At 46.9% G+C, this 138,872-nt stretch overlaps 2 protein-coding genes across 48 annotated transcripts; one reads left to right on the plus strand and one right to left on the minus strand.

The window, feature by feature from the left end:
* Positions 1–41,037: 41,037 nt before the first annotated feature.
* Positions 41,038–43,022, plus strand: LG07H10orf120 (linkage group 07 C10orf120 homolog). Its single transcript, XM_074338908.1, has 3 exons — positions 41,038–41,237; positions 41,450–41,525; positions 42,348–43,022. Exons 1-3 carry the CDS (start codon positions 41,038–41,040, stop codon positions 43,020–43,022), a joined length of 951 nt encoding a protein of 316 aa, XP_074195009.1.
* Positions 43,023–48,396: 5,374 nt separating this feature from the next.
* On the minus strand, positions 48,397–113,540 carry DMBT1 (deleted in malignant brain tumors 1). Of its 47 annotated transcripts, XM_074338860.1 has the most exons (42): positions 113,405–113,540; positions 108,839–108,898; positions 106,978–107,007; positions 99,316–99,360; positions 98,338–98,667; positions 97,345–97,374; positions 96,530–96,580; positions 95,373–95,402; positions 94,557–94,607; positions 92,543–92,593; positions 91,396–91,416; positions 90,583–90,633; positions 88,602–88,652; positions 87,468–87,488; positions 86,659–86,703; positions 84,689–84,739; positions 83,543–83,563; positions 82,733–82,780; positions 81,755–82,084; positions 80,767–80,796; positions 79,955–80,005; positions 78,976–79,305; positions 77,984–78,013; positions 77,172–77,222; positions 76,195–76,524; positions 75,209–75,238; positions 74,396–74,446; positions 73,430–73,759; positions 72,436–72,465; positions 71,623–71,673; positions 70,645–70,974; positions 69,657–69,686; positions 68,844–68,894; positions 67,868–68,197; positions 67,030–67,059; positions 62,883–62,912; positions 62,472–62,622; positions 60,849–61,057; positions 57,057–57,241; positions 52,471–52,859; positions 50,428–50,699; positions 48,397–48,986 (listed from the first exon to the last, which is right to left on the minus strand). In XM_074338860.1, the coding sequence occupies exons 1-42, from the start codon at positions 113,463–113,465 to the stop codon at positions 48,979–48,981; spliced, it is 4,707 nt and encodes a 1,568-aa protein (XP_074194961.1). In that variant the 5' UTR covers positions 113,466–113,540; the 3' UTR covers positions 48,397–48,978. The 47 variants fall into 47 exon arrangements, with proteins under 47 accessions (XP_074194961.1, XP_074194967.1, XP_074194969.1 ...); XM_074338866.1 differs by lacking the exon at positions 94,557–94,607; XM_074338868.1 differs by lacking the exon at positions 92,543–92,593.
* Between the last annotated feature and the right edge of the window lie 25,332 nt (positions 113,541–138,872).

The raw sequence follows: 138,872 nt of genomic DNA on the forward strand, positions 1-138,872 counted from the left end.
TGCAGACAACACCAGCGTCTTCCAGGTGCCCGCAGTTCTGCCCGGCCTCGTCCTTGTGCAAGCACTGCCCCAGGTGGCTCTCACTCCCTGTGCACTGCACATCGTCCAGCAAGATCTTCCCCGAGCCTGCCCCGAAGTGGGCCCCCGTGGGGGCTGCCACAGCCTGACCACACTGCAGCTGCTGGCACACGACGTTGGCCCCCGCCAGGTCCCAGAGGTCGTCACACACGGTCCCCCATGAGCCCTGGATGAGAACCTCCACGCGGCCTGAGCACGCCCCTGTGCCATTCATCAGCCTCACAGCCATCTGGGCTCCTGGGGAGGCACAAGGAGGGGTACACAGTGCACTGGCCTTCCTGTCTCTGGGAGGTTCCTTCATCCTTTGAACCCCTAAGCGATCATATCCCCGCTTACAAACATGCAAGATCACATAGTGCTCACGCACCCACACTTTAGAAGGAGCCAAAATAATCTTCAATTTCAAGTCCCTTCCATGAGACTTTATCATAGCCCCCCTTCCAAAATATGGAACTTGCTTTAAGAAATTTCCAGAATTTCTAAGTATTCCTAACAAGACCATTTTATCCATATGTTATTCTGTTATTCCCCTACCATGGACAGGGATAGAAATAGGAGATGTCTAATGAAACAGGAAACTAGACTATCCACAGGCAGATCATAGCTTAAAAGACACCTTGTCACACCAAACTACATTAATCTTAGAGCAACTCGGTCCCTTTGGCCCCATAGATCTTTCTTCATGTCTTTACTATGTAAAAGAGACTGAGGGCAGGAACTAACACTCGTTGTTTGTGAGTTAAGTGCTAGAGCCTCAGAGAATCACTAACGTAAATGTTTCTCTCTTAATCTTTACAACAACCCCATGTGGTAGGGGATGGGTTCCCATTTTACAGATGAAGAAACTGAGACTCTGAAGGTGAAGAGACTTGCTCTAAATCCCTGAACTTGTAAGTGGGCTACGTCCCATTTTAACTGTGCCTGTGGTTCCCCTCCATCTTGGAGAAACGCCTGTCCCCATGCTATCTGTCCATCAGCCCTTCCTTTCTCGGGGACTGCTTCCCATACCTGCAGGTGGAGGTGTCCAGGCCTCAGGAGCCATGGTCAGTGAAGCCTCTGAGAAGCTGTCAGCTAGAAGGAACAACAAAGTGAGGTCACTGTCAGTAGGGTGGAAGGAATAAAGTAAACATCCTGCTGGAAGGACTCGTTTTAAGAGCCTCTGAAGCGTTTTGCTTTCTTTTGATTCATGTGAGTAAGTCACCATCATCACCATCAATCCTATTTGTTTAAACCATCAAGACTGTTTAACTTTTTATTCATCTATTATATGTTCATGGTAAACTTATCCTTGAATCCTTGGCTCAGTAAAAATAAATCTTTACAGAATAGAAGACAAATTTAAGAACATCATATGTAAGAAAACCTAAAGGAAATAAAAGCAGCCTCTATAAATTAATAATACTGTGTGCTATCATTCCTTAAAAATGTTTATTGAATGCAAAGAAAGTGAGGCAGGGTACGTGCATTTAAAAGGCTTCTATCTCAGTCAGAAGCTAGAATAACTGTAATATGAGGTGGACTGTGAGAGATGTCAACAAAAAAAGTACAAGGATAGAGGCTATGTCTCGCTGTGGAGACCAGGGGACGCTACCTGGAGAAATGAAGCTATGAAGCCATGTAGGACTTCAAAGGTGGAAGAGAAGGGAAGGGAACTCATTCAGGCAGCACAGGTATTGGGGGACAGCAACTTTGAATTTAAATGCTCAAGGGGATGTGACATGTATTTTAATTTGATTAGACTATTGTGGTAGCATTTGTATTAATCCCAAATACCTGGCTTTCAGCATTTTCCTTACTCACATTATACAGAAACTTCCTAAGAGTTGGGACATGAAGTAAAGGGGATTTGGGCCAAGTATGACATCCTGTAGCTTCTAGTGGGGCATTTGTAGGATGAATTATATGTTAAAGGCTCCTAGACACACTATAGTAAAGAAACCTGTTTAATTTGTTTAATGCAATGTTTCTAAATTCATAGGACCATAGAAACTCTGTGTGTGTGTGCACGCGCGTACACAATTCATCTTAACATCGCGAACTAGGGGTTCTGGGAACATGTTCTCAGAAACATCTTCATTTAACTATGTGAAAGATCCTGGTAGAGGCTGGAGACTCCTCGCAATGTTTGTTAATAAATTTCCATTTTTTTGTTCTTATTTCTAGAAATCTGAAGTAACTTGTAAACTTGAATAAATATATAGGATATAAAATTTCAATGTAAACTCAAAAAAGCTGCATTTTTATGGACCTATTGGTGTTTGCTTTTCTCCAGGGGTGACGGGTGCAATTGTTAGTTATTTCAACAGCTGCATTAAAAAGAAAACGTCAATTAGTAATAAATAGCACCCCAAAGAGACAAAACCAAAGCTGAGTAAAGGGAAAGCTATTTGGCACTCCAAACCAATTTCTAGTGTCCTTTTGTGAACTATAAGAAAGTTCTAAAGGGTTTGGTGAATTTCTAGACTAAAGACGCGATATTTCTAATCTAGGATCTAATTATTATTCTACCACATGCAAATGAACGTCAATTTCCTGATCTACAGGACTGGGAATCAGATCCAATAATGAATAGGAACGAGGTTTATAAACTAAGAAGTGCATAAGTTCAAAAAACTTATCATGATATGCCCAATTCAATAAATGCTTCATTATTTTGGAGGGGAAAATTAGCTCACTAGCTACAAAAATAAATATTGAAATAGAAAATTAAAAAAATACCTTTACAATCACATCAAAATCCATGGAATTCTTATGACTAAATCTAATAAGTACTTGCAAGATTTGTTTGCAGAAAAATGCAAAATATTGATGAGATAAGTTAAAGACCTAAATAAATGAAGACATATATTGTATTGATGGATCAGAAAAGTCAATATTGTTAAGATGTCAATTTTCCTTAAATTTATGTATAGACTCAATACAATCTAAATTAAAATTCCTAACAGACACTTTTTTATATAAATTGACAAGTTGATTCTAAAATTTTACATAAAAGGCAAAAATTCTAGCTTAGAACAATTTAAAAAAAATAATTTTAAAAGAACAAAGTTGGAGTGCTCACACTACCTGATTTCAAGACTTACTCTAAAGTTACAGTAATCAAGGCAACATCATATGGCCATGAAAATAATCATGTAAATCAGTGGAACAAAAGAGGGAATTTAGAAATAGACCCATGTATTATTTATGGTTATTTAATTTTTAATAAAGTGCCAAGGTATTTCAATGGAGATAGGAGAGTCTTTTAAACAAATGGTATTGGGATGATTAGACATATACAAAGGAAAAAAATATCTTTTAAACCACGTAAAAAATCAACTAAAATGTATAATAGAGATAAACGAAAAACCTAAAACTTCTAGGAGAAAATCTGAGAGACCTTTAGTTAAGTGAATATCGTTTAGATAGAACACAAAAGCACAATTCATTAAAGGAAAAAAACTTGGAAAATATAACTTCATTCAAATTTTAAAAATTTGTTCTTAATAAAACACTGCTTAGAAAATGAAAAGACATAGACTGAGAGAAAAAATTTGCATAACACATATCAAAGAAAATATTAGTACACAGATATATAAAAAACTGTTATAACAATAATAAAAAGACACCCCAGTTTTTAAAAAAGGATGAAAGGTTTGAATGCACACTTCACCTAAGAAGAGATGCTTACTTGCTAATTAAAGGCTAATTAAAAACACGAAGAGATGTCACTATCTCATTATAGCAGAGAAGCTATCATGGCTAAACAAAAAATAGAAAATCCAAAATGTGGAGTAGGATGTGGAGCAACTACAACTCTCATATGTTGCTGGTGAGAATGCAAAATGGTGCAGCCACTTTGGAAAATAGTTTAACCTGTGTGTGAATGTTTTTAGCAGCTTTATTCATAATAATCAAAATTGGAAATATACTCGATGTCCATCAAGTGGGGAACAGATAAACAAATTTTGGTACATCCATACAGTGGAATACCACTTGGCTGAAAAAAGAATGCTTGATACATGGAACTACATGGAAGAGTCTCAAAAGCATTATGCTAAGAAGCTCAAGACAAAATGCTACATAGTGTCTGATTATGTTACATAATGTTCTGGAAAACGCAAACCTATAGAGACAGAAATCATATTGATGGTTACCTGGTGGTCAGGAGAGGGGATTGACTATAAAGGGGCACAAAGAACTTTTAAGATAATGGAAATGTCCTATATTGTGATGATTACACAACTGTAACCATTTGTCAAAATTCCGTGAACTACACAGTGATTTTTACTGTAGGTAAACTATGTCAATAAGCCTGATTCTTTTTTTTTTTTTTAAAGGTAACTCTGACTGCATGTAAATTGGACTAGAATGTTGGGAGCTTGCAGGCAGGGAATCCAGTTAGGAGAAATTTGTGGTCATCCAGGCAGGAAGAGGTGATGAGTATTTGGGTCAAAACAATGGTTGTCAGGTGAAGAGGAGACTACGAATGCAACCCCAGGCATCTAGCTGTAAGTGGAAAATTAATTCATCCCCAAACTTACTTAAATATCCTTGATTGGGTGTTTAGCTCTATATATACAGAACCATAAAAACACATACACTAAAAATAACCAAGGAAATGATTCACAAATACAAAGTTCAACTTACTATTTGGACTAGTTTCTGCTGATAATGGTGCTGATGCTGTTGCTGGTAACAATGATGATGACAATACTGATGGCATTGATGATAATGGTGGTGATGATGATAATGGTGGTGATGATAATAGTGGATGATGACAATGGTGATGAGGATGATAATGATGATGATGATGGTGATGATGACAATGGTGATGATGATAATGGTGGTGATGATGATGACAATGGTGATGATGATGACAATGGTGGTGATAATGACAATGGTGGTGAGGATGATAATGGTGGTGATGATGACAATGGTGATGATGATGACAATGGTGGTGAGGATGATAATGGTGGTGATGATGATAATGGTGGTGATGATGATAATGGTAATGATGATAATGGTGGTGGTGATGATGATAATGGTGGTGATGATGATAATGGTGATGATGATGACAATGGTGGTGATGATGATAATGGTGGTGATGATGATAATGGTAATGATGATAATGGTGGTGGTGATGATGATAATGGTGGTGATGATGATAATGGTGATGATAATGACAATGGTGGTGATGATGACAATGGTGGTGATGATGATAATGGTGGTGATGATGATAATGGTAATGATGATAATGGTGGTGGTGATGATGATAATGATGGTGATGATGATAATGGTGATGATAATGACAATGGTGATGATGATGACAATGATGATGATGACGACAATGGTGGTGATGATGATAATGGTGGTGCTGATGATAATGGTGATGATGATGACAATGGTGATGACAATGGTGGTGATGATAATGGTGGTGATGATGATGATAATGGTGATGATGATGACAATGGTGATGATGATGATAATGGTGGTGATGATGGTGATGATAATTGTGGTGATGATGATAATGGTGATGGTGATGATGATGATAATGGTGATGATGATGACAATGGTGATGATGATGACAATGGTGGTGATGATGATAATGGTGGTGAGGATGATAATGGTGGTGATGATGACAATGGTGATGATGACAATGGTGATGATGATGATGATTGTGATGATGATGACAATGGTGATGATGATGACAATGGTGGTGATGATGATAATGGTGGTGATGATGACAATGGTGATGATGATGACAATGGTGGTGATGATGATAATGGTGGTGAGGATGATAATGGTGGTGATGATGACAATGGTGATGATGATGACAATGGTGGTGATGATGATAATGGTGGTGATGATGATAATGGTAATGATGATAATGGTGGTGGTGGTGATGATGATGACAATGATGATGATGACGACAATGGTGGTGATGATGATAATGGTGGTGATGATGATAATGGTGATGATGATGACAATGGTGATGACAATGGTGGTGATGATAATGGTGGTGATGATGATGATAATGGTGATGATGATGACAATGGTGATGATGATGATAATGGTGGTGATGATGGTGATGATAATTGTGGTGATGATGATAATGGTGATGGTGATGATGATGATAATGGTGATGATGATGACAATGGTGATGACAATGGTGGTGATGATAATGGTGGTGATGATGATGACAATGGTGATGATGATGACAATGGTGGTGATGATGATAATGGTGGTAGTGATAATGGTGGTGATGATGATGACAATGGTGATGATGATGATAATGGTGGTGATGATGGTGATGATAATTGTGGTGATGATGATAATGGTGATGGTGATGATGATGATAATGGTGATGATGATGACAATGGTGGTGATGATGATGACAATGGTGATGATGATAATGGTGGTGATGATGATAATGGTGGTAGTGATAATGACAATGGTGATGATGATGACAGTGGTGATGATGATGATAATGGTGATGATGATGATAATGGTGATGATGATGACAATGGTGGTGATGATGATAATGGTGGTGAGGATGATAATGGTGGTGATGATGACAATGGTGATGATGATGATAATGGTGATGGTGATGACAATGGTGGTGATGACAATAATGATGATGATGACAATGGTGATGATGACAATGGTGATGATGACAATAGTGATGATGATGACAATGGTGATGATGATGATAATGGTGATGATGATGACAATGGTGGTAGTGATAATGACAATGGTGATGATGATGACAGTGGTGATGATGATGATAATGGTGATGATGATGATAATGGTGATGATGATAATGGTGATGATGATGATAATGGTGATGGTGATGACAATGGTGGTGATGATAATGGTGGTGATGATGATGACAATGGTGATGATGATGACAAAGGTGATGATGATGATAATGGTGATGATGATGATAATGGTGGTGATGATGGTGATGACAATGGTGATGACGACAATGGTGATGATGATGACAATGACGATGATGGCAATGCTGACAATAGCAAAGATAGCGATGATGAAGACGATGATGAGGATGATGAAGGTGATGATAATTCTGCTTCTGTTTATTAGAATAAGAAATATTACTTCTTTGTTTTAAGACAGCAATTGTGAAAGTGTGATCATCAGATCACAGTAGAAGCATCCTGGACTTGCTGGAAATACAAATTCTCATACCCCACTCTAGGACTACTGAAACAGAAACTCTGGGTTGGGTCTAGCAGTATGTGTTTAAATAAGCCCTCAGGGTAATTCTGATGAACAGTTAACTTTAAGAAACACTTCTTTGGATAAAAAAAGAGAAAGGATTTACATGGCCCCATGGTTTTTCCTAGTGGCAGACTTACTCTAAAATCACATAACTACAATTTTTCAATTGATGTCATTTCTTCTAGGAAGAAGGATCAGGCCTCACAGACTGCAGAAGGATGCCTTTTTGATCTAATCACTCTGGAAAGTAATTTTTGTCTCAAAGAAGTGATACGTGATGATTGATAGGCATAGTCATAGAAAACTATATCCTAAAGTCAGTGACTACTAATTACAGTCCTACCATGGTCCCACAAGAATCCTGTCCTGCCTGCAGCTGCCTGGTTATTTAGTTCTGATTTGGGAAGTTTCCCACACCCAGGTGATTGTGTAGAACTAGCTAATTCCCAAACTCCCTTCTGCGGATGTTATTCCTCAGTGTTGAACCCTTGGCTAAGCCATACCCTGAATGATGCCTGGGATCTGCCCTCCATCAGTCTGCCCAGAAGAGGGGCCATTCAGGGCAGGATTAACAGGTTTCCTGGAGCAGGAAAGCATGAATGCAGGAGAGCAAGGTCAGCATCGGACATCTGTGTTCTCAGTTCCATCTGTTGTGGTGGGTTGACATACAGACTGAGAAAGCCTTTTAGGCTTTAAGTGATCTGGACCAATCAAATCAGCCTCTGCAAACTGCTTAAAGCTTGATTTAGCAGGGTTATTTTCATTCCATTTCTACCACACAGAATAAATATTAGAACTAGAAGCAAGTAGAATGGGACATAGAAATAGCCCAAATCAGTCTTACCTGGAGAGGAGGAGGCTGCCACTAGAGAACCTGTTAAGTGTAGAGAGAGGAAACCATTAACTCTCACAGGAGGAGGCTGCTGGATCATTTCTCCTGTTTTGTAATAACCCATTCTGTCCACAAGTCATTTAGAGTGAAAAAAGGCCCCTCACCTGAGCAGATGGCTCCGACGTCCTGCTGGTCACAGTTGTGAGTGAACCAGGTGTCGTGGGCACACAGGGCCAGGTAGCTCTCCTCCCCGCTGCAGTGCACATTGTCCAGGAGAATCTTCCCAGAGCCAGGGCCGAAGTGGGCGCCCAGTGGGGCAGACACTGCCTGGCCACACCCAAGCTGCCTGCACACGACGTGCGCCTCCTTCAGACCCCAGCCGTCACTACACACCGAGCCCCAGGTGCCGTGGTAGAAAACCTCCACCCATCCAGAGCAACTTCCGCTGCCATTTACGAGCCTCAGCCTGAGCCAGGATTCTGTAGAAATGAATATAATAGTACATTTTTGAGACTTACCTCTTGAACTTGTCTTATTTGCCTAGCTTACAAATTAGGGGGAATCTTTCAATTACTCCATGTGCGTATGAGTATTCTAGGAAAAATCTGCTTGATAATCATACCACTGTGATGTGCCTTTACTAGTCACTCAACAAGGCAGATTAGATTGTAGAATATGTATTTCTCATGAATTGGTGATTTAGGACTTGATATCAGCAGGGAAAATATGAAAAAATTAAGAAAATATATTTCTGTCAGTGGGGAAATGCATAAATTAAGTGGTTGATTCAAAAAAATATAACACTATAGCATTTAAAAGCAGTGAAATTATATGTATATAATCTATATCTATATCTACCTCAACATGGATGAATCTCAAAAATGTAACATTGAGTAAAGAACAAAAGGCATTGAATGATGTATAGGAGCCAATACCATTTGTGTGAAAGGAAAACACAAACTAACCTATCTATAGATAACATAATTCACATTTGTAAAAATATTGAAAGTGAACTATAAAGATATACACAAAATTCAAGAGAGTGTCTCTGAGGAAGGAGAGAATAGAGAATGGGATTGGGGGTACTTCAAATGTATTTGTAATATTTAGTTATTGATAAGACTGGAAAACCAATATAACAAACTGTGCACACCAGTCGTGTGTCGGTAACGGGGACATTGCTATTTGCTTTCTTATTCTCTGTATTGTCTGAACTTGAAAACATTTCTCTGGAACAGCAGGAAGATGGCACAACCAGGATGACCAGGTGTAAAGCCACGTGGGAGGCACAGCTCCTTAGCCCAGTCCTGGGGGCTGTGATCCTTCCCCCCTTACTATGGCCTTTCCCTGTGCACCTCCGAGGCCTCTGACTGGGCAGCTCCCCAGGCTCCCTCCCCCATTGTGATGGTCCCCCCTGGGGTTCACGAGCACAATGGCATGTCCTTGAGGACGGTGGCTGACCTGATGGGCTGGGCCAGGGAGCATCAGCTCTGTGACTCAGAGATGGCAAGCTGACCACAGGTAGCTCTAAAACAACATGGAAACTGGTTAGGACCAAGACATCTCTTCTTGAGACAGAGACAAGAACACATCAGAAAAGGACTCAACTAGTGAAGAGCCACCAGCTATGCCACACCTTACTACACTTTACCAAGGCCTCAACAACATCTGGCCACATGCTCGTAAAGAACGACCCACTCTCCAATCAGATTGGAGTCAAGTTCACGGAGCTGACAGAAAGCTCCTCAATGTCATCCTGTTGCCCCCAAATGCCTCGCTTCCTTTAAACCCTACATCAACTCCAGGTTCTACACCAGGGTACTGAGCAGTAGTACAATAAGTCATTGAAGAATTGGGCAAAAGTTTTAAAAATCATTGTATCATAAGGACGCTGATTAGCTTGGATGACCCCATGGAGGACAGTATCGAACCTAATGACAGGATCCATCTGCTTGTACCTCCCACCTGGATGGTAAGGCGTGAACCTACAGGGCTAGCGATGGGAGATTGCTCTACCTGGTAAGACAGTTGGTAAGTTTTCATTATCTGCTGAGGCTGAAAAATAAAAATATCATTGTTAGAAGGACTGGCTTCATTAGTTGTCTCTTACGTAAGATGCTAATACTTCTTTCTGAGGAGGGAGATAAGTACAAATAGGGACTACTGGCGTTTTCCAGAGTGCTGCCTATGTCTCTTAGAGCAGAGAGATTTTTCCTGCACTGTGCACTGTCTAGAGGGACTGTCCTTAGTCAAGACCAAAGTTGATGGTAGAGAGCGTCAAACAGCCTGTCCGCACACGCTCTGCCTGCACATTAATTCATTGATTCAATAACTTTTGTTAGGTGCCTATAATGTGCTAAGCACTGTGATAGGTGCTAGAGATGCAGCGATGAGCAAGGCAGATAAAACCCTTGTCCTCATGGAGCTTCAAATTGGTGCTAAAGGTGCCATTGGGCATCACCATTGTCCCGAGAGCCCTTGGTCATGAATATTCCATGGGTGTGAGCCTCCACTCACCCTTCCTATGGGCTTAGAATGTGGGGAGTGGCGTGTACGATGTATCACACCCAGTATTTTGTTGTTTTCACTCAGAGCTCATCGACTTACCTGATGATGTGGTTGGGTGGTTAACATCTTCTGGGATGGTGGAAGCTGAGGGTGCTGTTGGAAAAGCAACAATACCAGAAACATGACCCCTGATATTTAATATTGAATGGAAAGAGAAGGATTTTATTTTTCATCTGCTTCATATTTCTAGGTGAAAAATTCAATGAGCTTGATGCAAACTCCTTCAACATAGAGAATTTTAAGGGAACCAGCAGCCTTGAAAAACATTAGGCCACATAAAAGGCCGCATAGTATATGAAATATCCAGAACAAGTAAATACATAGAGACAGAAAGCAAGCTGGTGATTGCTAGGTGCTGGGGGCAGGAATGGTGACAAAATGGTCATGGCTATTGGCAAAGAGCAGAAATGCTGTACCCCCTTCACCCAGCCCAGCAGTCATGGAGCAGAATCCCCTCTTCCCTGAGCAGCACTGTTCCACAGAACACACCACAAGGCAGAGAAGAACCCCCCCACCCCCACTGCATAACCGTGCTCTTGGCTCTCCACTCAGCGCTTCACAATAACTCACTGACTCCTCACCACAGCTCCTTGAAGTGCGTAGTTATTATCCCCATTTTTCAGGTAAGAAAACAAGCCCAAAGAGGCAAAGAAACTTTGTGGTGAGGGCCACACAGCTGGACAGTAGGAGAGAGTGGCTCCCCATCCGGTGGCCCAGCAGCTGGCTCTGAGCACTGTGCTGGCAAGTAAATGGAATACGCCACCAGGGTTTCAAAAGAATCCTTAGTCACTTAGACATGTGATCTAAGAATTTAATGTGCTTCTCGCTCTTCTGTTAATATTTGGAAGCAGACTCAAGTACGCAAACTGGGATCCGCTTGAGTGCTATTCATTTATTCAAGCATTTACTTATTTATTCATTTAACAAGCATTGAATGCCTACCAGAGAGCAGACATTGTTCTTGAGACTCTGTGTGTGTGTGCGCGCGCGCGCGTGCGTGCACACGGATGCATGTGGTTGGGGACAATGCCAAAAAAGAGAAAGCTATGGATTCTGCTCCAAGAAGCTGACAATGTCAGTAAAGAAACAAGTGGCTACACGCATGCTGCACAGGAAAGGAATAAGCACTAAAAGTGAAGACAGATAAGAAGCTGCAGGATCTAGAAGAGGAAACCACTGCTGCCATCTTGGGATGGGAGGGTTGGATGGACATTCTGGGGGCTGAGGCTGCTGTGTTAGTGGGCTCCCTATAGGCAGTGGACATGTGGGTTTGGGAGAAGTAAGTGCAAGAGGAAGAACATAAATGCCGGCCTGACTCAGAGGTTAGCCCATCTTTTCATGCTTAGCTTCCCTCTTCTCAACTGCATCCTCATAGTTCTGAATAGGCAACATGCCGAGTCAGTCTTTTTAGTAGTTTTTAGGATTTTAATGTGGTTTAGAGAGTTAAAATAGTTTGCAGAGTAAGTTCTGGGGCCCTGAAGTCAGATTGTGTTATCATTCCATCAACCTTGGGGACAATCTTTAAGCTATTTGAGCATGAGTTTCCCCATGGAGAAAATGGGGACTATAGAAGCTCCCTCATCCATCTGCCAGGAAGATAAGAAAATCCACATAAGGCAGTCAACACAGAGATGGACATCACGTAAGGCAATTTTGCCCAATAGAAATAAAGCACAAGCCTCATATATAATTTTAGATTTTCCGGTACCACATTTTAAAAAATAAAAAGGGACATGTGAAATTAATTTGAAAAATGTACCTTATTTAAGCCAATATACCCAAAATATTACCGTTTTAATACATAATCAACATAATAAATGTGAATGAGAGAAATTTTACATTCTTTTCATCGTACTGAGTATTTGAAAGTGTGTATTTGACACACACAGCAAGTCTCAGTCCTGCCGAGCCACATTTCAAACACTCAGTAGCCACACCGACAGTGCAGAGATAAGGGATTATAGAAAAGTCATAAGTATTGTCAGAATATGAATTATGTAATGGTGTCATTGAAAGGTCAGCAGTTACAGATGATGGGAGGGTGGAGACGGCATCAACTAGCATGATGACAAAACGAAATGGCCCATAATGGTGACCACTGCTCACCACGACTAGGAAGAGGTGTCCCTTTTTTGTGTGACTCACTGATATAGGAAAACAATGAAGTCTTCCCAGGTTGGACACCTCCCAGATATTAGGCCAGATGCTTTAGTTTATTTCTTAAGTTCAGAAGATATGAGGTGACCCTTATCGTAATCTCTCACTGTAAAACACATACACACACACCTTCCTCTTTCTCTCACTCTTTGTATTTGGGAAAATGTGTGAAACAAGGAGTCTGTGTTATGATGTTCTTTGACAGTAAAATTCTAGATACTCAGACATAAAGGGAAGCCAGACAAGATGAAATCCAGATATCTCAGGGTCTCCTTTCAAATCATTCAACCTCAAATGGAACATTAGGGGTATCTAGTAGTGGTGGCAAAACCCCTGACTATCACGGACAGTGCAACTTTGGAGCTATAATAAATTTGGTAATGGTGGGAGGGTGGGAAGGGAGACAGTCCTACCTGCTGATGTTGAACGCACCACTGTTACAGGAGCGAGTTGGGTTGAGATGGCGGCTGGTAGAACTGTAGTAAAGAAACACTGGTTAACAGTAAGTCAGTGCTCTCCACGACTTGAGAAGGGTGTGACCAGCCAGGGCTCCCTGAGATGTCACAAGATGGGGTTTTGCTTCAACTCTGAAGTGACTACTGACTAAGGGATAGAAACACTAAATCACCTGTTAGCCACTGACCCTCAGTCCTGTTCAACTGAATCATCCACGTCCTCTCTTTTCCAGACTCGATGTTTAAGTGCAGGCATTTGGTGTTTTGTGATAAGAATGATGTGTTTTGGGTGTTAATATTCTCCCTAAGTGTTGTCTTGGTGGTCTGGACCATCAAGCCCCCGGTACTTTTATTCACTTGTTCTGCTTATTTCATTCCTCAGCCTGTTTTATTGCTCACATGTCTCTGTGTCGTAGGTATTACCCTGGCATGAAACCTCTCCATGGATCCATAGGGTCCCATGTTCTCTCTGTCTCCAGACCTGACTCTGTGCCATAGCTGACCATGGGAATTACTTACAATATCCACAAGGAACACTGACAAAAGAATTGACAGTGGGTGGACAACCATTGCTTCTGTCTCTGTATTGACTTGGACAGTTGCTACCCCTCTCCTATCAGGCCTTTCTTCTCTCTGCTTGCTGTTTCAGTCACCATATTTCAAGGTATGTCCTGAGCAATGTGTCTGTTTCTGTGCCCCTGAGCAGTAGCAATTACAGAATTATATTTGATAAATAGGTGTGGGAGGCAGAATACTGGCTTCCCAAAGATGCTCGCACCCTAATCCCTGGGACCTGTGAATGTGGTAGGTTACGAGGCAGAGGGGAATTAAACCTACAGAGGGAATTAAGATTGCTACTCAGCTGCCTTAAGATAGGGCGGTGGTCCTGGATTATTCACATGGGCCCAATGTAATCACAAGCATCCTTTTTTTTTAAACATGGTAATATAAAATTTTAAAATTAAAAACATATTTGTTAAAACAAAAAAAAGTTTGGTGAGAAGAATGACATTGTTTTACATTTTTAGAAAACCTCTTTAATGACTGGCATAGAAGAAAAACAGCTGGATTCTCATATCTGCTTCTGCATTCAATTTGTCATGTAGCCTCACGTAACTTTTTCACTTTCATTGTGAGCAAATGAAAGTGAAAAAGTTAAATATCTTCTTACTATTATTATAAAAATACAGAGGATGCCCCCAAAATGCGCACACACTTCAAAGAAGGAAAAAAACTGCATCAAAATTACAACAAACATTCTTAAAAGTAGAAATGGAAAATGGGAGAAAAAGTCTGAGAAAAATTTGAAGACACTACACTGTCGGCTTCGTAGATAGAGGAATAAGGCCATGAGCCAAGGAATGCAGGTGGCCTCAGAAACTGGAGAAGGCAAGGAAATGGATCCTGCTCTAGAGCCTCCAGACTGAACATAGCTGTGCTGGCACCTTGATTTTAGCTCAGTGAGACCCATTTTGGACTCCTGACGTCTAGAACTGCAAGATAATAAATTTGTGTTGTTTGAGCCACTAATTTTGTGGCAATTTGTTATAAATGCAATAGGAAATTCGTACAATAAGCAAATATTGCCTGCAATCAGAAGACATTTCTTCCAAAGAAAATCTGAAACATATCATTTATAAAAGTTGAAAGAGTTTGGATAATCTCAATGCAGGTGGTCAAAATGACACTTAAAGACAATTATAAAACCACTATGCTCAAAATGGTTTTCATTATTTATGAAAAACCATGACACATTGTTATCTAATGTTTCTTAGAAGTTAGTGAATCTGTTGGGGGCAACATCCTGAAAATTAGCTCCATACAAACTCAGCTGTGAGAGGCAGGTGATAATAAGTTAGGAAAATAACTCAACAGCAACTATTTTATTTCTTTCTTTTCTGTTTTTGGATGGGTAATCAGAAATGTCTCAGGGAAAACAGCACAAAAATGTTCTCTTACCTGATAATATGGTTGTTGCACTTCCATCACCTATTGGTACAAGAAAAATAGAAATGTTTTTTATTTCATTAAATCAAATAAACTTCACCTTCCCTATTTATTGATTTTCACCAAATCTTTAATGTGACAGACCGAAACTGAAATGTAAATGTAAAATGAAATGTAAACGATAATGAACTCCCAGTGATACATAGTCCCTTGGACATAAGAGACTCTCAGAATTATTTGCTGATTTGATTGTTTTGAAGAAACTATAAGAAATAGCTTTAATATGTGAGACTAGCTCTTCAGAATGCCCACACAATGAGAGCAAGCCAGTCACCGTTGGAACTCAGGGCCACCTGCCTGTCTAGGGCAGTGGTCCCCAACGGGGACCAAAGCAGGGTGACTATAGCAGGTCCACATCTGAGCTTTCTCAGCTTATGCCTCCCTTAGGACGCAGTGGCATCATACATAGCATACGTTTCTTCTGGACCCTTTGTGAACATTTCTATTAATCTGTATATACCCTGCTACAGGTTTCAAATGATGGACAGTAAAAGAATATATCATCATAGCAAGACCATAAATGTAGACATACAAGATTAATGACCATATAAGAGAAATAAGAAGAAAAACAACCAGCCAACCAACAAAACCCTTAATAATTATTAAAACTGATGGTTCAAGGAAGCTCTGAGTTTCCTGGAATTTGAAGAGAGATGGAAATCATGGTGCGTAATGGAATTCTCAGTGCCTGACAAATAGCATCTTCCTGAAGGAAATTATTGACTTGGTTTGAGAACCACTGAGCACACTGAGCATTTTGATGACTCTTAATGGCCCACGAATGTGGAAATAATGATTGTTGAAATGGGGCAGTCTGATCCCTCCCACTATTGATTCCATGTTTTCCTTCATGCACTACCTAATACCTGCCCAGGTAGCTCAGAGAATGAAAAATGTCAGGTCAATAAAACAAAAGCATGAACTTGCCCAACGCAGGTTTTAAATACTCAGTCTCTGTTAGTATGTAGGAAAAGAAAAGATCACTTCAGAAAAGGGCCTTCCCCCTCCCCAGAAATGCTTCAATTCAAAATCAATTTTAAAATGAAAGAATATGACTCCGAGAAATAAAAATGTCTCTCCTGCCTTAGTTCAGATGACATCAATTAACCATCAAACATAGAAATGTTTATTAGTACAGTGTGCCTAATAACGCGTGTTCTACCCAATTCTGGCTGTGCTGTGTCACCCTGCACACTCTGTGACACCTCCAGATAGAGCAAACACTCATCACACATGTCACATAGGTGGAACCCAGTGGCTTCACAGGTAGACTGCTTTGATGGAATTCTAAACCCCAAATACAACAAAACAAAACGAATCCAAATCAAAGGAAAAATAGTGAAACAAAAAATACATGTAAACAAACCCAGCTCTCCCCTTCCGGACCCTCCCCCCCATCCCCCCACCTCTTGTATTTGAACTGTTTGCATTGACTTTAAAAACGTATTAACTACATTGGTGTCATATGGATAGAATCTTTTCGGTTGGATGCAGTTGGAATTTTTAGCAAGTAACCAAGTTCACTGCTCTAGACCCACTGAATGATTTCCTTTATTTCCCATTGACACACACATTATGTCTTTAGCAGTGGTAGTATGCTGAATATTCGTCATGTTCTTGGTGGGAATTTATTTGTATATCTAGACCAGTGGTCCTCAATGGGGGCCATTTGTCCCACAAAGGACATTTGACAATGTCTGAAGATATTTTTGATTGCCACTCAGGGGACAGAGGTCAGTGACACTGCTAAGCAGCCTGCAGCGCACGCACAGGAGAGCCCACAACATGGAGGATTACGAGCCTCAGATGTCAATCGGGCTGAGGCTGAGAAACTCAGGTCTACAATGACCATGCTCATTACGAATTGGTCAGAGGTTTGTGATTAGCAATACAGGGCCAGAACTTACAATCAACAGGACAATCGTCAGTATTGTTTTAATTTATAAACCCCTCATTTCTTCACTGTTTATTAGTGAAGAAAGTCTTAGTCTAGAACTGCAGACTTTCAGTGGGAAAAATGTAGTTCTCCACAGTGCCCTGAGAAAAGATAGTGAGTCATTAACGTCACTATTGGCTTATGCTGTGTTTCCACATGTCATTTTGAAATCTAGTCCTCGTCATGGAACTACCAATATCTTCCACTATTTTTCTCTGTACAAAATCCATTTCAACACTCTGTGGCTAGGAAATTCCTGAGCTCAAGTTGAAGCTCTCAAATTCCCAGGGCCTCTTTCCTTTTGGCTCACAAAAGTGGTCCGAGGTGGCCTATGCTAACACAGGTGGAAGCATTGATGTGCGATTCGTGCTGACGCAGCGGGGTAAGGAGGTGTGCACCCAGGAGGGAGAGGTGACCATTACCTGAGCAGACGACGCTGGCATCTTCTCCAGGACCACAGTTATGGAGGGACCAGCCGGCGTGAGGACACTGTCCCAGAAAACTCTCTTTTCCTATACAGTCCACATCATCCAGCAGAAACTTGCCTTCACCTGCACCAAACTGGGCCTCGACAGGGGCTGCGAGGGCACGCCCGCAGTGCAGCTGCCGGCATACCACGTCAGCGTCATGCATATCCCAGTGGTCGTCACAAACCTTGCCCCACTGGCCATGGTGGAAAACTTCCACACGTCCAGAGCATCTGCCTGACCCATTCACTAGTTGTAGTTGTGGCCAGCCTTTTAAAGATACAAAAAATATTGCATATTAGAAGAAGTAACATATTCTGCTCAATCCACTTGTTGAATCACGCAGCAAGTATTGATTGAATGGCCGCTGGGTCACAGTAGATAGCACGGCAGATACTGTAGTTCACAGAACAGACCTGGGCTTTGCTGTCACTGAGTTTAGTGTCTAGTTTAAGGAGATTGTAGGAGGTAGGTACTCATATTAATCCAAAACTAAGTTCACAAATTAACAGTTACAAAATAGTTGCGGGGATGTACAGTTCAGCTTAGGGAATATAGTCAGTAATAATGTAATAACTATGTACAGTGCCAGGTGAATTCTAGACTTATCAGGGGGATCACTTTGTAAGTTATGTAAATGTCAAACAGCTATGCTGTACACTTGAAACTAATATAGTATTGAATGTCAACTGTAATTGAAAAATTGAAAACATTTTAAAAAAACCGAAACTGAGTTTAGATTTACAACTATGCGATATGCTAAGAAGCAAAGGGGGAAATATTCATAATGTTTTAAGAGTACAAAATGGGAGCGGGGGTTCCGGGATACCTTTTCTAAGAAGGGATGTGGGGCCTGAGGCTTGGAAGAAGAGTAGAAAAGGGTTCAGTAGACAAAAAGGAACAAGGTGAAGGGCAGAAACTTCCTCTATGTGTGGAAGAAAAGCAGACGTTTATTAGTGACGTGAAAAATATAGTGACCCTCAGATGAAATTTCTCTGTTTGGTAGTATCTGTAAGATTGGAGACCTACCCACCCACCATTTAGAAGCATATGACCCACCAAAGCAATCAAATGAGGAGTTAGACAACCTTGATTGCTCTGTGAGGCATGTAAATGTCTAACGACTATGCTGCTTTGTACACTTGAAACTAATATACTACTATATGTCAATGGTCATTGAAAAATAAATTTTTAAAAATTAAAAAGAAAAACACACAAAACCTTGACTCACCACCAGGAAATGGTGTTAGGATCTTAGCATCTAAGATCAGAGAGAAAAAAAAGAGGTGTCATTACCGTGAAAAATAGTCCACCCAAGTTAATGGGGTAGCGTTGCATGTATGTGACATTCTCGTGGAGTAGACACTGAGCATGCTTTGGGAAATATATTCAGTGGGTTGTTTCTGATTAGTGACAAGTGAGAAATCGATAGTGTTTGGGCAACTCAGCATCACTCAAGCATTGTTTTTTAAACTGGATTATTTGTGTAAAACACCTCCTTTCAGAAAGGCAAAAAAGTCAAGTGCTTGTAAAAATGCATTCCTCATAAAGGGACTTCTGAGGAAGAGGGGTGCTGAAGGGTTAACAGCAAAGGATGTGCTTTTCTCCCTTCACTGTGAATTTGCTAAACGGGGATGAAAGGTGCTCAGTGCCCTGAAGCTACACACAGTTCTGTTCAGGTTCACAGACGTTATTGGAGTGTCTGAAGTGAGGATTTTGATAGGTTTTGCACCTTGAGACTTTCTGCCCTTCAGCTCCCACCTGTTTCTTTCAAACTCTGAACATTTGCAAATTCCACCTAGATTCAGGGCAGTTTTTCCAGAATGTAGGCATATTTGGTGGAGCAGACAGAGCACCTGATGAGGAGTCCAGAGGCCTGAATAGTTGCCATCTGATGTTGGTGGAGGTACTTCAACTTGCCACGGAAACTCAATTTCCTTATTTGTAAAAAAGGGATCATAAAACAACCCTGCCTGGGTTGTGTAAGGATGGAATGGGATAATGGATGGACTGTGCTTTGAAAACTAGAAAGCTCTACGTGACCTGATGGGATTTTTGCTTTGAGGCAGTCTTTTAGGCAAAACCATTCAACAGATTCAGTATTCCTGGACTTGGCATACAGGACATGCTGGGGATACAATAAAGAGCAGATGACACCAACGTCTCCCTGTGCCCACAGTTGTGGGTGAACCAGCCGCTGTGGGAGCACTGCCACAGGTAGGCCACGGTCCCAAAGCACTGCCAAAGCCCTGCACATTGTCCAAAAGAGTGGGGTTGAGGCCTGGCCAAAGTGGGCCTCTCTGGGGGCAGAGACGGCCCACCACCTGTGCTTCACTCTCGTCCCACAGGTCGTTGCACACTGTGTACAACACACCTTCAGATATACCTGGACATGGCCAGAAAACCTTCCAGAACCTTCCATGAGCTGCACAGCAAGCCAGTTTTGGGGAGAAAGGCAGCCCATTCCCAACTACCACCAAAGTGTTGGTGAATGGAGTTATCGTTTTCCCCACCACCGTCACCATCCAGATAATCACTGTTTGTTGACCTCCATCTGTGTTCCAGACACAGTGCTAAACCCTTTACAGTGAACATCTTTTTACGGCTCACACTACCAGAGAGTGGTCACCACAGTGGACTCTGGGTTTGCATCTCAGCTCTGCCACTCACTCGCTAGGTGATTTGTGTGGACCCCTTCACCTCTCGGTTCCCTCGTCCAGAAAGTGGGGACAGTGATAACAGGGCCTGCCTCAAAGGAAATTAACGAGTCGAATACACATAAAGGGGCTGGCACAGAAGCAGCTTTTAGGAGCTCCCAATTTTTTTTATCTCCACTTTACCAATGAGTAATTAGAGAGATGAAGAGACTGATAGGAATTCCCATGGCTAGCTGCTGACAGGCGCCCTCAGCAGGTTGGTCCCCTGACATTTCTTCTCAGTGGCTACAGAACAGGGCTTCTCAAAGTGTGGCCCTCACACAACACGCATCATTCAAATCTTTGGGGAGGTGTGTTAAATATGCAGATTCCTGGAGTGCACACCATGTCTGGGAGTGGGGTCTGGGGTTTTACATGGTCAACAAGCTCTTGGGGGGATGACTATATACCCCAAGATTTAAGAGCACCTGGAATAGAGACCCTAAAGTCTATCTTTAATGTGTAAGAACCATGAAATCAGACAAAGATCTGAGGACATCCCTGTCTTGTTCAGCAGAAATAAACCCCTTTATTCTGGGGATGAGAGACTCGCCCTACTAGGTGGGGACCGTCCATCTCCAAAGGGCATTCACTGCTTCTCGGCATCTTCTGCCCCACAGGTGCCACTCTCGGGCCCTGGTTCCCTCAGGCCAAGGGGTTGTCTGGTTCTGACTCACTGTCTTGCTGCTCCACAGGTGTACCCGGCATGGTGCTTCTCTTAGGGAGTCCCTTCCATGGCCGTTCTCTGTTTCCTCTGACGTCCCTCCTGGAATAAACTGAGACACATCAGCCATGTTAGAACCCAGGTGCTCAGAACAGGGAGAACATGACCTAGCATCAGAAAGCAACTTCCGGTCTCTACTCTGAACCCATTGACTCACATGCTCAGTGGAGGGAGGCCTGGAAATTTGAATTTTTAATAATCCAAGTGATTGTTTTGTCATTCAGCTAAACTTGGGAACCCATTTCTGGAATCACCTCTCTTTCAGCTCTTGCTTTGGAGTATGCTGTGTCTTCTTTTTGATCAGACAAATGTTTGTACTGGTTACTCCAGCTTTTTGTCAGCCAGTCTATTTTATTACACTGTACCTATCCGCAGTTAATTTTGAAGCATTTTCTTTAATTAAGCTACAGTTGACAAACTGATAAATTTGAACCTGCTTTTTAGTTTTAATTTGATGTTTTCCAATATCTCCCGAGTTTGTCTCTTGACAAAAAAATGTCTTTTCTTTTTTTGCTTTAACTTTGTTTCTCTAGTTGACTTTTCCTTTGGAGGTTATTTAATTAACTTTAGTTAATTAATATTACATGTTTGGATTTGTCTTGTAAAGGTAGCTTTGGTGAGGAGTGAGATGTTTGTGTTACTCCTTATAAACACAGCAATCCTTTTTTCCTGGTTCCCAACTCTTTCTGGTTACAATCACTTTGATGTAACCATTGTCTTTGAGCAAACAAACAAGGAATATCCTGCAGAGCACCCCTTCTGATAGATTTTGCACCTTGAGACTCTCTACCTTTCCAGCTCCTCTCCTGTTTACGTATTGCTCTCCCGCCCTCAGAAGGAAGCCTCGTGCTGGCCACCTCTATGACTTTTCTAGGGTTATTGAAATTCCTTGGAATGTCATAATCCCTCATATCAACATGGTATCCTAGCCATCTGGCCAAGACCAACCCCAAATGGGAAAACTTGATAAAAAGGTGTTTCCTAATTCCCCCAACTGGAAGCCTGACCAACCAAATCCTCTTGTTCAGTTCATTCAAGTGTAGCAAGTATCACTGAGCATCTGGGGACCAAATGACAAAGGACAGTGTCTCAATAACTCACTGGACAGCTATTGACTTGGAGCTACCTGTGTTTATGTCTTGTCTTACCAATCAGATCGGAGGATCCTGGATGGAAGGAACCATCCTTCTTCCAGTGCCGGGAACCTACTAGGCATTCACTAAATGACCAGGAAATGAATTAATGGTGTAGGATGTCAGGCAGAACTTGAAGAATGGGTTGGCTAAATTTAGAGGAAGTAGATAAATAGGAATGAGCCCTTTTCTATAGGAATCAATAAGGTATCCATCTGAACTAGAGCAGTGGCCCTGTGATGGAAGAAGAGTGGACATCAGGATGGATAAATAGATAAGACTAAATTTTTTTTAGGGTTTTGAATGTTAGGAAGAGAAATATGGACATTTTAAGTGACAGTGGAGGCTCCATTTTGGGTTCTTGCTCAGAGAAGGGACATAACAGCACAGTGCAGAGGTAGCTAGAGGTGAGTGAGAGACAAAGGTAGGGAGAAAAGTGGGGTGCAGATGACTTTAGTCAATAAACCAGAAGGTGTTGTGGGCTTGACCTTTGATGGCAGCTCCAGGTATAAAAAAGAAGGGGAAGAATAAAATGTAAGACAATGTTGAGAGAGAGAGAGAGAGAGAGAGAGAGAGAGAGAGAGAGAGAGAATTTACGTGTGCGCATGTGTGTGTGTGGGAAGGGACAGTTGGCCCTTAGCCTTGCATGTTACATAAGGCGGTGTGATACCTGCTGAGTCTGACCAGACATGAATGAGACAGCAGACAGCTGTGGCAGCTGTGTGTGCTCAGCTGAGATCTGACACCTTGAACTTCCCTCCTGACCATGGTGCCAGGGATGGAAGCCCAGTGTCTGAGGTAGGGCTGAGTGAGCGGGCAGGGTCTGTGGCCGTGCAGGAAGGAGGGGATGTTGTGGTCAGGTGCAACACCACAGCTGAACGGATTGTAACTTGATCACAATGTGGTGTTTAGAGGCTATTTTAACTATTTAACTTGGATTGTGTTGATAAGATAAACTCTACACCAGGGAACAATCACATTTTCAGAAAGTTCTTCCTTCTCCGGTAGTCAACAAGTTGCCCTTTGTCCTCACATTTTCCATGTGAATTGCTCTATTAACTGAGCTTCAGTGGCCTGTGAGGCCCCAAATCCCTCTGATATAAGTGAGATCTGCTCTGAACTGCGGTTGCATTTCTGGGTGATTGTTCCCAGAAGGTCTCACTGGCCCCATTGTCTGTAAGACTCTTGTGCAATTGGCATGAGTTGCCTATAAACACCTACGAGTATGAGGGCATATCATATCACTAACCCATACATTCCTGGAAGCTCAAGAATGCTCTCCTACAAACTGTGGAGTCATGTACACGTCTTGGGGTGGAGGGGAGAGGTGAGAATACAAGTGTGAACAAAAGGATTGGAGAAGGGGCAAAGATAAAAGAAGAAACAGACAGTCCTTGTGAAAATGGCCCCAGAGATGGCTGATACTTGCAAATCGTGTCTATAAAATCTACTGCACCTCTCACATATCTTTATGTTTAAGGGACTCAGGAGGGAGCAATCCCATCATCTTGTCGTCTTTATTTTGAGAGGATCCAGTAAGCAGATATCAATGGTGCTCATTGTTTTTCATTCACTTGTTCAGACTATTATGGAGTGTCCTCTACTGTGCCAAGAAGTGTGCTAGGAAATGGGTCCAGAAGTGTAACAGTGTGTGCCCTCAGTGTGGCAAGTACTGGCTGTAAGTTGGCAAATGTCAAGAAACGCAGGATAAAGCAGAGGAGGAAGAGGGCTGAATATCAAAGTGCCTAATTCAGTGTAATAACTAGCCCTCATTTTGGCTGATTTAGCCATTGGGACTTGGTTTTTCAGTGTGATGGGAGGACGGGGTGGGACTAGAGGTGATGCTAATTTTTGTTCCAGGAACCCACTCGCTGCTGTTTCCAATACGTTATGAAGTAGTTATCAAGGTGTAGTCTTAACAGAGTCACTGAATTTTAAGGTAGCTTTTTTTCTCAGCACCCAGAAATTATTAAACTCACTTATACCAAATAGGGGGTTGTCTCTTAATTTCCCCCCTCACGCCCATCCTAAATCCTTTAGGCACCTGATTCCAAACAGTTTGAATCATAATGCTAATCCATTCTACTTCCCAAGAGTAATGATGTACTTCAAATAAGGCCCTGGGGGCAGAGCTCATTGAGATCCATTCCAGATTGTTCCAGGGGTCACATCAACCCTGCCTGTAGCTACATTCCAGAAGCCGGTGCTTTGTTCCTTTCAGCAACATCAAAGTCAGTGTGATCTTTGCCACATTGGAACAAATATGATGAATTTGAGTTTTGAATTCTCTCAGAAGTTTGAAAAATGCTATGCTTCAGAAAGCCCCATCCATTTCCCACATAACTTGGTATAGCTCATAATTCTTCAGAGAACCTGCTTGCACAGGATTGGGAAAAGAAACCTCCTTTCCTGCGATATATGCTAAAAGTATTGAATCTATTACTTGAAACCTACTACTGAAATATTGAAAGGGGAAAATATCTTGGCTTCTCGGGGGAATGGAAACATTAGGTAAAATGTTATCATCTAAATCTGATAATCTATATTTTCATCTCTTCTCAGTGTAAAATACATAGTTTAGAATTTACAGCATCTACAATAACAGTTAACATTGATTTAGCATTTTCTAAGCCTGAGGCATTCTTCCAAGTAATCTACAAACATTATTTCATTAAATCCCCCTGATAAGCCAATGAATTATCCTCTTTATAAGTGAGAGGAAACAACAGCATGGCGAGATTAAAAAACTCACCCAAATTCACAAAATTTTATATGTAGTTAGGCCTTGAATTGTGCAGACCTTTCTGGCTCTAAAGCCACGTTCCCAAACTCATACATGCAAATGAAAGACATAGCCATATAAATGAAAAACCAGGCACCGAATCTCAAAGGATTCAAGAAATCACTTAAATCCTCCTTAACTCCCTAGTATGTTTTAATAAATATGTTTGAGTAGCTTTACATAAGCACATCTGTTAAATTAGTTGCAGAATAGGAAATGAGCTTGAGTATAAACTTTACAATCAAACATTATTCTGTGGTTGATGAGTTAGATTTTCCTTTATAGTGATAAACATACTATTCAAGGTATTTGTTGATCAAGAGTATTTCCAAATTATCATTTGTTAGTATAAGTAGAAAAGCTAAGTAACAGAGGACTTTAAAGTTTCCCCCGAAAGCCACAAAATAGCAATACAAATAATTGAACCTATGTAGATAGTTTAAATTAATTCAGTTCCAAATTAGATGTAGAGTACAGATTAAGGTTAAGAATATGAAATTGATGATTTTTTAAAAATAGAAAGGTACAGATTTTCAGATTAGAAGACTTCGTGAATCAAGTCCAGATAATTTTATGTCCTGTCAAATATTTCAGACTAAGATATTCGTTTACGGTACATCTTTCAACTCCATTCAGCAACAGTGAAGAAGTCATGATAGTAATTCCATACCTCTAGTGCTAAAATATCAATATATAGGCCAAAGAACATTTTGAAGCCCTTATTTAATTATCCTACAGCTAAGTATTCCCTCTTTGTCCATCTCTCTCCAGAATCTAAAAATGGAGCCATATTGTTAAAGAGCAATACATTGGCTAGTGCCTTGTTCCCAGAAAATAAATCTGACAGAAGATATTTGACTCAACTTCCCTAAATGAATTCTGATTGTGCACTCGGCGATTACCCGCCACAGCGCTTCAGTGCTTGGATTGCGTGAAATACGGTAAAAGCTCTCTTGGTCTGGATTTCATTTTAAGCTCTCCAATAGTGTGCTACTAGACTATCTGCAAATATCCATACTTTCTCTTTCAAGCTTGGACTGAGGCATGAGCAAAATAGCCCTCAGGGCATCAGCCGCTTACCTGTTTCCTGTAGAATAACCACATGGAAGAGCAGCCGCCAGAGAAGGAAGGCTGGGCACCCCATGCTGGGAAGGCTTCCACCTACTGGAGAACATGGGGTTTCAGCTTTATATGCTCTGCAGGCTCCCCTGTTGGGGGTGGCATGCAACTTGATGCTCTTTTCAGGCGTGGATTGGCTGGCTTTCAGAGCAGGGGACAACTCATTTGGTTTGGCATGTTGTGTGTATTTGCTGGGGGAAAAGGTGATCCTACCTACTAGAGGCATTCCATGGACTAGTTGGAAGGTGTGATCAGAGAGAAGAAGAGAGAAATTGTGTGCTGGTACTTGGCTAGACAGGTGGGACCCTCTACCTCCTGAGAGGGGAGACAGGCCACCAGGGGCCCTGGATTTCATGGAAGGCACCATTTCCTTTAGCATGTGGCAGTTCCTAGAGGAAGAAGCTGCGGATATCTACTCATTTTTCAATGCCCATACCTGCCTTTCCTCCTTTCTTGAAGTTTTCCCTTTTTCCCCAACTACATTCTCTAATTTCCACAGCACCCACTTGGTACCTTTCTTCTAACACTCAGTACATTCTGCCTTAAGTGTAGTTTCTACTTATTTAGTCATTTCCCCCACTAGCTTGTAAACTCTTTAAAGGAAGGACTTCTCTTTCTATCATTCATAGTCCTACTTACAATATTGCTTACTTAGCACGATGCCTTGTTTTTAAATATTTGTTGAATGAAACTCTGAAGTATTCATTGATATCTGATGTTCTTCAAATTATTGCTTTCCTAACAGGTATTTTCCCCCTACTTAAGTCACTGGCTTAGAGTAACAAATTATCCCAAATTTCTCAAAGAATTCTCCTCTGCTCTGAGCCTTAGGATATAACAGTCTTCTGATAGAGAACACGCCAGAAGTGCCTAACTCTATATCTCTGTGAATGAAACAGTGGAAAGGACAGAAAGGTTTTACAGATGCATGGGGCCCTGGGCTGTGAGAAGGAGTTGGAAGGAAGTGTCTTTCCAACAGAATACTCACTCTAATCTTACTTATTAAGACCATTCTGCAAGTTGTGTAAATCCAATGTGTTGGTCTCCATGTCCTGTAGGAATGGCTCCCGGGCTCCTCATGTGCACAGGACACCTAAGATCAGGCAGGGCCACATCTGCTCATGATGGAAAAATAGGATCTTTCAATGCAGGTATGGGAATTGAAAGCTGGGTAGAAGAGGGGTGAGCTGTGACTTGGGTTCAAAGGGGCTGGGTCTTGTTTTCTCCACTGATTTTGGGTAATGCACTTACCTTCACTAAGTCTCAGTTCTCTCATCTAAAAAAGTGAAATAACACTATGCGCCCTGCTTACTTTAAAGGGTTATTGGGAGGATTCAATAACATTTGATATATATATGAGAGACCTGTAAATTTTACAAGCAAGATCACTCTTTCTCAACAGATGTCCTCATAACAGAGATTTTGAGTTTTTCTAACAGTCTCAATACTGTAGATCATAGAATAAATTCAATCAAATTTAGTTAAGGCAGGAAAAAAGTAGGTGTAAAGGGAGAGAGATTACTACATAGACAAAATAACTGAAGCTGGTATAACATTTCACAGGCCAAAAATGAATCTATTTGTTTTTCTATAACTCAGTCTTTCTTTGGAACTCCCATTCTGTCTAGGGAAGACTATAGAATTTAGTTAAAATAAGTCTACATAAGTGGAATAAAGTAAAATAATAGTCACGTAATTCCTTATTTTTGCCTAGTACTTAATTACCTCTCTGAGTGTTTCACATTCATTATTACATTTTAATTCTGAAGTTCAGTGAGTAAGCAGAACACTAAGTCTTATCTCCATTTTATGCATGGGGAAACTGAGACATGGAGAAATGGACTCTCACGCCCAAGGTTAGCTGGTGAGGGAATGAAGCTGTAAGAAAAGAACTCAAGCCATCTGGTTCTCATGTTCTCTGTCTCAATGTCCTTAAAAAACCACATGGGACAGGTGAGTACTCTCTTTTTCTATGGTGTATTAGACTTCTATTATAATTTCTGGGAATAGCTTTAACTTCAAGTTTGTAACTCTAGGTAGATATTACCGTTGTGTGTATGGTGGTCATTGTTACACGGCTGCACCAAGCCAGCCACCTACCACTCTCTTGCACAAAATGTAAAATAGATATTAACCTTGTTTCCCAGACCTGCTGTATAAAGGGGTTGCACTGAATCTTTTATTTTTTTAAGAAAATAAGATAAATATTTAATCCTCTAGTGATGAAAAGATGACTTTGATCTAAACAATATTTCCTTTGACTGACATATAAATCACCAAGCAGCTAATGTTAGAATGTGGTCCAACTAGATATTTTAAACTTTTATTACTTAAGAGTTCTTCAAAATCAAATAAGCATGTGTTCTACTTACAACAGAGATTGTGTTTCCATGAAAAACTGACAAGGCACAGCTAAGAGAAACTGACCTAAAAAACGTTTTCATTGGTTTTTCTGAAACACTTTTTAAAATAAATAGTGATCTCAGAAGACAATTCTGATAAATATCACAAAATATGTGATAAATATGACAAAAAAACTTACAGGATGATGTAATAATGACAATGAACACACATTACAGAATTGACAGCTTCCTAAATATTGAGTCCAAAGCACCGGATCCCAGTTCAGAGAGGGATAACCTGGCTTGCTCTTGGTTTTGTTTTCCTTTTTACTGCTTCTTTTTTTAAAAACAAAATTCTTTCTTTCGTAAAACAAAAGCAAAATTTAATGCGTAGGTTATAGGTCATGGAGAGTTATATTTCAGGCTCTTATATTCAAAGTTTCTCTCAAGGATAAACACACGCTCTGAACATACACATTCACTGTGATTTGTGCTCTGCTGGTTCTGGATACATTTCTTGTTTCTTTTCTGGTCCCTCATTTTTTCTGATCTCTTTCCACTTTGTCACCACCAGCATCTTGACTTCTGTATCACAGTTATCTCTGTAATCTTCTCCTGTGACGTAGCTATAGATTGTAGGATGATACTGTTGTGGAAAAAGCGGTGAGGACCGAGAGACACAAACAGCACCCAGAGGGCAAGGAGAACTCAGCTTTATTACACTAGTGGGCCCAGTGGGATATTTCCCAAAGAACTGATCACTGACTGGGGTCAGGCGTTTTATTTTATAGGGTCAGGCCTCCGGGTTGGGGGGGAATCTAGCTGGGGTGCCAGGGAGATCCGTGCCTAGAAGCTGTGATCCCTCAACTTTGTTTTGACAGGGAGGCCTCTAACTATGGTGCCTGCGGGAGTCATCTCTGATAAGGTCTGGGAGGAGGAGGGGGCAGAGCTCTTAGGGGGAGCTTGCCAGAGACAGCTCCAATAAGGGGGAGATTGAACTGTTAGGGGGGCCCTGCAGGAAAAACCGTCCCAACAATACAGTCATGGAGAAAGAGCCCTGATTTGTAATCTGCAGCAAAGACAGCTTTAATCCTCCACTCTCAAGAATAATTGAAGAACGAACAAAGGAAGCTGGTCTGTTCACTGTTCCTTGCACATCCCTTGCACTTCTCAGAGTGGCATTCTTCCCTTTTCTCCTGTGTACTCTCACACACCATGTGTGCCTGTCATATCTGCCCCATTGGAGAAGAGGGGACCCAGATTATCTGGGGTGGATTTCGTGTTCTGTCAACACCTCACTTGTGAAACACCATTAGGTTCAAGAAGAAATCCACTGTGAAGGTCATAGGTTCACCATCATCTGGAAACGTGAGTCTGGAATATTCAGCAGCTCTAGAATATTTTCAACATGTTTCAGAGAAAGTTAACATTTTTAAACAGATTCACCAAAACCGAGGAACTCTCAAGGCATTGGTTCTCATTGTTGGCTCACACTGGAATCTTTTGGAGAACTTTACAAAATACTCAAGTCTGGGTCCCCAACGTTCTCAAGTAATTGGTGTAGGATGTTACTTGGGCATCTTGATTTTAAGCCCAACCCATCACCGCACCTTCGCACATGAGTCTAATGTCCAACCAAGGCTGAGAACCGCTGCTCTGAGCTCATCTTCTCTTTCACACTTCGATCTGAAGCTTTGCCTTCCTGTTGGTTGCTTTTTATTCATCTTCTGCTGGGTTTTATGCGGCAATGAAGACTTCATACCTCGTATCTAACAGAGTTCGATAGACAGCACACTCTTCTTTCAAGATCAGTAATTTCCTTATAAAATGTGGGTTTTATTGGGGCACATTCTGTGTGAAGGAATTTGATGGTGTATTAGTTTGCTAGGGTTGCTCGAACAAAGTGCCACAAACTGGGTGGCTTAAGCCACAGAAATTTATTGCTTTAGAGTTCTGCAGGCTAGACATCTGAGATTGAGTTGTTGAGAGGTTTGTTTTCTTCTGAAGGTTGTGAGGAAGAATCTATTTCAGGTCTCTCTCCTAGCTGCGGGTGGCTTGCTGGCAATCTTTGTTGTTCCCTGGCTTGCAGAAGCACAACCCCAATCTCTGACTTCATCCTTACTTGGTATTTTCCCTGTGTTCCTACGTGTCTCCAAATTTCCCCTTTTTATAAGAACATCAGTTATATTGGATTAGCACCCACCTTAGTGGCCTTATTTTAATTGATTACGTCTATAAAGACCCTCTCTTCGAATAGGTCACATTCTGAGGTACTAGGGATTTAGAACTTCAACATATGGGTGGAATGTGATTTAGCCCATGACATGTGGTGTTAACTGGATGCTCAGTCACCATAGGTGAGGATGAAATCTTTATCTTCATCAACAAAGTCAACACCCCAAATCGCAAACACAAAATCCTGAGTTACAAAGTGAAAGCCATCCAAGGCCGAAAGGAGAGCTCCAAGCCAGCTCTGCTTCCTCACCACACTGTTCTGACTCTTCACCCCCATTTCTGCCACGTTGTCCCCTCGTTGCCTCATCCCTCCTTCTGAGGTGTGTTTGGCCTCCTTGGGCTAATCAGACATGTTCAGCTGCTTCAGCATCAATGAACATCTCTTGACATCACCATTCGCAACACTCCCCCTCCATCCTCCTCATCGTGATGCTTCACAACTAGCTGCCCTCCTTGGTTGAATGTGTCCATTCCGTGTCACCACATGTTGAAAGAGTGCCTGATACCGCAACTGCCCACCGACAGTGGCTGCAGTTGGGATGCAGGACAGCAAAGGTTGCAAACACAAGAGTGACTGCTGCTGAGGTGACCATGCTGATGGGAAGTGGCTGCAGCTGTTGCTGAGGGGACTACAACTGACTGAGGAGATGGAGCTGAGGCGATGGTGGTGGAAGTGATGGAAGCTGCCACGAGGGGACTGCAATGGGTGATAGTGGCAGAGGTGGCTCAGCTATAAAAACCACAAGCCTTGCCTGTGACTGAAAGGGGAGGAGGTAAAAGGAGAAGCAGACAATGAACCCAGCAGCCACTATGCAGGCTTCACAGACGGCCGCTCTTTTTGTTTTGAACACTACTATTAAAAATATTAACAACTGATTTTCCATTTATAGAATCAATGGACTCTTGAACAAAAAAGAGGCCAAGCATTGCACAACAACGCATGCTCCACCCGCCATTTTCAGAGTCTCAGGCCTGGCCACTCAAGTCTCTCCCTTGGACTCTGTTCCAAGGCACACAGTTGAAAGAACGTAAAAATGTACTCTCCTTGGGGTTGGATCCCAAATAAGACATACTGTAACTCCCTCCCTCTTACCCCGCAGGAGTTCTAGTATCTTCAGGCGATGCTTTGCCAGCTAGGGTTTTAAGATAAGATGGTTTTATATTTGTATACCATAACGCATGTAATCTTTTTATGCATGCCCAATTGGGTTCAGCCTTGTCAAAAGAATGAGACTCCTCCTCGGGTGAGTACCAAGTCGGACAAAGTGTCTATCGGGGAAATTCAGACAGAGACCAGCTCTCTACACCATCCTCTCATAAAATGGAGAGAAGCCCGAGACCTTCAGACGACCCTTAAGCTCCACCTCAATTTGTGAGAAAGACCAGAGTTTCACATAGACATTTGCAAACCCAGGTGAAGCAAGCAAGGGTGCTTCCAGATGAAAAACACATCGCATTTCCAGGCAGGAAGAGATAGTTGGGGGGGAGGGTACACCCTGCATTTTATTAAACATATGGAAGAATCTATCCCAAGATGATGGTGATACCTGGTTGAAGTTTCCTGAAAAACCGAAGGTGATTCAGGATTGAGACCTGCCATCAGGACTGGGTAGCCAACCAGTGCAGGTCTCGATAGGACCATTGTAAGAATTGTGGATGGCTCTTACTGGTGGGTAATGAGCCCTCTGAGTGGCCCTATAACAACTTGGGACCCCGACCCCTTTCCTGAGCCCAGATCTTCCCAACATAAAATATAAACACAGCAATAAGTCTGTTTAGCCCTTGATATTCCCTCTACCAGGGTGTCAATATTTTGAATATCATTCAGCCCTATCATAGCTGATTACTAAAACTGTTAATCTAGCTTGTTTTGGGAGCAGATGACTTCTAGAACTTTTATATCATTTAAAATATATATGCATATTTAAATGCGTTAAGGCACGCATAGCTCATAGACTGGTCCCTGCTCATAATAAATGTTCAATAAACATTAGTTACTATTATTATTAATCTTGGTGGCGTTCCTTATTTCAGGCCAAACCTGTCATTTGAGGGTAGTGATAGTGGACACTGTTGAACCCTTGCCTCTTTGTTTTCCTGTGCGAGTTTCCCCAGGTCATATTCAATTTCAATCTCCTTATCAGACCAATTTGCATCTTTCAGTCACCACACCGTATCCTGGGGTATCTAACCTCAGATTACATTGAGATTGGTGGTTTTTTGTTGTTTTCCTTCTTCTAATTTTAAATAGTGTGACCTTGGCAAATCATTGAAACTTTCCCTTAGTACACTGGTTCCTTTGTCTATAAAAGTCACGTAAAGGGTCCTCTTGAGGGAGAATAAGAAGGAGGGTAGAGGTGGAGGCAGCTTCTGTGGATCATCCCCTACAGTCTCCTTTTACAGATTCAGACATGCGACTTCCTGGAAGCAAAGACCCTGTAAATGCAAAATCACTGTTATTTGCACCTCCTCCCCGTGTGTGTGCTTGGCAGAGTGGTGCTAGGAGTTGTTTTCTCTTCTGAGCATCTCTTTCTCTCCTTGTACTTTAATTCCAATAGTTTTCCCCCATCGTCTCTTTCCTATTATATCTGAGTCACCTTCTCACTTTGACCTTGTCTGAGCTCCCGCACATCGGGAGTGGCAGAGCAGTGACTTGAACCCTGGACAAACCCCTTCGCTGACAGGTGATATATTTCTTCTCAAAATGAAGACACCTGGGCTCCTTCTCTTCCTTCTGTGTCTCATTTGTATGGATCACTGCTGGTGTGACCCTGACTCGTTACGGGTCTCAGTCATGTCGACAACATGGAGTTCCCACTGCTGGTGTGCACAGTCCCTGGTTAGAAGACTGAAATGGCTTGTTTTTGCTATTTGCATTTCAAGTTAATCACTCCCTTTTTTAAAGCTAGCTTTGTCTTTGGGTGTGGGCTGTAAAACAGATAATCTTTTATTCTCACGTCTTGGAATTCTCTGTCTTAATTAGACATTAGGGAGAAATATGCATACATCTTAAGAAGGAAGACAGTGATTTATGCTGAAGCATAATGTATCAAGTCTTGGGAGAATGGGACAAACATCTATACCCAAGTGTTTCTGTGGCCATTCACATTGGCTCGGACTGGCTTCTGTCCTCCTTGTCCGCATTTGATTTGGTAGACATGTTCCATATCATTTGAGAACATTAATGTTTTAAATTTTATTCAAAACTCAAGAATTTAAGACTACTTGGAGTTGTCGAAATTCTTTCTGAAGTACTTGCAGAATCAGATCAACTGAAATTGCAGAACAACAGTCTTCACCTTTGTCAATGGCCAAATGTCCCCTAGCAGCCATGGACGGGCAGTTACTAGACCTTTCTTCTCTGTACGTGAGGACCTGGACAAAAACCTGTATGCTAAATACTTCAAGTCTAGCTAAAAAGTGACGGTCAAAATCACTGTTTATTTTTCCCATGCACTTAAAAAAACTCATATTGCTTTAATTTGCCTAAAACAAATGTCCCTAGAACTATAATTGAACTTTGCAATATCTGGGAAGGAATTTACTAAACTTCACGAAACAAAACACATTTGTATAAATTGTGAAAGATTGGAGAACACCACCTATGTATATTTCTTGGCGTATGAAGAGCAAACATTCTTTTCTGTTTCCTCATCTTCTAGAATAGTTGAATATTTCCCCCCAATAATTGCTGCATAAGGTCCACACAAGTATATCATTCTTGGAGAAACTTGTAGAAAAATAAACCATAAATATAAACCCCGTTAAGGAGAGGAATGTCATGGTGATGTTTTGGCTTTTACATTTAACATGTTTATTTCATTTTATTTCTTTCCATGCTTAACCATCAGACCGATGCTTAGGATATCTTAAAGCCATGGTCTATAGTTACAGCTGTAGTTGTTTCTCAATGGGCCTTCTCTAAATTATATCCCGTCTTCTCCCAAGCAAACTTCGTTTGTACACAGTGAATTGCAGCAAGAGGCCACATGCTTAAATGATTATAGGGGAAAGGAAAAAAGACCTCACTGAAAGTTAGAGCTATGCTATGTTTAACAAAATATGTAGAGATGGTCACCCACAGGAAAATGCTTTATAGGAACTACCATCTTCAGCCTGAAAGGACTGTGATCCAGACTCAGCAAGACTTGGAATGTGAAAGTGGAAAGGAAGGAAAGACATACTATATGACCACAGAATAAGAAAGACTTCAACTTAAATTACAACCTAAATAATGTTTAACACGGACATACATTGATTTCTAATTCAATTCATAATTATTTAAAAAAAAAAGAAGAATGGTTTGCACTTTCGAGATATCAAATAACCCACCTGAAACTATGGTATTTAGTAGTTCACCAACACCAATTCACTGCCAGGTGCCATCACCATAACCAGGCACCCCTACACCTACCCAAATTCTGTCTCTTTGGGTTTCTGGCATAAAGTTATATTCTAGACATAAAGGAGTGGGACTTGCTCCCTCTCCAAGTCAGGCTGGGAACCAGGAAGTTCAACTGTGAGCTCTCCCAGCCTTGCACAAGAAAGAAAAGGCTCCTTCCTCCCTGGAACTTACCCTCTAACAGGTGGAGAGAGAATAAACACATTTTTAATAAAAAGACGAAAACAAAACAAAACCAAAAATATAGAGTAATAAGTACTATAAAGAAAATATATTGATTTCAATATATCCGCCTGTCTCACTCCACTTCATGAGATCTTCCACAAGGGAGGGACCTGTCTTGTTCATCTCTGTACCCTCGCCATCTAGCCAAGGGTCAAGCTGAGGGCACGCTCAAGCGAATGCATGCATGCACACGTGAATGTATGCGTGACTGTGTGAATACTGCAGGAAGCATATGCAGAGAAAAATCTTCTCCCTTGTAAAGTACTACATGTAAGTACACTTGGTGTGGCTCCAAGGAGAAAGGTCTTTTCTCCTATTTTATTTGTGTCCAGACTTCCGAAAGACTGAGAGGCAGGAAGCAACATTCTAAATACAAGAAGGCTGTCCATCCCCTTATCTCCTGCTTTGTCTGGTTGTAGTAGGACCAGCAGAATCGTGGTTGGGTTTGCCTGGCGCCATCTTCATGCCAGACTAAAACAGAAAGTTGTTATTTAAAGATAAGGGAAACCACAGTTAACACCCTCCCTCCATAATCTGATGGAGTCTAAGAACTGCTAAGTCATTTCTGTGTTAGCCTATGGACAGTTAAGCAGATCCGCAGCACGACTCCCCAGGGAAACCATTAAGCCAAGTGGACTCAGGCATTATCCCAGCTATAAGCTCAGGCACGTATTTCCGGCTTCAAGGGAATAGGACAGATTTCTTAGGCATGGACACAGTGGTGCCTTCAGCAGTGACAGAGGGACAACAAAAAACTCAACTTACTCCACAGCAGAAAGCCAAAGAAGAGAGGGTAATTTACAGTTGGAAAGGAAGGGATCGTTTTAAAATGAAAATATTTGAAGGCAAATCTGTAGAGACAGAAAGTAGACTAGTATACTGGTAGTTGTCAGGGAATTAATTGTAAACAGGCATGAGGGATCTTTTTGGGGTGATAGATATGTTCCAAAACTGAATTATGGAGACAGTTGCACAGCTTGGTGAATTTACTAAAAATCATTGAATTACATGTCTCAAACAGGTGTATATTATGGTATGAAAAGTATACCTCACTAAAGTCTTTTAAAATTAAACTGCTGAGTATGCCACCTCCTTCAAAGGAAGCTGTTATGTATGCCTTGTGCTCCCGTGGAAAGAGAGCCAGCTCTTCAATGTGGCCTAACGGGCTCTTGCGATCTTTGCCTGCCTTTTCTTCTGGCCCTTTCCCCTATTACATCCCCACACTCCCTCTCCTCCTGCAAAGCCAAAGTGTTTTCAGTTCTCTGAACATACCAGGCCCTTGCAGATCTCTCCGCCTTTGCTGTTTTCCTGTGGGTGGAATGCCCACCCCTTCTTCCCACCTGATTTGTTCTTAGGAGTTGGCGCAGATGTTTCTTCCTCTGTAGAGTGACCAACTCAAGCCTAGATCTTCCATGGTTGGCAGGGGAGGGACTCATCAAGCATAAGACTGCTGGACCTCTTGGACTTCATCCAAGTCCTCTTTTGTGGAACTCATCGTCCCCTAACTGCTGCAGACCCCAGGGTCCTGGCCTGAGTCACTATGACTCTCCCTCCCCCATCCCTCCCTTCAGCCCAATGTAACCTTATGGCCAAGCCCAGATGGGAACCATCAAAGCTCAGGCATACCATTCAGGAAAGTAGACACAGTTAGTAGAAGCATGGAACCATAAGATTCAGCTCATCACCGGCTGTGACCCACCCTGGGGGCTCCCTGTGTGGCTCCTGGTTCTTGCCTTTTGTCATGCAGGGTCTCTGGTCCCACTCCCCTCACAGGAATGCAGGATATATTGAGGCCATAAAGGAACACCCACAGAGCCATGGATAGAGGGTTCATACCACTATATTCTCGCTGGCGGCTGGGTTAGAGACACAGAAAGCAGGCTCCACACGATGCGCAATCCTCCATCTGCTTCTCTGCCAACCAGTCAACTCCACTTGCTAGCTGCAATCTGCACTTGCTAGCTCAGCCATGGCAGTTATATCAGTGGCTAATGGCTAACTGGTTAGAGCTGATGGCCAACTAGCTACAGCTGATGGCCATCTACTAACCTGAGCCAGCACCTTTCCATGGGAGGCCGAGAGCCTGGAAACTGCTCTCTGGAACTCTGTCCCCACACCTTTGCTCCCAGCCTACTCCATGTGGCAGAGCCCCCCTTTCCCTCACCACCAGGGCCACCTGCAAGAATGGCTAGACCTTTCAAGATCTAGATGGAGGAGAGTAAGAACAGAGAATGGCAATAATTCTCTCTCCTGTTAGTTTAAAACCCTTCTCCTATGTGCCCTTTTCCTGCCTGAGGACGGCCCTGTCCCTCATGCCACCAAGAAGACCCCTTCTACCTACAGTGGTGTGGCCTCACGTAAGCGATTCAGCCAGGCAACCAGAGCAGACCAACCCTACAGGTGCATGCTGTCACCAGCTGAGGGTTGTTTTTGCCCAATCCTCAGCCCCCTCCAATTACTTCCTCACCAGCAGAGGTGAATCTTGCCACCCATGGCCCATATCTCCTGGTTCATTACCTAGTGCCATCTTAGCTAAGGTTTTCTTTTCATTCCCCAAATGTTTGAGTCCCTTCTCTATGTCAGGGACAATGTTGGGGGCTGGGAAAACAGCAATACATAAAATAAATGAAGTTCTTGGGTTCTCGGAGCTCACGTTCTAATGGGAAAAGTGAGATAATAATAAACAAGATAAATAGAGGTCATACACGGTGGTGATTCTTAACCCAGATGCAGGGTAGGACCACCTGGGGGTCATTCAACTACCCCAGTGCCTAGCCACACCTCAGATAGGTCACGTCAGGATCTGTCGGTGTGGGACGCAGGCATCAGCATTTTATGAAGCTTCTGAATGAGTCCAATGCAGCTCGCATTGAGAACCACTGCTAGAAACACATGAAGAAAACCAGCGGGATTGGTGAAGGATGAGACCGTGTTACAAAGAGTGGCCGGAGACCACCTCTCAGAGGAGATTGTTTTTGTTTTTTATGTTTTTCTTTTTCCAGCTCTTTAGCCTAACATCACAGTAGCATTGCTGGCAGTCGACCCTGTTGTTCACCCATATTGACTTTTTTTTTTTCTCAACCCAAAATTAAGTTCTCTTGTAGCAAGTGTTATTATTAAGCAGATTTTTTTCTGACCCTATTTTTAAAATTGAGGTGAAATTTACATAGTGTTGGACAATGGTCTCCATTAATTGGACTAGTGGGGAACCCCTTCTGGCACCCTGCTGTCTGTCTGATCAGCTTGCCCTCCAATAGGATAGGTTCCATCTGGGAGGGGGAGTCCTCCTGGTGAGACTGCAAAAAACCCAGCAGAAATTCTGGTGGGAAAAATAAAAAACACATGTAGGCAGGAATATCATCATCCTGGCCCAGCCGCCGGGGACTTTAACTTCTCCAGATAATAACCTGTTCCCCCTTGGACAGAAAAAAGAATCAGGAACCTGTTTCTGACACCTCAGTGTGGCCAGAACATTTCCCAGAGGTCTAAGTGTGAAATAAGTCTCCCCCTACCATTAGGTTCCACTGTTTTGGGTAACCTCTCAAAGAGGTTCCAAAAAGGGACACAGCTCACCCCATTCCTAAGTAACTATTTGAGGCAGCATCTCCTCAACCATTACGCTAAGAAGAAGGAGACGAGGGAGCTGGAAACGGTTTTAAAAGCAGGTTGGCGCACAGCAGTGTGAATCCTGACCCAAGCCGTCTGGGCTGACCCGAGGGGCATCAACACACAGATTGTGCACTATTGGAGTCCTCACAGGGGCCAACCAGCTGCCTTTTGCACTTTACTGCACATGTGATTCAACTGGGGAACTTGTTGAAATGTAGATTGTGACTCAGCAGGCCTGGAGCAGGGGCTGAAATTCCGCATTTCCAATATAAGTCAAATATCCAGATTTACATGCACAATAACATCAGAGATACACTGGCCTAGACCTTTGCAGGAGGCTGGTCTACCTACAGCCAATGGTTTTGTAGAAGGAACCAGAATGTTAAAGGACACAGCTTCTCAGGTTAAGGTCTGGATATGATGCAGTGTTAAAAGGAGCAGCTCTCCCATAAACCAAGGGGGCTGTCTATATAGAGAATCTGAGCCTGGAGCAAAGAGATGCTGGTGGGACTTTGGAGGCCACCTTTCATTGGGCAGCAAAATCTACCAGAGGGAGTCAGAGCCCAGGAGGTGACAATAAGGACAGATGTGGCGAGTGGGGGGAGAGTCCCTGACTTGTTGTATATGACATGAGCGTGCACACACACACACACACACACACACTTCTTGATAGTCATTATACAAATAAGTTGGCAAATGTACTTAAGAAAAAGAGATGGAAAATAATTAAACATTAGAGTTAAGACAATGAGGTTAAGTTCAAAAGAAAAAACCCCAAAGCTTTTAGAGAACGATATAGGACAATATCATTATAAATGTATATTTAATATAATATAGGAGATTATCACTCTTACTTCGGGTAGGAAACAATTTTTTAAAAAGACACGAGAAGCACTAACCATCAAGAAAAAAAACTGATAAATTGGAGTGCAGCTGGCATAAAAACACCTTTAAGAAAAAGAGAGAGGCAAGTCAAGAGTCAGAGCAAATATTTGCAACATATTTAACCGGTGAAGGGTTTATCTCAAGAATACATACAGAACTCCTACAATCAATAAGAAAACAAAAACTTATTAGAACAAAATGGACAAAAGTCTTGACTAGAGAATTCACAAAGGGTAATTTCAATGGCCAACAGAAAAGTGCTCAGTCTCATTTGTCACCAAGCTGCATTGACTGACCTTGAACATGTTTTGTTTTATACATGACTGCTGGGTCAAAGGGTAAAGACATTTGTAATTTTTGACATATATTGCTAAATTCCTTTCTGCAGGGGTTGTGCCAATATTCATTCCCACCAGCAACATTCTTGACGCCACCTTTGACCAGGCAGGGAAACTGGATGATTGTTTATTGAGTCAGCAAACTGAGCATCTTCTCTACACCAAGTCCTATGCTAAACAACCACAATGTAAAAAATAAGATGCTGTTGGTGCCTGCTTTTGAGCAGAGGGAGAGACAGACTTATTAGATAACCAAGTCAATGTGTGGCAAAGTACCACAGCACGATACAGGAAGTGCGATGAGAACACAAACAAAGGGATGATTTACTCTGCAAGAAAATCTGCAGAGGAGGCAACAGTTGAGCTGGGCCCTGAAAGACAAGCAAGTTGTCAAGTGGGAGAAAGGTAATTGAGGCCTGTGGGGAGTATAAACGGCAGCTAGAGGCTTATTCCAGGAACCACGGACAGAGTGGCACAGATGGAGCGTGAGAAACTAAGATTGGAGAAGCAAGCGAATACCAGAGAGAGAGACTGGTGTCTGAGCCTTCATCCCGAAAGAGCCAGGCAGTCTTTATAGGCTTGTAAGTAGCAGTGACATGATCAGACCATCACCCAGCCCACTCCAGCAGGCCAGGAGCATGGTGGTGTGTGTCCATTTCACCCCAGGGGATCATCTGACACCTAAACTCAGACCTCACAATAGCCCCCAAGTAAGCCAGTTATGATGTAAGAGGAGTTTGTGACTGTCCCTTGGGTTCCTATGACACTGTCTTAGAAAGATTAACTCCAGGCATTGACACATCCCATCCTAGCCTGTTCCCAGAGTATGATCAGCAAATGGGAGAATGGCTGCCAGAAGATTGAAGAACAGAGGGCTAAAGATCCAAGGGCCCAAGAAAAGAAGACTGCAGAGGGGAAGTCAAATAAGAATGGAATGCCAGTCAGACGATTCAACACAAGCAATTCCTTCCAGGATAAAGACTCCCAGTGCTGCCAAGGGGATCGATGTTCCACTTCACCTTTGGGGTGAGTGTAGCCTGTGTTTCCCCTCCATTCCTTCCCCTCCATCTCAGACCAAGGTCAAGTGGAAAAGCCCACCCCGTAGCTACAGAAACCCAGGTCACAGTGCCCCTAGCCTAATGTAGAATCACCCTTTGTGAGGTTCTCCATTCCCAAAGGGAGAAGTAGGAAGACTTTTCCCAGAGTTCTAATAATACACGTGCCTCTCTGCCTTCCAGGGTATGGACCAACGCCTACCGATCTGACCCGCGCATTGCCCTTGGGAAATACTCGCCCTTGGAGAAAGAGATCCTAGTAAGATCCTATGTCCTGAAGTTGATACACAAGGAGGCCCCATGAAAGGCAGGCAGGCTAGGGACATCCAAAGGTTCCAAAACCTTCAGCAATAAAGACGAAAGTCTCCCAAACAGTGACTCGAGTTGGCTGAGTCTGCTAGTGGCTTCCATGCTTGCATAGCAAACTGCTCTCTTATTTCGAAGTCCCAATTAGGAATACAAGTATAAGTGATGACAAATTTGGGGAGCTGCCATTTCCTGAGCCCCTACCTAGCACTAGTTACTGGCATATATGTTGTCTTCCAGAGACCTCACAGTGGTCCTGTGAGTCAATAAAATTCCTTCATATTTATAGTAGGTAAGAAGGAGAGTCAGGATTTGAACCCTGGGAAACAAATTACCCCAAAATGTAGTGGCTTAACACGACAATCATTAATTCAGCTTATAATTCTGTGGGTCAGCACTTTAAGCTGGGCTCAGCTGGGAGGTTTTCCTGGTCTCAGCTGGGTTCCTCACACGTGTGCTGTCAACTGCAGGTCAGTTAGGTGGCTCTCCTTCTGGGGGTCAACAACTACCAGCTGGGTCAATGGGAGTGACTGGGCCACATGTTTCCTTCCTCCAGCAGGCTAGCCCAGGCGTATTCACAGGGCCACTGAAAGATCGCAGGGAGTAAGAGGAAGTTTCCAGGCTTGTCTGACCCCAAAGATTCACCTTATTTCCCACTACACAAGGGCTCAGACATACTTAGCAATGAAGGGAGAAGGTGCCACTAGCTAATTCTTTCTGTGGTGCCCCTGCTCCTGTCCGGTGGCTATTTTAACAATCCCTGTCCCATTGCCAGCGTCTAGGTGGCGTTCACACTGTAGCATCAAGAAAGTTTCTGACTTACAAGCAAGAGGAAGAACAGAAGATGCTGAAGGAACTACAGTTTCTCTCTTCAGACTACAAACAGGCGATGGAATATAAGAAACAACATTCCTCATCTTGTGCCATCTGTGGGCCCCTAGAAAAAACATGGACGGCCAAGGTGATCATACCCCCAGAGGAGTTCAAAATGCCACGTCGAGAGAGGCTCAACATCAGCGAACACATAGCACGAATGCAGTTTGCTCGAGCCCTGAGAAATAATCAGCTTTTACCTTCCATTGAAAGGTATAGAAGCTCTTCATCTCTGTCCGGCAGGGGCCTGGGCCCAATGGCAGGAGACAAGGCCAGGAAAAAGGAAGATGACAACAATTACTGTGATGGTGCCACGCAAGACAAGAGAGAAAAGGCAGAGAACAAAACCACTAAAAGACAAGAAATAAAAATGAATGTAATTTTCAAGTCAGAAGTACCAAAAAAATGTTTAACATACCATCCCAGTGATCTGAAACCATTCTTCCCCACAAAGAAAGTGGACCGGTCCATCACTGGCTTAACCAACCGAAATCTTTTCCAGTTAGCAGAATTTCCTGAAGACCTAATGCTAATGAACCAGAATTCTATATCACGAGGCATCCACCCAGCGATCTGATGAAGGCCAGCTGCCTGGAAGAACAGGGTGTCTGGAAAGAGTACATGGGAAAACCCGTTTCTCACCATTATTAAAGTTTTATTTATTCCCCATGGTGAACCGAGTGTACTGGTCCTTATTACTTTTGCAGCACTACTCCAGGTGCCTTCCCTCCCCATCTTCTTTTGGGACCTGATTTTCTGGGGGCCTTCAAACGAAGACCTACCTGCTAAGGCTTCCGGGTTTCAGGCAACTCCTGGCTCTCAGCTCCCACCCTCTTTCTCAGGATGCAGTCTCCTCTTTTCCATCTATTCCCATGGGGGCTATATCAGTTACCTATTTCTGTGAGACAAATTACCCCAAAATGTAGTGGTTTAACACAACAATAATTAATTCAGCTTATAATTCTGTGGGTCAGCACTTTAAGCTGGGCTCAGCTGGGAGGTTTTCCTGGTCTCAACTGGGTTCCTCACGTGTGTGCTGTCAACTGCAGTTCAGTTAGGTGGCTCTCCTTCTGGGGGTTGACAACTACCAGCTGGGTCAATGGGAATGACTGGCCCACATATTTCCTTCCTCCAGCAGGCTAGCCCAGGCGTGTTCACAGGGCCACTGAAGGATCCAAGGGAGTAAGTGGAAGTTAGCAGGGCCTCTTGAAGTCAAGACTAGAACGGGTACACCATCACTTTGCCATATTCTGTTGGCCAAAACAAGATACAAGGCCAGTCCAGATGCAAGGGTGGGTAAATGGACCTCATCTCTTGTTGGGAGAAACTGCAAAGTCATACTGTAAAGGGAATGAACATAGGGAGACAGGGACAATTGGGACCTTGGTTGCAGTCAGTCTACCACAGAGACCTTGGAGCTGGGACTGGCCTTTAGCTCAGATGGGGCCCTTCTGACTTCAAATCTTTGAGAAGTCAAACTGCCCTTTTCTTGAAGACCTGCTACCTAAAGCTGGACAGTTTGATATAAACTTTAGAGAAAGCACCACAGTAGCTCATGTTTGAACAATGTTTGCACCTGTTACTGTCTGGGCCACTCAGGAAGTCCACCAGAACACCTGATGGCATTCCCAGAGATATTCAAACTGCAAGCCAGGTGAGTCTGTCAGATTGCCAGTACCTGCCCAGACTCCATCTGAAGACACTTCCAGCCCAACATCTAGATGTCTTCTTCACTGACCATCTGCTGCACTCAAAACTTTAGTTTAAGTTTTGTTCTCACCATTAACCTATGCTTTTGTTTCATAGAAATTTCCAGGAATGGGAGATTGGTTCAGTGGGTTATGGCATAAGTTACTAACTCAGTTTCTGGACTATGAACGTCTTGGGAGAAGTTTCAGATGGAGGAATATGGGGTTCAGGACATGTTACTCTTAAATATGGCACCTTGACGTATTGAATATCTTAATCTTCAAGGAGTTTGGGGAAAATGGCAGAAATAGGAAGTTCACTCTAAACTCTCCTCACCTTGCCCTCCTTCCCTAAAACTGGTCATAAATCTCCCATGTGAAAAAGACCCTCCTTGTACCAGGAGGAAAGAAGACATTCTTATGATCAGAGATGAGGAGTTGGGGGCTGAGAGATCTGTACAAACAAACCTTGTTAGGCTAACGCTTATCTTCCTACTTACTTTTTCACCATTTACCAGCCCTAGCCCAAACCACTTTGTTTTGTCAAATCTTCATAATTTCCTGTTTGTCTAAAAGGTATAAAGATCTTCCTGCTCTGGTAACTTCTTCAGGTCTTCATTCTGTTGTGAAGGCTCCCATGTACATGTAAAAACTCAATAAAATATATATGATTTTCTCCTGTTAATCTGCCTTTATCAGTTTAATTTTTAGGCCTGGATAGGGGTCCTACAATATACGTGCCTGATACTTCCATTTACTGTTTCACCAGAATCTCCAAAAACCAGTCAAAACTGTCTGAAAATATAACCCAATAAATATCAAAGAATAATCAATGCAAAATATAATGCTTGGAAAACACCCATCCTAAACATTTACATGAAATGATTCTTATTGACCTTAAACTTTATTGACCAGTCTTTGAAAAATTAAACCTAGAAACTGTGACACCACTAGAACGATGGCCCACATACTGTCATCCACAGCTACAATTTCATATGGACATTGCAATAAAAGGACATCCATATCAGTTTGAGTAATTTTCGCTCATTTTTGGTACAAACTCAGAATTCTTCATATGAAACAGACCCAGAAAGTTCAAAAGACTTCATTTTCAGTGAAAAAAAAAATCTAAATTTCTGTAGCGATTAAATGATGTTCTAGTTGCATCTCTGTTTTTCTTTTGTATACGGTGGTAATTTTCACCTGAGAGATTAAGCACAAAAGATTTAAAATCCACCAAAGTACTCTAATGCATCAAAGAAGTTCACTCCATTCCAGTGAGGCCACTACTTACCAACTGATAAGCGCTCTTCCTGGTGAGGTGTATAGCTTTCAGCATCTAAGGCAGCCATCATCTATGTAATTTTACTAACAATTGTCACCCCAATAAATTTAAAAAATAAATTAAAAAAAAACACCACTGGTTATAAGGATGCTCAACGATCTCAGTGAGAACCTCAACAAAGAGATAAGAAACATAAAAATGGAGCTAGAAAGCATAAAAAAGGACCAATCATAAACAAAGAATATAATAACTGAAATGAAGACTACATTAGAGGAAATCAACAGTAGATTAGGTGAAGCAGAAGATCAAATCAGGGATTTGGAAAACAAGGTAGCAGAATACACCCTATCAGAACAGCAAAAAGAAAAAAGAACACCAAAAAAGGGAAGGGGATAGTTTAAGAGGCCTCTGGGATAGCATCAAGCATACCAATGTTCATATCATAGGGGTATCAGAAGGAGAAGAGAGAGAGTAAGGGATTGAAAACCTGTTTGAAATAATAATGATGGAAAACTTTCCTAACCTGACAAAGAAAATACACATACAAGTGCAGGAAGCACAGAGAGTGCCAAACAGGATGAACCTAAAGAGGCCCACACCAAGACACATCATAATTAAAATGCTAAAGGTTAAAGACAAAGAGAGAATCTTAAAAGCAGCAAGAGAAAAGCAGTTTCTCCCTTGTAGGTAAAATACCTACAAGGGAGTTCCCATAAGACTGTCAGCTGATTTCTCAGCAGAAACTTGTGAGAAGGTATTGGCATGAAATATTCAAAGTGATGAAAAGCAAGGACCTACAATGAAGATTACTCTACTCAGCAAAGCTATCATTTAGAATCAAAGGGCAGATAAATATCTTCCCAGACAAGAAAAAGGTAAAGGAGTTCATCACCACCAAATGAAGAAGAAAGAAGAAGGAGGAGGAGGAGGAGGAGGAGGAGAAAAAATGATGACTAATAAAATGGCAATAACTACACATCTATCAACAACTACTTTAAATGTAAATGGATTAAATTCTCCAACTAAAAGACATGGGGTGGCTGAATGGATAAGAAAACAAGACCCTTATATATGCTACCTACAAGAGACTCACTTCAGATGGAAAGGGATACAGAGACCGAAAGTAAAGGGATGGGAAAATAATATTCATGAAAATGAAAACAAACAAACAAAAAAAGCTGAGATAGCAATACTTATACCAGACAAAATAGACTTTAAAAAAAGGTGATAACAGGAGACAAAGAAGGACCCAGTAATCCCACTTCTGGGTATTTATCTGAAGAAACACAAAACACTAATTCGAAAAGACATACATATGCATTCACATGTTCATTCCAGCATTCTTTACAATTGCCAAGATATAGAAGCAACCTAAGTGCCCATCAATAGATGAATGGATAAAGAAAAAGTGATACATATATACAATGGAATATTACTCAGTCATAAAAAAGTGAAGTCTTGCCATTTACAACAACATAGATGGATCTAGAGGGTATTTTGCTAAGTGAAATAAGTCAGAGGAAGACAAATACCATATGATCTCACATATATATGGAATCTAAAGAATAGAATAAATGAGCAAACAAAACAGAAATAGAGTCATACAGAGAAAAAAATGATGGTTGCTAGATGGTAGGGGGGTAGGGGAGAAGGTGAAGGGATTAGAAAGTACAAATTCGTAGTCACAAAGTAGTCATGGGATGTGAAATACAGTATGGGGAATATAATCGATAATGTTATAAAGACTATGTAGGGTGTCAGATGGGTACTGGATTTATTGGGGGGATCACTTAATAGATTATATAAATGCCTAACCACTGTGCTGTACACCTGAAACTATAAAAATTATATTGAATGTCAACTATAATTATATATACATATATATAATTTATATAGCCAAGGGATGTAAAGTACAGTGTAGAGAATATAGTCAATGGTATTATAATAGCCATATACAATGTCAGAGGGGTAGTTGACCTGGGGTTGTTACCACTTTGTGAGGGGTGTAAATGTCTAATCATTACACTCATTTGAACACCTGAAACTAATTTAAAAAAAAAAAAAAAAAAAAACACCAGAAAAAAGAAAACTGTTCATGTCTGAAACCAGGCCACAAAGTTTCTCTGGCAATACTGGCCCTCAAGGGAGCACTGACGATATGTTTTCTTTGGTGACGTTGCAGTTTTATGGGAAGGAGTCCACTTTGGCCTCTTCAGTTCACCCCCCCATCCACCACACGCATCTAAAACACCCCCTGGTCTTGGGGGTCCCCTGCAGCTGCTGTCCTGCCAGGTCTCACCCACTCGTCACACCTTGGAAGTTAGGCTTGCTTAGCATACTTCTCAGGGTCAGGGTCCTGAGCCCGGCTCACAGTGGCAAACACGGACATTCCCAGGGAAGAGGTGAGAACTCCCATTCTTACCCAGCCTGATCTAGAGGCCCAAGGTCTGGCTTGTCTCCCATTTTCTGGCAAATTCACGGCCTTTTCAGAAAGTACCCCATTCCTTTGTCTCTCCTGAGATCCTGGGGTCTCTTGTCAATCCATTTCTCCCTGGAGACCACATGCAAACAGGACTCCTGGTGGCCTAGTCTATGTACCAGAGATCCTCAGGGCCCTGAGGAGTTTGCTGTCTTCCCCAGAACCCCCATAGCCCACATTCTGGACATGATGTCAAAAACCAGAAGATGCAGATTCCTGGAGAAATAGAGGCAATCATCTTTCATTTTAAGTCACAGACACTAAAAATTATGGTGCTGTTAGCATTATGGTCTTTCTCAACCTTTTCCCCTGTATTTTCTGCTTTGGGCAGAGCCGAAACGTGCCAACAACAAATGAGGACACCTTATCCATTCTCTAGAAGGTTCTGGAAGCCACAGGGCAGAGCTCCCTGGCCTTTAAAATTCCTTTGGACAGACCACCCTACTTGTCAGTGCTTAGGCAAGCCACTACAAACAAAGACTAAGTGACACTGGCTTTGAAAAAAATTCTTTATTTGGCTTGTCCTATAAATCAAAAGACTAAGATGTACACTACAAGCTTAAGAAGTCAGAAAAGAAATTCTATCTAGAGAAAGCTCCGCTGCTACTAGGGTTTGGCTCACAGCTGCCTGATACTTTGTCGCAGCACTGAGCCTGTGGTTTTAGGAACACCTGCCCTGATTTGTACATCCCCACCTCAGCCCAAGTGCCTGAGCCAGAGTTAAAAGAGTTCGGGTGTTGCTGGGTGCCAAGGTCAGGACACACGTTTCTTCCTTTTTCACTTGGGTTCCAGAGCCTGTGCAGCCAATGCCTGAGTGCGGCTGTGTGCCTTCTCCTGGTGTCACATTGTAGACCTCAGAGGCTGGCCACGGGAGGTGCAGAAGCTCTTCCTCAGTGTGAAAGCCACCACGGCCAGGACCACGACCACGAAGACCCCCACGAAGATGGCAGTGCTCTGGTAGCTCCCCTGGGTGCTGGCCTTCTCTTCCACGCCAGCCACCGGTAGGTCTGGGAAGGGGAGGACGTCGGAGTCAGGATGGACAGGAAGGGCTGTGGTCCCAGGGCAGGCGATGGCATCAGAACTAGTTGTCTGGTGAGACAAGGAAAAAGGAATGGGAGAGAAGAATGCTAAATGGGAAACTGAGACCAGACCCCAAAGGGCAGATGAATGTGGGGCAGGGAGAATCACTGTGTCTTGTCAGCCAACGGGAGCCAGAAAAGGTTTTTGAGCAGGAAATCGGAACTAGGCTTTGAGAGATCAAATCTACTGGAGGCACCTGATGGTTAGGAGGGGAAACAGTTGGGGCATTTGTGACCAACTGGGAAATGGGTACAAGAGTCCCAGGCAAGAAGTGCCCAGGCCCTAAGCTACTGCAGCACCAGTGGGAAGAGAAGGGACAGGAAAGGGGTGAGCAGGGTTCCCCTCGGCCTCCTTCACCATCACCCTGCCCTGCTGTCCTCTCCGTAGCTCCAACTCCCATTGGAGGTACCATGCACTAGAGTTCTGAATTGTGTCCCCTTCCACTGGAACGCAAGCTCCTTAGGGTTGAAGATTTTGATCTGTTTCAGTTTTTAGTTGTGTGTCTCCTGGCACATAGTAGGCCTTTAACAGATATGCGTGGAAAACATAAGTGAGGAAAGAGCCCCAAATCAACTGGACGTGGGGACAAATGAATATGGGACATGTGGAGAGAGAGCTGTCAAAGGTGCCCCACAGAGTGGAACCCTGTCACCAAGGGGAGGATTTGTGACAACTGCTACTCCAACATCTGCCCCTGTCACCAGTGCCACCACATCTGTTGACCTGGCCCTGGCGTGGCCTCAAAATCCTAGAAGTCACTCTGCAAACATTTTTCTCATCCCCACACACAACAAAATGGCACAGCAGGAAATATGGTCCCCTTTCTAGATGAGGAAAACGAAATGGCTTGTCCAGGGTCAGCCCCTGTGAGCAGTCAGAATCAATCAATCCTGCCTGCACACCCATGGCCCTGCCCTCACTTTGGTTTCATTTCCACTGGGACTATAGTGAGTGGTTATCACTCTCATGAGTAATAATGTTATCACTAATGTTAATATTGGTGACGATAACAACAGTAACAAACGCCACCGTTATCACACCCAGCGACTTATACCAGGCAGAGGTTGAGGCACTTTCACTAATACTATTTCATGTAACCCTCTCATCTGTCCTAAGAGGTAAGTATTAACAGTTTTGTTTTACAGATGAGGAGTGTGAGGTTCTGGGAGTTCAGAACGCAGAGGATAAAGGCGTCATGAGGGTCTGTGCCCCAGGTCAGGACTCTCTTGACCAAATCCTACATACGGGCCCCTCACAGACCAGGAGACTTGGAAGGAGGTGGGAGCCAGGTCTAGTTGAACTCCATATTGCCTGGCACAGCACAGCACACTTGGTACACAGTAGGTGCCCAATTCAAGTTGGCACATGACACCAACAGAAATAGCCTGAGCTCCTGCGGGTCATGGGCCTGGGCCCCGGCTGGCAGCAAGGTGGGAAGGCGACCACCTACCCAGGCTCCTCTTCTCAGCGTGGGGGGGCTGCAGCTGGATGGGCCCCAGGACGACATCCATCTTCTCCACGTAGGAGCCCACATCCCTCTTAGACCTCACAATGCAGCCTCTGCGACAGCGGGAAGAGGGGTCGTGGGCCCTGCACACCACCATCTTGCACTGCAGGTAGACCGTGGGGAAGCGGTTCAGGAAGTGGAAGGATCTGAACTTGAAGCGGGCGATACGGGGTGATGGCGGATAGTAGGACTGGTAGGTTTCGTCCTTCACACACCTGGCAGAAGAGAATAGTCACCCGTTAGCTCTCACCAGTGCACTGCAGTCTTCATACGTGGAGGCGCTGGGCTGGAACTCCATAGCCCATCCTCAAGGCCCACGCCACCTGCCTCATCCCACCTTCCTTTTTAGGGAACGTGTGGTTTAGATATTGACTGTCAGCCCTGCAGGAAAATCCTGGGAGCTCTGACAGGTCAGCAGCATCTTAAAGCAGCAAGGGAGCCCACATTGAGAAGCAGGCCCCGTATTTCACAGTGAGGGCTCAGTGACCATGTGCTCAATGGCCCCAATTACCCAGGTGAGTCAGGGAGGAGCAGGGCCCAGCGAGAGGACAGGAAGGACGAGGGTATTTCAGGGCCAGGCAAGGTGACACTTGGCTACTCTCTGGTGTCTTTGCTGCCCCTCCCTCTCCAGGGCTGTGTCGCCTGACCATCTCAACCTGTCCTGAGTACCCTCCAGGTGTTTGAAGCTCAAAGGTATTCTAATGGGCATCCAGGTAGGTGATTTGAGTGATGGCCAGATATAGTCAATGAGTCCCTGCGTTCCAGGTGTAGTTGGGACACATCTAACCCCATATGTATATCACCTTCTCCCCAGAAAATTGCAATATCTTATGTACACATATATGCCAGAATTTGATCAAAAAGAATCCTTTAGCAGAGAAGAAACAAATCTCTCATTTGCATGCATCTCAATCATTTGACATAAATTCAAATATCACCTTGTCACTCTGTAAAAAGAGGGTCTGGGTAAGCTTATCCCCCATCTTTGCTGTCAAGGAGGCTACTGTGTCTTGAAGCAACTGCACAGACTGTGAATGAGATAAACCTCGACACCTATTTACCGAATCAACACATATTCACACTGTGCCGGGAAAGAGATACTGTTTTCAGTGTTTCAGGGAGGTGTGAAATTTAACTTCCCAACCATAATTCCTAGCAGCTGCCCTTTCTTGTCAGTAAAACTTCTATGTGAGACATTGTTACTAAGACAAGGTCAGATTATAAACCAAAAAATGATGTCCACAGCAGTGGACAGAGACAAAAGAGTAGGGGTTACAGTGGCATGCCCGTGTCCAGGACCCCTCTGTGAGCTCACAAGAGGTGAACTCCACCTCACCAGAGTCCTGTCACCCAGGAAAGCAGGGCTATGGGAGGGCACCTGTGACCCCAGCCTGGACACCACTGGCCTCACTTCTGCATCTTTTGAGCTTGGCTGGAACCATGGACTCTGAGAAGTCTATTCCCAGCTAATGTCGGTCACGAGACCTCTTGTTGCCTTGTGCAACACTCCTTGTGGGCCACCTGCATGCATGCTGTTTGCCCAAGGCCCCATCTGCTCATTTTCATCAGATCCCCATCGCCTATGAAGTGGGCATCGCTGTGCTTATTTGATGAGTGAAGAAACTGGCTCTGAGCGGTGCGACTGCCTGTCCCGAGTGATACACCTACTATGTGGCACAGCTGGCATCTCAGTCTCAATCTGCTTCAAAATTAATGCTTTTGCCACTTCACCAAAGTCCTTTTAATACTAAGGCTTCCCTGGAGTTTGGTCACATGGGGTCTAATCCCAGTTTATAGCTAACCTGCTTGGTGACCACTGGTGAGTCACTCAGTTCATCAGACACCCATCTCCCTATATGTTAACCAGAGATGATCACCTAACTGGTTAAGCTTGAGGACCAAAATCTGCATTCGTTGAGCCTCTGGCTACTCATGTTTGGCTTGTCAGGCAAAGGTTCAAGTCCACCCCATGAACACACTCCTTACCCACTCCGGATTATATCATAAGTCAAAGAGGTGAAGTCATTGGAATCTGGTGACGCCACACAGGTGTCCACAAACAAGGCCAAGGAGGTGTTGGAATGGACGATTTCAGCCTGAAGGTACAAGTCCTGGTTCAAGTGGACATAGTATGGGCTGCTGGTCACAGGATACAAGAATGAAGGTGACGTATAAAAGGACATGTTCACGTCGAAATTGCCATACTGCACTTCCTTGACCTCGATGTTGTCATTAGCAATGTACATTGTGTCAATCCAGGTGTCCTGGAGCATTTTGCAGGTGATGTGAATGTGGAGGTCCTTTTTCCTCCTGATGATGCCACTTGAAGCGTCTGCTTTGAGCAAGTTGGAATAGATGATGGTATCATTATCCACCTAGGAGAGGCAGGCAGGAGAGCAGTCAGGCAAACGTCATCTGCTAAGGGAATCTCATTGCTGATTTTGGTTAGCATGATAGGGAAGCGGCTCAATGAGACTTCAAAACCCTCAGAGAACCGCACAGAGATGGCACGTGCCTATTGCCATGGCTACCACTAGCTGCTTAACTAGCAAGACGTCCTCTCACACAGCCCCTTTTCTCGACCATATGATGGGGGTCTACGGTCTGGACCAGGTGTTGGGGCCTCTTGGGAGCTGCTCCTCATGGGAAGATGGGTGTGTCTGGATGATCCCTTGCTCTGCTGTACAACTAAGCTGAGTTTGGACCCCATGGCTTGGGGTCTTTCTGGCTAGTTCTGTTTTATTCTCACTGTTGCTGGGAGAAACCAGCAGAGGCAGCCATGTGTACTCATGGGAGGGGCTGGTGGTGTCAGTTTTCAGTGTGCTGTTTGAATGGTCAGCAGCTATGGCAGCTTGGTGTCTCAAGCTGTGGGAACTGGAAGCGACAGAGATCCAGAGTTATGGCTGCAGTGGGTCTCTGACCTCTGTGGTAGGGTCTTCCCCAGCGGCTCACATGGACAGGCAGGTGGGCATGGCAATGTTGGAGCACTTTCTGTCACACTCTGCTTTTTCATTCCCTGTGCCACAGGACCTTTTCTGACTGTACCTTTCACCCAGCAGCAAATTCATAAGAATGTTAGTCTCTCATGCCATTTGCTGTGCCTACCATCTTGTAAGAGGGACTTTTCTGGGAATGAGAACCGTGGTATTCTCTGAGCATCTCAAGGAAAGGATGATGTCTGAGCATCTCTTTTCCCAGGGCTTGGTATTGGGTCAATGATAGCATCAGTGGCATCAATAAACACCCATGGAATGGATGAAAGGGAGAGGGGAGAGAGGCCCAGCAAAAGTATCATGATGAATGAAGAATGGGGCGGGAGCCGTCAGCCCAAATGGCCAACAGGACACAGGTATGAATAAAGTCCCCTGGAAGCTTCATGATCATGATAATCTGGCCCCAAGTGAGATGAGCACAAGTGAAGCATCGCCAGGCAGAGACTGGGCAGTGAGGGAGGGGAACTCTTTCTCTCCCCAATGCTATGATGGTCAGAAGCAAACTTCTCAGGTACAAGTTCCCACAAGCTATGGGTGCGTTTGCAAGAAAAAAAAAAACCCCACAAAAATAACACCATGGTGGCCTAAGTGGAAGTCCTGAAATGTAAGGCGACGTTACACTTTATAAAAGAAGGAGGAGGAGAAGGAAGGCCTGTCATGTAGTCACATTTAGTCACGTACAAGAGCAAAACTCCATTCCTGGCCATGTGGGACATTAGACAAGTGTCCTTCTGAAGCCAGCACTTGTTCTTGAATATAATTACTCGTCAGAATGTCACCAGTTGAAGAGGCTTTCATTTTATGTCTGCAGTTACAGAACTCAGTTCTGAGTTTGACCCTTACGGAAGAACATGTAAAAAGAGAAAAGTTTACCAAGTAACTTAAAGTGGTTTTGCCATCTCTAGGACCCTTCCCTCCTCCTCTCTCTGATCACCGGTTTCCCTGTTCTCCTGTCAGAGGATAGCCAGAGGTCTCTGCAGTCCCAGACGTGGGGCAGGGCCAGCCTGGCATGCAGGGGGCGCCAGAGCCCGCACTTAGGACTCAGGTCTGGGGGAAGAATCTGGGATGGTCTCTATGCCCTCTGTGCGTTCCTGGAGAGTATATTTTCTTTTCTTTTCTTTTTTAAGTGTCTTGGCTTTATATTTGAGTGTCAATGGTTGTCACAATAAACCATGTACATGTTGTCACCTTGTTACTCTTTCAGAGACAAACTGAAGTGAACTCTGTACATTAGCTCGCAAGCACGCAAGCTTTCGTAGAATCCACATTTGTCTCTGGTTTCTATGGTTAAACTAAATTCTGAATCCACTCCAAAAAAATGAATGGGGAATTCGGGTTTATTTCTAAATCATAAGAAGCAGTTCTGATTTAAAATTAAAATTCAGTATTAGAGATCTGCTCAGCCTGAAAGGAACTCAATATGTAATAGGAAGTCTTGCAGGTAAGTCAACTGCTATTCCCACAGAGGTGTGGACTCTTCGCCTTGGCGTCCTTCCCTCTCATATCGGCTATTCTGTCACACCAGCCAACATCTGTCAGACACCCGCTAAATGGGGACCTGGAATTCTGGCTCTGCAGTTCACCATCATGGGGACTTGGGCAAGTGACTTAACTTTTGTAAGCCTCCATTTCCTCATGATTGAATGGGAATAAAAGTTGTCTGGAGAATTTTGAAAGTCATGGAAAGCTCTTAGTTCAGTGCCTGGCATACAGATTAGCCGTTAATAATCTGATTAGAAAGGCTCCATGTCAGGGGCACTGGGAGTTGCAAAGACGAATAAAACACATGAGTAAGCTGAGGCACTCGGCTTGGTAGTGGTACGGGAGGGCATTGAAATCAGTGGAGGAATCAGAATGTAGCACGTGACACCCACAACCACTCAGGGTTGACACGCTCCTGTGGCGGCTCCTAACGGAGATGTCAGAGTCTCCAGGTGCACATTTGGAATCAGGAGGGTGATCACTTTTGGTGAATTGACTCCCACCAACTAAATTCATGACAAACCAGAATTCACACGATTAATTTACAGGGCAAGATACAAAAGCCAGGTTGACTAGAATGTTTGCATGACCTGACTAATATGTACCCTTCTCTGCATGTAAGTCTCCCTGACCCACTCAGTTCCTCTCAGAAGGAGACCTGGATTGTAGACCCTGAGGCCCAGCACCTATCCCGGGCTGACAGGCCAATCGGGTTGACTAATTGAATGTCTCCTTCCTGTCTCACTGTTTCTTATGTGTTAAAGGATCAGGAATGACCTTGCCAGGTGAGGAGCAGATTCATTTGAGCACCTAGCACAGTTTGTCCTATGGTGAATTACAACCTGAGGCCCTTGGAATGTGTTTGTCACACACATTGTACATATTTGAGCATTTCACGTTGTGTATTTACTGCAGTCCTAAGCAAAATAAAAGTATTTGCACTATGTCTGTGCCCTGAGACAAAAATCTTAAAAAGATTATTGAGGTGTCAGCCAAAAATTCAGAACTCAGAATGCATCACTGGAAAAAAATCACATAAAATTAAATGCAACCATTCTAAGTGTACCACTCAGTAAGGTTTGACAGCAGTCACCCCCTCAATAAGATACAGAACAGTTCACTAACTCAAACAGCTCCGCCCTGCCCCTTGGTGGGCAATTCCCTCTAACCAGGTCGACTTTCCATCACGCATTTATTCTCCATTTCTAAATTTTAGAGAAATGGAATCACAGAGTAGGTACTCTTGTGTGCCTGGCTTCTTTCACGCAGCGTAATGGCATCAGCCCCACCACTTGCTGGCGGAGTGGCCTTGGGCAAATGGCTTCACTCCTTGCAAAGCCCAGTGTCCCTATTTTTAAAGTGGGATGACAGTGAGAGAATACTTGGTGGGGATTTGGGGAGTGTGACACTGACTAATCCCAGTGTCTGCCACTCGTAGGTTGACCAACCGTTTCAGTTTGCTCAGGACTCAGGAGTTTCCTGGGACACGGGACTTTTCCATTCTAAAATCTTCCAAGTCCCAGGCAAACCAAGACAGCTGGTCACCCTAGATGGTGACAGCTCAAAAAATGGTAGCTGCTGAGGTCAATGGACTGTGAAGCTATTGAAGCTTAAGCTAAGAGCTCCCCGTGTGTACAGATTCTGCCAAGGCTTGGCAACGTATTGGCACAGCCATGAATTTTGGGTAAGATTTATGAAAATAAGATACATCTGAATTCTTTCACTTAATGAGGCACCTGCCACATTTACCCACCCTGACCCCAAACTGTTTAAGCTTCAGCTCCCACAAAACCTGGAGCTGCACCCCAGGATCTGCTACTGTTATGGCTGATGTGAGTGGCAGCCCGCCAGACACCATCCGTGCTGGGCAGTGCTGGAAAAACTGCCTGATGTCCTATGCTTCTCCTCCTTCCTTCCGTGTGGAAGTGGCTGCAGCTACGTCATGGCACCAATGAACACATTTATATCTTCACCCCTATTACATACTGGTTATACCATAATCATGTCTTCTGGGTACCCCAAATTCAAGAAGCACAGTGCATGTGACTGTAGAAAAGCTTGCTCAGCAGGAGATAGAGTGGGAAGCCCCAGGCTTACCTTCTGGGTGGTACCGCAGCCTGAGTAGGGAATTGTGAATATCACTTGGCTTGACGTTATCTGGGGCTTACAATGGTAGCTTCCGTTCCATGTGGGAATGACAAGGTCCCAGGCAGAATAGCCCAGGGATTGGAGGTAACTCCTGCTCACGTTGGCTTGCATTTGATCCGGCAGACACAGCAGCCCTGGTGGCCAAGGGCAGATAATGCAGTCAGTACCCCCAAGTCTCAGTAAGTCCCACTAGGAGCTCCTCCCATATATAGGTGCAGGGATCAAGAAGGCTGACAAACAATACATTAAAAAGATCATACACCATGATCAAGTGGGATTTATCCCTGGTATGCAAGGGTGGTTCAACATCTGCAAATCAATTAATGTGATACACCACATTAACAAAATGAAAAATAAAAATCACATGATCATATCAATAGATGCAGAAAAAGCATTTGATAAAATCCAGCAGCCATTTATGATAAAAACCCTTAAGAAAGTGGGAATAGAGGGATCATATCTCAACATAATAAAGGCCATATATGATAAACCCACAGCTAACATCATACTCAATGGGGAAAAGCTAAAACCATTCCCCTTAAGATCAGGAACAAGGCAAGGTTGCCCACTTTCTCCACTTCTATTCAACATAGTGCTGGAAGTTCTAGCCACAGCAATCAGACAAGAAAAAGAAATAAAAGGCATCCAAATCGGTAAGGAGGAAGTAAAATTGTCATTATATGCAGATGACATGATACTATATAGAGAACCCTAAAGACTCCACCAAGAAACTATTAGAGCTGATAGATGAATTTAGTAAAGTAGCAGGATACAAAATTAATATTCAGAAATCAGTTGCATTTGTATATACTAATAATAAAACATCAGAAGGAGAAATTTAAAAACAATCCCATTTACAATTGCTTCAAAGACTATAAAATACCTGGGAATAAATTTAACCAAAGAAGTAAAAGATCTGTACTCAGAAAATTATAAGACACTGAAGAAAGAAATGAAAGAAGATACAAATAGATGGAAACACATACCATGTTCATGGATAGAAAGAATTAATATAGTTAAAATGTCCATACTGCCTAAGGCAATATACATATTCAACGCAATTCCTATCAAACTACCAATGATGTTTTTCACAGAAATAGAACATATAATCCTAAAATTTATATGGGACTATAAAAGACCCCGAATTGCCTCAGCAATCTTGAGAAATAAGAACAAAGTGGGAGGTATAACATTACCTGACATCAAATTATACTACAAGGCTACAGTAATCAAAACAGCATGGTACTGGCATAAAAACAGACACATAGATCAATGGAACAGAATAGAGAGTTCAGAAATAAATCCATGCCTATATGGCCATTTAATCTACGACAATGGAAGCAAGACTGTACGGTGGGGTAAAGACAGTCTATTCAATAAATGGTGCTGGGAAACCTGGACAGACACATACAAAAAAATGAAGCTGGACCACCTCCTTATACCATATACAAAAATAAATTCAAAATGGCTTAAAGACTTAAATGCAAGATCTGAAACCATAAAATTCCTAGAAGAAAATATAGAAAGAAACTTCACAGACATTACCCAGAGTAAGCTTTTTACTGATATATCCCCTCATGCAAGGTAAGTAAGAGAAAAAATAAACATGTGGGATTACATCAAACTAAAAAGTTTTTTCACAGCAAAGGAAACCATCAATAAAACAAAAAGGGATCCTACTGAATGGGAAAAGATATTTGCCAATGATATATCTGATAAGGGGTTAATATCACAAATTTATAAAAAACTCACTCAACTCAACTCCAAAAAAACAAACAACTCAATTAAAAAATGGGCAGAGGACATGAAGAGACATTTTTCTAAAAAGGACATACAGATGGCAAACAGACGTATGAAAAAGTGCTCAACCTCATTAACCATCAGAGAAATGCAAATAAAAACTACAATGAGATACCACTTCACCCCAGTCAAAATGGCTATCATCAATAAATCAACAAACAACAAGTGCTGGCACGGATGTGGAGAAAAGGGAAACCTTGTGCACTGTTGGTGGGATTGCAGATTGGTGCAGCCACTATGGAAAACAGTATGGAGGTACCTCAAAAATCTGAAAATGGAACTACCTTATGATCCAGCAATTCCACTCCTAGGTATCTACCCGGAGAAATCCAAAACTCTAATTTAAAAAACTTTATGCACTCCTATGTTTATTGCAGCACTATATACAATAGCCAAGACATGGAAACAACCGAAATGCCCATCAGTAGATGACTGGATTAAGAAACTGTGGTACATTTATACAATGGAGTATTACACAGCCATAAAGAAGAAAGAAATCTTACCATTTGCAACAACATGGATGGACCTAGAGAACATTATGTTAAGTGAAATAAGTCAGACAGAGAAAGACAAATACCATATGATCTCACTTATATGTGGAATCTAAAGAAAAGAATAAGTGAATGAACTAATCAGAAACAGTTTGGAGACATAGAGGAAAAACTGAGGGTTGCTAGATGGGAGGGGGTGGGGATAAGGGGGAAGGTGAGGGGATTAGAAAACAGTAACCACAAGATGGCCACGGAGTTTTGAAAATTAATTTGGGGAATGTAATCAATAATGTTGTAAAGATTTTGTAGGGTATCTGATGGACACTTGTCTCATTAGGGAGACCACCTCAGGGATGATGTAGATGCCTGATCACTGCACTGTACACCTGAAGCTGAAGCTGAACAATAGTGACTGTCAACTCTAATTTTATATATATATGTGTATATATATATATATATATATATATGTATGTATGTATATACTTACAAGAAGTGGAGTACAGCATTAGGAATAGAGACAGTGGAAATGTAATCGCTGTGTGCGATGTCACAGGGATAGTGGATGGGGGCGGGGGGTTCACACAGTGTGAGGGATATAAATGATAAATGTCTAAGTATTACTTTGTCTTGTGCACCTGAAACTAATAATAATAATAAAAGATGGCTGACCAAGATGGTCCACATCAGGACATGCCTCGCCACAAGCCTGAGGTGCCCTAGGACCCAAGCCAGTCTCGTCCTCATGAGAGCCCCATGAGGACACAGGGACTCGGGATTCCTCAGATGAAGAAATGGAGGCAGGATGTGAAATGAGTGAGATGTTTCGCCAAGTTACCATTGATCCACAAAGTAAAATAATGCTCCAGTGGAATTGTGGAGATGTTGTGAAATAAGGTCCTTTAGCTCTGATGCAGGTCAATGCTTAAAATCCTGACTGACACAGAGAACTCAGACATCACCTTGCCCAATCCATGGCCAGTCTGTAAATTAGTCCATTTAACAGCTAGAATCGTAGCCATTAGCCTCTGCTGGAAGTGGCTGAGTGACCAGCTCAGTCCATCTTTGGATAAGCAGTCAAATGTGCTAGGCCTCAGGACATGGTCACGGTGTCCCACACTCTGGGATGGTCACCAGGCCTCAAGCCAGGTGGCCACCTCTGCCCTTGGCATTGGCATCTCACTATATGTTGAAAACATCACTTTGCATCTTCTACTTAGTCTCTGCTGACTGCAGTGAGGCCGATATACTGCCAGTTCTAGCCCTTGACCTCATTTCTGGGCAGCCAGAGTCCCAAGACCCACTGCCCTTGGACTCTTTCAGCACCAGGGCAAGCCTTGGTGACCTGACAAAGCTGCTCTAGTTTCTTGTTCCACAACCACAGAATGGTTGAGCAGTAGAAGGCTCTCAGAGGTGCCCCCATCCCTAAAGAGCCCTCTTGAGGGGGACTTACTGGTGCTGTCATTGGAAGGACTAGAGTAGTATTCAGCCTGGAACCCTCTCCTCGTTACGCTGCCATCACTGACGAAGCGAACAGACATGAAGTTGGATGATGAAATGAAGGATCCGTTTTGCATGTCGCAAACCCGGGCAATGAGCGGGGAGCTGCGGTAGGGGCCATCGAACACTTCCACGTAGTCGTAGTTACAGCCCCCTTCAAGCCTGCAGAGACAGGGCACACAGTTTGGGCTTCACTTTTCACCAGGATTTGATGCAGGAGGTCAGACTTCAGTGTGGGGTCACACCTCTGTGCCAGAAACTCTGCCATATTAGTAACAGAAAGTAGTAGATTTTCTTAAATCAAGCAGAGATTATTCTTCCATGACCTCCATACATGGGTCTTAGTTCTCCCTTCTGGAGTCACACATATGACATATACAACCCCTCTCCTAACAGCCCTTTGTCTCATGAAAGGAAGGGATCACATCCTGTCTTTGACTTTTCTTCAATGAAAAAGACCCCAGTCTCCCCTAGGATGAAATGAGTATTCATGAGTTCATAGTCACAGAAATAAATCATTGAATAAATAAATATTAGGCAAGTCAAATAACCTCTCTGAAGCTCAGGTTTCTTATTTACAAATGTGAAATAACCCTATCCATGCACAGTGAAGAGAGCTGCTGTGAGGCTCAAGTGAAACAATATATGGAAAAGGCTTCATAAAATGTCACAAATGGTGGTGGCCATTGCTTTTCAGATGCTGGCTAAAGGACCAGTCATGGTCAACCTTCGTCCATAGGATTTCATGGGTTTTAAGGAGAGTCCCCCAAATCCAAAAGGAATTATAATGGTGAGAGGATTAAAATAATATTATCTCTTTTGCCCAAATGAATTTCCAAGGCAGAGGCCCCCAAGGCCACTGCAAATCAGAAATCAAGAGAGAAAGCTATTTTGTTCAGTGATGACTGTTAGAGAAGAACTTATGGTACCTCCTTTCCAAGATGCTAGAAAATACTGGTGCTTCTGCATGGTCACCCCCGCTCCTTGGACCAATCATATATTAATGGGGTTTGCATGATGTTTTCTCTGCTTAAAATAATGAATCCCACCCTTCGTCGGATGAGGAACAAATAACATAATCTCTGCAGCTGTGGTTTCTCCATCTCTGTCTGAGCCCCAGAAGTCACCCCCAAAAAAGAGGGAGAGGAGAGAAAAGGGCTCAGAAAAACTGGTGTGCTTGTTCATAGGATTCTTTGTGTTATTACTGTTAACAAAAATCCCTCCCATTGGGTACCATTTTCTAAGTATATACCTATATTTCTCTCTTCTGACTTTCCCAGGAACCAGTGAGGGGGAGGAAAGCAGGTATTTTATTTCCTTCTTTTGACGGAGGCTCAGGAAAGTTAAGTGATTTCCTGTGGCCACACAGCAAATTAGTGACAAACTGAGACTTTAAACCGGGGCTCTTGTCCTGGCCCCACCTGCACAGGCTGTCTCTGTGCCAGGTCAAATATTGAACCCATAAGAAAAAGTGTCAATGGGCAAACATCTCTCCTAAGTTGCTAGGTACTATTTATTCCCTTCTAAACTGCCTCGGAGGCCCCCCACGGGCTCTGTTCTGCACCCACACACTTACTGGACATTTCTGAAGACAAGGGCCACCCGGTCATTGTTCTGGACTTCGATGTCCCACACACATCTGGCATTGTTTGGGTAGTTCCCAGGATAGAATGGGCTGGAAAAGCGCCCTGATGGCTGGGACAGGAAGCCGCCACAGGAATAATTTGCTGTTGGGACAAAATGGAAAAGCTGATGATGCCTAGACCACATGGCACATCACCTGAGGGAGATTTTTAAACAATTTCCAAGGTAAGCATCCATCAGGAGGTGGCCTGAACCTGGACCGTCCACTGAGGGTCTGTAGGATGCCCTTCACGGGCAGCTGTACTTAGGAAAGCCATCTTTCCATCCTTCTCATCATCCCTCCCCAGTGTCACCGTCAATGAGGGGAAGGGACAGGGGGTTTGTCAGGGAGCTCAGAACTTACTGGTTGGGCTGCTGACAGTGTGCGTAGGAGCTGTTGGCAAAGAGAAAAGAGAATGATCAGTTTCCTAGCATCCGTGACACAATTGTTGAGTGCTTGCTTTCTCTGTGCCAGAAAGGTGTCAACCCTGGGTTCACAGTGAGGTGCTGGTTATTGGCCTTGCTCTCAGAGAGCTCACAGCCTAGAGGAGAGGACGGAAAAGACTGACTCCCAACATAGTGGGATGGTGGGAGCCCACAGCGTTGGCTCCAGACCCAAACTGACCAAATGATCCTGCTTCTCTTGTGAGCCTCACCATGAGTTGTCACTTCACAAAGAGTGTCCCCTGGCCCCTGGATCAAGTAAACTCTGCTAATGTGTCCTCTTTGTATACGGATCTTTCCCTTCGAAACACCCATCACAACTGTAATTATATCATTAATTCTGTATTAAATATTTAATACTGGGCTCTATCTGAGGGAGGAAGTCAGTTTCTCTTCTCAGCTTCATTATTTTGTAGTTTTACAACCATTCTTGATGGCAATGTGGCCGTCTACACAGCAAAGATCTGAAAATACTTAACATATCTTAAGAGTTAGTATTTACTAAGTACATTCTAGGTACCAGGCACTAGGTTAACTTTAGTCCATTAAACCTATTTTTGTGCTAGAGGGAAAAAATGAGGTGGTATGCAAAGATTTACTTATAAAAATATTCTTCCTTACAGGGTCATTTATAATAATGAAGAAATATAAATAACTGGAATGTGCAGCAATTGGGGACTAGTTAAATAATTTGTGGGCACAGCTGTCCAGTGGAATTCAATGCAGGTATTTAAAATGATGGTAAGAGTAATTTTTTAGGAGCAATCAATAGAAAGTGACTGAACTGTAGCTACATCATCAGGTAGAATTTATGTGTAAAAGTATAATGATTTGTGAAATTATCTAGTTATTATCTCCATCTTCCTCCCAAAGCTTTGAAGACACTGTAAGAAACAAAAGGCTTTAAGTCTATTCTTTGAAGTATCACTTACCCTATTTACTTAAAAGAAGGGGAAGGAGATCTCCTTAGTTTAAACAAGTCACCTAGCTAGCAGAAGCAATACGACCAAGACTTCTGGGTTTGGGTTAATGTTTCCAGCAATAAGACTTGACTGAAGCCTGTTTCTCATTCTTTACTCTCAAGGGGCTATTTTATAGGATGCTCTTTGGTGTGGGCTGAGCTATGCATTTTCTCTAAATTGCTCCCAACAATGCCCAGCAATCCAATTCCTGAGCCCAGCCATGGGAGACAGGGGCAAAGAGGGAAGTCATCAGCCTGCATCCACAGTGATCACTGGGAGCAACCTGGGTACCTGCAGGGGGAATCCACCCGAGACAGCTTCCCAGCCCCCCACCAAGGAGCAGCCCGAGGACCTGGTCTTTGGAAACTCCACCTTGAACCAACTTACCCGGTCCATGGGGCCCCCCACTAGGCCTGAGGCTTATCATGAAGGCTCCTATTCTACTGAGCTCCTCCTCACGTCACTGTCAAACCCAAAGCTTGCCCTGAATCTTAAACAAACCATGGACCCGTGAATATCATGACAGTGGGCAGGAGTCACTCACTGACACTTAGCTGTATATACTGTGGGTGGCAGAAAAGAAGAAAAAATGGTAGAGTTACTTAGGCCTCCCTGGAGGAAGGAGACACCAGAGACATTTGCCAGAGACACCAATGGACTAGGCTTCATGATCTGTCTCCCCTGAATTGTGTCCTTGATGGCCTGTGAGCTGGACCCTCTGGCCCTCAGGCTGACGTCTATGTAACGAGGGCCCTGTTCTCCAGAGAATATATACACATGGCCAACAAGCACATGAAAAGCTGCTCAACATCATTAGTCGTTCGGGAAATGCAAATCAAAACCACAGTGGAATAGCATCTCACACCTACCAGGACGATCATAATGAAAAAGACACATAATAACAAGTGTTGGTGAGGATGGAGAGAAATTGAATCTCTCATACACTTGGTGGCAAGTTAAAATGGTGCAGTCCCTGTGGTAAACAGTTCAGTGTTTCTACAATAAATTAAATATAGAATTATCATGTGACCCAGCAATTCCACTCCCAGGTCTATACCCAAAAGAATTGGAAACAGGTGTTCAAACAAAAATTGTATACAAATGTTTGTAGTAGTGTTATTCACAATAGCCCAAAGATAGAAACAACCCAAATGTCCATTAATAGATGAATGGATTAATACAATGTGATCTATCCATACAACAAAATATCACTCAGCCATAAAAAAGGACTCCTAATACAAGCTACAATGTGGATGAACCTTGAAAGCTTATGCAAAGTGAAACAAGCCAGTCACAAAAAGCCACATATTGTTTGATTCCATTAAAACGTAATATCCAGAATAGGCAAATCCATAGAGACAGAGAGTAAATTCGTTATTGCCAGGGGGAAGGGGACTAGGGAGTGACTGGTTAGTGGGGATGGGGTTTCCTTTGGGGATGATGAAAAATTCTGGAACTAGACAGTGGTGATGGTTATACAAGTCTGTGACTATATAAAAACCCCTGGACTGTACAGTCAAAACAATACATTTTATGGTCGGGGAAAGTTCAGAGACGGAACCAACAGACAAGCAGAAAATGTTTGGCCATTTTCCCCAGTCCTGACTCACTGCGTCCAGGATCCTGGCTTTACTCCAGGGCCATAGCCACAATAAGCTGTGACACAATAAGCTGACACCCCAGGGAGAGGCAAGGCGCTGACCCTCTGATGGGGAGGGCCAGGCTGGGGAACCACCAGCCAGCATCCAGCAGAGAATATTTAAGGAGGGCAAGCTGCCATATGGAGTGCTTTCTCTGTGTCTCAAACCTCCCTCCTGTCTGATTTGATTGTAACAGAAACCCTCCTTCCTATTAAAAAGATAGCAATCAAAACCAGTTCCATGAGGTTCAAGTAGGGCCTAGTGTCACGTCCTCTTGCTTTCTCCCAGTGAATAAGGACGTGGACATAAGACCCTGACTAGACCATTAGAACACATGGAGATGGTTTGGGAGAAGTCACCTCTTGCTAAGCAAGCTGCTCAGAGTTTTTCTAGGGCTTGTCAGCTGGAGATACTGTGACAAACATTCTTTCGTCTGGTGGAATGTAGACTTGGGGCTGAAACTACCCCCATGTGCAGAAAGCAAGCTGATAGTGAAGCCCACATATGTAAGAAAGTGGAGGTACACAAAGTGCAGGGGACAGACAGTCTTTGAACTTCTGGATCCAGCTGTACCTGAAACTAGACCTACCACAGAATGTCCTAAATATGTGAACCATGGGAGAGTTTGAGTTGGGTTGCTTTCACTTGCAAACAAAAATGCCCTGGCAAATATGTCCCATAACTGGTAAGGGAAGGGGATCCATAATTCTGGTGGATAGAGGGAACCCTCCACACTGGATGAGGTGATGAGCATGGGGGTTTAACCTGAGATTCAAGAGCTTCACCCAGGCCTGTTGGCTACAGTGCTGAATGCTGATGATTTGACCAGATCCAAATGATGCTTGCCATTGGATCCCGTGCACCACCAGTCTGGAGAGAAGCAGATTTAGAAAGGAGGGTATTGAATCAAGGTTGGGTCTAGTGATCTACGACAGGTCAGGAACAGTGGGGTGTGGGAAGCTCTGCGGGCTGGGGGAGAAAAAGGCCTTTTCTGAGAGTTTGCAATGCGCCAAAATCTGCACTTGAAAGTTCATAGTGGTAATGAGGTTTACAATCTTCAAGAGCAATTACAGTGCTCTCCTGACAGTGTGTTCTTTGGCAAAAAGCACCCCTTACAGGACTTACCTGCCTGAAGCATATGGCATGAAAATCTCTCTTCTCCAATCACACATAACATTTGGCCCAGACAAAGCTTTCAAGCAGATCTGACGGCAGGATAGAGCCTCCCCTGTCCCCAGAAGTGGTGGGTAAGCACTGTGTGGCCAGAACGCTCTATCCTGCTGAGCCAGGTCAGACCATCAATGTGTCAGGGGCTCAGCTGGAACTGTCTACAAGCCCTAGACTGCTTAGGGAAGGAACTGGGAGGCAGAAAACTCCATGGTACCCTCCTGGACCTACTGCTGGGGGGCTGTCGAGATGAGTACAGGGAGAAGAGACGGCCAGGAGTCATAGGTGCTGGACTTACCTGCCGGGGTTGTAGACTGGGACCCGGCACCTGTGAGAGAGAGAAGGTTCTGTCAGACGTGTTGCACAGAAGGTGGCACAATGAGAAGCAAAGGTGTAAGAAACAGAGCAGGTCAGACTCAGTCAATGCTTGTCTCATGCCATGGAGGGACGGGGGTTTGCCATCCGACCCTTGGAAAGATGTTCCTCGTCAAAGTCTAGTAAGAAGCCATCCATTCATTGCAAAGTTAGGGTGATGACATCTGGAATCACATATACTGACCAATGAGACCCAAAAACAACTGTCTACGTTGCAACTTTAAGCACAGTGGGTCCACACTGAGGAAGAGAGGAGTCTAACTCCAGGTCAAAATCCCATTGGTGATCTTTCACACCTGACATTGGAAATTACAAGGCTTTGCCTGGCAGGTCTCGTCGGGGTTGTTGGGTCCACAGTGCTGACCTGGAGTAAAGAGAGTACATGAAACCCCCGGGAGAGTTACATGCAAGGATAGAGAATATCAAAACCTAGGCCAGTGATATGAACATCTCTGCAATTCGGGGCCATGGAATTGCACTCAGACACAACCTACAGACACTACTTTCGTGCCTCTGGTTTTCACTGACCAGCTAGTGAGGAAAGTCTTCATTGTGACCTTCAAATAAGACCATCGTCCTAATCCACCATCTCAAATTCTGACTAGATAAAAACCAATACTGGTATAGGCAGAGAGCTAAGAAAACATCAAAATATGAGAAATCAAAAAACAAACATTCAGGAAAAAAAAAGCTTTAGATACATAAACTTGCAAACAACTACCTTATCAATGAAAGACGAACCGAACATGTTTGAGGCCTACCTGAGCAGACGACGCCGGCGTCCTCCCCATGGTTACAGTTGTGCGAGTTCCAGCCTCTGTGTGGGCAGCTCCACAGGTAGGACTCGTGCCCCGAGCAATTCACGTCATCCAGGACAATCGGCCCTGAGCCCTGCCCGAAACGGGCACTTCCTGGAGCCGACCTGGCCCAGCCGCAGCCCAGCTGCCTGCACACCACGTTGGCGTCGTTGGTGTCCCAGCCGTCGTCACACACGGTGCCCCACGAGCCCCGGTACAGGACCTCCACCCGGCCCTGACACCGGTCACCTCCGTTCACCAGCCTCAGAGCCAAACTCGATTCGGTCCCGAACCCTAGAGTGCGGCACAGGAAGACCCCCTCGGTGTGTGTCTGGAGCTACCACGTCAGAGGCATTTTCCAGAATCTGGGTACGTTCTCTTAGCCAAAGATCCCGGGCAACAGGACACCTTACGACCGGCTCAGGGGTTAACCCTCATCAGGGCAAAGGAGCAGACACATGGTATCGTGCTCAGGTGTACGGATGCCGCCATGTCAGGAAGCACCCCATTACCACAACACATGAGAACAGGCCTGCCATCGCCACACCACAGCCAGGGTAGAGGCACAGAGCTCTGAAGCCAGGCCAAGACCATCCCCCGGTTTGGCAGTTGCTTGGCTCCGTGTTGTCCCGGCTGGCTGTGGCAAAGCTCCGGCATGTGAAGGGACCTTGGCCAGACAGATGCAGGACACACATTCTCCCCCGTTACCACCAGCACCAGCCCGAGACCGGCACAGGAGCCAGGTCCCAGAATGACTCATCAGGCCTCCAGGGCTCACCCTGATCGGTGAGGGAGCATCTCTCTGGGACCCGTCCCTCGGCCCCCTCACAGGGACTAGGCTAAGGAAGGGCACACCCCGAGCATCCCCTGTCACGCTCAAACACAAGCTAGCTTCAGAAGCAGAGACAGAGCCCATGGAAGGTTGGACAGGGATATTTACCTGTTGTGCTTGGCAGCATTGTTTGAGGTGTCGATGTGCTGGTCCAATAGTCTGAATGGGGAGAAACACAAGGGCCAGAGTCAGGCCTCACCGAAAGAAGTCTTGAAGAAATTGTCAGGGACCATCCTGACAATTCCACATGTGCATCCTGCTCCTGAGTCGTCTGCGTGGGGCACAAGCTGCGAGCTCAGCTAGGTTATCTGAGAGGAAGGCCCTCACCTAGGCCACGAAGTCACGGCCAAGTCGGAGGTCATTTCCTGACTGTGAAGCTTCAACAGAGTCAGGGCCCGGGGAAATTGGACCTGGAGTCAATCGCGTGTCCTGGTCCTCACAGGAACAGAATCGCTTGTCACCCTGCCGTACTCGGGGCACTGTCTCTGACATTTGTAGATGCACCTGTGACCCTCAGATCTCAAGGAGTCACTAGCTCTGAGGGAGGGAGAGCAGCCAGCCTCGTCTCTAGTCTAATCAGCAAACGCACAGGGTTTCTGGACGGCTATTCCCTCACAGCATTCCTGTAGCATCAATTTTAACTGGGCCAAGGTTCATGAAACACGAGCCGCCTCTCTGACCGGAGACACCAATCACATGGGACAGTATCAACGGAGTGGGTGAAAAGTGAGCTGGATACAGGATGGGTTGTAGCCTGGGGAGTCCCCTACCTACTTCAGAACCACTGCTGTCATTCTCCGTGACCTACAGCCAAAATCCTGTGCCCCTGGGTGCCCGCCCCCAAGAGCAGTCATTCAATCATAGTGTGTCGGATGGGCAGCTAGTAAAGGGACAGCCTGAGTAAGGATGCCGGCGACTCACCTGGCCAGAAAGTGGTCTGGGTCTCAGCAGCTGAGAGGAAGAGAAGGAAAGTCAGACACAAAGCGTACGCGAGCCCTGCCCCTTCACCCCTGATCCAAGGATGAAGACACTCGCCGACTATGGCGAGATTCAGGCCAAGCTGATGCCTGTCACGTGCCCCGTGCGTGGACACTGCCAGTGCCCACCCAGAGCCTCTCTGTGCTCTGTCCACTGACAGTGCCTGCCTCACTGTCCCTGCAGGCTTAGGTTCCCGAAGAGACAAACCATTGTCACTTCGGTGACAGAGAACTACAGCCTGTGCACTGACACCAAAGGTTTATCACAGAATGGTCCGAAAAATAGTTTGAGCTAGACCCCACTTTTTGAGCCTTGAGGTATGAAAAAATTGAGACTGTCTGAGTTTCTGGTTGGTTCCACAGGCTTCACACCACACTCCCCAAGGTCCTAACGGGCTCATTAGCATCCCATCTCACACTTTCCCTTCTCCCAACCTCTCCTCACAATATCGCAGAACGAACGCTGTGCCGTAGCATCCTGTCTTCTGCGCTGCAGCCGGGAGAGCCCAAACAAATAAAATCACAGTAGAGGGGTGTTGCCCACCAACTCTCCCTGGCCCCTCAAAAACGACTGTGCCCTGAGAAGGACGTCCAAGGTGAACCCCAGGATGGGAGGTGAGCCCACCCTACTGTGGACAAGGGAAAAGGCCCCTGCTCTGTCCTCGGAAACCTTAACCCCGTGTGTGAACACGGGCGCCATAGTCACCTCGAAACCGAACTCGGGAACGCCTGCAAGATGCGTGTGGCACGTGGTAACCGAGCTGAGTCTACAAGTAGAGCACGTGACAAGGTACCCTGGCTGCCAGCTGCCCTGGGATAAACTACAGGCTCAGAGATGACGCTCTGGGGTGTGGGTGAGGGTCCCTAAAGGAAAGTGAGTTTGTTCTCAGCAACGTCACCCCAGAAGGACGCCCACGATCTTTGAGGCCCACCTGAGCAGACGACGCCGGCGTCCTCCCCGTGGTTACAGTTGTGCGAGTTCCAGCCTCTGTGTGGGCAGCTCCACAGGTAGGACTCGTGCCCCGAGCAATTCACGTCATCCAGGACAATCGGCCCTGAGCCCTGCCCGAAACGGGCACTTCCTGGAGCCGACCTGGCCCAGCCGCAGCCCAGCTGCCTGCACACCACGTTGGCGTCGTTGGTGTCCCAGCCGTCGTCACACACGGTGCCCCACGAGCCCCGGTACAGGACCTCCACCCGGCCCTGACACCGGTCACCTCCGTTCACCAGCCTCAGAGCCAAACTCGATTCGGTCCCGAACCCTAGAGTGCGGCACAGGAAGACCCCCTCGGTGTGTGTCTGGAGCTACCACGTCAGAGGCATTTTCCAGAATCTGGGTACGTTCTCTTAGCCAAAGATCCCGGGCAACAGGACACGTTAGGACTGGGCCAGGGGTTAACCCTCATCATGGGAAAGGAGCAGACATATGGCATCATTCTCAGGTCTACTGATGCCGCTGTGTCAGGAAGCACCCCATTACCCCAACACATGAGAACAGGCCTGCCATCGCCACACCACAACCAGGGTAGAGGCACAGAGCTCTGAAGCCAGGCCAACACCATCCCCCGGTTTGGCAGTTTCTTAGCTCCGGTGTAGTTCCGGCTGGCTGTGGCAAAGCTCCGACATGTGAAGGGACCTTGGCCAGACAGATGCAGGACACACATTCTCCCCCGTTACCACCAACACCAGCCCGAGACCGGCACAGGAGCAAGGTCCCAGAATGACTCATCAGGCCTCCAGGGCTCACCCTGATCGGTGAGGGAACATCTCTCTGGGACCCGTCCCTCGGCCCCCTTCCCAGGGACTAGGCTAAGGAAGGGCACACCCCGAGCCTCCCCTGTCACGCTCAAACACAAGCTAGCTTCAGAAGCAGAGACAGAGCCCATGGAAGGTTGGACAGGGATATTTACCTGTTGTGCTTGGCATCGACGTTTGAGGTGTCGATGTGCTCGTCCAATAGTCTGAATGGGGAGAAACACAAGGGCCAGAGTCAGGCCTCACCGAAAGAAGTCTTGAAGAAATTGTCAGGGACCATCCTGACAATACCACATGTGCATCCTGCTCCTTAGTCGTCTGCGTGGGGCACAAGCTGTGAGCTCAGCTAGGTTATCTGAGAGGAAGGCCCTCACCTAGGCCACGAAGTCACTGCCAAGTCGGAGGTCATGTCCTGACTGTGAAGCTTCAACAGAGTCAGGGCCCGGGGAAATTGGACCTGGAGTCAATCGAGTGTCCTGGTCCTCACAGGAACAGAATGGTTTATCACCAGGCCGTACACGGGGCACTGTCTCTGACATTTTTAGATGCACCTGTGACCCTCAGATCTCAAGGAGTCACTAGCTCTGAGGGAAGGAGAGCAGCCAGCCTCGTCTCTAGTCTAATCAGCAAACGCACAGGGGTTCTGGACGGCTACTCCCTCACAGCATTCCTGTAGCATCAATTTTAACTGGGCCAAGGTTCATGAAACACGAGCCGCCTCTCTGACCGGAGACACCAATCACCTGGGACAGTATCAACGGAGTGGGTGAAAAGTGAGCCGGATGCAGGACGAGTTGTAGCCTGGGGAGTCCCCTACCTACTTCAGAACCACTGCTGTCATTCTCCGTGACCTACAGCCAAAATCCTGTGCCCCTGGGTGCTCGCCCACAAGAGAAGTCATTCAATCATAGTGTGTCGGATGGGCAGCTAGTAAAGGCACATCCTGAGTAAGGATGCCGGCGACTCACCTGGCCAGAATGTGGTCTGGACCTCAGCAGCTGAGAGGAAGAGAAGGAAAGTCAGACACAAAGCGTACACGAGCCCGGTCCCTTCACCCCTAATCCAAGGATGAAGACACTCGCCGACTATGGCGAGATTCAGGCCAAGCTGATGCCTCTCACGTGCCCCGTGCGTGGACACAGCCAGTGCCCACCCAGAGCCTCTCTGTGCTCTCTCTGTCCACTGCCGGTGCCTGCCTCACTGACCCTGCAGGCGTAGGATCCCGAAGAGGAAAACCAGTGTCACTTCAGGGACAGAGAACCACAGCCTGTGCACTGACACCAATGGTGTATCACAGAATGGTCCGAAAAATAGTTTGAGGTAGACCCCAGTTTTTCCGCCTTGAGGTATGATAAAATTGAGACTGTCTGAGACTTTCTGGTTGGTTCCCCAGGCCCCACACCACACTCCCTCAGGTCCTAACGGGCTCATTAGCATCCCATCTCACACTTTCCCTTCTCCCAACCTCTCCTCACAATATCGCATAACGAACACTGTGCTGTAGCATCCTGTCTTCTGCGTTGCAGCCGGGGGAACCCAAATAAATAAAATCATAGTAGAGGGGTTTCCCACCAACTCTCCCTGGCCCCTCAAAAACGACTGTGCCCTGAGAAGGACGCCCAAGGTGAACTCCAGGATGGGAGGTGAGCTCACCCTACTGTGGTCAAGGGAAAAGGCCCCTACTCTGTCCTCGGAAACCTTAACCCCGTGTGTGAACACGGGCGCCATAGTCACCTCGAAACCGAACTCTTGCGACACCTGCAAGATGCGTGTGGCACTTAGTAACCGAGCTGAGTCTACAAGTAGAGCCCGTGACAAGGTACCCTGGCTGCCAGCTGGCCTGGGATAAACTACAGGCTCAGAGATGATGCTCTGGGGTGTGGGTGAGGGTCCCTAAAGGAAAGTGAGTTTGTTCTCAGCAACATCACCCAAGAAGGACGCCCAGCGATCTTTGAGGCCCACCTGAGCAGATGACGCCGGCGTCCTCCCCGTGGTTACAGTTGTGCGAGTTCCAGCCTCTGTGTGGGCAGCTCCACAGGTAGGACTCGTGCCCCGAGCAATTCACGTCATCCAGGACAATCGGCCCTGAGCCCTGCCCGAAACGGGCACTTCCTGGAGCCGACCTGGCCCAGCCGCAGCCCAGCTGCCTGCACACCACGTTGGCGTCGTTGGTGTCCCAGCCGTCGTCACACACGGTGCCCCACGAGCCCCGGTACAGGACCTCCACCCGGCCCTGACACCGGTCACCTCCGTTCACCAGCCTCAGAGCCAAACTCGATTCCGTCCCGAACCCTAGAGTGCGGCACAGGAAGACTCCCTCGGTGTGTGTCTGGAGCTACCACGTCAGAGGCATTTTCCAGAATCTGGGTACGTTCTCTTAGCCAAAGATCCCGGGCAACAGGACACCTTAGGACCGGCTCAGGGGTTAACCCTCATCAGGGGAAAGGAGCAGACACATGGCATCATTCTCAGGTCTACTGATGCCGCCATGTCAGGAAGCACCCCATTACCCCAACACATGAGAACAGGCCTGCCATCGCCACACCACAACCAGGGTAGAGGCACAGAGCTCTGAAGCCAGACCAACTCCATCCCCCGGGTTGGCCGTTGGTTGGCTCCCGTGTTGTGTGGCAAAGCTCCGACATGTAAAGGGACCTTGGCCAGACAGATGCAGGACACACATTCTCCCCCATTACCACCAACACCAGCCCGAGACCGGAACAGGAGCAAGGTCCCAGAATGACTCATCAGGCCTCCAGGGCTCACCCTGATCGGTGAGGGAGCATCGACTGGGACCCATCCCTCGGCCCCCTTCACAGGGACTAGGCTAAGGAAGGGCGCACCCCGAGCCTCCCCTGTCACGCTCAAACACAAGCTAGCTTCAGACGCAGAGACAGAGCCCACGGAAGGTTGGACAGGGATATTTACCTGTTGTGCTTGGCATCGACGTTTGAGGTGTCGATGTGCTCGTCCAATAGTCTGAATGGGGAGAAACACAAGGGCCAGAGTCAGGCCTCACCGAAAGAAGTCTTGAAGAAATTGTCAGGGACCATCCTGACAATTCCACATGTGCATCCTGCTCCTGAGTCGTCTGCGTGGGGCACAAGCTGTGAGCTCAGCTAGGTTATCTGAGAGGAAGGCCCTCACCTAGGCCACGAAGTCACTGCCAAGTCGGAGGTCATTTCCTGACTGTGAAGCTTCAACAGAGTCAGGGCCCATGGAAATTGGACCTGGAGTCAATCGCGTGTCCTGGTCCTCACAGGAACATAATCGCTTGTCACCCTGCCGTACACGGGGCACTGTCTCTGACATTTGTAGATGCACCTGTGACCCTCAGATCTCAAGGAGTCACTAGCTCTGAGGGAGGGAGAGCAGCCAGCCTCGTCTCTAGTCTAATCAGCAAACGCACAGGGTTTCTGGACGGCTATTCCCTCACAGCATTCCTGTAGCATCAATTTTAACTGGGCCAAGGTTCATGAAACACGAGCCGCCTCTCTGACCGGAGACACCAATCACATGGGACAGTATCAACGGAGTGGGTGAAAAGTGAGCTGGATACAGGATGGGTTGTAGCCTGGGGAGTCCCCTACCTACTTCAGAACCACTGCTGTCATTCTCCGTGACCTACAGCCAAAATCCTGTGCCCCTGGGTGCCCGCCCCCAAGAGCAGTCATTCAATCATAGTGTGTCGGATGGGCAGCTAGTAAAGGGACAGCCTGAGTAAGGATGCCGGCGACTCACCTGGCCAGAATGTGGTCTGGGTCTCAGCAGCTGCGAGGAAGAGAAGGAAAGTCAGACACAAAGCGTACACGAGCCCGGTCCCTTCACCCCTGATCCAAGGATGAAGACACTCGCCGACTATGGCGAGATTCAGGCCAAGCTGATGCCTCTCACGTGCCCCGTGCGTGGACACAGCCAGTGCCCACCCAGAGCCTCTCTGTGCTCTCTCTGTCCACTGCCGGTGCCTGCCTCACTGACCCTGCAGGCGTAGGATCCCGAAGAGGAAAACCAGTGTCACTTCAGGGACAGAGAACCACAGCCTGTGCACTGACACCAATGGTGTATCACAGAATGGTCCGAAAAATAGTTTGAGGTAGACCCCACTTTTTCCGCCTTGAGGTATGATAAAATTGAGACTGTCTAAGACTTTCTGGTTGGTTCCCCAGGCCCCACACCACACTCCCCAAGGTCCTAACGGGCTCATTAGCATCCCATCTCACACTTTCCCTTCTCCCAACCTCTCCTCACAATATACGCACGCTGTGCCGTAGCATCCTGTCTTCTGCGCTGCAGCCGGAGAGCCCAAACAAATAAAATCACAGTAGAGGGGTGTTGCCCACCAACTCTCCCTGGCCCCTCAAAATGACTGTGCCCTGAGAAGAATGCCCAAGGTGAACCCCAGGATGGGAGGTGAGCCCACCCTACTGTGGACAAGGGAAAAGGCCCCTGCTCTGTCCTCGGAAACCTTAACCCCGTGTGTGAACACGGGCGCCATAGTCACCTCGAAACCGAACTCGGGAACGCCTGCAAGATGCGTGTGGCACGTGGTAACCGAGCTGAGTCTACAAGTAGAGCACGTGACAAGGTACCCTGGCTGCCAGCTGCCCTGGGATAAACTACAGGCTCAGAGATGACGCTCTGGGGTGTGGGTGAGGGTCCCTAAAGGAAAGTGAGTTTGTTCTCAGCAACGTCACCCCAGAAGGACGCCCACGATCTTTGAGGCCCACCTGAGCAGATGACGCCGGCGTCCTCCCCGTGGTTACAGTTGTGCGAGTTCCAGCCATTGTGTGGGCAGCTCCACAGGTAGGACTCGTGCCCCGAGCATCTCACGTCATCCAGGACAATTGGCCCTGAGCCCTGCCCGAAACGGGCACTTCCTGGAGCCGACCTGGCCCAGCCGCAGCCCAGCTGCCTGCACACCACGTTGGCGTCGTTGGTGTCCCAGTTGTCGTCACACACGGTGCCCCACGAGCCCCGGTACAGGACCTCCACCCGGCCCTGACACCGGTCACCTCCGTTCACCAGCCTCAGAGCCAAACTCGATTCGGTCCCGAACCCTAGATATGGGCAGCAGGACACTCACTCGGTGTGTGTCTGGAGCTACCACGTCAGAGGCATTTTCCAGAATCTGGGTACGTTCTCTTAGCCAAAGATCCCGGGCAACAGGACACCTTAGGACCGGCTCAGGGGTTAACCCTCATCAGGGGAAAGGAGCAGACACATGGTATCGTGCTCAGGTCTACGGATGCCGCCATGTCAGGAAGCACCCCACTACCCCAACACATGAGAACAGGCCTGCCATCGCCACACCACAGCCAGGGTAGAGGCACAGAGCTCTGAAGCCAGGCCAAGACCATCCCCCGGTTTGGCAGTTGCTTGGCTCCCGTGTTGTCCCGGCTGGCTGTGGCAAAGCTCCGGCATGTGAAGGGACCTTGGCCAGACAGATGCAGGACACACATTCTCCCCCGTTACCACCAGCACCAGCCCGAGACCGGCACAGGAGCCAGGTCCCAGAATGACTCATCAGGCCTCCAGGGCTCACCCTGATCGGTGAGGGAGCATCTCTCTGGGACCCGTCCCTCGGCCCCCTCACAGGGACTAGGCTAAGGAAGGGCACACCCTGAGCCTCCCCTGTCACGCTCAAACACAAGCTAGCTTCAGAAGCAGAGACAGAGCCCATGGAAGGTTGGACAGGGATACTTACCTGTTGTGCTTGGCATCGACGTTTGAGGTGTCGATGTGCTCGTCCAATAGTCTGAATGGGGAGAAACACAAGGGCCAGAGTCAGGCCTCACCGAAAGAAGTCTTGAAGAAATTGTCAGGGACCATCCTGACAATTCCACATGTGCATCCTGCTCCTTAGTCGTCTGCGTGGGGCACAAGCTGTGAGCTCAGCTAGGTTATCTGAGAGGAAGGCCCTCACCTAGGCCACGAAGTCACTGCCAAGTCGGAGGTCATGTCCTGACTGTGAAGCTTCAACAGAGTCAGGGCCCGGGGAAATTGGACCTGGAGTCAATCGCGTGTCCTGGTCCTCACAGGTACATAATCGCTTGTCACCCTGCCGTACACGGGGCACTGTCTCTGACATTTTTAGATGCACCTGTGACCCTCAGATCTCAAGGAGTCACTAGCTCTGAGGGAGGGAGAGCAGCCAGCCTCGTCTCTAGTCTAATCAGCAAACGCACAGGGGTTCTGGACGGCTACTCCCTCACAGCATTCCTGTAGCATCAATTTTAACTGGGCCAAGGTTCATGAAACACGAGCCGCCTCTCTGACCGGAGACACCAATCACATGGGACAGTATCAACGGAGTGGGTGAAAAGTGAGCCTGATGCAGGACGGGTTGTAGCCTGGGGAGTCCCCTACCTACTTCAGAACCACTGCTGTCATTCTCCGTGACCTACAGCCAAAATCCTGTGCCCCTGGTGCCCGCCCCCAAGAGCAGTCATTCAATCATAGTGTGTCGGATGGGCAGCTAGTAAAGGCACATCCTGAGTAAGGATGCTGGCGACTCACCTGGCCAGAATGTGGTCTGGGTCTCAGCAGCTGAGAGGAAGAGAAGGAAAGTCAGACACAAAGCGTACGCGAGCCCTGCCCCTTCACCCCTGATCCAAGGATGAAGACACTCGCCGACTATGGCGAGATTCAGGCCAAGCTGATGCCTCTCACGTGCCCCGTGCGTGGACACTGCCAGTGCCCACCCAGAGCCTCTCTGTGCTCTCTCTGTCCACTGCCGGTGCCTGCCTCACTGACCCTGCAGGCGTAGGATCCCGAAGAGGAAAACCAGTGTCACTTCAGGGACAGAGAACCACAGCCTGTGCACTGACACCAATGGTGTATCACAGAATGGTCCGAAAAATAGTTTGAGGTAGACCCCACTTTTTCCGCCTTGAGGTATGATAAAATTGAGACTGTCTAAGACTTTCTGGTTGGTTCCCCAGGCCCCACACCACACTCCCCAAGGTCCTAACGGGCTCATTAGCATCCCATCTCACACTTTCCCTTCTCCCAACCTCTCCTCACAATATCGCATAACGAACGCTGTGCCGTAGCATCCTGTCTTCTGCGCTGCAGCCGGGAGAGCCCAAAGGAATAAATCACAGTAGAGGGTGTTGCCCACCAACCCTCCTGGCCCCTCAAAAACGACTGTGCCCTGAGAAGAACGCCCGAGGTGAACTCCAGGATGGGAGGTGAGCCCCCCCTACTGTGGTCAAGGGAAAAGGCCCCTGCTCTGCCCTCAGAAAGCCTAACCCCGTGTGTGAACACGGGCGCCATAGTCACCTCAAAACCGAACTCGGACGATGCCTGTAAGATGCGTGTGGCACGTAGTAACCGAGCTGAGTCTACAAGTAGAGCACGTGACAAGCTACCCTGGCTGCCACCTGCCCTGGGATAAACTACAGGCTCCAAGATGACGCTCTGGGGTGTGGGTGAGGGTCCCTAAAGGGAAGTGAGTTTGTTCTCAGCAACGTCACCCCAGAAGGACGCCCACGATCTTTGAGGCCCACCTGAGCAGATGACGCCGGCGTCCTCCCCGTGGTTACAGTTGTGCGAGTTCCAGCCATTGTGTGGGCAGCTCCACAGGTAGGACTCGTGCCCCGAGCAATTCACGTCATCCAGGACAATCGGCCCTGAGCCCTGCCCGAAACGGGCACTTCCTGGAGCCCACCTGGCCCAGCCGCAGCCCAGCTGCCTGCACACCACGTTGGCGTCGTTGGTGTCCCAGTTGTCGTCACACACGGTGCCCCACGAGCCCCGGTACAGGACCTCCACCCGGCCCTGACACCGGTCACCTCCGTTCACCAGCCTCAGAGCCAAACTCGATTCGGTCCCGAACCCTAGAGTGCAGCACAGGAGGACCCCCTCGGTGTGTGTCTGTAGCTATCACGTCAGAGGCATTTTCCAGAATCTGGGTACGTTCTCTTAGCCAAAGTTCCCAGGGCAACAGGACACGTTAGGACCGGGCCAGGGGTTAACCCTCATCAGGGGAAAGGAGCAGACACAAGGTAGCGTGCTCAGGTCTACGGATGCCGCCATGTCAGGAAGCACCCCATTACCCCAACACATGAGAACAGGCCTGCCATCGCCACACCACAGCCAGGGAAGAGGCACAGAGCTCTGAAGCCAGGCCAACACCATCCCCCGGTTTGGCAGTTGCTTGGCTCCCGTGTTGTCCCGGCTGGCTGTGGCAAAGCTCCGGCATGTGAAGGGACCTTGGCCAGACAGATGCAGGACACGCATTCTCCCCCGTTACCACCAACACCAGCCCGAGACCGGAACAGGAGCAAGGTCCCAGAATGACTCATCAGGCCTCCAGGGCTCACCCTGATCGGTGAGGGAGCATCGCTCTGGGACCCGTCCCTCGGCCCCCTTCCCAGGGACTAGGCTAAGGAAGGGCACACCCCGAGCCTCCCCTGTCACGCTCAAACACAAGCTAGCTTCAGAAGCAGAGACAGAGCCCATGGAAGGTTGGACAGGGATATTTACCTGTTGTGCTTGGCATCGACGTTTGAGGTGTCGATGTGCTCGTCCAATAGTCTGAATGGGGAGAAACACAAGGGCCAGAGTCAGGCCTCACCGAAAGAAGTCTTGAAGAAATTGTCAGGGACCATCCTGACAATACCACATGTGCATCCTGCTCCTTAGTCGTCTGCGTGGGGCACAAGCTGTGAGCTCAGCTAGGTTATCTGAGAGGAAGGCCCTCACCTAGGCCACGAAGTCACTGCCAAGTCGGAGGTCATGTCCTGACTGTGAAGCTTCAACAGAGTCAGGGCCCGGGGAAATTGGACCTGGAGTCAATCGCGTGTCCTGGTCCTCACAGGTACATAATCGCTTGTCACCCTGCCGTACACGGGGCACTGTCTCTGACATTTTTAGATGCACCTGTGACCCTCAGATCTCAAGGAGTCACTAGCTCTGAGGGAGGGAGAGCAGCCAGCCTCGTCTCTAGTCTAATCAGCAAACGCACAGGGGTTCTGGACGGCTACTCCCTCACAGCATTCCTGTAGCATCAATTTTAACTGGGCCAAGGTTCATGAAACACGAGCCGCCTCTCTGACCGGAGACACCAATCACATGGGACAGTATCAACGGAGTGGGTGAAAAGTGAGCCTGATGCAGGACGGGTTGTAGCCTGGGGAGTCCCCTACCTACTTCAGAACCACTGCTGTCATTCTCCGTGACCTACAGCCAAAATCCTGTGCCCCTGGTGCCCGCCCCCAAGAGCAGTCATTCAATCATAGTGTGTCGGATGGGCAGCTAGTAAAGGCACATCCTGAGTAAGGATGCTGGCGACTCACCTGGCCAGAATGTGGTCTGGGTCTCAGCAGCTGAGAGGAAGAAGGAAAGTCAGACACAAAGCGTGAGCCCGGTCCCTTCACCCCTGATCCAAGGATGAAGACACTCGCCGACTATGGCGAGATTCAGGCCAAGCTGATGCCTCTCACGTGCCCCGTGCGTGGACACTGCCAGTGCCCACCCAGAGCCTCTCTGTGCTCTCTCTGTCCACTGCCGGTGCCTGCCTCACTGACCCTGCAGGCGTAGGATCCCGAAGAGGAAAACCAGTGTCACTTCAGGGACAGAGAACCACAGCCTGTGCACTGACACCAATGGTGTATCACAGAATGGTCCGAAAAATAGTTTGAGGTAGACCCCAGTTTTTCCGCCTTGAGGTATGATAAAATTGAGACTGTCTGAGACTTTCTGGTTGGTTCCCCAGGCCCCACACCACACTCCCCAAGGTCCTAACGGGCTCATTAGCATCCCATCTCACACTTTCCCTTCTCCCAACCTCTCCTCACAATATCGCAGAACGAACGCTGTGCCGTAGCATCCTGTCTTCTGCGCTGCAGCCGGGAGAGCCCAAACAAATAAAATCACAGTAGAGGGGTGTTGCCCACCAACTCTCCCTGGCCCCTCAAAAACGACTGTGCCCTGAGACGGACGTCCAAGGTGAACCCCAGGATGGGAGGTGAGCCCACCCTACTGTGAGCAAGGGAAAAGGCCCCTGCTCTGTCCTCGGAAACCTTAACCCCGTGTGTGAACACGGGCGCCATAGTCACCTCGAAACCGAACTCGGGAACGCCTGCAAGATGCGTGTGGCACGTAGTAACCGAGCTGAGTCTACAAGTAGAGCACGTGACAAGGTACCCTGGCTGCCAGCTGCCCTGGGATAAACTACAGGCTCCAAGATGACGCTCTGGGGTGTGGGTGAGGGTCCCTAAAGGGAAGTGAGTTTGTTCTCAGCAACGTCACCCCAGAAGGACGCCCACGATCTTTGAGGCCCACCTGAGCAGATGACGCCGGCGTCCTCCCCGTGGTTACAGTTGTGCGAGTTCCAGCCTCTGTGTGGGCAGCTCCACAGGTAGGACTCGTGCCCCGAGCAATTCACGTCATCCAGGACAATCGGCCCTGAGCCCTGCCCGAAACGGGCACTTCCTGGAGCCGACCTGGCCCAGCCGCAGCCCAGCTGCCTGCACACCACGTTGGCGTCGTTGGTGTCCCAGCCGTCGTCACACACGGTGCCCCACGAGCCCCGGTACAGGACCTCCACCCGGCCCTGACACCGGTCACCTCCGTTCACCAGCCTCAGAGCCAAACTCGTTTCGGTCCCGAACCCTAGAGTGCGGCACAGGAAGACCCCCTCGGTGTATGTCTGGAGCTACCACATCAGAGGCATTTTCCAGAATCTGGGTACGTTCTCTTAGCCAAAGATCCCGGGCAACAGGACACCTTACGACCGGCTCAGGGGTTAACCCTCATCAGGGCAAAGGAGCAGACACATGGTATCGTGCTCAGGTGTACGGATGCCGCCATGTCAGGAAGCACCCCATTACCACAACACATGAGAACAGGCCTGCCATCGCCACACCACAGCCAGGGTAGAGGCACAGAGCTCTGAAGCCAGGCCAAGACCATCCCCCGGTTTGGCAGTTGCTTGGCTCCCGTGTTGTCCCGGCTGGCTGTGGCAAAGCTCCGGCATGTGAAGGGACCTTGGCCAGACAGATGCAGGACACACATTCTCCCCCGTTACCACCAGCACCAGCCCGAGACCGGCACAGGAGCCAGGTCCCAGAATGACTCATCAGGCCTCCAGGGCTCACCCTGATCGGTGAGGGAGCATCTCTCTGGGACCCATCCCTCGGCCCCCTTCACAGGGACTAGGCTAAGGAAGGGCACACCCCGAGCCTCCCCTGTCACGCTCAAACACAAGCTAGCTTTAGACGCAGAGACAGAGCCCACGGAAGGTTGGACAGGGATATTTACCTGATGTTGTTGAAATTGTCCCAGTTGTCGATGTAGTGTCCCAGAAGTCTGGATGTGGCGAGAAACACAAGAGCCACTGTTAGGCCTCACAGAGAGAACTCACTGCAGAAATTGTTGGTGGCCCTCGTGGCAATTACACATGTACAATCTGCCACTTGCCACCTGTGTGAGGGACACGAGCCGTCTTCTCCGCTATGTCATCTGGGAGGAATGCCGTCAACTGAGCCATGAAATCACTGGCAGGTCTTAGTGGGTTGCCCAGACTCTGAAACTTGGACTGAAGGAGTCAGGGCCCTGGGTGAGCTGACCTGAGGCAGTCATGTGTCCTGGGACACCAGGAACATAATCGCTTATCACCCTGCCATCCCCTGGACACTGTCTCTGCCATTCTGGGATGCACATGTGATTCTGCTGAATGTCAAGGTATAGCAAGGTCTGAGGGAGGCAGCGAAGCCACCTTGCCTCATGTCCAATCGGTGAACGGTCAGGGGTTTTAGGGCTATTTCCCGTAGCATTCTTCTTCTGCCAATTCTAACAGGGCCAAGGTCATAAAACACGAAGCTTCTAGTCTGACCTTAGAAGCCAGTTACATGGGACAGTATCAACGGATGAGTGAAAACTGAGCTGGATACAGGACAGTTTGGAGTCTGGGTAGTTCATGTCTAGGTCAGAAGCACTGCCTTCATTCTCAGTGACTGAGAGCCAAGTCATGTGCCCCAGGTTCCTGCCACTAAGGCAGTTGTTCAATCACAGTGTGTAGCATAGGCAGCTAGTGAAGGGACATCCTGAGTAAGGATATTGGTGACTCACCTGGCCATGGAGTTGGGATTTCTGTTTGGAAAAGAAGGAAAATCAGACATAGAGCACAAAATTTCACACCCTACCACATACAAACACAAAATCCAAGGTTGAAGACAGTCAGCCTATACACACCGAGCTTGGCCTCTCATGTGCCCTGTGCATGGACACTGCCAGCGCCCACCCACAGCTTCTCTGTCCTCTGTCCCCTGCCAGTGCCTCCTGCTGAGCCTCAGGACTTCATTTCCCAAATAGAAAAAACAGTGTCTTCTAGGACAGGGCACTGTAGCCTATGCATTGACACCAAGCGTTTATCACAGAACGGGCCAAAGAAATACGGTGAGGTAGCCCCCAAATCTGCCATGATGTGTGAAGACAATGTGGCTTTATAATGGTTTCTTTGTTTTTTCCCATGGGTCAGGCCACACTACCCAAGCATTCCATTCCCTGGCCGCTGACACTCAAATTTCACCTCTCCCTGCCTACTTCTCTGTGTTTCATAAATGAACACTGTGCTGTGTCGTAATCTCACAGGCCTGAGGCGTGTTTCGAGCACTTTTCCTGGCCACCACTCCCGGTCAGAAGGTCACCTGCATCACCGGAAAGGAGCAGACACATCGTGTCCTGGGAGGTCTATGGGGGCTCCAGTGTATGGATGCACCCGTGACCTCTGATGAACGAGAGAAGGACTGCCATCCCCACACACGGGACACACCAAGGGTGGAGCCCCGACCTCCACGGAAAGGTCAATACACTCCCCCTGTTCAGTACTTCGTGGCTCCTGCGAGCCCCGGCTGGTCCTGGTAAAGCTCAAGCGGGTGATGGGACTAAAGCCACACAAATTGGTACTGACTCTCACCTGTACCCCAACGGTACCAGCCATGGCCTGAGCAAGGACCGGTCCCAGAATGAGTCTGGAGGATTCAGGGCTTACACTGATAAATGGTGGAAGATCTCTGCTGACACCTGCCCACTGACAGCGATAGCTGCCCTCTATATTACACGTCAACCTGGTCATCAGAGAACCCGCCCCATAACCCTTTCCACAGGGACTAGGCTAAGGATGGGTAAACCCAGAGTCTTCGTTTATCAATCTCAGACTCAACCTTACTTCAGAAGAAAAAGTGAGTCCATGGAAGGATGGAGAGGTATACTTACCTGTTGTGGTTGGCATTGTCGTTTCAGTTGTGGATGTGGTGGTCCAGAAGTCTGCAAGTGGCGAGAAACACAAGAGCTAGACTTAGGCCTCACAGAAACAATTCACTGCACAAACTGTTGGTGGGCATCGTGACAATTCCACATGTGCCATCTGCCAAATGCAACCTGTGTTGGGACACGAGCCGTCTTCTCTGCTAGGTCATCTGGGAGGAACGCCCTCAACTGAGCCATGAAACCCATGCCAGGTCTGGGGGTGTGGGCCGGACTCTGAAACTTGGACAGAAGGAGTCAGGGCCCATGGTGATTGGACCTGGAGCCAATCACGTGTCCTTGGACCCATAGGAACATAATCACTTATCAGCCTGTCATCCCCTGGGCACTGTCTCTGCCATATATGGATGCACATGCGATCCTGCTGCATGTCAAGGCACAGCAAGCTCTGAGGGAGGCAGCGAAGCCACCTTGTCTCATGTCCAATCAGTGAATGCTCACGGGTTATCGACGGCTATTCTCCCGTAGCATTCTTGGTCTGCCAATTCTAACAGGGCCAAGTTCATGAAACACGCATCCACCTCTGCGAACTTAGAAGCCAATTACATGGGATAGTTTCAATGAATTGAGTGAAAACTCCACTGGATGCAAATCGGGTTAGAGTCTAGGAGTCCCATGTCTAGTTCAGAAGCGCTGCCTTCGTTCTCCGTGACCGAGGGCCAAAATCATGTTATCATGAGTCCCTGCCTCCAAGAGCAGTCGTTCAATTAGTGTGTTGGTTAGGCAGCCAGTGAAGGGATATTCTGAGTAAGGATGCCGCAGACTCACCTGCCCAAATAGTGGACGGAGTGTCCGTGTTGTTTGGAAGAGATGGAAAATCAGACACAAAGTACAAAGTTCCACCACCCCAACCGCACACACACAAAATCCAAGGTTGAAGACACTCAGCCTATACACACCGAGCTGTAGCCTCTCACGTGCCACGTGCATGGACACTACCAGTGCCCGCCCACAGCCTCTCTGTCCTGTGTCAACTGCTATTGCCTGCCTTGCTGAGCCTGAGGGCTTAGTTTCCCGAAAAGGAAAACCAGTCACTTCTGGGACAGGGCACCATAGCCTATGCATTGACACCAAGCGTTTATTACAGAATGGTCCAAAGAAATGGGTTGAGGTAGACCCCAATTTCTGCCTTGATGTGTGAGTTTTTCCTCATGGGTCATGACACACTCCCCAATGCCCGAACTTTTCATTACACTTACATTCACTGGCTCAAACTTTACCTCCCCTGCCTACTTCTCTGTATTTCGAAAAGAAAACTGTGCTGTGTTGTAGCTGCAGGCCTAGGGTTCTTACAGGCACTTTTCCTGGCCACACACCACAGTCAGAAAGTCACCTGCATCACAGGAAAGGAGCAGACACATCGTGTCCTGGGAGGTCTATGGGGGCTCCAGTGTATGGATGTACCCGTGACCACTGATGAACGAGAGAAGGACTGCCATCCCCACACACACGGGGCACACCAAGAGTGGAGCCCCGACCTCCACGGAAAGGTCAAGACACTCCCCCTGTTCAGTACTTGGTGGCTCATGCGAGTTCCCTGCTGGTCCTTGCAAAGCTCAAGCAGGTGATGGGACTTTGGCCACACAAATCGCTACTGACACTCTCACCTATACCCCAAGGGAACCAGCCATGGCCTGAGTCAGGCCCGATCCCGGAATGACTCTGGAGGATTCAGGGTTTATGCTGATAAATGGTGGAAGATCTCTGCTGACCTATACCCAGAGTCCCACTGACCACAATAGCTGCCCTTTATATTACATGTCAACCTGCTGGTCAGAGACCCCGCCTCCTGTCCCATCCACGAGGGGGACTAGGATAACTATGGGTATTACCGTAATCTTCTTTTATCACTCTCAAACCCCACCTGTCTTTAGAAGCAGAGAGAGAGAGCCCATGGAAGGTTGGAGAGGTATACTTACCTGTTGTGGTTGGCATTTCACTTGTGGATGTGGTGGTCCAGAAATCTGGAAGTGGCGAGAAACACAAGAGCCAGCGTCAGGCCTCACAGAAAGACCTCACTGAAGAAACTGTTGGTGGGCATCGTGACAATTACACATGTACAATCTGCCACTTGCCACCTGTGTGTGGTGCACGAGCCGTCTTCTCTGCTAGGGCATCTGGGAGGAGGCCCTCAACTGACCCACAAAATCACTGGCAGGTCTGAGTGGGTTGCCCAGACTCTGAAAGTTGGACTGAGGGAGTCAGGGCCCTGGGTGAGCTGACCTGGAGCCACTCACGAGTCCTGGGACACCAGGAACATAATCGCTTCTCACCCTGCCATCCCCTGGACACTGTCTCTGCCATTCTGGGATGCACATACGGTCCTGCTGAATGTCAAGGTAAAGCAAGCTCTGAGGGAGGCAGCGAAGCCACCTTGTCTCATGTCCAATCAGTGAAAGGTCAGGGGTTATCAAGGGCTATTACCCGCAGCATTCTTCTTCTCCCAATTCTAACAGGGCCAACTTCATAAAACACGAAGCTTCTAGTCTGACCTTAGAAGCCAGTTACATGGGACAGTATCAACGGATGAGTGAAAACTGAGCTGGATACAGGACAGTTTGGAGTCTGGATAGTTCATGTCTAGGTCAGAATCACTGCCTTCACTCTCAGTGACTGAGAGCCAAGTCATGTGCCCCAGGTTCCTGCCACTAAGGCAGTTGTTCAATCACAGTATGTTTCATAGGCAGCTAGTGAAGGGACATCCTGAGTAAGGATATTGGTGACTCACCTGGCCATGGAGTTGGGATTTCTGTTTGGAAAAGAAGGAAAATCAGACATAGAGCACAGAATTTCACACCCTACCACATACAAACACAAAATCCAAGGTTGAAGACAGTCAGCCTAGACACACCGAACTTGGCCTCTCATGTGCCCTGTGCATGGACACTGCCAGCGCCCACCCACAGCTTCTCTGTCCTCTACCTACTGCCAGTGTCTGCCTTGCTGAGTCTGAGGGCTCAGTTTCCCGTGTCTTCTAGGACAGGGCACTGTAGCCTATGCATTGACACCAAGCGTTTATCACAGAACGGGCCAAAGGAATACGGTGAGGTCGCCCCCAAATCTGCCATGATGTGTGAAGACAATGTGGCTTTATAATGGTTTCTTTGTTTTCTCCCATGGGTCAGGCCACACTACCCAAGCATTCCATTCCCTGGCCGCTGACACTCAAACTTCACCTCTCCCTGCCTACTTCTCTGTGTTTCATAAATGAACACTGTGCTGTGTCATAATCTCACAGGCCTGAGGTGTGTTTCGAGCACTTTGCCTGGCCACCACTCCCGGTCAGAAGGTCACCTGCATCACCGGAAAGGAGCAGACACGTCGTGTCCTGGGAGGTCTATGGAGGTTCCAGTGTATGGATGCACCCGTGACCTCTGATGAATGAGAGAAGGACTGCCATCCCCACACATGGGACACACCAAGGGTGGAGCCCCGACCTCCACGGAAAGGTCAACACGCTCCCCCTGTTCAGTACTTGGTGGCTCCTGTGAGCCCTGGCTGGTCCTGGCAAAGCTCAAGCAGGTGATGGGACTAAAGCCACACAAATCGGTACTGACTCTCACCTGTACCCCAACGGTACCAGCCATGGCCTGAGCAAGGACCGGTCCCAGAATGAGTCTGGAGGACTCAGGGCTTACACTGATAAAGGGCAAAAGATCTCTGCTGACACCTGCCCACTGACAGCGATAGCTGCCCTCTATATTACACGTCAACCTGGTCGTCAGAGAACCCGCCCCATAACCCTTTCCACAGGGACTAGGCTAAGGATGGGTAAACCCAGAGTCTCCGTTTATCAATCTCAGACTCAACCTTACTTCAGAAGAAAAAGTGAGCCCATGGAAGGTTGGAGAGGTATACTTACCTGTTGTGGTTGGCATTGTCGTTTCAGTTGTGGATGTGGTGGTCCAGAAATCTGGAAGTGGTGAGAAACACAAGAGCTAGACTTAGGCCTCACAGAAACAACTCACTGCACAAACTGTTGGTGGGCATCGTGACAATTCCACATGTGCCATCTGCCAAATGCAACCTGTGTTGGGACACGAGCCGTCTTCTCTGCTAGGTCATCTGGGAGGAACGCCCTCAACTGAGCCATGAAACCCATGCCAGGTCTGGGGGTGTGGGCCGGACTCTGAAACTTGGACAGAAGGAGTCAGGGCCCATGGTGATTGGACCTGGAGCCAATCACGTGTCCTTGGACCCATAGGAACATAATCACTTATCAGCCTGTCATCCCCTGGGCACTGTCTCTGCCATATATGGATGCACATGCGATCCTGCTGCATGTCAAGGCACAGCAAGCTCTGAGGGAGGCAGAGAAGCCACCTTGTCTCATGTCCAATCAGTGAAAGCTCACGGGTTATCAATGGCTATTCTCCCGTCGCATTCTTGGTTGGCCAATTCTAACAGGGCCAAGGTCATGAAACACGAAGCCACCTCTGCGAACTTAGAAGCCAATTACATGGGATAGTTTCAATGAATTGAGTGAAAACTCCACTGGATGCAAATCGGGTTAGAGTCTAGGAGTCCCATGTCTAGTTCAGAAGCGCTGCCTTCGTTCTCCGTGACCGAGGGCCAAAATCATGTTACCATGAGTCCCTGCCTCCAAGAGCAGTCGTTCAATCACAGTGTGTTGGTTAGGCAGCCAGTGAAGGGATATCCTGTAAGGATGCCGCAGACTCACCTGCCCAAATAGTGGACGGAGTGTCCGTGTTGTTTGGAAGAGATGGAAAATCAGACACAAAGTACAAAGTTTCACCACCCCACCACCGCACGCACACAAAATCCAAGGGTGAAGACACTCAGCCTATACACACCGAGCTGTAGCCTCTCACGTGCCACGTGCGTGGACACTACCAGTGCCCGCCCACAGCCTCTCTGTCCTGTGTCAACTGCTATTGCCTGCCTTGCTGAGCCTGAGGGCTTAGTTTCCCGAAAAGGAAAACCAGTCACTTCTGGGACAGGGCACCATAGCCTATGCATTGACACCAAGCGTTTATCACAGAATGGTCCAAAGAAATGGGTTGAGGTAGACCCCAATTTCTGCCTTGATGTGTGAGTTTTTCCTCATGGGTCATGACACACTCCCCAATGCCTGAACTTTTCATTACACTTACATTCACTGGCCTCTGACACTCAAACTTTACCTCCCCCTGCCTACTTCTCTGTATTTCGTAAAAGAAAACTGTGCTGTGTTGTAGCTCGCAGGCCTAGGGTTCTTACAGGCACTTTTCCTGGCCACACACCACAGTCAGAAAGTCACCTGCATCACAGGAAAGGAGCAGACACATCGTGTCCTGGGAGGTCTATGGGGGCTCCAGTGTATGGATGTACCCGTGACCACTGATGAACGAGAGAAGGACTGCCATCCCCACACACACGGGGCACACCAAGAGTGGAGCCCCGACCTCCACGGAAAGGTCAAGACACTCCCCCTGTTCAGTACTTGGTGGCTCGTGCGAGTTCCCTGCTGGTCCTGGCAAAGCTCAAGCAGGTGATGGGACTTTGGCCACACAAATCGCTACTGACACTCTCACCTATACCCCAAGGGAACCAGCCATGGCCTGAGTCAGGCCCGATCCCGGAATGACTCTGGAGGATTCAGGGTTTACGCTGATAAATGGTGGAAGATCTCTGCTGACCTATACCCAGAGTCCCACTGACCACAATAGCTGCCCTTTATATTACATGTCAACCTGCTGGTCAGAGACCCCACCACCTGTCCCGTCCACAGGGACTAGGATAACTATGGGTATTACCGTAATCTTCTTTTATCACTCTCAAACCCCACCAGTCTTTAGAAGCAGAGAGAGAGAGCCCATGGAAGGTTGGAGAGGTATACTTACCTGTTGTGGTTGGCATTGTCGTTTCAGTTGTGGATGTGGTGGTCCAGAAATCTGGAAGTGGCGAGAAACACAAGAGCCAGCGTCAGGCCTCACAGAAAGAACTCACTGAAGAAACTGTTGGTGGGCATCGTGACAATTACACATGTACAATCTGCCACTTGCCACCTGTGTGTGGTGCACGAGCTGTCTTCTCTGCTAGGTCATCTGGGAGGAGGCCCTCAACTGACCCACGAAATCACTGGCAGGTCTGAGTGGGTTGCCCAGACTCTGAAACTTGGACTGAAGGAGTCAGGGCCCTGGGTGAGCTGACCTGGAGCCAGTCATGTGTCCTGGGACCCCAGGAACATAATCGCTTATCACCCTGCCATCCCCTGGACACTTTCTCTGCCATTTTGGGATGCACATACGATCCTGCTGAATGTCAAGGTAAAGCAAGCTCTGAGGGAGGCAGCGCAGCCACCTTGCCTCATGTCCAATCGGTGAAAGGTCAGGGGTTTGAGGGCTATTTCCCGTAGCATTCTTCTTCTGCCAATTCTAACAGGGCCAAGGTCATAAAACACGAAGCTTCTAGTCTGACCTTAGAAGCCAGTTACATGGGACAGTATCAACGGATGAGTGAAAACTGAGCTGGATACAGGACAGTTTGGAGTCTGGGTAGTTCATATCTAGGTCAGAATCACTGCCTTCACTCTCAGCGACTGAGAGCCAAGTCATGTGCCCCAGGTTCCTGCCACTAAGGCAGTTGTTCAATCACAGTATGTTTCATAGGCAGCTAGTGAAGGGACATCCTGAGTAAGGATATTGGTGACTCACCTGGCCATGGAGTTGGGATTTCTGTTTGGAAAAGAAGGAAAATCAGACATAGAGCACAGAATTTCACACCCTACCACATACAAACACAAAATCCAAGGTTGAAGACAGTCAGCCTATACACACCGAGCTTGGCCTCTCATGTGCCCTGTGCATGGACACGGCCAGCGCCCGCCCACAGCTTCTCTGTCCTCTGTCCCCTGCCAGTGTCTGCCTTGCTGAGTCTGAGGGCTCAGTTTCCCGAATAGGAAAAACAGTGTCTTCTAGGACAGGGCACTGTAGCCTATGCATTGACACCAAGCGTTTATCACAGAACGGGCCAAAGAAATACGGTGAGGTCGCCCCCAAATCTGCCATGATGTGTGAAGACAATGTGGCTTTATAATGGTTTCTTTGTTTTTTCCCATGGGTCAGGCCACACTACCCAAGCATTCCATTCCCTGGCCGCTGACACTCAAACTTCACCTCTCCCTGCCTACTTCTCTGTGTCTCATAAATGAACACTGTGCTGTGTCATAATCTCACAGGCCTGAGGCGTGTTTCGAGCACTTTGCCTGGCCACCACTCCCGGTCAGAAAGTCACCTGCATCACTGGAAAGGAGCAGACACATCGTGTCCTGGGCGGTCTATGGAGGCTCCAGTGTATGGATGCACCCGTGACCTCTGATGAATGAGAGAAGGACTGCCATCCCCACACATGGGACACACCAAGGGTGGAGCCCCGACATCCACGGAAAGGTCAATACACTCCCCCTGTTCAGTACTTGGTGGCTCCTGTGAGCCCCAGCTGGTCCTGCAAAGCTCAAGCAGGTGATGGGACTAAAGCCACACAAATCGGTACTGACTCTCACCTGTACCCCAACGGTACCAGCCATGGCCTGAGCAAGGACCGGTCCCAGAATGAGTCTGGAGGATTCAGGGCTTACACTGATAAATGGTGGAAGATCTCTGCTGACACCTGCCCACTGACAGCGATAGCTGCCCTCTATATTACACGTCAACCTGGTCGTCAGAGAACCCGCCCCATAACCCTTTCCACAGGGACTAGGCTAAGGATGGGTAAACCCAGAGTCTTCGTTTATCAATCTCAGACTCAACCTTACTTCAGAAGAAAAAGTGAGCCCATGGAAGGTTGGAGAGGTATACTTACCTGTTGTGGTTGGCATTGTCGTTTCAGTTGTGGATGAGGTGGTCCAGAAATCTGGAAGTGGCGAGAAACACAAGAGCTAGACTTAGGCCTCACAGAAACAACTCACTGCACAAACTGTTGGTGGGCATCGTGACAATTCCACATGTGCCATCTGCCAAATGCAACCTGTGTTGGGACACGAGCCGTCTTCTCTGCTAGGTCTTCTGGGAGGAACGCCCCCAACTGAGCCATGAAACCCCTGCCAGGTCTGGGGGTGTGGCCCGGACTCTGAAACTTGGACAGAAGGAGTCAGGGCCCATGGTGATTGGACCTGGAGCCAATCACGTGTCCTTGGACCCATAGGAACATAATCACTTATCAGCCTGTCATCCCCTGGGCACTGTCTGTGCCATATATGGATGCACATGCGATCCTGCTGCATGTCAAGGTATAGCAAGCTCTGAGGGAGGCAGCGAAGCCACCTTGTCTCATGTCCAATCAGTGAACGGTCAGGGGTTATCGACGGCTATTCTCCCGTAGCATTCTTGGTCGGCCAATTCTAACAGGGCCAAGGTCATGAAACACGAAGCCACCTCTGCGAACTTAGAAGCCAATTACATGGGATAGTTTCAACGAATTGAGTGAAAACTCCACTGGATGCAAATCGGGTTAGAGTCTAGGAGTCCCGTGTCTAGTTCAGAAGCGCTGCTTTGTTCTCCGTGACCGAGGGCCTAAATCATGTTACCATGAGTCCCTGCCTCCAAGAGCAGTCGTTCAATCACAGTGTGTTGGTTAGGCAGCCAGGGAAGGGGTATCCTGAGTAAGGATGCCGCAGACTCACCTGCCCAAATAGTGGACGGAGTGTCCGTGTTGTTTGGAAGAGATGGAAAATCAGACACAAAGTACAAAGTTTCACCACCCCCACCGCACGCACACAAAATCCAAGGGTGAAGACACTCAGCCTATACACACCGAGCTGTAGCCTCTCACGTGCCACGTGCGTGGACACTACCAGTGCCCGCCCACAGCCTCTCTGTCCTGTGTCAACTGCTATTGCCTGCCTTGCTGAGCCTGAGGGCTTAGTTTCCCGAAAAGGAAAACCAGTCACTTCTGGGACAGGGCACCATAGCCTATGCATTGACACCAAGCGTTTATCACAGAATGGTCCAAAGAAATGGGTTGAGGTAGACCCCAATTTCTGCCTTGATGTGTGAAGACATTGTGGCTTTATAATGGTTTCTTTGTTTTTCCACATGGGTCATGACACACTCCCCAATGCCCGAACTTTCCATTACACTTACATTCACTGGCCGCTGACACTCAAACTTTACCTCCCCCTGCCTACTTCTCTGTATTTCGTAAAAGAAAGCTGTGCTGTGTTGTAGCTCGCAGGCCTAGGGTTCTTACAGGCACTTTTCCTGGCCACACAGCACGGTCAGAAAGTCACCTGCATCACAGGAAAGGAGCAGACAAATCGTGTCCTGGGAGGTCTATGGGGGCTCCAGTGTATGGATGTACCCGTGACCACTGATGAACGAGAGAAGGACTGCCATCCCCACACACACGGGGCACACCAAGAGTGGAGCCCCGACCTCCACGGAAAGGTCAAGACACTCCCCCTGTTCAGTACTTGGTGGCTCGTGCGAGTTCCCTGCTGGTCCTGACAAAGCTCAAGCAGGTGATGGGACTTTGGCCACACAAATCGCTACTGACACTCTCACCTGTACCCCAAGGGTACCAGCCATGGCCTGAGCCAGGCCCGATCCCAGAATGAGTCTGGAGGATTCAGGGTTTACGCTGATAAATGGTGGAAGATCTCTGCTGACCTATACCCAGAGTCCCACTGACCGCAATAGCTGCCCTTTATATTACACGTCAACCTGGTGGTCAGAGACCCCACCTCCTGTCCCGTCCACGAGGGGGACTAGGATAACTATGGGTATTACCGTAATCTTCTTTTATCACTCTCAAACCCCACCTGTCTTTAGAAGCAGAGAGAGAGAGAGACCATGGAAGGTTGGAGAGGTATACTTACCTGTTGTGGTTGGCATTGTCGTTTCAGTTGTGGATGTGGTGGTCCAGAAATCTGGAAGTGGCGAGAAACACAAGAGCCAGCGTCAGGCCTCACAGAAAGAACTCACTGAAGAAACTGTTGGTGGGCATCGTGACAATTACACATGTACAATCTGCCACTTGCCACCTGTGTGTGGTGCACGAGCCGTCTTCTCTGCTAGGGCATCTGGGAGGAGGCCCTCAACTGACCCACGAAATCACTGGCAGGTCTGAGTGGGTTGCCCAGACTCTGAAAGTTGGACTGAGGGAGTCAGGGCCCTGGGTGAGCTGACCTGGAGCCACTCACGAGTCCTGGGACACCAGGAACATAATCGCTTCTCACCCTGCCATCCCCTGGACACTGTCTCTGCCATTCTGGGATGCACATACGATCCTGCTGAATGTCAAGGTAAAGCAAGCTCTGAGGGAGGCAGCGAAGCCACCTTGTCTCATGTCCAATCAGTGAACGGTCAGGGGTTATCAAGGGCTATTACCCGTAGCATTCTTCTTCTGCCAATTCTAACAGGGCCAAGTTCATGAATCACGAAGCTGCTACCCTGACCTTAGAAGCCAGTTACATGGGACAGTATCAACGGATGAGTGAAATCTTAGCTGGATACAGAATGCTTTGGAGCCTGGGTAGTTCATGTCTAGTTCAGAAGCACTGCCTTCATTCTCATTGACCGAGGGCCAAAATCATATTTTCCTTGTTGCCTGCATCCTAGAGCAGTCGTTCAATCACAGTGTGTTGGTTTTGCAGCTGGTAAAGGGACATCAAGTAAGAATGCGGGAAACTCACCTGCCCAGATAGTGGACGGACTCTCCGTATCTGTTTGGAAGAGAAAGAAAGTCAGACACAAAACACAGAATTTCACACCCCCACCACACACACACGAAATCCAAGGTTGAAGACACTCAGCCTATACACACCGAGCTTGGCCTCTCATGTGCCCTGTGCATGGACACGGCCAGCGCCCACCCACAGCTTCTCTGTCCTCTGTCCCCTGCCAGTGTCTGCCTTGCTGAGTCTGAGGGCTCAGTTTCCCGAATAGGAAAAACAGTGTCTTCTAGGACAGGGCACTGTAGCCTATGCATTGACACCAAGCGTTTATCACAGAACGGGCCAAAGAAATACGATGAGGTAGCCCCCAAATCTGCCATGATGTGTGAAGACAATGTGGCTTTATAATGGTTTCTTTATTTTTTCCCATGGGTCAGGCCACACTACCCAAGCATTCCATTCCCTGGTCGCTGACACTCAAACTTCACCTCTCCCTGCCTACTTCTCTGTGTTTCATAAATGAACACTGTGCTGTGTCATAATCTCACAGGCCTCAGGCGTGTTTCGAGCACTTTTCCTGGTCACACACCCCGGTCAGAAGGTCACCTGCATCACCGGAAAGGAGCAGACACGTCGTGTCCTGGGAGGTCTATGGAGGTTCCAGTGTATGGATGTACCCGTGACCTCTGATGAATGAGAGACGGACTGCCATCCCCACACATGGGACACACCAAGGGTGGAGCCCCGACCTCCACGGAAAGGTCAACACGCTCCCCCTGTTCAGTACTTGGTGGCTCCTGTGAGCCCTGGCTGGTCCTGGCAAAGCTCAAGCAGGTGATGGGACTAAAGCCACACAAATCGGTACTGACTCTCACCTGTACCCCAACGGTACTAGCCATGGCCTGAGCAAGGACCGGTCCCAGAATGAGTCTGGAGGACTCAGGGCTTACACTGATAAATGGTGGAAGATCTCTGCTGACACCTGCCCACTGACAGCGATAGCTGCCCTCTATATTACACGTCAACCTGGTCGTCAGAGAACCCGCCCCATAACCCTTTCCACAGGGACTAGGCTAAGGATGGGTAAACCCAGAGTCTCCGTTTATCAATCTCAGACTCAACCTTACTTCAGACGCAGAGACAGAGCCCATGGAAGGATGGACAGGGATATTTACCTGTTGTGCTTGGCATTGTCGTTTGAGGTGTCGATGTGCTGGTCCAGAAATCTGAGTGTGGCGAGAAGGACAAGACCAGAGTCAGGCCTCACAGAAACAACTCACTGAAGAAACTGTTGGTGACCATCCTGACAATTCCACATGTGCATCCTGCTCCTTAGTCGTCTGCGTGGGGCACAAGCTGTGAGCTCAGCTAGGTTATCTGATAGGAAGGCCCTCACCTAGGCCACGAAGTCACTGCCAAGTCGGAGGTCATTTCCTGACTGTGAAGCTTCAACAGAGTCAGGGCCCGTGGAAATTGGACCTGGAGTCAATCGCGTGTCCTGGTCCTGACAGGCACATAATCGCTTGTCACCTGGCCGTACACAGGGCACTGTCTCTGACATTTTTAGATGCACCTGTGACCCTCAGATCTCAAGGAGTCACTAGCTCTGAGGGAGGGAGAGCAGCCAGCCTCGTCTCTAGTCTAATCAGCAAATGCACAGGGGTTCTGGACGGCTACTCCCTCACAGCATTCCTGTAGCATCAATTTTAACTGGGCCAAGGTTCATGAAACACGAGCCGCCTCTCTGACCGGAGACACCAATCACATGGGACAGTATCAACGGAGTGGGTGAAAAGTGAGCTGGATGCAGGACGGGTTGTAGCCTGGGGAGTCCCCTACCTACTTCAGAACCACTGCTGTCATTCTCCGTGACCTACAGCCAAAATCCTGTGCCCCTGGGTGCCCGCCTCCAAGAGCAGTCATTCAATCATAGCGTGTCGGATGGGCAGCTAGTAAAGGCACATCCTGAGTAAGGATGCCGGTGACTCACCTGGCCAGAATGTGGTCTGGGTCTCAGCAGCTGAGAGGAAGAGAAGGAAAGTCAGACACAAAGCGTACGCGAGCCCTGCCCCTTCACCCCTGATCCAAGGATGAAGACACTCGCCGACTATGGCGAGATTCAGGCCAAGCTGATGCCTGTCACGTGCCCCGTGCGTGGATACTGCCAGTGCCCACCCAGAGCCTCTCTGTGCTCTGTCCACTGCCGGTGCCTGCCTCACTGACCCTGCAGGCGTAGGATCCCGCAGAGGAAAACCAGTGTCACTTCAGGGACAGAGAACCACAGCCTGGGTACTGACACCAAAGGTTTATTACAGAGTGGTCCGATAAATAGTTTGAGGTAGACCCCAGTTTTTCTGCCTTGAGGTATGATAAAATTGAGACTGTCTAAGACTTTCTGGTTGGTTCCCCAGGCCCCACACCACACTCCCCAAGGTCCTAACGGGCTCATTAGCATCCCATCTCACACTTTCCCTTCTCCCAACCTCTCCTCACAATATCGCATAACGAACGCTGTGCCGTAGCATCCTGTCTTCTGCGCTGCAGCCGGGAGAGCCCAAAGGAATGAAGTCATCGTAGAGGAGTGTTGCCCACCAACCCTTCCTGGCCCCTCAAAAATGACCGTGCCCTGAGAAGAATGCCCGAGGTGAACTCCAGGATGGGAGGTCAGCTCCCTCTACTGTGGTCAAGGGAAAAGGCCCCCTGCTCTGCCCTCAGAAAGCCTAACCCCATGTGTGAACACGGGCGCCATAGTCACCTCGAAACCGAACTCGGACGATGCCTGGAAGATGCATGTGACACGTAGTAACCAAGCTACATCTACAAGTAGAGCACGTGACAAGCTACCCTGGCCGCCACCTGCCCTGGGATAAACTACAGGCTCCAAGATGACGCTCTGGGGTGTGGGTGAGGGTCCCTAAAGGGAAGTGAGTTTGTTCTCAGCAACATCACCCCAGAAGGACGCCCAGCGATCTTTGAGACCCACCTGAGCAGATGACGCCGGCGTCCTCCCCGTGGTTACAGTTGTGCGAGTTCCAGCCATTGTGTGGGCAGCTCCACAGGTAGGACTCGTGCCCCGAGCAATTCACGTCATCCAGGACAATCGGCCCTGAGCCCTGCCCGAAACGGGCACTTCCTGGAGCCCACCTGGCCCAGCCGCAGCCCAGCTGCCTGCACACCACGTTGGCGTCGTTGGTGTCCCAGTTGTCGTCACACACGGTGCCCCACGAGCCCCGGTACAGGACCTCCACCCGGCCCTGACACCGGTCACCTCCGTTCACCAGCCTCAGAGCCAAACTCGATTTGGTCCCGAACCCTAGAGTGCGGCACAGGAGGACCCCCTCAGTGTGTGTCTGTAGCTATCACGTCAGAGGCATTTTCTAGAATCTGGGTACATTCTTTTAGCCAATGTTCTCAGGGCAACAGGACACGTTAGGACCGGGCCAGGGGTTAACCCTCATCAGGGGAAAGGAGCAGACACATGGCATCGTTCTGAGGTCTACTGATGCCGCTATGTCAGGAAGCACCCCAAAACTCCAACACATGAGAACAGGCCTGCCATCGCCACACCACAACCATGGTAGAGGCACAGAGCTCTGAAGCCAGGCCAACACCATCCCCCGGTTTGGCAGTTGCTTGGCTCCGTGTTGTCCCGGCTGGCTGTGGCAAAGCTCCGGCATGTGAAGGGACCTTGGCCAGACAGATGCAGGACACACATTCTCCCCCGTTACCACCAGCACCAGCCCAAGACCGGCACAGGAGCCAGGTCCCAGAATGACTCATCAGGCCTCCAGGGCTCACCCTGATCGGTGAGGGAGCATCTCTCTGGGACCCATCCCTCGGCCCCCTTCACAGGGACTAGGCTAAGGAAGGGCACACCCCGAGCCTCCCCTGTCACGCTCAAACACAAGCTAGCTTCAGAAGCAGAGACAGAGCCCATGGAAGGTTGGACAGTGATACTTACCTGTTGTGCTTGGCATTCCACTTGTGGATGAGGTGTACCAGAAGTCTGGAAGTGGCGAGAAAGACAAGAGCCAGTGTTAGGCCTCACAGAAAGAATGCACTGCAAAAACTGTTGGTGGGCATCGTGACAATTGCACATGTGCCATCTGTCACTTGTCACGTGTGTGGGAGGCATAAGCCATCTTCTGCCCTAGGTCATCTGGGAGGAAGTTCCTCAACTGAGCCATGAAATTACTGGGAAGTCTGAGGTTGTTTTCCTGACTCGGAACCTTGGACAAAAATAGGCAAGGCCCGCAGTGAACTGATCTGGAGCCAATCACGTGTCCTGGGACCCACTGGAACATAATCGCTTATCACCTTGGAATCCCCTAGGCACTGTCTCTGCGATTTTTGGATGCATGTGTGACCCTGCTGAATCTCAAGGTGCAGCAAGTTTTGAGGGAGGGAGAGCAGCCAGCCTCGTCTCTAGTCTAATCAGCAAACGCACAGGGGTTCTGGACGGCTATTCCCTCACAGCATTCCTGTAGCATCAATTTTAACTGGGCCAAGGTTCATGAAACACGAGCCGCCTCTCTGACCAGAGACACCAGTCACATGGGACAGTATCAACGGAGTTGGTGAAAAGTGAGCCGGATGCAGGACGGGTTGTAGCCTGGGGAGTCCCCTACCTACTTCAGAACCACTGCTGTCATTCTCCGTGACCTACAGCCAAAATCCTGTGCCCCTGGGTGCCCGCCTCCAAGAGGAGTCATTCAATCATAGTGTGTCGGATGGGCAGCTAGTAAAGGGACATCCTGAGTAAGGATGCCGGCGACTCACCTGGCCAGAATGTGATCTGGGACTGAGTAGCTGTGAGGAAGTCAAGGGAAGTCAGACACAAAGCATACACGAGCCCTGCCCCTTCACCCCTGATCCAAGGATGAAGACAGTTGCCGAGTATCTATGCCAAGATACAGGCCAAGCTGATGTTTCCCACGTGCCCCGTGCATGGACACTGCCAGTGCCTGCCTCACTGACTCTGAAGGCTTAGGTTCCTGAAGAGGAAAACCAGTGTCACTTCTGGGACAGGGCACCACAGGCTGTGCATTGACACCAAATGTTTATCATAGAATGGTCCAAAGAAATAGTTTCAGGTAGACCCTAATTTTTCTGCCTTGAAGTATGATGACATTGAGGCTGTCTAGAGTTTCTGGTTGGTTTCCCAGGCTTCCCTCCACACGCCCCGAGGTCCTAACGGGCTCATTAGCATTCCATCTCACACTTTCCCTTCTCCAGAACTTTCCTCACAATATTGCGTAATGAACGCTGTGCTCTAGCATCCTCTCTTCTGCTTTGGCAGCCAGTAGAGCTGAAAGGAATAAAATCACAGTAGAGGGGTGTTGCCCACCAACCCTCCCTGGCCCCTCAAAAATGACTGTGCCCTGTGAAGAACGCCCAAGCTGAACTCCAGGATGGGAGGTAAGTTCGCACTACTTGGGCACATGCAAAGGCCTGCTCTGCCCTCAGAACGCTTGACCGTGTGTATGAACACGGGTGCCATAGTCATTCAAAACAGAACTCGGGCTACACCTGCAAGATGCATGTGACACGTAGTAACTGACCTAAGTCTGTAAGTAGAGCACGTGACAAAGTACCCTGGCTGCCAGCTGCCCTGGGATAAACTACAGGCTCAGAGATGATGCTATGAGGCTTGGGTGAGGGTCCGTAAAGGAAACTGTGTTTGTTCTCAGCAACATCACCCCAGAAAGAGGCCTGGTGATCTTTGAGGCCCACCTGAGCAGATGACGCCGGCGTCCTCCCCGTGGTTACAGTTGTGCAAATTCCAGCCACTGTGAGGGCAGCTCCACAGTAGGACTCATGCCCAGAGCATCTCACGTCATCCAGGACAATTGGCCCTGAGCCCTGCCTGAAACGTGCACTTCCTGGAGCCGACCTGGCCCATCTGCAGCCCAGCTGCCTGCACACTCTCCCCTGTATACCAACAACACCAGCCCAAGACCTGAGACAGGAGCAAAGTCCCAGAATGACTCATCAGGCCTCCAGGGCTCACACTGATCAGTGAGGGAGCATCTCTCAGGGACCCTTCCCTCGGCCCCCTTCACAGGGGCTCGGCTAATGAAGGGCAAATCTTGAGCTTCCTCCTGTCACACTCAAACACAAGCTAGCTTCAGAAGCAGAGAGAGAGCCTAGGGAAGGTTAGAGAGGGATATTTACGTGCTGTGATTCACATTGTCATTTTTAATAGGAGTGCCATTTAATAGTAGATGTCATTTCTGATCTGTCTTGCTGTGTAACTTTGGAGAAGCCAAGAAACCTGTCTCGCCTTGAGTTCTTTCACTTTAAAAGGGCTATTTTTAGATGAGAAATATCTCTGTATCAACCTACTGAGCCTAATTCTGACCATCCCACATGTGACTTATGCAGGGCTCCAGGGAATGGGTGCAAAAATAATTTTCACATGCTTAAGCTTCTAATTCAGTTTTCCTGTCTAATTGCATTGCCTAGTATTGCTAGTACAATTTTTAACAGCACGGGGCTGAAGAGCATACTTGCCTTGCTTTTTACTTTAGTTGAAATGCTGCTAATCTTTCTCCATTAAGATTCTGGCTTTAAACCTGTGGTTTTGAAATTGTTTCGAGGAGCTCTGGTGCTTGTCCAAGGCTCCAGAAACAGCCTGCTTGGTGCTGGAGCTTGAAGAGAAGATCACTTGAGAGCTACTCTTAACCTACTGCAACCAGAGCACTCAGTTTTTGTCTGAATTATCTACTGGGCTTTTACGTCTATCTGAGGTCTTTTGGGATCTGGAAGAAGTGTGACCCCTACCTCCAACCCCAGTAGAGTTTCTAACAGCTCTAGATAAGTCCTATCTGCAGTCTTGTGTCATAGGCAGTTAGCCAAGCCCCCCCAACCCATTGCTTGCACCCCTGTCTGGACTAGTTGTACGAAAAGTCTTGTCAGGTCCATCCAATACCCTAATACATAGCAGGGTTCTCAGGGGAAATAACTGCAGAGAGCAGCAGGTTTTCATCTTATAGCTGCTGCAATGAAGAATCTTGGGTAGAGACATGGCTAAGTTGGAATAACGCCAATATTATCCTCAGATCTAGTGACATCTGTGTCCTTAATCAAAGGAAATAGAAAGAGAAGGTGAAGTCAGGCCTCACCTCATTGGCCTTAGAAACAGGAAAACATAAAGCCCAAGGAACAGAAATGCCTGACAGGCATATCATTAGGACTCCCAACTGATCCGTGATGAGCCCTAGGGAGGGGCCTTGGTGTGGAGACTGTCCTTCTCTTGTCCTACTGCCGTTTCCCATGGGAAATGGGCCATGACTTTCCTTCCCAAAGCCCAGGCTGCCAGAACCTCAGGCTGTATTGACTGTACCTCCCAGCTTTCTCACTGGAGGCACCCCAAGGTGATGCACGGAACTTCTGCTGCCCACAGGCTGAAGTCCATGGTCCTTCTCTACTGAGGAAGAACAAAAGTAGGCTGAAATGGGCTCAGGACAGGGCACAGGCAAGGGTGTTGCCCAGCACGTTTGCACTTGCCTCTCTAGGCCCTATAGCCAGAGACTCAGCACCTCAGCCTGGCCAGGGGTCATCATGGACTGGTGAGGTGTGCACTGAGGGGCGTACACCGAGCATGCGTGACAGAAGCCCCTGAAGATAGGACACCAACGTCCACCTTGGAGCTCCTTCAAGATGCATCTGTAGGTTGATTCTTCCTTAATCTCAGGGACATGGTCCATGGAAGTGATATCCATTCAGGCCTGCAGCCTTGTTCAGAGGCACCCCCACTTGGAAGCTGAGCACCCCCATCTTTTACACCTTGTGCCTCTCTTGTGGATCAGGGTGCAGTGGGGTAATGAGTCCACTGGGATCCCACGTAACAAACATTACCTTCCACAGTTGTTATCAGGGGCCCCTCCATGGTAAGGAAAGAAGTTACAATGCAGAGGGAAGAAGAGGCCATCTGATGTTGGCTCTCATTTAAAGAGAATTGACCCTCTACTCCTTGGCTCTGAAACAAGATGCTGGATGCTAAAAGGTGATGTTTCTTCCTTATGAAACAGGACTCATTTCCCTGCCACTTTCCTGGCCCTCATTCAATGCTGGGATGACACCAGGGACATCCTTTGCTCCTGTCAACATCCCCCCACCTGCTCTGCTTCCAGAGTCTCCATCCAGAAAATCACCCAGTCAATTAACAGCCCCACCTTAGTCACAAGCTTGGACCTCAAATACCAGTTGACGAGTTCTATGGCTCAAACACACCCTCAAGTAGCAAATATCTACCCTCACTGAGATGTTCCTGAGAAGGTGCCCCCAACTAGGAAGAAAGACAGTTTCTAGAGATGCAGCGCCAAATGCCGAAATAAACCAAAATGACTGCTTGGAGGGCCACACTCTCTTGGGGAAGCCATTCTCATGTGGTGGTTGGATTACTGGGGTCACTTGCTATGTGTGGTGGCATGTGCACACACCAGTCCACACAGCAAATGTCAGAGGCTGCTCTAAAGATGCACAGCTTAACTAGAAGCTCCCATTAGGGGGACACGCAACGGGCAGCATCCTCCGGTTTCTGTGTGGATTAAAGGACCCTTTCGTGCTTGAACACCTACCAGCACTCTGTGAACAAAGGAGAAAAGCAGCCCTGGGATCTACCACGTCGAATCAGGGAGAATTTTTTCTTTTCCACTGAGGGTGTAACCATCTTTTGCTCGTCATTTAAGCCCCAATAAAGAGAACATTAGTTACGCCAATGTTTGATTTTGGCATAGATTTCAGTTTTAAGGATCAGAAGTCCCCAACCCTTGTCCCCCACCTTGACAAGGAGGAGAAGGTGTCATATAGGAAGGTATTTGGACCTGCCAGGCCAGGGATGGTCACGACTCTGCCCATTGGAACTAGTCCCCTGCATGATTGCCTCAGCAAGCTCTGAAGGAGACTGAGATTGACACCTGCCTCTACCACCTCCCAGCTTTAAGACTTTAGGCAAGTCATTTGCCCTCTGAGTCTCCATTTCTTTATCTGTGAAAAGAGACGGCAATACCTGCCCTCTAACACCAAATAAGATATGACTTAGAGGTAAACTGCAAAGCATTGCGCATATGTGCCTCCATGTTAAGGAGAGCTGGAGTTCCTGTCCCCAAAGGGGCACAGGTGACAGTGCAAGGTGATATCTGCACTACCTGAGCACATGACTCCGGCGTCTTCCCTGTGTCCACATTCATGGTTGTCCCACCCACTGTGGGGACAGTTCAATAGGCAGGGCTCCCATCCCATGCAATACACATCACCCAAGAGAATGTTCCCTGAGCCCTGACCAAAGTGGGCCCCACCCAGGGCTGACACCGAATGGCCACAGCCAAGCTGCCAACAGACGACATCTGCATTCTGGACGTCCCAGCCATCGTCACACACAGTGCCCCAGTAGCCTTGGTACAGGACCTCCACCGGCCCTGACACCGATCGGTTCACCAGCCTCAGAGGGAAACCTGCATTGACACGGCAGGACGCCCTCCTCTTCACTCTCACCCTGCCCCCCTTCCCCTGGCTTTCACTCCCCAGAGTTCACTATTCTGCTCCTTTCTCTGACGACTGCTCCGCCTCCTTCACTGACTTCTCTCCTCTCTGAAGACCTTACATTACTCCTCTCCCAAGCGCTATGCCAGCCCTCTTCGCACTTTATCTTTCCCCTTGAAGGACCTACTCACATACTCTGAGAGCTTTCCAGAAAGAGGACCCCCACGTCCACCTCTCCAGTGCTGACCAGTCCTGACAACCCCAGCCCCAAACCTGACACCACCGTTTTCAGTGGCCTCCTGGACGTCCCACCTCATCACCCCACACTTCACACAACCCTTTTTCTCCATTGGAATCAACGGTGTCACCAACTCCACATCAACTGTGTTGGAAATTCGGTTGTCACATTTGATTCCTTCTCCTCACCTCTTATGTCCAACTTATCACCAGGCTCTTTTTTTCCTCTTATTCCCATCGCCATTTTATTAGGTTAGATCTTCCTTCTCTTGCGCCTGGCCTGCTCCAGGGGCCTCCCAGCTGACCCCCCTACCCCTGCCCTTCCTTTTCTCTTATCCATCCACATTCGCTCACTCAAACGGCATTTATGGAGAACCCACTCTGTGCCCATTCCTGTACTGACAGGAATCCTCGAACTCACCCAGACTCTCCCAAGTTCTATCCTTATAAAGCACAGATATGTTCAAGTCACTGCTCAACAGGCCTCAGTGTACTTTCCACTCCCATCAAGCGCAAGATGGCATTTGTCTAAGAGTGGGCCTCGAGCTGCCTTTCACACCTCCTGTGAGGGGCTTAGAGACCTGGTTCCCACCGTAAAGGTGGATGCGACGGGGAGTCGGTGGTCACCACCTTCCTGCCTGACGTGATCCTGCTCAGTCACCCACACGGGTTATGCCAGGAAAGCAGGCAGCGGGTCCTGAGGGCTCCAGGTCAACATCCTGGCGGCGGCAGCTAAATCCTGGCTGTGGCTTTTCAATGGTGATTTTGAGGTGATGAGAAATATGTGGCCAGGAAATGACCAGAGAGGTTGGAATGGGATGGAAAATAAGGGGGCAGGTGGTGGCTGTGGTTGTTGTGAGGGGCGGAAGTTCAGGGAAAGGAGGAGAGGCCAACTGGACTGTTTCTAAGGACTTCCCAAGGTGCATTGTGGGCATCTCCTGTTCTCCTCGCTGCCCCTTTCTGGTCACTCCTGCGAAGGGTCCCTGCAGAAGAGCTCTCAGTCTCTCTGCCTCAGCCTGTCCCTTGCTGTGTGTCAATCACCAGACAACTATCCCGTAAGCTTCTCCCAGGCTATTTCTGGACTCTCAGGACACGCTCCAAAAGGGCAGGGCTTGGCCTCAAGAGAGCCAAGAACTGAATGACAGGGTCAGCTGTCCTAAGTGAGCACAGGAAGGACGCTGACATATGAAATTTGGTGTAAAGTGTGTATGCTCTCCCTGCAGAGAATGAGGAAAGATGGGTGCACTTAGTAAGAAGCGTGGGCAGAGGCAAAGGCAAATCTCTGGGTTCAAATCTCTGCCCGGCCTCTTAGCCACCACATGATCTTAGACGTACAACTATTGACTAGTTACCTCCCTAGGCCCCGGCTTCCCCATCTGCAAAATGGGGATAATAAAACTACTTACCTCAAAGTATTGGGACAATTTTGTAATAACAGTACTTACTATGTGCATTAGTTGAGTACTTATTACGTGCCAGGTAGTATTTTAAATGCTTTTATATATATATTAACTCATTTGGTGCATGCAAATAATTTTGCCCAGAGTACATAGCAGGTGCTTGGGCGACGTTAGCTATCTTCAAGATAACTGTCATTCGCTGCGAGAAGAGGCACTGACTTTCCCCACCCCCCAATCTCTCCTGCAGCCAAGCTAAAGTTAACCCCATGCAATGAATGACCAAGAGGCAGAGAGAAAACAGGAGAATGACACATGGGACATGCCTACAGTCTCAGCACTCCTTGACCCCTCCGTCTCCACCTCTGCATTGCAAAGGGCAGGTAGGCTCTAGCCCCGTGGCCAAGAATGCACTCAGCCTCAAGTAGCCAACAGCAGCAGCAGAACTGGCTGACCCAGCCAGTGAGCAAAACGCCAGGAATACAAGTGTTAAAAGGTCATACCATTGTCTGTACTCCAGAGGATCCGCCGACCTGGAAAGAAACCAAACGCATCTTAGAAAGGAGGTCCTGCCGATTGTAAACGACCTGCATTTACGGCATTGGCTCAGGCTTTACGTTACAGTTCTGCCAGGGGGCGCTGTGGTTCAATCTTGGGTTTCTGTGCCTCCCACCTGCTTGCTCACAGGGTTTGGGGCGTTTGCAATTGTAGGTTAGAACAAGTGGGTTGGATATGGGATGTTCAGTTATTTTAAATGTAATAAAGTACATGTCTTCGCCAGGCCCCCTAATGCTGCAGTTTATAGTCACAGGATGTTATCTAGGCTTAGAAAGAAGGTTCTGGGTAAGAGAAGTCAGTTCACACTGGTTGTCAAGGATTTTAGGTGGCCGTTGAATCTACCCTCATCTGAAATGGGAGCGGACTCATCACTGGGTATAGCCACTCAGAGGCTCCCCTAAATAAGTAAATGTCTTATAAGTAAATAAGATAGCCTGTTCCTTCTGACCCTCACCTGGAGAAATTTTCACTCCATCGTTAAGAAAACAGAGTCCTGTGCCAGGGTTCCTGGGGCACCGTGTGTGATGACGGCATTAAGCAATGTGCAATCTGGCACAGTCTCCACTTGGCCCCGACCCCAGCTCCTTCTGTTTACCAGTCTCAAGGCCAAATCTAGAGGGAGGCATAGAGATTTCCCTGTCTGTTCCTTCTGCAGGCCAAGGTAGTGGGATTGGGTGTGATTCAGAGCCCTTCACAGTGATCGAGGACCCAGAAAATCAGGGCAATGAAAGATTCCTTAGCGTGTTTTGGCGTTTGAACTTAACAAGCTAAACTTCCCTGCCTCTTCAGCGGAGTTTGGCCAACCTTGTGTTTTGAGGGGCCTTTGTGGCAACGCCACTTTCAGGTCCCACTTCTGCCTCTGGCCTGACCACTCAAGTCCCGTTCCAATCATGAAATGCTCTTTGTGCCAGGGATGACGCCCCACTCAGAAAGCAGAGCGATGCTCTAGGTGTCTACCTGTCAAGGAGAGATCTTCTAAAATGCTCATATCTGTGCCCCTCAAAATTCTACACTTGTGACATCTGTTCTCCCTTACACCCACGCAGGGGTGCTGATTCTTAAAGGTTAATCATGGCAGACGATTTTGAGCATATATATATACATATATAGTTAACCCTCAAAACAGCCCTGTGGGGAAACTGAGGCTCAGGAAGGTGACCGAAGATCAACTGACTAGTAAGTGATAGGGGTAGGATTTGTACTCAGACAGGTGCTCTTAAACCGTTTCCATTTTACTATTCTGCCTCCTGGTATATACTTTTGTAACATTTGAGTTATTTGCTCCAAATCATGGTCTGTACTTTTGCACAGGCAGGGCCACAATCAGGTGAGGAAATAGTGAGCAGAAAAAGCTACCATTTAAAGCATTGACTGAGGCAGGGGTATTGGCCATTTCCCCAAGACTTGTTACAAATTCTAGAAAAAAAGAAAAAAAAAGTGATGATATCCAGAGAGCCTCAGTTAGTTGCTGCTGTCCCCACCTGCTTCTGTTGTCTCGCTGACTGGCTGTAACCCTCGCGGGACACCCAGTGAGGCAGACTGGAGTGGGGGGTGGGGCAGAGGTCTTAGGAAAGAGGTATGGATGGCTAGGCAGAGGCTGGCATGGAGACTCAGGGCCTGACTTCTGGCCAGTGTGGAACCTCGCAAAGAAGAGGCTGAGGGCCCAGGTGGACCCCATCAGAGGATGTACTTCCTGTCCTACATCTAAAACCCAGCAGAATTCTCTGCAATAGTCCTTCCTAAGTCCTTGACCCCGGGTGGCCTTGGGCCCCACAACCACCAGTCCCAGAGTTTAGATAGCCTTACCAGTTGGCCTCTGTGTCTCCTTAAAAACGGGTTCCGTGATGTCTTCTGTTTTTGATGTTACTGAAAATACAAAGACAAAAGGCCAGTTGAGAGCTCTGCTGAAAACAAGCATTAAATCTGATGCCCTTGCTAATAGGAGCAAGGGAGGGAGTGCATCACACTGCACTTTGGAGGGTTAGCTGGGCCTGTCACTCATTAATTAATTCACTCAGCAAATAGGGACTAATCTCTGACTGCACATGAGGCACTGGGTTAAAAGCTGGGGGGGAAAGGAGGGATCCATCATGGAGGGTAAGGCTCAGTCCTCTGGAGCTCAGAGGCTGCTCGGCTACCAGACTGGCAATTCGTTCTTGGCCTATGAAGAACACAGAGTGGAGGGGGCATGGAACTCTCAGACGGGGCAATTCATGTGCTTGGGCGAAGGGCAGGAGGAACCAGAGAGAAGTAGCTTTGTCAACTAGATTTGGGAGGAGTCATAGACATATGTCAAGAAAAAATGGGGTGAAAGTATGGTTGCCAGATAAAATCCAGGACACTCAATTAAATTTGATTTTCAGATAAATAATGAGTACTTCTTCAGTATAAGTATATTCCAAATATTACATGGGATATACTTATACTTAAGAAAACATTTTTTAATCCAAAACTCAAATTTAATTGGGTGTCTTATATTTGTATGTGCTATATCTGGCTACTCTAGGTGAAAGGTATCCCAGAGATGGCAGTAGACATGCAGTTCTCTTAACTGTCTTTTACGGAACCCCTTAGCCGGATCCATTGAACAGTAGGGCTGGTGGGCTAACTTCTAACACTTTTGGCAACTTCCACTCCAACCAACTAAGCTGTGCAATCAACTAGAGGCAGATGCTTCCCAAATCTGTTTTATGCCAGTTTCACTTGGCATTTAAATTAAATTAAATATTAAGGAATTTGATGAACTATGGGGACAAGAAGAAAGATGTCTTTCTATAAAAAAAAATAAGTCTGAGTGTTTTGGAAATAAAATCAAGTTGCTAAAAAGAAATCAGGCGAGTGAGACAGCAAAAAAAAAAAAAAAAAAAACCAGGAGAAAGATATGTGAAACATGGGACTTGTGCACTCACACTGCTCTGCAAATGTCTTTCATTTCATGCTCCACATTAAAGAAGCTAAAATCAAGTATGATAGATATGCAACACGGGTGAGGTTTACCCTAGAAAGACAGCACAGAACTACTGAGAGAACACTGACAGCAACAAATTGGAATGTCAAAGTGTATTTGTCTGTTTTAATCTAGAAAGAAAACATTTCAAATGTATACGTATCATATTTTAAACAATATTTTTGAGTACCCAACCGACTACCTGTCCCAGTCACATTAGAAAAGAGTTCTTCTAGAGCAATGGTTCTCAAAGTGGGTGCCATGAGCCAACAGGACCAGCCGGTATGTGGGCTTTGTGAAAAACGCAAATTCTCAGGCCTCCGCCAGACTTATGAATCAGGAGCTCTGGAGGGGGTGCCCAGCAGTATGTGTTTTAACCAGTGACCAGATGAGTTTGAAACCCCCTGTCCTGCAGCATATGCAAGGGAAATGAGACCGCAATTTCAGCAGAGTGGGAGGGAACGATTCACTCAGCAACCACGTATCGAGCACCTACTAGATGCTAAACTCCATCAGGCACGGGGAATATTGAGTTTACACGATGCCTCCTTTGGAAATTTGCTCTGGTGGGTGAGATGTGCAGGTAAGCAATGAGAGGACAGGGGACGAGGGGCTGTGGCTGTGGGGGGTGGGGAGGGCAGGAGTCTCGCAGTGCCGGGATTTCCTGGCGCTCTACCAGGAAGTACAAGCAGATGTGAGCCAGGCAGAGGGGAAGATGTGGGTGCAAGGGGCTCCAAGGAAGGACAGACACTGTGAATAAACTGTCCCTTCAAAATAACCTCATAAGGATAAGGCTACAAACTATGGGAATCTTCTGACCGATGAAGGAGGGCCTCCCCAGTTTACATGCCACCCACATTAAAGACATTCTCACAATGCCTAAAAGTCCCTCCATTAGATTTTCTCCTTCTTTTAAAGGCATTAATCGTTGCCAAAACTTCTGATACACCGTGGAAAGGGGAAGTACAAGGATTAACAATTTGTTAGGAATCCATTTGTAAGCAATTCATTGTAAGCCTTTCTCATTTTGCAAACCGTTGGCCTTGAGGAAGTGCGACCAAGGGAGGTTAAGTTAAACACATTTTTTTGGAGTAGTTTTATAGAGTTCTAGAAAAGACGCAGAGTAAATAGAGACTTCACACTTACCCCGACCCAATTTCCCCTATGTGAACATCTTACCTGACTGTGGTATATCGATCTCAACTACCAAACCAGCACTGGTGCATTCCTGTTAACTAAACTCCGGGAATTGATTTGGATTTCACCTTTTTTTCTTTTTCCTTTTCTGTCTCAGGATCCAACCCGAGATGTCACCTTGCATTTAGGGAGTTATGTTAGGATAAACAATTAGCACAATACCTAGAAGAGTAACAATGAATGGTTCCTCGCACCTCGTGTGTGCCAGACACTGCAGGGGTGATTTCATGTCCACACAACCCTATAAGGTTGCAACGCAACCCCATTTTTCAAATGAGTAAACTGAGGCTTGCAGAGGCCCCAGAGGTGGCAGATGGCAGCGCAGAGACATGGTGAGGAGCAGCAGGGGTTCCATGGCCCCTCCAACCCAGCCCAAACCTGGATGCACTGACTTTTTCTCAAGAGTTTGTGCAAAGACCAGAGCACAGCAGAACGCATGCTGCCGCGGTTCACCCAGCACAGAGCTCCCCCTTGGGGTTCCAGCACTGAGCAAAATGCCACAGTTCACCTCCAAGGCTCTCTGCAGAAACAGCGAGGGTGAATGGGCCAAAACGGCTAGGCAAATGCCAGCGCACCCCCTCCAGGATCAAGTCCTAACCCAGCTGCTCACCAGCTGCTGACCTTGAATGAGCTACATAACCTTTCTGAGCCTCAGTTTCCTTTTCTGCAATGTGGAAATAATGAGACCTGAGTTTGGGGGTTTTGTAGATTCAGACAAGGGAATATAGGCCCACTGGCTGCCGAGTACCTGGTCCAGAGGAAGCACCTGCAGAGGGTTCATTCCTCTGCAAATACAGGAACATATGTACATATGTGTACATGTGTGTACATGTCTGTGCACACACAAGTACATGACATCATGGTAAAACCACAGGTTCCCTCCAACCAAGAGTGCTGCTGCCTTAACCCCTTTGTAGGAAGGCAGGCCATCCTCTCCCTGGCCTTCAGGGGCTGACATGTCACTTTGTAGAGTTAGTGCAAATCCAGGGATTACTTCACAGTGATCAAAGCTGGAGCTAAGAACACTGACTCCCATTTTCAAATATTCTGGGCTTCTGCGCAACGACAGGGCATAGTGCCAAGGGGAAAACGTAGGACCTCCAGCCCCCTCACTGCCTAGAGCCAGTATACCTGGAGGGCCTCCTGACAAGAAGGGAAGGAGGGTGTCCTCTGTGAGCTGGCCCACTGGTGTCCCACACATCACACAATGCAACCTGCTCCCCATCACCAGAGCTGGGAGGGCTTGGTTTCAGGGTGCTACTGTCATGAAAGCAATTTCCCAAAAGAACCTTTATCTTCCGCACTTCCCCTAGAAGCCTAGGGGTGGGAATGAGAGTTCTAGAAGTTATCTGGAAATTAGGATACTTTTGTCCTGTCTTCTGAAATTCATGAATGTAGCAAAGGGGGACATTAAAAAAAGGGCAGGTAGAAGAGCAGAGGGAAGGAAGAAATGAAGGGAGAGAGGAGGGAGGGAGAGAGATAATAGATGACAGCTAGATGTGAGAGTGAGAGAGACAGAGAGAGAGAGAGAGACTGGTTAATCGTCCTGTTCACTTAGTATCTCTGTAAAAACAACGTTGAGATTCAATGGTCACACTGATTTGCCCATGGCTCTTTCAAGTACAATTTATCACTTGACACTCTAAGAACATAAAGATATGCTGAGTTACTAAGCTTCAAATCATTTATCTAAAATAGTGAATGACAGACACAGACTTGGAGGACTCTTAATGATCTTGTCTGCTCAGCTACTTGACCTGGTTTTACTCAGTAAATATTTATTGTCAAGCCAGACACACCTGCAGAAAGAAGTCACATAACAAGCATTTACAGGGGCAGTAAATGCCTACTTTCCTAGTACACAAACTGTGTGCTTAACCAATGATGGCAAAGTTTTCGGGCCTCTTAGCAGTACACATATACTTTCCCTCAACTTTAGGACTTTTTCTAAAACCAATCAATCATCTCCTTAGTTGAGTGACTCACTGAAAACATTGACATAGTAACTGATTTTTTCTAACCACAACCATTGTATTTCTCAGCCAGAAACAAAACAAAACAGAGCCATTCCTTCTAAATATTTGCAATTACAACTATCAGCAAAGAACCTCCTTGATACAAAATTCCCCTTAAGATGCAACCTAGCACCAAGGAACAAGTAAATATAATTTGCCATCATTTGGATTTGCAGGAGTGAAGTTAACAAATATAACAAATAAATATAATACCTGTAGATAGAACTGGACCCAATAAAAGACACATTTCAAGGATGACCCTGGAGATCCCCATTTTGCCGGGTAGTTCTCAATTTGAATAAAAATACCTCGATATTTATATGTTCCTAGCTGAAAGAAGGCGTGCCCCCTGGGGTGGTATATTTTTATTGCTGCCATAAGTCATTGTAAAGGAAGTGAGGGACCTTGCTAACAGTCAATAGCTAATCTGTGGGAACAGTTTGGGTGTGTTAGATTGATTGCGTAGGAAGAATCTGGCTATTTACCAACTGCAACAGCACTGACATTCGTGATACAATTTCCCACTTCCTTCTAGATGATCCTCGAAGTGTTCCCTGAATATGGGCTTGACTTTAATCTTGGAGAACTTGAATTAACTTGTGGGAAGTCAGCCCCAAGTTTCGGGGCACAGCAGGATGTGGGCTTCTGGGCAAATACAGGGCAAGGTACCAAGGGGGAAAGCATCTCTTTGGGATACTTTGTCCTGGCAGGGCGTTTTCTCATTGGCCGCTTGCCTTGGAGACATGAGAACGGCATTGGTGCAGACATGACTAGAGAGCTGAAGGCACGAGGGGTGAGTCCATGCTGTCCATGGGCCCATACTAGCTTGGGCCACCATCTTCTGGATGTCATACTAATTCCAGAAACACAGGATCTCAGACTGAACCACCTGCAACCATTTCACAGGCTTCCATTTCTTGCCCTTGGCATTCATTGCAGGATGCTTGGAGCTTGGCTTACCCACGAAAGCTGCCCTCACCTCTTCCTGCCTTGCCCACAGGCCTTCTCCTTGGGTTTGTTATGTGGATATTGCTTTGCCCTCTGGGACCCCTAACCTTCATCATCAGACTCTAGTCTATCCCCCACAATCTACCAAGAAGGTTGCCTGTCACTTATCTTTTTTAGCCAAATGCTCCCCCACAATCTACCAAGAAGGTTGCCTGTCACTTATCTTTTTTAGCCAAATGCTCTCGGTGGTTGATAACTCTTGGCTAGAAGCATACGGCTTCGCAGAACTACCTCTGTTATCTTGGCCTGGGTGAGCAGTGTCCTGCCTCTCAACTGAGACACCGAGGCTATTGGAGGACACCTTGGCTTCCTTGCCGTCATTCCTTCTTAACCCATAGTCCCCTGGGGCTTCATTCTGGAAGGATACTATGAACCCATGCCTTTTGTCAGTCACCAGTGAGCATTTAGGGCTGCATGTCTGCATGTGGCTTCATCCAGATGAAATACATTCAGCCTTGGATTTCTTTTTTTAATCCTACAACTTTTCCTATTGTTCCCAAATTCCTCTTTTCCCCTTGGTGTGAATGGGCATATGTCCTCAGGCTAGTCTTGCTCTCTTTTTTCATTTTTTTAGTTCTCTTACTGTCAGTCCAACAATTGGTAAGTATCAGATGACAAGACGGCAAAGATATCTATCTGCCAGGGCGTGCCCAAAACAAGATGGCATGTTAGCGTCCTCTTATAGGGGGTTATGATTGGTTCCTGGAGTGCTGGATTGAGAATGGTTATGAAGCTGGATCTGGGATCATCAAAAAAAGAATGGTGGATAGATTAGTAATGTCTGCCTTGAGCACCACATAGAAAAGCGGTGGTATGAAAACTAAATATCTGTGAGGTAGACAAGAATAAAAAGTGTCCTTCCCCCACAGAAGCGTACTGCCTGATCTTAGAGACAGACCTGCATGATGACAATTATAATAGGCAGTAGTACCATGTTTCCCCAAAAATAAGACCTAGCCGGACAATCAGCTCTGACACGTCTTTTGGAGCAAAAATTAATATAGGATATGGTCTTATTTTACCATAATATAAGACTGGGTCTTATAATATAATATAACATGATACTGGGTATAATATAATATAACATAATACCGGATCTTATATTAATTTTTGCTCCAAAAATGCATTAGAGCTGATTGTCCGGCTAGGTCTTATTTTGGGGGAAACACAGTAAGTATGAATACAAGTTGCTATGGAAACATACAAAAAAAGCATCTAAATCAGATGGCAGAAGTAATTTCTCAGAGAAGGTGACACCTAAACCAGGTCTTGAAATGTAAACAGGAGTCACCTGGCAACCAAGGGTAGGAAGTCCGGATGAGGAACAAGGAGTGACGTTGCAGGCCTGTGTGACAACAGAGGCAGGGAGGTATCCTGCCAGGAGATGGTGGCACAAGCCCCATCGATAGCTCAGCTCACACCAGGAACATCCTGCTTGAGAACTCGGAGAGATTCTCCCAATGGCACAACTCCCCACTTTTGTTATTTTGGTGACTCTGTCCTTTTTCCCTTTGGTTGGCAGTAAAGATCTTAAGACAACAAAGGCTTGTGAGCTTTTTGTTCAGAAGACACCAGAAAGAAGGAAGAGGAAGGAAGCTACCTGTCGTTTCAAAGCCACGTGGGAATGTGTCCCAGGTGGGGAAATGGGTGATGTCAGTGGAGCAGGAAGGAGGTAAAGATCTTAGATGCACAGGACGAACCCAGGTACCACCACGGTGTGGGTCCTTCATCACCAGGAGGCCTACCTGTCCCAAGGTCCTTTGTGCTGCTCATAAGGCCCTGTTCAGAGAGGTCTTCCCCTTGTGTGGAAAGGAGGGTTTGGGGTGACCCATGCCTCTAGCAGAGTCTGCTCCCTCCTAGGGGGCCCACCTTTTCCCTACCCAGCGTCTAGAAGCATCTGCGTCATCAACATGTCTAGGTAAAAAAACAGAGCTACAGAGCTCCACTTACTAACCAAAACTGCCAGTAAGAGCAATAGGAAGAAGGAGACACTCATTAAATCTTCACGACTTGGCCTTCTGACCCCATTTCTAAGGGACTTTCCCCAGGCAAATATGGTCCTGAGGACCACCTGTTCTTGCAGATTCCAGAAGCACTTGACCTCAGTCCTGGAGGCATGGCTTTCAGTGAGAAAAACAACTACAGGGGTTGCACATAAAAAGAAAGTTTTCTTTCTTTTTTTTTTAAGCCACAGAACCCTTTCCTAAATTGAGACTCACAGGAAGCCCCCAAGTATAAAATAGGTCAGTGGAAGCTCTCTGATTATGGTTGGGGAGTCCCCTGTCACCTCAGCCAGCTCTTCCTCCTGTCCTCTCCATCCTTTTGCTCCCCCCACACCCGCCATCTCCTACAGTGCAGCCTGTAGGCAGAGGTGGGAATTCCCTGAAGGAGACCAACCCCTCCTTCAGCACAGGGAACTAAAGACCCAGCAAGGCTCCTGGGATTGCCGGGGGCTCTGCCTTGATGCTGAGCTGGGGGCCCAGAGCAGGCAACTGCCCTCAACTTAGGTCGCCTGAGCCCCTTTTCCAGAGGTTGGCTCACCCCACAGACAAGCACCCTGCCTGCCACTCTGGGAGGCTGCAGGTAACATAGCTCCCCGCCTCTGATCCCTGAGCCTGGGAGCCCCGTGACCTGGGACAGATCAAGGGTGTTAAGCTTAGGTGAGGAGAGACAGGACCAGGAGTCTCCGTGGGAAGGGTCAGGGAGCTGCAGAGTCTTCAGGTATCGCTGTTTGCTTCCCAGCACTGGGTCCCAGAAGTCTGTATGACCTTGGCTCCCCTGCAGGTGCCAGACTGATGCCCCAGAATCTAATTTTACTCTCACTGAGTAGCTGAGCCATCGTTGCCATCGTAACCACCCCTTGGGCCTATGTATCTGAGGCTTACAATACCACCCAGCTTGGCCTTCAGAGAGCCTGTTTTCCCAACCAGGTGACGAGGGACCCCGCCCTCCCCCAGCCCTGCCATGATGTGAGGCCAAAGCTGAGTGTCCTCATGTCCTGCTGCTCCTCTAGGATTGCAGTGCCTCAAGCAGAGCAGGTGCTCAGCAGGCATTGGCTGTTGAAAGTGAGTATGAAGAGCGACACTACGCTCCTGCTTTCCCGGGTCACCGACATGCAATCTCCAGCTGGGGACACTCAGGTCCAGAGAGGGGAAGTGACACACAGAGCTGGGCCGGTGTCCAGGTAGCACTCCCAGCAGAAGCTGCCTCCCCTCAGAAGGATGGAGAGCAGGAGGGCTGGTCTAGCTCGCCCTTCATCAGGACGCAATCCAACTACAGAATCTTCTGGATACACACACAGCCCTCTAATGACCCTTGAAAAACCAAAGTCTGATATGGTCCTCTCATCTTTCTCAGACTAGTGCTGAAGGCCCTTGCCATGGCTTACAAGGCCCACACAAGCAGCTCCCACAGCCTCTCTCCCCCTGAGCCCATTCTAGCGACAGCTCAGCCTCAGGGCCTTTCACCTGTTGTTTCCTCTGCCAGGAGGACTTCCACCCCCCCACCCCCCAGGAATCTGTAGGTTTGCTCCTTCCCCTTTCAGGTTTTTGTCCTGACGTGTCTTCTCCTCCGTGCAGCCTTCCCTGACCACCCCTGCCCGGCACTCCCTCGCCCTCCTTCCATAGCACTTCTCACCATCTGGCCTCCTGCAGTACCTTACTTTATTCTTCTTCCTGTCTGTTCCAACTGAAATGCAAACTCTACAAAGCAGGGATTTGCTTCTGTCTTGTTCACCGCTGTATGCCCTAGAACAATGCTTAGCACACAGTAGATGCTCAAGAAACATTTGCAGACTGACTTGACTGAAGGAGTCTGAGCAGATCTGGAAGAAGAGGACCCAGACTCTCCACACAGAGTAAGTCCTACATTACTGGGTGCTGACCGCATGCTAAGAATTATGCTCCCTGGTCCCTCTCTGCTCCTCTCCTTTCCCTCTCTCTCCCCACCCTCAGACACCCAGGAGCCATTTCTCCTTCACCAAAAATCACCATCCTCCGCAGAGTTATTATATTTACAACTCTTTCCTACTAAGGCACATAAGGTCAGTGAAGCCCAGCACACTGCCTCTCCCAGGGCGTTATTGTGACTGAGCAGGGGACCCCTAAAAGTGAAGGTCCAGTGACAAAGTGAAGGAAGCATGAGGTGGGGTTGGAGTGGGTGCTGGGTAGGGACACGTATTTCAGTGGGTGCCTCACGTGGATGGCAGCATGATGGAGTCTTAGCCTTTTCAAGTTCAATTCATCCCAAGGCGATCAGGTTCTAGCAAATCCAGTTGCACTAATTATACTCACCAGACACTAACTGGTGAGCCAGGAGGTCAATTCATTCATTTACAATAGGAGTATACTTTGGCTCCGGAATTATTCTGCTTGAGAGACCAAATTACATACCAATAGTTTGCTTGGGGAGCAAAGAATGAGAACAAGGAAACTGGATGGTGTCCAAAAGAAACTGTTATCAATATAATAGGGCCTATCATTTTCCTTTCCTGGGAAGGAACTCCATAAAGACTGTTCTGGGCACCTCTAAACGCTTATCGTCAAGACTGCCCCCCCAAATCCCAGACATGGGGCCCCTGGTATGTAAGACACAGGAGACACTTAAATAGGACACCCCCAAACCAGACTATGGGAGAGCTTGGGCCACAGCCAACTGGGCTTGTTTCATAATTATTCACGTTCAATTCAAGTTGTTTCAGAAGGGTGGCGTTTGGTGGTCCTTTTGCTAAATTAAGAGACTGGGGCTCAGTTACTTTAGAAATCTTGGGTCCAAAGGGGCTGATGATGGGTCAGTCTGCCCAAAGGGTATCCTGAACTGTAGGACAGTCCCGCATCCCCGGTCCCTTCAACTCCTTTACCCATGATTGGAAAACAACATACAGGGAGGCCGGAACAGAAAACAGAGATATCATCATTACGCACAAAAATCTAGAAAGACTGAACAACTGGGCAAACCAAACGTGATTAAATGTGCCCCAAATCAGACCTGTCCTTGAGTCTAAAAATCAACTGCACCTGTCCTGGATGGTGGGGGCACTGGAGTGGGTTTCACTGAGCACGTGTAAGAAGTGGGGGATCAGAGTTGACTGGAAACAATGGGAATACACTGGAATATGGTGCAATCAAAAGTGAACGGACCTAAGAGTGTCCCCATTCCTGCCCGGGGCCCTGAATGAGGAAGAAGCCACTTCCCTCCGGATGGACCAGACCATACCTCCAGTACTAGCTCAGGTTCACCCAGTCACTCCATGCACTAAACCACTGGTTCTCAAAGTGTGGTCCCTGGCCCACCAATATTAGCATCACTTGAGAACTTGTTAGAAGTGCAAACTCAGGCTGCAGAGTGGGCCCTAGCAATCTGTATTTTGACAAGTCCTCCAGGTCACTCTGAGGCGCTCTCCTCATGGAGGACTCTGTACTAAACAACCCTGCAAGGAGCACTGCCTACGTGCCAGACTGTTTCCCTTCTGGGGACACAGGTCAGTGAAGCAGGGCCCTGCACCGCAGGAACAAAGCAGGGTCAGTGGAAGTGGGGAAGAGAGCCCAGAGATGATGGCAGCTAAAGTGAGCAACAGAAGCTAGGGGCCGACTGTGTGTCAGAGGGGTAGGGACAAAGGAGACAAAGGAGCCTAGAATGGCCAGTTCTAGTTTGAGTCACTGGACCACCAGCTGAAGGAGCCACCACAAGAGGCGGGGACCCTTGGAGGAAGGGGACCTTGGCAGTGGGAACGAAGCACTTTCCTGGGCCCTGCCCAGCCCTCTTCTCTCCTCCTCCCAATGGACTCCATGTACCCCCATGGCTTAATGCACCTGCGATGTGCCACGGACCCCGACTATCTCTACCCAGCCCCAGCTTCCCTTCTAACGGCCTGCTGGTCATCTCCACCTGCACAAAAACTTCACCTACACTTTTAGCTGATTTAGCCCTGGTGGGGATGGGAGAGGGACCCTGGCAAAAGATATGTTAAAGAACTAACAGGCAGCAGGGGTGGCTAAAATTGGGCCACAAATAAGAGGGACCCAGGCCCACTGGACTGTGATGTCCTCTTCCCCTGGGGGAGGGTGGAGACAACTGTTAGGTGGTTCCAGGGGTGGGGGTCTGGAAGGCACATGCAACAGAAGGGACATGGGTGTGATGAAAAGGAGAGAAGTGAGGCTGGGGGTGGGAGAGCTGATGAACTGGAGGGGCAGGGGGTAGAGGTGCCAGTGAAATGAGGTCTGAATCTGTCACCACTCCTGTGGAGGCAATGAGGGCAGGAGAGTGGCGACTCGGTGTGGACAGTGGGGATTGGCAGCAGCACATCAGGCTGAGGTTCTGGACGTCGCTCAGGTCCAGGGTATGGCCATGGGGAACAGAGGAAGGTCGCTGGGCAGAGCAGGGCTGAGAGCTGCGAGGCTCTGCTGGGCGTTGCACTTCAGGCATGAGGTGGACCTGTTCTTTCCAAACATTTGAGTTTATGGACCCGTCAAGTTCAAGCACATTTTATTTTGGGAACTAACACAAGGCTGTCATCTTTTATTTGGTGAGTGAAGATGTTAGTGAAGCCCAGTTTTCATCACCACCATTTCAAAAACAAATGGACATTTAAAGAAGGAGAGGCAGGGATGATGGAAAATCAGGTTCAAAGACAGTCTTTCCTGAGAAGGGGCCTTGTTTCCTCCTTGGGCCACAGACCAGTCTGTCTTTGTCATAGTGGCACTATTCGTGGGCCAACCGCTGGGGGCCAGGGGCAGAAATCAACAGGGGCATCTCCAGCTAAGAGGGGCCAAAGCCACAGCCAGTGAGAGCTTCCCCCAACTCCACAGCCCCAGAGCCAGACCCCAGCCAAGCCAGGCCTGGCCCCACAACCCCTTTTGTCCACCTCCATTCTTTGATCCACACAGAACTAGCATGAGCTTTAAAAAGCATGTAAGAGATCTCAGCGTCGTCCTGCTGAAAGCCTCCAGGGGCAACTGTATAGAGCATTAATTACGAACATAAAATGGACTCTAATAATTGTGACAGCTGTCAGTCACAAAGTGACAGTTCTGCCAGAGCATTCCGTGAAAGGTGTACCCAGTGAATGCCCTAATCAGGTAATTGCAGGCACAGAGTGGACGACCATCTGGACGGCTTTGTTGGACTGCAGATGGGGGCACCGCACCCAGTCTCGAGCACAAGATCAGAGCTCTCTGATGGCTCATCACTCAACCAACCAACCAACCAACCAACCAACCAACCAACCAACCAACAAGCTGACAGCTGCACCTGCGCTCGTCCCGGACGGAGCCCTTGAACCCTCGCCTCCTGACCATCTCACCAGCCCGGCCTGATGCCTGACGCTCCGCACCCCAGGGCGGAAGGGACTCTGACTGGACACCGGACTCTCTCTCTCTCATCTTTCTTTCCTAGACTCTGTTTGCCTGCCTCACCCGATCGCTTGCGAACCTGTGTGACCCTCTTGTGGGAAACCTCTCTACCTTGACTATCGGAGGCTGTGCTCTGACCAGAGCCGTGTTAATGCCCGTGGGAAACCGAGTCAGTAGGACTAGATCCACGGCTTTATTCTAATAAAGGATGACACTGTGGAAAGACACACATGTGTGTGCGATTGCTACTTTGATAGCCATGTCTGGCTCACGACAGGCACCCCTAGTGTACTGGGTCTGGGTCATTTGTCACCAGCACCAGTCCCCTCTGGTGATACACGTGCTGCTTCGTGTAAGGGCCAAGCTCCAAAGCAGAACCTCTGATTAGGGACCACATGTCCAGTTGTCCTGGGACAGCCCCGCTTCTTCCTTCTTACACCAGGGCCATGACTGCTGGCACATCCTTCCCCTCCCCCCGTGTCCTGGGTGGGAGACATGATGAGGTCACGTCCCACTCAGGCTGCTCCCTGTACATGTCTGCCCCCCGCCCACTGGCCTCCAGCGCAGGTTGTCTTCCTTTCCCCTCGGGGTCTGGAACTCTCTGCCCACCTCCCTCTCTCTCCTTCAACTAGGAGTGTGGGCCTTGCAAACCAGTGAGGCAAAAGCAGAGTAGAAGAAGGAAACCAAGCAAAGAGGAAAGCAGCAGGTGTATCGCAGGAGAGGACTGATGCTGGTGAGAAATGATGCAGATTCCACCCCAGTCTGACCATACCCACACTTTACTGTGCCCTCCAAATGGAGGAAAAGCACAAAGGGAGCCCAGCTCTCAGCAGCAGCCCGGCAGGGTCCCCATCAGGCCTCTGGTTGGGGCATCAGGCCCAAGCCACAACTCTCTAGTCTTAGAGACGTCACCTCTGCCGAGCCTCTCGTTCTGACTCTTCAGATGGAGGCAGTGGCTCTGAACTGCAAGAAAAGTGGGCCAAGTGCAGAAACCCAAAGAACACCCATCACCCAAAAGGAAAGCTTTTTATTTAGAAAGGGGGTTCATCTGCTGCCCACATTGGCTGAAGAGCTCCCTGTAGTGCCAAAGTGAACTCAGGTGGCAGGTATGGCCCAGGGATCTAGACACCATCGCCATGCCTCTGCCCCCACTCTGGAGAGCTGGTTCACATTGGGTTCTGGAAATGGTTCAAATCCACTGCTTTGTTCACTGACAACCCCCTAGTCGGCCTTAGCAGGTGGTGTTGAAAACCACAACAAATACTCCAAGGAAATTGGAACAAAGGGAGCTTCTTACATGCACACAGGGCAGGGACAAGCACACAACACACAGCCAAACCAAAGAAAACAGAAGTGGTACTGGTGTCACCAGAGCTTAAGAGCACCATAGCCATAAAGGACCTTCTGATACACAACTAGGGAAGAAGGAAACCGCGAATGATGGCCTCCACAAAGCTGTCACTGACTCTCAAGCTGGTTCCTGGAGTGAGAAACGTTTCGTTCATATTTCCTTCTTCCTTGTTACGACACAGGCCCAGGGAGCCAGTGTGTGTGTGTGTGTGTGTGTGTGTGTGTGTGTGTGCGCGTGCACACACATATATCTACAAAGAGCCACCTGACCAGCCATGTTGGTGGATAGAATCGGATGAACACATTTTTAACACGTTCAAGCTGAGAGATTTGCAGCAGGTGGTCCAGCCCAGCAGGAGAGGTTCCCAGCCCTAGGAGCAGTCGCTTTCACCAGGGGTTGGGGTAGAGCAGCCATGCCCTCCACCACCTCTGGGGTCACTCCTGAGACACTGGTGGCTTGAGCCCTGCTGAGGGGCCCCGGACTGGGAAGCATGCCAGCATCCAACCCTTTCCTCATGCCGAAAGTGCCGGGGCATGCAAAGAGGTTTAACCCTTTCCCCGTTAGCCCAAAAAGACTTATTCAGAGATCTCTTCCCTTTTCTGTCATCGCCTCACCCATTTTCAGAAAATTGGACCAATCCTTCTTGCCTTCCTCCACGAAGCCTCTTTGCTCTGATAGCTGCAACACTGCGCAGTGACACCCCACGCACCCTTGGTCTTCTTCTATCTCACGCGCCACACTGGGCTGGGTTCTATTTTGTATGCCACCATCTTGCATCCTCCTTGTGAAATCGAGGGCCACAGCTTCTACTCCCCTAGCACTGTACAGCCAGCCAGATCTCAAATGGCACCTGAAGACACAGTGCAAAAACGATCGCAGTCAGCTTGACATAGTGTCACCCTCTACTTGGCAACAGAATGCCATGTACACTCTTCAGATGAGGCTCAGTTGTGGCAGTAGAGCCATGCTATCCCCACTTCACAGATGAAGAAAACTGAGGCTCGCAGAGGTGAAATACTTACTCTGAAGGTCATGGTGAATAAGTGAGGAGAGTGGGGAAGGCTCAGCACACAAACCCACCACTGCTTGACTCTGATCCTATAGGAGTTTCCTGATGATACTCACTAATCTTGGCTGAGATTCCCTGATGGGAAATGATATATTTCTGCCAGTTTCTTTGCACCCTGTCTTGCTCCAAAACAATTTATTGCAGTATTCAAAACCACATAAAATGCGACAGCAAAGGAAAACATATTCAGCAAGACGATGTAAATGGAAAACTAATGGCAGCCTAGGAAAACAAAGCCATGGTAAATTACAACACATAATTGAGGAATACTATAAGGCCCCACATGAGAGGACCTTAGTTACTAGAGATCAACTGGAAGTGTGGCTCTAAGCTTCCCAGCAGCCAAAGCAAAGAAGGAAATAAGATCAGTATAAGATTTAACCCATCTGCCATTGTTAGAGACATTACTTTTCTTGTTCTCAAGGCCTGAAATAGTGTCTCCCACTTGGGCTCCTGGAGGGATAACCTGCATGAGGATAGTGGCTTCTAAGCCACATTCCCACATCCCTGAGGTGCTATGGATGTGATGAAGAGGGGGTGAGGGGGTTGGCTCTCCTCCTGCACTCTCCTCCTCCCCACCAACCTCAGCTCCAGCACCGCAGTTACCCCTCTTTTCTGGTAACACTTAGAATGCGTGGTGGCCTGTGCAATCCAGAGATAGGAATCTGCTGCATTTCAATTAATAGACAACAGGAATTTCGACTTTGACTCTATTAAATTCTTCCATCCTATTCTATTTTCTAGTACCCCAGGAGACTTTCACTTTTCTATGCTGACAGACAGACAAGGATCTCAGTCGCATACAAGAAGCCCCACATCTGGATCCCGTTTCCTTCCCCTTCCTCCCCTGACCCCCCACCCCTTTTCCCCACCCCCACCCAACCCACCCTACCTCACTGCTAGCAGCTCTGAGTGATGTTGTTGTCAAGCCTTACCTGGGCTAACAACCCCCACCCCCACACCCCCCGAGGTAGTTTCTCTTCTAGCATTACTATTCTCTCAAGAATTCTCCTGTGGAACTTTGTCTCTCCTCTCCTCAGAAAGCAAGGAGAAGCGGGGAAAGGCTACACATTCAACAGGGAAAGAAAGGCTGTGTTCCCCACATAAACCATGCAGAATGTCCATGATTGTAGTACGCCGTGGATTATGTATTAGTCTCACCATTGGATTAGCAACCATGCTAAGCGAGGAACAAGGGAGAAACGACATATTAAAAGTGTGTCTCAATCGGGAAGCAGTTCCCAGAAATTGAACAAAAAGCATGTATGTTGGAATCAACAAAACAGATTTATTAGAAAGGATTGTTTTCTGACATATCATCTAATACAAAAAGAGAATTTAGAGGTCGTCTAATGAATGCCCCTTATTTTCCAAGGAGGAAAATTGAGCCCCGAAAGTTTAGGAATCTTCCCCAAGTTTCCTGAGTCTGGAACCCAATCTCCTGCCCTCCTAGTCAAAGGTTGTCCCACTCTATCTGCTGCCTCCTTACACGTTTCCAATGATTTATTACCTGCAGCTCCTTGATAACTACTGCCCTTCCAATAGTAAGCTGTAATGAAAGCTACTAGATAAGGGATGATAAGAGAGCCAGATTTTCTGAAGTTGGTTTCCTGGTTGAACCAGAGACCACCTCGCCTCCATTGCCCTGTGGCCCAAAGGTAAGGAGGACCTTCCCTGGGGATAGGCCTCCTGAGGACAGCGAGGCAGGAAGGTGCTTTCTCCAGGTCCCACTGGAAGCTGTCTTCATTGAACAACAGAAACTTACACTGTTTAAGGTAACACAATTTCCATTGTGTTTTGCAATAGTGCTACATGCAGTGGCGGGCTGCTGAGATTGCTCAGGGCTGATTCCAAAATCGGGAGCCACTGATGCCCAGGCCCCATGTCCCCAAGACTCTGATATACTTAAGTTTGGTGTCGAGCGTGGTGAGTTCTCTATTTAAACTTCCCGGATGATTTTGATGCACACCCAAGTGTGGGACCTGAGAGACCAACTGTGAGCCTGGCCACCTGGCTGCAAACTCAGGGGGACATTCAGATGGTACAGCGGCAGCTTCATTCGGGAATAGGAGAAAGGCATTTGGGGCTGTAAGGCGGTGGTCTTAAATAGCTCACGGAGGACTCTCTATCTTATTCTGTGGGAAATGGGAACCCCTGGCAGGGTTTTGAGGAGGAGAGTGGTGTTGTATAAAGACAGGGGACAGAAGAAGAAATGACATTGTGCCCAGATTGGAATGCATGGAGGCGCACACATATTTATTGAGCCCAACTACACTCAACACACTGTGCACGGCAGAAAACAAACAACGGAAAGCACCTGGCCCCTTTAAGACCTCTGAATCAGAGTTGATGCTAGAGGCATCAAAAGACTTAGGTGAAATCAAAGACCTTTATAAGCTGAATTCTGTGGCCCAGATAAGTGTTAAATCAATCATAGTGAAAGATTTACAAGATGGTACCTGGCAGTGCCTAGACATTGACATGTTCAGGTCTTCATGTACCATCTTTCCTTGAAAATAAGATCTAGCCTGACCATCAGCTCTAATGTGTCTTTTGGAGCAAAAATTAATATAAAGCCAGGTCTTTTAATACAATATAAGACCAGGTATAATATAATATAATAATTAATATAATATAAATACTGGGTATAATATAATATAATATTATATAAAATACCGGGTCTTATATTAATTTTTGTTCCAAAAGATGCATTAGAGCTGATGGTCCAGATAGGTCTTATTTTCGGGGAAATACGGTATGTTACACATCACTTCTTTAGAACTAGAAAATCACTGATGGTTTTGAGTTGTATGTGCAGAAATATTTCTATTTAAAAGGTAACAATGAAACCACTAGCAGTAGCACGTGCTGTGTCTGCCGGTGACTTGCAGAAGCCAGCACGACCGGCATCGTCCAGACTGAGAGCACTTCAGGGCTTCAGCTGGACCTCGCAGACGCTGTCAAGGCGACCGCTGATACTGCTGGGAGATGAGTCCCTAGATCTCGGAAGTGTCTGATCACAAACCATTTTAGAAAATTCTAATGTATTGACAGAATAGTAGCCAGACTGAGTTAAAACAGGGTATCATTTGAGTCATGAGCTATCATTTGTGCTTGATCTAAAGTGGTCTCATCAACACATTGCTGCAACAAATGATCAAAATTTAATTTCCAGGTCATTTTTCATTTTATAATATAAGAAAAAGTCCAATTTTTTTAATGGGGGGAAATGTTTCATTTTATTAAAAAGGGCTAAACATATCAAGATAAACTGCCTTTTGCTTTATACTTTCCGTAAAATACACCTTCCAAATTAATGTTTTTGAGGATAATACAGTTGTATCTTTATCATACAAGGGTGATAAAATGCCCTAAATATTCAGGTGGAAAAAATTCAACATCTATTTTTTTAATCCAATCAAACCCTGACACAAACCTCCCATTCATCAATATTGATGAGAAGGTCAATACCCATCATTCCTCAGGGGTCCTCCTGCCTCCTAGGACGGTACCTGGTCGCAGGCAATTCCTAGGTGGTCTCAAGACGCCCCCCGCCCCACCCCCTCCACCCTTCCTTCCCCTGTGGTTGAGTGGCACTGTTAATCCTGTTCCTCCCCTCCCTCCTACCCATCACTGTAACTTCACAGAGGCAGTCTTCCTTGACCTGCGTCCTGCCCAGGCCAGCTGGCTCACACAGTAGCGGGTGACTCTAGAGTACAAGCCCCTGGGCTTGGTGCCCAGGCCTTTGCTGGCCCCCAGGTAAGCAGCCCCCAAACTCGTTTGACGTAAAGTGACCATGGCAGTCTATTTCTGAGGAAGGTCCAGCCCCAGTTCTCTTCCTGGCACAGGTGAAGATACTCCCACTGATGGAATTTTTAAGAGACAAAGACAAAAATAAATTTGTGTTTTGATTACACCATGGACTATTCAATGTATTGATTATACCAGCAAAAATTTAAAGGACAAACATAATTTTTAAATACATTACAAAATTTGAAAATGGCTTCCTGTCATACACAAGCTTCCACCTGTTCCCAAAGGATTGATGAGTCTCGAAATGGCCCCAGCAACGTTCTCTATTACATTTTTCTTCGCACATGGAACGTCTCTCAAAACTTCAGCAGTAGCATTGTGTGACTGGAACCCTGTTTGTATGGGAACCCCTCTTGAACATTGAAAATCCATTTCCTAGCGATTTGGGGGTAAATCAGACTTCTTAAGCATTGGGTTCCTCAAAGGTGTAGCTGACTTCTCTAGTTGAGTTAAATTTCTTTCCCTTTTGGCTGAGAAATGGAAATTCAGGAGGCAGATTGGTTGGCCTTGAAACAGAAGAGCAGGAGCATCCAGTCTTAAATCTGTAGGAAGGCCTCGTTCCTTCATGCAAGTTTTCAAGACCCCTTCGCCTTGCGAGGAAAGTGCTGCGCCTGCAGTTAAGGTTCCCTTAAGTCATAGGATCCCAGAACTAGCGAGGACGTCAGTAAACATTCACATCCGGTCCTCTTCTCCTTGCCCCCATTTTACAGATGAGGAAGCAGAGCTCCAGGGAGATCAATCCACCCCCCACCCCCCCAAATTCAAAGGAGTGAGTCCAGACCCTCCCACTGGTCACTCTGCCCCTGAAAAGGCCTCCCCCTGCAAGGGGCTGCTGCAGGCCCGGGCAGAGAGCAGCTTATTCTCCTGAGGGTTCCTTGGGGGACACATGATGGGAAGATTCGAGCACACAAGGCCACTGTAGGGCAAGGGAGCATCTCACACAGCTTCCGAGCTGTGCAGGTGCCATCGCAGGTTAATGTGTTCCGGAAGGACTGAGCAAACTCTCCATTAATGAATATCCACCAGAGCTCCCGTCACGCCCAGAAGCCCAGCACAAGGGACAGGTTATCTCAGTGCTCTTTGTGTGGCAGTGACTGTGGCAGAGGTTGCTGAAGAATCAAGGGGCAGCTTCCTGTTCATGCTGCCAACACAGATTGCCCAACTCCCCTGTCACCTCCGCTTGCCACCTTGCATAGTCAGTGCCTACCACCTGTTTTTCCATGCTACAGGGCCTCAATCTTTCTCAGCTCCTTCCTGCTCAGCCTCACTCTTTCATTTTGGCCTGCTCTTCTGGACCCAAAGCAGCAGGTCTCCCAGCCGTTTTGTTTGCTTGCTCTCAGTGCCTCCTTGCTCAGCCTCTCACCAGCTCCTCCATATCTGGGCAGCCCCATCTTGGAAGTTAGACGTGGTCCTGCCAAAGGGCCTTGGGCTTCTAATTCCTGGCCTGGCTGCCAGGCCTGAGCTCTTCCCACCCCATTGGTACCTGCCCGTCTCCGTCCAGATGACTTTCCTGTTGGCACGTGTCTGGAGCAGGATTCCCTCCCCCGGTGTCTCTTTCACAGACTTCCTACATGGCTCGCCCTCTGTTTTTCTTTGCCTCGGGATGTGTCCAGAGTATTGCAGCCATCAGTCATCATGTGTTTGTGAATTAACACTCAAAGCTGCACGGTGTGGCTTTAGGCACCCGCTTTTAGGGCATTTGGCCAGGGTTTGGGGCCGCGCCGTGTTCATCATGGAACACGTATGTGTAATATCTGCGGATGCTTAAACAAGAAAGGACTTGCTAAGTAGCCAATGTATACATCCCTCAGTCTTCAGGTTAGAATATCTCTCCGAACCATCCCCAAATGGTGAAATCTACACATTTTGAAAGACATTAAAAAAATGAGGTTTTACGACTCAGTCACGCTTTCTCATGGGAAATAAAGCACAAAAGCCATGAGAATAAAAGTTTTCTAAACACTGCCCAAAATAAGGAAGGGAAAACACCCATGTCCCTGTGTCCTGTCATTGCTAGGCAATGCTCCCTCCGTCTTCCTTGAGACCTGCAGAAATAGGAGTGGGCTGAACTGACCCATGTCCACCTCTCATCTGGCTGGGATGCAGCCTCGGCCCTAAACAAACACATGTGCACACATGTGCATGCACAAACACACGCAGAGAACGAAAAGAGATGCAGGTAGATGCTGGATAGTAAATTAAGCCTGTCATTCAGAATTTTTTCAAGATTTATCTTGAATATTACATTTTAGACAGCATCATCTCTCAGGTTCATGTGCTGTATGAATTTACCTCCCCCACATAACATATTTCATGGTTCCTTTCCTTGTTCTAAACGGACCACTTCCATGGACGTGAAAGAATAACTTTATCACCCTTCCTGATTTCATAGACTTGTCTCCAATCTCATTCTGGCTTCATCTTTTTATCCCAACGTTCCTCCTTCTGTCTTTCTTCAGATGGTGGCATATCTGTGTGTATGAACACCTTTTCTTGACCACACCCAGTCCCACTATTTCTTGGAAGGCAACGATGGCAATTCTGAAAGACCTTTTTTTTTAGGTTCTCACAGAAAAATGGAAATAACTCATACTTTAGGCATAAACGCTGTCTGTTCCATTTGATCTCCCAGGCCCTTCTGCTTGTTCACACAGCTTCCTGCAAATGTCTTACAATCTTTCTTGACCCCTTTTCTGAAGAGCCAAGTACTGTTTAATCATTTGCTTTTTGGAGGGTATTGTTGTTTCTTCATTCTCCTCCTCTGTGGATTGGAGAATTACTGCTGACAATGCTTGTGCCACATACCAGCTATCACGGTGTCTGTGACTTCAGAGAGGACAATCTCTCTTTTTTCTGTTCCTACTCAAAAAAATCAAGGAAGGTCTCCAGCTGGCCTAATTTATGTCACATGTTCTCCCCTGAGCGAATCAGCTAAGACCAGTTGCTGGGGGCTCTAAGAACATGGCAATTCCTACTCAAATAGAAGACACAGTTTCCAAAAGCAAAAGGAAAGCTATTATCAAAAGAATTGAAGACAAACTACTCATAACAATAGACACGCACGATAAAATATTTGTAGGTCTCTGTGAAGGTGTAGTAAGCTATGATAATATCACTGCCTGGAGACTTTTTTTTTTTTTTTTTAAGGAGGGCACAGCTCACAGTGGCCCATGTGGGGACCAAACTGGCAACCGTGGTGCTATTAGCACCAGACTCTAACCAACTGAGCCAACCAGCTGCTACAACATTTTTACACATAATAAATACATTGAACTAAAGTTATCAAATGCCAACAGCTATTACACTAAGATGGTAGACTGTAGGTACTGAATAACTTTGTATTTTTCTAGAAAAAGTTAGAGTTACGTATAAAGTTTAGAAATTTAAGGGTAAGAATTAAAATAAGAAATGCATAATTTCTAGTTTCCGTATCAGCAAAGAAAGGAAACAAACAAGAAAAATTTCATCAGGATGGAATAAAGGCAGGATGAAAACAAAGTAAACAAAAAGGATGGTGAGCACAAAACATAAAAGAAGAAATTTAAAGTAAGTTCAAATATATAAGAAATCACAATAAATGTAAATAAACTATGCACACGTTTAAAAGAAACAGACTATCCATTTGTATATTTTAAAAATCAAGCTATGTCCTGCCTATAAAAGTCACGAAAGTCTATAAAAGTCATGGAAGTACTAAATCAGTTTCTATGGTGATATTAGTTTATAGTAAAATATGACATAACTTACAGTAAAAATCATTAGCAAGGATAAAAAGGAATGCTTCATAGTAATAAAAAGGAACATTCTACTGAAAACCGGTTGCATCTACCAAAATAATCCTGAAACATATTAAGCAAAATCTGATAAAATTGTAAGGAGAAATTAATAAAACCACAAGGGTGAGGGATTGTAGCAGTTCTTTCTCAGACACTTACAGATCAAGTAAGCATAAATGGTTAAGAATATAGAAGCGGTGTATGTGAAAGGGAACTATTAGTCACCAAACCCTGATAAAAATCCAACGACTAATGCAATTTCAGATAAATCGGAAAAGGCAGACGTTTTCACACTGTGATTATCAATGTCTTTCCTCTTATCAGCCTGAAAATCATTTACCCATGAATAGCATGACTGGAAAATGATGAAATAATCTGGAATACAAGACACATTTATGAAAGTTGCCAAACGGTGACAATCTCATAAACACAAGAGCAAAGAAGTCCTTGACTTTTTATCGTGTAATTGATTTTTAAAAATGGCATCAGGCTTAAGGAACAAGAAGGCCACCCCAGCTCCCATGGCCTCTGCTACCCACTGACCGTTGGCCTGCTGGCCTAGCCACCACTCAGGAACTCGTGCGAGGGCAGTGGTACTCAGCTCGAATTTTGGCAGGAATTTTAATAACAAAAGACTGAAAACAACACGAAAGGTTACAACAGCATTTTCACACTAAGTACCCACAGTTAATATGACATTCACTTAACTGCCTTTAACTACCAAACTTCTGTTAATCAGTAATTGTATTGCCCTGACTATATTTCTCTTATATATTCACATCCACATCTGTTTCTGACTCAGTTTTACACTAAGCCTCTCAACTCTTCCTAGAAGTAAGATCAGCAAAAGAGCTACCTTGCTTCAGCTGCCCTGCTTAATTCAATGAGCCTATGATCAAAACCACCATAATGAAACATTCTTTATAACAAAAATGGATTTCAAGTATTTATCCAACTCTACTGACCCTTTTGGAAAAAAGTTCATGACACATGGAGGTTCCACAGTCCAACAGTTAAGAACCACAGGTCTAGGGTAGCCCTGTACTTACATCCTAGAAGTTTTCCTTCATAACATTTTGCCTTAGTTTAAGTCAGTTGCCAGGAGGAAAACAATGGATAGTTAATCAGCCCCACCCATTCAATAAGAACTTACAGAGCTCCTGCTCTGTGGCGGGTCCTGGGCCAGGTGTTGGGATTCAAAACGAGTAAAACAAGGTCCTTAGAGAGCTTAAGATGCAGTGGAGAGACCTACCAAGCAGGTAACAGCCATACAGTGTGATAAAGTAACAACCAAGGAGCCTCTGCTGGCACCTGGGAGAAGCCCCATGCTGGAGGGAGTGACACAGAGCGAGACGATGACATACATAGTCAGAAAGACGATGCTTGGGCTAAGTCATGAACTAACAGGTCATAGGCAGGAGGGTGGGGATGGCACAGGCCCCTGGGGAGGGCTTTCAGGCAGGGGGAAAACCTGTGCAGGCCATGAAGACGAGAGGCAGCACAGGCACGCTGGGAGAATTGCGAGTGAAGCACAAGTGTGAGAGGTGGGGCTTCAGCAGCAAGCAGGAGCCTGAACGCCTGCCTCCTGTGCACAGCTGGCCGGAGAGCGATGGCCTTAGTATCTGCAGAAAGAGGCTCAGCTCATCTCTGCAGCAATTTCTCATGGATCTAGAGGCCTGTAATAGCTACCATATTGCTTTATCTTCTTTGGGCTTTGAATCAGTTCTTTGGCCTTTTGACCTGTTTCCAGCTGCTATCAGACAAATCTTCTAGAAGCCTCAATGCCCGCTGTCTACAGGACACACTTCCAAGTTTGACATTCAAAGCCCCCACCCTCTCCATCCAATCTCCTCTGCACCAACTTTCTTCTCCCAGCCAACCCACGTCCCAGTCAAGTCTTTACCCTTCTTTACCTCTTATCGTTTCCTACACCAGCCCAGCTCTCCCTCGGCAAACTTACCCACCCTTCATGACCCACCTGCAACTGCCACTTTTGGGGGAGCATGAGGAAATGTCTGCCCACTACTCAGGCATTTCGCGTACATCACTGGGCACTGTCAAATTTCTTACAGGTTTACCTCTCGTCTCCTGAGCTAAACTGTTAAGCCCCTGGAGGCAGGGAATGTGCTCATAAGGACACACTCTTCTTTTCAAAAAATCGGTTGGATTAACATGGGTGAGAACCTGAGTTTTGCCGTGTTGTTAAAGGGAAACCCACGGAGTCTAGCACCAAACCAGGATGTTTTGACGTAACGGACACAGTACGAGAGAACGGACAAGGATGTACTTCCCCACTGTGCGAGTTAGACTATTTCACACCAGTAGTTCCTGCGCTGCCAAGATCATCCCCAGGCCTATCAGTCGTATCAGCAAATTATCACATCCATAAAGGTCTGGATCACTGAACAGCAAGATATGAAGGATATTTACCTGTGAAAGTGACAGCACACATTTATGAGGGGACTTTCCCCTTTGACTGTATAAACTTTGACACTGTTTGAATCTTTTGCACATATACACAACATATTCGTAATAAAAACAACGATTAAAATGTTAATGGAAAATAACCCAAAAAGCGTATAAAAACAATGTCATAGTTAGATGTTATGTTCTTAGCCAAGAAATCAACAACAAATCAACCATGGATTCAGCAAATGCTACTGAAGTGAAGTTGATCCTATAACGATGAAGGAAACACTTGAATTAGCGTTAACCGTGTCAGCTTTGCTAGTTTACAAGGACTTCAGGGAAGATGGATGGGATGGCCCATTGCTCTATGTGAACTTATGATTTTTCTCTCAATATATATGTATTTTGCAACAAATAGAGAAATCAACATCATTTCATGGATCTTAGGTCCTTCAAACATACCCATGGAAGCACTTCTACTGCTTGATGGCAGAATTCTGCCATGTAACAGTAGAATCAGGGATCATCATTTATTCCACAATTTATTCCATCATTTATTCCATAGTACTTATTGCATCCACTATGGTCCAGGCACTGGGCACTGAGCCAAGAACATGGAGCCTGGCCTCCTGGTGCTTCCAGATTAGAGAGGGGACAATAAACAAGCAAACATATAAGTAAAGAGGAACTTACCCAATGTTTCTCCCCTTTATCCACTCCTATTTTATTTTAGTCACCCAAGTCACTTATTGGATGTACTTAACGACCACTAGAAAATAACAGTGTAAGCAGGATTTTCTTCAACCTTTCCCATAAGGCGGTTATTTGCTAGCTTGCTTGAACTTGACCACAGAAATATTTCTTACTTAAGAGGCATAAAGGCAATCCACATTAGTACAGGTATTCTTACTGGAGCATCCAGACCTTTCCCTGGGAGAGACAGCCAAGAGAGGCTCCCCCCAACTGAGGACCCAGATTCTGACTATGGCTGTATTTGTGATCCAAGGAAGAAGACTGGGGTCAGCCCACTGGACACTCAGCTTCAAAAGAGTAAAGGGCTGGTGAGAAATAATAACTGACAGTGCCATTTTGCATCCTGCCAAATCTCAAGCATGGTGCATTGTAAGTGCCCCATAATCCCTTCATTATTAATTTCCTTTGAGCCAGGGGTTCCAAAACCTGGTCCCATAGACCTATGGGCTTGGGTCCCATGGACACTTAACCTGCAGAGTATGTGTACATATTTCTAGGTATAGAGTTCATGGCTTTCATCCAGTTCTCCGAAGAGTCTGAGCTTTAGAGGTTGATGTTCTCATCCCAACCAGCCATGATAAGGGAGGCCTATAGTGAGTTCATGTCCTACAGTCATGGTCACCGATGGGAGGATGCCAACCTACCCTGGAAGACCAGACGACAGTAACAGCAACAAGCTTCATTCAGCTCCAGACGTCGTGTCAAGCACCTTAGCTGCAGTATCTCATTTATCATCCCATAGCTTATAAGACAAGCACTCATAATATCACACTTACTTTACAGATGAGGAAACGGAGGCTGGGGAAAGTTACACAAGTAGCCTATTATCACCAATAATAAGTGGCCGTGCTGGGATTCAGTCCCAGGTCTAAGTGGTTTCAGACCTGCCTGCTGAACCACTGGCTTATATTTGTTCTCCCTACAGTCGGAAGCACTTGCCATCTCCTCTGGGAACCAAAAAGCACCATGATACTGAAGAGCTTTTAACTATCCCCTTCGCTGTTAAAATCAAGTCCAAAGCCTGGTGCCAGAAGCTTACAAAGGTATGAGCAGCAAAATCTGATTCTTTAAAAAAAGGAAATCCAGACAAAGTCCCAAGATCTCACAGTGCCAGGTGCTCTGATGTCGCAGTGCACATATATGAGTATTTCAAAGAACCATTGTGCATCTTAACTACAGGTAAATAGGTGGACATAGTGGTCTCTGTTGAGTCTTTTCAGGTCTGGACATTTAATTATGGTCTGCTCAAGGGTGAAAAACCCAAGTTCCCCACTCTCTGTCAAGATTGCTTTGCCAAAGCTTGTAATTCAACTCAACCATAATGTAGGTAGCGCTTATTCCTTGCAAAGCAATATGCCCCAGGCAACTGTGGAAGGGAAAGTGGCCATAAAGATGAACAAAATATTTCATATATCCCTCCTGGAAAAAAATAAGGACACAGGATACATTTAATGTAATCGATGTAGTAGTTCTAAAGATCGGGCACAAATCATTGCTTTAAATGTTTTAAGGGGCTGGACTGAAGGATGATAACAGTGGTGAAGACCAGTGGTGAAGACCACTGCTGTCACCTTTATTTAATGACATCAGGGCTGGAACATCGTGTGCAGTGTCTCTAAACCCCACAGTTCTATGAGGTAGGTTTCACTGGCCCATTTTAGAGATGAAGTAAAGTCTAGAAAATTGCTCAGTGGCGCAGAGCTAATAACTAAGGGACTGAGCGAGAGCTTGAGCCCTATGCTCTTTCCTGCCTGCTTCCCACTGGATCCTGCTGCAAACCCTTTCCTGTAAGGTACGTGCACCGTCTGGTTTATCCATTCTATATGCTTGGTCTTCCAAGGAGCATATTCAAAAATAGTAATTTTTAAAATACAGTATAATTCTAGACTTGAGCACCACACAACATGGCTCCATGATCTAGGAAGAGTTAAAGCCTTCCTGTCCATCCTCTTTGTCAACGTCATTTTTAAGATGTCTACCATTCACTGTTTCCCATTCACTTTATCATAAGCTATGCACGTCTTCAACCACGAGCCCCGGGCTAGTGCTGCAGACGCCCACCTCCTCAGAAGCTGCCTAACCCAGCTGATCAGGCTGGCTTCCTTTGCGTGAAAATGAACATGAGAAACCGTGCCCTCCTCCTACCATCCAATGCAGGGACATCATCCAGAACGTCCATCTTTACAGTGCGGTTAATCATTTACAGTATTTCTGCACAGTTTAGATGATATCCATAATCTATAGCACAGAAGTAATCTGCCAGAAACAGTCGTTTTCATTGCTCCATTGTGTTATAAAACAATCAAATGGCTGACAGGCTATCAAGCACTTGAATAATAAATTTTCATTTACCAAAAGTGGCATATGCTAGAGATGCTATAAAACGCCTGCTGTTGTCACTCCTAATAATTGTTAATAGAGGGCAATTATGAGATATCTTTTATCCAGACTGTTCTGTACTCTATAGAAATCTAAAAAAAAAAAATCAATCACAAGAATCAGTTGGTCCCAGGTGTTCTAAGGTCACAAACTCCATGCTAATTAAGTTCATAAAATCACTATAGTAATTCTTATTAGGTTGGTGCAAAAGTCATTGCGGTTTAAAAGGTTAAAAAGAATTGCAAAAACTGCAATGACTTTTGCACCAACCTAATAATATTTTGAGAAATTTTGTCTAAGAAACAGAAAAATCACTCATGTTCTCAAATCTTAGGTGACATCAGAATCAAGGGATCTGAGAGGGGTTTAGGAATCCCAAGAGGCGCTCAGGTAATTCTGATACAGGTGATCTCTGCATTGCAAATTAAAAGGCCGCAGTGAACCTCTCTGCGTCTGGGGCCAGCCCCTCCCCTGGCAGGACGCTTATCGCAATGTCCTGGGGCTAACCCACACCCTGGTGTAGGGGAATCGTAATGCTAACAGTTCCACTTCTTGCTCTCCATTCCTCTTTTCTGAAGGGAGGGAGGGAGGGCTAAGGATAAAGGTCCTCTTAACCTTGGCAAAAGTGGCTAATTTGTTCAGTTAGCAATTCAAAGGCAAGGATGAGCGGTTATTAGTCCTGGGGGCAGGTCTGATTAGAGCAGTTTCCCAAGCCCCTCCTCATTCCAGAAGCTTCCGGTCCCTTGGCCTCCACAGCCTTGTCTTACTCTTCCCTCCAGCCCCTCTCCAATACCCTCTGTCCTTCATGTATCCTGAGCTCTGGCTGCCTCCCCTTCTCCTAGTTCTTCCTCATTTGGAGTTAAAACTGTTCAAAGAACATTTTATCTTCCCTGCTATTCATTTAAAACTCAGAGGACCCCTATTTCTAGCTTCACGTATAAAATCTTGCTAAATTTATCTGTTTTCTTTTGTATTATCATCGTTTTTTCTTTGTATGACAGGGACCCTTATCACTAGCTGATTACTACTCATCTCTCCTGTGCAAGGTTTTGAGCTGGGACCTACAAAACGACAAAGATTTTAGACGTAGTTTTCTTGGAGGGCAGAGACGTGTTTTATTCGTGTCTGTGTTGCTTTCCACAGAGGCAGTACACTCAAAACTATAGCAAGTGCTCAAACTATAGCTGCTGAATTAAGTGGTTCCAGGCTTTAGAAACTTACCTTCTGGCTGGGAAGGTGGATACAAGTGCAGGGGAAAGAAATCACAACACAGACTGTGTTCGTTTCTTATTGCACCTGTAACAAATTACCACAAACTGGGTAATTTAAACTCATAACAAATTTATTATCTTGCAATTCTGGAAGGCAGAAGCACAAAACGGGGCTTACACGCTAACATCAAGGTGTCAGCAGAGCTGTTTCCTTTTGGACACACTAGGGGAGGAGCCATTTCCTTGTCTTTTCTAGTTTCTAGAAGCCGCCCACATTCCTTGGCTCATGGCTGTTTTTCCCAACGTCAAAGTACATCACTCCAACCTCTGCCTCTGTAGTCATATCTCCTCTCTGTCCTTCTGACCCTCCTGCCTCCTTCTTACAAGGACTCTTGAGATTACATTGGCCCAGCCAGGTAGTCCAGAATAATCTCCACAGCTCTAGATACTTAATTTAATCACGCCTGCCAAGTCCCTTTTGCCATGTAATGTACATATTCACAGGTTTCTGAGATCAGTTTTGGTGGTGATGGTGCTCAGCCTACCTTGGAGAAGCACAGATC

Source organism: Rhinolophus sinicus, linkage group LG07 (assembly GCF_036562045.2).
Source record: "Rhinolophus sinicus isolate RSC01 linkage group LG07, ASM3656204v1, whole genome shotgun sequence".
Classification (NCBI taxonomy): Eukaryota; Metazoa; Chordata; class Mammalia; order Chiroptera; family Rhinolophidae; genus Rhinolophus; species Rhinolophus sinicus.

What these genes read in the sequence shown, in the direction of transcription:
- LG07H10orf120 (XM_074338908.1), top strand. Translation starts at nt 41,038, where the DNA reads ATGATCAGCAAATGGGAGAATGGCTGCCAGAAGATTGAAGAACAGAGG. An exon ending in TGTTCCACTTCACCTTTGGG is followed by an intron (nt 41,238 to 41,449) that starts GTGAGTGTAGCC and finishes TCTGCCTTCCAG; the next exon opens with GGTATGGACCAACGCCTACC. An exon ending in CCTTGGAGAAAGAGATCCTA is followed by an intron (nt 41,526 to 42,347) that starts GTAAGATCCTAT and finishes TCCCATTGCCAG; the next exon opens with CGTCTAGGTGGCGTTCACAC.
- DMBT1 (XM_074338860.1), bottom strand. Translation starts at nt 113,465, where the DNA reads ATGGGGATCTCCAGGGTCATCCTTGAAATGTGTCTTTTATTGGGTCCA. An exon ending in AATCCCAACTCCATGGCCAG is followed by an intron (nt 90,634 to 91,395) that starts GTGAGTCACCAA and finishes CGCCACTTCCAG; the next exon opens with ATTTCTGGACCACCACATCC. An exon ending in AATCCCAACTCCATGGCCAG is followed by an intron (nt 86,704 to 87,467) that starts GTGAGTCACCAA and finishes CGCCACTTCCAG; the next exon opens with ATTTCTGGACCACCACATCC.